Below are 142,388 nucleotides of genomic sequence, written 5' to 3'. Positions count from 1 at the left end.
TGTGGTTCTTGATGAATGCTGGCTGCTGAGCTGTGCAGGCTGTGAACTGGGCTAGCCCAGATGCAGAAGCCTAGTTGTATTCAAATGAGACAGAGCTGAGACAGGGGTGTTTGTCTTGCTTGGAGGAGGTGTGGGCCTCTTGCTGCTGGCTGGAAGTGGCCAGTATGTATCCCCTCATTATGTGGACTGCCAGGCTGGGGAAGCCGATCACATGAGGTGTCATCCCAAGGGACTGGGTCTCATCTGTGGTCTGTAAAGTATAGATGAGCAAGGTGAGATTAGAAGATTGCAGAAAAGGAATGGAAACCCCAGCCGGAGCTGAGAGCTGAAGGTCTGACCGGATATCTGCACCCCAGCAGGCTCTTGGCTTCTCTCCCCAGCTGTGATAGAGAAATGTGAGTGGGAGCTTCATGGGATGATGGTTACCATGGCTACCCCCACACCGTCCATCCAGGCATCCATCTGCTTGGCTCACAGGGCTGGAAAAGATACACTGCTGCTTTTGAGAGCTGATGGTAATCTATCCTTGCTGACTGGACAAGGATGATATCCTCCTCTGAGATCAATTTTGCCCAGCATTTTTTAAGCTATTAAAACCATTCTAACAGCAAAGTCACGTTGACAAAGAGAGTGTTGTTTCCTTTCAATAATTGTCTTATTGTTAGTGAAGAAGGGGTACAATGACAATGGAGAGGTACCAGTAGGTTCCCTGCACACTGAAACCCCCACCATCTTTGGTGGGAATTTAACCCTTCAGGTTTCTTTAGTTGGCTGCTTACATTTGCTAGCACACAGTGGCACTGGTTTGACATGTTTACAGAGTGCAGCGAATGGAAGCTGGAAATGCAGGAGTTACTGTCTCTAATTGTACCTCCCTGAGCCTTTTGGTTGGCCACGTACAGGAACTATGGGATAGGCAAACAAATATTGGGCAGTAGGTTGGGTTTCTTTCTGCCACAATATACTAGCTGTTCTGAGTAGTTTTGCTAGGAAGTAGGACCCAAATAACTAATTCTAATTCTAATTTCTAAATCTCTTCGCTGAAAAGATGTTCAGATAGAATTTACACATTCTTCTGTTCCATTGACCTGTTGTGTGAAGACGATCTTTAATTTAGAGATTAGTCTGGGATGAAAAACATTCTGCAGATTCATTTCTGCTTGTCAGCATAAATCCATTAAAAACCCCAGCTCCCTCACCTGACCTTTGCTGTAGCAGATGCTGGGCTGCAGGCAGTATTGCTCTTCTAAGGGAGGGTGAACCTGACCTATCAGCCTTCATCTGTTTGTTGGGGGATGCTGAAGGGCAAGATGAACAGTGTGTTCTTCCTACAGCCTGTTCTTCATTTTCCAACTTGCCTCTTGAGTTTCTCAGTATATATGAAGGGGTTAGAATACATCAACATTATTTTCAGATGTCTGATTTTTGACTCGGAAAATTGTTGGTTTCAGCTTCTCTGCCAGATGGCTGAGGAAAGAGCAGCCTGTGCTTTGTGCTAAATGTTTGTGTGAGAATCTGAGGAAGCAGAGTCCAATTAGCATAAAAAGCCATTTCGGTCTTTCAGAATCTCGTAATGGGAAGCCACTGAAACAGAATGAGCAATCACCTGCCTAAAATAAAGTTAACTGCCTCTATAAATCAGGACAGCTCAGTGAATGATATACCACAAGATCTGGAAGTGATTGGCCATCATGGGTGACAGAAATGAAGTACCATACCAACTCTAATGTCAGGTATCTTGATGACTTTGTCTATACAGGAAAGATTACAGTGAAATTCACTTAGAAAATGTAAAATGTGTTACTCTGTACCTATTCCAGATTCAGTCTCAACAGCAGCAACTCTGCTTTGTCTCTTTCCTCCTTCCAAAACATGATAGCTATTGCCAGTCTTCCTCTGAACACTTGCACTCACGTACACACCAAAGCTTTACCATAAACATTTCAATGGAGACACTGTTCTAGGCTTATCCCATGGGTAGTATATTTCTGTTGACCTTTAGCATATCTCACAAGCTGTCCTGGGTTTTGCAAAACTATGAGGGGAATGTGCTATGCACAGAGCAATTTGAAACAATACAGTTGTCTCCTTTTTAAAGACAGGAAGTGAAAATGCAGTATTAACTCCCCTGCAATTACCAGTGAAGGTAGGGATCGTATGACAGCACTGGCTGGAATTTGACCACAGTTAATGAAAACATCTCCATTCACTAGAAAAAATGCCATTAGATCTCCGATGGCACCAGACTAGCTGGAGCAGCAACCCCTTGGAACAGTAATTGCTTAGACATGGGGTGAGATAAGGTAGAATTAAGTGGGAGAATGGATCAGGACCTCTCTGGGAACGAGTTTGGTTGAAAGTCCAGCTAACCAGATCTACAGCCCATCATCACAGCCCTTTCCATTCTGCTGGGATGAGTGTGTTTTGTATTTCTGCCAAGACAGGGTCCCCCACAGCAACCAGTGCAGCCATCTGCTCTGCACGCACTCTTCATTGGAAAGTCAATAAGAACATAAAGTTCTGACATTAAAGTAAAGGGTTAGAACCACGGCTATTTGTTTTATGTAATCAACAATCATTTAACTGTGAGATTACTGTTGCAATTAACAGTATTCGATAAATGTGCATTGCTGAGGAAATGGGCAACAAACTTAGCTGTAATGTTCAATTAAAAAAAAAAAAAAAAAGAAAAAAAGGTCTAGTTATCAACTTCTCCATGGCATCACAGTGTATTTTATCCATGGCATTGCCATCTTCTATTGTGCCAGTTATCAACCAGAAAAATTCCTCTGTTGTTTCTCCTTTGCTTGAGCCAGGCTCTTAGCTGGTATAAGTTTGTACAATGTATACAGGCCTGTGGTGCTGCAGAGCTACAGCTACAGGAAAACTGACAAGAAGAAAAGGCTGTAATTCCTTCTGAGAAGGAAGAATTCAACTGTATCCTCAGGTGCTTAATATACTGGAGCAATGTTCTCTCTGTGGGAGCCACGCTTCATAGCCCGTCATCTCTTGCTGTGTCAGGTATAGCATTGGGTCACTCCTTGGCTTTGGCTACATTTTAAAGGAGGGCTGAAAGCTCATGAAACTCAGGATGTGTTGATGCCTATATAAAAATCAGATCTAACTGTGCATCTCAAAAATAAATCTGCAAAAGTCCATGTTTTTTCAGTCTACTAACCTGTCCCATTTTGAAGGGAGGCAAGAAATAAACTGAAAATACCTTCTAAGCGGCCCATTGCCTTTTGGCATTTTCTCTTTGAAACATAAAATCAATAAGGAAGATACAATACAAAGCCTTTGGGGAAAATAAATATATAAATAAAACACCCAACAAACACCTTGCATCGCTTCCTAAGGTGCTGGAAAGTTCTGGATGCTCAAAAGCTGCAGTCTGCAGGAATCTGAGGTAGCACACTATATTGAGCACAAATTCTGTGTGTGAATTCCATCACCTAACCCCCCCAGTGTTCTCTCTCTAACATGATTTATATCCACATACAATGCTCTGAAATCTGGCATAGTACTTCCTTTCCTCCTATGCAAGTTTTAGTCTCTTCCTTGAAAAATATAATCTACTGGTTTTTAAAAAATCAGCTCTAAAATAGACTTTGGTTCCTGTTTTTAGGCACTTCAGTGTCAGATTTTAATCCCCTTGGAAGCAAGACATCTGTTCATGTGTAAGCAGCCACACCTGGCATCTTCAAGCTGCCTCATGCCCAGGCCTCAGTGGGGTTCCCAGATCGTCTTCTTCTTGGCCTCTCTCATGTTCCAGGCCTGATTTTCTCTCCCCCCCCCTTTTTTTTTCCTCCTTTCTTTTTTTTTTTTTAATATACTCAGACCATACTTACCACGTACCTCACATAGAACACAGCTTGAAATAAAGCCAACTGTGTCTTCCCATTTTGCCCAACATACTGCTTAGAGCACCATACTGGGATATATGAAATCCAGGTATTCTGCCATGTTTAAGGAACAGATCATTATCCTTTTGGCAGTCTGCCCTACGCAAGGCTTTGGTGTAATTCCGAGGTGAATTGTCCTGAACCTCACTGATTGGATTTCTTTTCCTTTGAGTGATTCACAGCATCATGGATCTTACTCTACCTTTCTCCTTCCAGTCTAAGCCAAGTCACCCCACATTGCTGAGGTGACGGTTACTGTTCTGGGCTTTCACTGTGAAGAACTGATAAAGCTTAATTACACATTTCCTTAAGTACCACCTCTATCCTTAGCTTTTGGCAGTCAGCCCAGCCTGACTGGCTTCTGCATGTCTCTCTAATAGGTAGTTCAGCCTCCTTGTGCATTGTTGAGGAATACCTCAGAGCTTAGGGTTTTAGGCACGCCTGCCTTGTGGTCAGGTGCCTTAAAATTAGGAAGAGTTGAAAGTGGCAACTCTTAAAAATCCCTCATTGAGTTTGGCTCCTGGAATTTCTTTGCCTTTGAAAACTGTTCCTGTTTATCAGCACAGTATTGTCTCTTTCATTTTGAGCACCCCACAGGAAGTGCGGTCTTATCTCCAAAACTCCACAGTGTATCTGACTGTCTGTACAGTATGCAACATGAAGTATCTCTGAATTTGCTTCCTCCAGCGATGAGCTTATGAACTGAAGTACGACGAACATGGAGCGTGTTTGCTTGAATAGCTGCTAAAGATATTAATAGTCTCAAAAAACATCCTGGAAATTCTTTTCAGTCCATTCTTAGTACTCGTTGACCTCAAACTGGCAAGCACATGAAAAAATGTTGGGAGGGGAAGCACGGATTAATATAAGAAAATAGAAACCACATGATGGAGGGAAGAAAGATCAACAAGGCAGAATTACTGAAACTGAGGACTCCTGCTCACTTCTCATCCCACCTCCTGTCCTCCTCAGCATTTTTGATGAGGAATTTCTCTTTCCTAACCGTTGTTCTTCTTTCTCATTCCTGTAAAAGGTCAAGTCTATCTCTTTAGCTTGTCTCTCTCCAAATAACACAGCAGCAATGTCATTTTTACTATTATTAATTATTGTTGCCATTTCTAAAAGGAAGGCCTGTGTATGTTGGGGTGCCTTGAAGAGCTCTTGGAGTACACAACAGGAGCTGTAACTTCACTGGGTTTGTTCAGCCATCAGCAGCTTCCTACATGTTTCTTTGTAGCCTTTAAAGCCCCCTCTTTTCTCAAATATGCAGTACCAAAGCATTCAGGAGTTTCAGAGCAGCTTGGCTACACCACATCTGAGAGTCTCCATTCTCTCTGGATATCTTTGTAGTGAGCAGCTGGTGATACCTTCTTGACAGCTGTTTCTCTGCCCATGGTCCCCAGACTCTTGGGGATCTGCAGATCACTGCCAAAAAAACTCAAGAGAAGTTACTGTTGAAAGCAAATCTACGTGTTATACAACAGTGTACTTGTATAGATTCTCCTCTTATTGAGGTTTTCTTAAAAAGAACACTGAAATATGTTTGGTGGCCCATATATAGGGTGGAATATTTTGTATGTAGAGATGCTGTCAATTGCTGAATGCTCGCAGCTCCCACTGTCATTTTAAGCTGCTGACTGGGGAATTATTTAGGGCTGTAGCACATCTAGATGCCTGTTCAAGGCAGAATTATAATTTGTGCTGCTCTGACATCTCTCATCCCCTCCATTTTGCTATGTCAGACAGTTTCAGGCGGGCTTGGGGGCACCTTGACATCTTGAAGGACTGGGCCTAAATAGAGGCACATTACATCTAATCCCATCAATAGACTCTGCTGTATTGTTTTGCTTTATGAATGCTGCACATTTGTACTATGATTGAAAAGTAATAATGATAGCTTAACTAATGAAGAGGGGATTCCAAAACACATTTTTCTTTCACAACTAAGCCTTTAATTCTTACATGGCTTGCTGTCAAATCTTTGAAAGCTAGAGATTATTATTTTTCTGCTATTATAAATTGTATGTTAGAAGTCTAATCTATGTTTTGCTCCATGTGTACCACAGAACTAACACTGCTAGAGAAAAATTGCTTTTGAAACTTCTAATGCATTGTATAACTGCTGGGAATTAGTTGTCCCTGACCATAAAGTAGGTAGAAATCTGAGCATTCATTTAGAATGCAGTCTTCTGGCTATGCAATAGAGAGGCAAGTATAGCCCTTATCTAATGGAAGAATGGGCAGCTGAGCTGCTACCACCGTGTTACATGGCATATAAATAACAGCCCTTGCCAAGAAGTGATAAAACTCCCCAGCCCTCTGTGCAACCCTCATTTCTTTTCAGTACTGCTGCCTTTTATTAGTGAACAGATCCAACTAGCGTTAGTAATTTCCTCCTTCTACTCTGTAGGTGCATCTTTAAACAAACAATGGATCTCTTACTGACCTCAGCTTATCGCAATAGTTTCCTTCTTGCTTCTTTCCTTCTTGTTAGATTTACGAGCTGGCTGATGCAGCAGGACAGTAATGGCAGTTTTGATACTGTGCTTTGTTCCTCACATACTTCAATAGTTGCACACTTGATAGTCTGTTGCTTAAAAGATGTATGACTCTTACAGTTTGAGAAACACCTTTTATCCTGTGCTATCTTCATTATACTCCTTCAGGGAAACACAACAGACACACCCTGCCACCTCTTCCATCTTGTCTTCAGCATTTGCTAGTAATGCATGTGTCATTACTATGATTGCTTTTGTTACCAATCTATAGCTGCATATAGTCAGTGTACTTTTATATAGTCTTGACCGACAAGGAAGCTTTATCATAATGATATTGTTTGTTTTCTCATGTGACCAAAAGATGAACCTCGTAGGGTGTTCACTGATCAGTACTGACAGACTGGTCTTTCTGGAAAGATATTGCTTTGAGCTCACTTAAAAACAAGGCAATGAAATAGAATAGTCAATGGAAAAGGTACCCATTTCGGTTACTTTCATGACTATTTTCTTTTCCCCACAAGCCAATTTACTTCTTACATTGTCTCAGATAACTGATATGAGACAGCTTTTTGTCATCTGCTGACTTACATTATAGCAGAAAGCCTGAGTCTTTAGAATAAATTCTTGCTCATTCATATAATTTCTAATATATCAAACAAAAAACACACTGGTCCAGACCAGAGGTGATCCCAAGGGCACTCAGTAGTTGAATATGAAGAGGGTAGTGACATCTCACTCACTTAACTCCTTTCCCAGAATTTAGAGCAAGGATCTTGTATCCTGTTAGCCTTGTGGTCAGCTTGGTTCCCCTGCTAGAAAACAAACATAAAGGAAAAAAAAGGGACCCAGGATTAGATACTAGCAGTTCCTTCACTTCTGAATTTTGCTCATTTTTGAAGTGAGTACAGACAAAAGATAGATGCACAAGAGATACTTTTCTGAAGGTTGGTCTGCTTTCAAAGAAAGTCCTGTTACTGGCCTCAGTTACTTTAGCTTGTACTACCACCCCCAACCTACTGATGCGAGAATGTATTTTTTCTCTTTTTTTCCAACTTTGTTGGATAAATCAGAAGGCTCTACTGAAGACTGATTTTCCTTTTAAAAGATAATTAACTGCTCTTTTCCACTGGCTGTTCAGTGCCACTGATGTCATAGTGGAACTTGTGCCAGTGCTGTAGGTAGAGATCTTAAGAAATCACCCAGAATGTTGTCACTGGAGAATAGTGGAGATGGAAGGGAAATGTCTGAGCACATGTGGGTTCTGCATTGCAGATTGTAGGTGTTCCGACTTCATTTGTTCTGATTTTCCCCTGAATGGTGGTTGCAGATGTTACATTGGGATCACCAGGCAGTTTAATTCAAAAATGGTTGAAGGTAGCAGGTCTCCAACCCTCAGCTTCACTTTGCTTTGGATTTCAGCATTTCTCCTAATTCCAAGAAGGCAGTTACAGCTTACAATTCTGAGGTCCTATTTTTTTTTCTTTTTAAAAATAAATATTATTTGACAATGACTTGTGACCTTGAAGGGCTTCCTCATGGTTCGGCCCCTTGATGACAAACAATAAATGATCGCAGCAGAAGTGTCGAACACACAGCAGAATTTTATGAACGTGTCAGTTTTCTAGGCATGGCTAAGAGATGCTCTGGATTCTTTTGTTATGAATTTCAAAACTGATGTCCATAGAGGTTATGGATCTATTTGCTAATTGAGATTTAGATATCTCAGTGCTATAACTGTATTAGAAGGAAAACCGATAGAGAAAGATGTTCTGAAGGGCCCGTACACATACATTTGTCATAGAATCGGGCTTCTGAAGATGTTAGAAAATATTTTAAACAATTAGACCCCCTTCAATTAGTTTCTGTTACAAAAGCGCGTCACGTGTACATTGTAAGTAAATACTAAAACCAAGATTCAACAGAACTCCCTAAAGATGGCACTTTATATGTGTAAGCAGTACTACTGGATTTGTGGGATTTACTTCATAACTTTAATCTTTGGGCAAGGAGATTCTGCCTGCATCAGGAAGTTAAGCTCATGGCAGTTGTGTTAGATTTGTTCCTGTGTTTATGTGAACTGTGCAGACAACCAGTATGTACTTATCCAGATGCTCATCTGCTCCAGAAAATATGTGAATGAATTGTATTGAATTCAAGAGGCGATGTCAGGCAGCACATGTGAATTTTCATGTCAATAATGTCCTGCTAACTCACAGTAGTAAGATTCAATTTGCCTTTCAAGCAGCCTCCACAATTTCTATCTCCAGTTTCATTTCTTTCTTCCTTTTCTTATCAAAAGTTCTTATCAAAAAAGAGCTTGGAGGCCAAATTTTGCTTGCATTCCATGTTGCCACTGAGAACAATGAAACTCAAGTGAGACAGGCTGTTGAATCAGGGGGTTCTCTGAAAGTACATGTACATGTGTATCTGAGCAATGTGAGGGTTGACTGAATGTAACAAAAATATTTGATACATCTGACCTATCTGGATCACAATAGCAATCTCTCTGATAACCTTGACCTTCAAGCAGAGGCCCGAGAGTCTGTATCTGTCTGCCTGGCTCCATGTGGCCTTGTATGAAGATTGGAGCGCCAAAAATCGTAGACAAGTTTATGCCTGCAAACTGTATTTAGAATTACAAGTTCTTGTTTCTTATTTCAAATATTCTTCACATGCAAAGTTTAAGTTTCTGGTTCCTGTGAACCCAGCCATCTTCACCAAACTGGGTGAGGGGTCCTTGCACTGGTAACAATGAGGGAACAGAGACCTCAGGCAGAAAGCAGTGGTGACCTTTTGGACCAGCCTGGGAAAGGCAGCTTCTTTCACCAGCAGCACAGGACCTGGAAGAGGCTATCTGTCTCTATCCAAGCTAACACTTTTGCTGTACACTAACGAGCTAGTGGTAATTATGGTGCTGTGAGCAAAGACCTCTTAATTTGAGAGAAGAGCCAGCATGTTGCTGAAAGAAGGAGGTCAGTGAGGCTTTGACCTGAAATATTTCTGTGTCCCCTATGTGGTGCACCAAGAGCTGCAGGTCGTGTCCAGGTCACACTGAAATCCCCTGTGCTGCACATACACTGCTTCAGTTACTCTGGTTGCATATTTGTGGAGTATTTAAAGCTGATTTCATGCACTTTCTTTTCTCTTTTTTCTTTTTCCTTCTGGAATCTTCTAATTGTGCATTCAAGCTTCTCTTCTCCCTGTAATATCCATATGAAGGCATGTGGGAGGAACTGGCATTCACTCTGAAAAACACTGATGTTCAATTTAAACAGGTGTAGGGCAAACCCATCTAAAGAAATTATAAAGCTTAAAGGTGTCTTCACTCCCCATTTGTGATTTATGTCATTTCGTGCAATGAAAAGACATTGTTGAGTCTTAACTGCCTTCAGGAGTGTTCTTCACTTGAAAATGGTTCGGAGATGGCTGAGTATTATTTAAGCAGAAGTTAAAGAGCAATAAATAGCACCTTTTAGAAACTGCTGGGAAGACTGATATGAAAAAGCCTTGGTCTCTTTCAGACTGTAAACAAGAAGCAACAGATTAACTGGACTGATCTCAGCAATATGAAACAGATTATGCTCTGTCATTTAGAGTATTTAGACTTGCTCATCTGTAACTGGTTTTGAAGGAATAGTGTTAGAAAAGACACAGTGCCCATGGAGGAAGCTGTGTACTGCCTCTTAAAATACACTGAGAGTTGGTAAAGGCAGAAAATGTGCATGATAGAAGTTTTGTGGTAAATGGTCACAGAGATGCTCTTATATTTAACACCTTTAAAAACTATTCATTTCTGACCAAATCAACAGTGATATACCAAATAAAAAGCTTGAATTGAAAGAAATATACAGTGCTAGACAAGTTGTTAGCAGCAAATGTAATGCCCAAAGAAATTATTTAAACCGTTCTAGCCAAAGAGACAGAATAATGAGACCTTTGTTCTCATTAATGAAGGAGGCAGAAGAAATGATCGAGTAATTGGTAGTTAGTAAACAAAGTTCTCTAAACAGGAACTGCCAATAAAATAACACGCTTCTATTTTTGCTCATTGGAAGCATTGAAAAACAATGAATCGGGTGACTCAAACCCATGAGATCTTACAAAGATAATAAGAACTTTAATTGCTTTCTGTTGTTTGAGGTCTTTTGTATAGCTCATGTTTTTTTAGCCAAAGGTCTTGAAGGTTGCTTTAGAGAAGAAAGGAAAGAAGAATAAAAAAGAATAAGCAGAGTTCTGTCTGTGAACCCTGGAGCTGAGTCTTCAGGAAAGTCATCAAAAAATATGAAGCTTTTGTTTTAAATCTACAAACATTAGCAGTATGTATGGTACTTGAGCCAGCTCAAGGGAGCAGTGCTGATGGCAAGCCAGCTTACATGAAAGACATATAATATGTTTGAATAGATCGGCAGCACGGTAACTATTCTAAACACTGCCAATGATGTGAAAGGTAAAAATCTGTGTTCTTGCCTCCTTTATCCATAGATATGCATGTATGTAATCGTGTACAACATATATAGCATATAAATGGATATATACTGTGGGTTGCTCTGAAAGTAATGCCTCCTGTTTATTTCCATGGAAACAGATCTAAGGAGCACAGTAACACTATATTAAATGAGCAAATTCTCAGCTGCAAAGCACTGTTAATAAAATAGTCTGGGGAAAGCCAAATTCTCACCCTGTCAGCAGTGAGAACAAGAATTTTAATAACAATGAGGAGAAGATACTGAGCGTTGTAGTCTGCAGGAGTGGAATGAAATCACCATCTTTTGGTGGAGGTATTTGGATCTGAAAGACCTGTTTTAAGTTTGTAGTGACAACTATGTTAACAACCTCCATCTTCACAAATTTTGAATGTTTTCCCATTTTTTGAGTGAAATCTTTTCAAGTTCTAAAATTTTGGTTACAAATTAAAAACCATTGAAGTTCACTGCGCTGGCCCACCTGTACAATATGCACTGGTATGTGTGTGTTCTTTGGCTGCTCACAACAGCCCAGCTCTTCCCCACAATGATGAGGTCACATTTGCCCCCTGGACCTCCGGCATCACTGGAGAAGCCTATCTCCCAGGACGCCCACACCACCACAGCGTATTTCTGTACATGAATCCACCTCCACAGCACTTCAGCACTTGTCAGATTAGAGCAGGAGGGCAGAGGAGACACTTGGAGGAATCTGTTACAGAGGGAAGGAAATACACAGGCTTATGTTGCTAGCAGACTGCATCCCACTTGTTTGTTGCTTCTGCACCCAGAATTTCCCTGCGGGATCAGAATGACTGTGACTGGTGACAGCTGTGACATGCAGGAAGATCAGCAGGGCCCTCAGGCAAGTTTAGCCTCTAAAGCAGACAAAATTCAGAATGGATATGTGCTGCAAGGAGTGAAAAAATATTCAGCTTATGAAGAATACTAGAGGGGAAGGAAAGGCTGCTTTAACATTTTTGGCTGTGTTGGTTTTAATGTTTGATAGCTCTTGTTTTGCAGATGAGTTGAGCTCCTTGAATAACTTTCTGTGCTCTGCACAGAAGAGGTACTTACAACAAGGCAATTTAAAGTTTTCAAAGTTATTCCATATCTCTTGGCACTTTACTTAATAACCGCTTCAAATGACCCAAGGGTGAAGTCACTATCAGCACTACTACAACAGCTATAATGGCACACTACTGTCACCTTAATGGCTTTATGTACTGCTAAGTTTAATGAAAAATGTGCCACTTCAGTGAGGCCAAAGATACCAGAAAATAGGGTTTGGGAAATAACAAAGCTACTGTGGAAATGTCATCTCCTTTGTGGCTGAAGAAATTCATTTAATACAGTTATAAAAATCCTCATAAATGTTCGACAGTTTTATGTAAATGCAATAAGCCAAAGGCATAGGGAAAAGAAGTGAAACTCATTTTGCATTCATGATGCACATCAAAATTATAATGCAGATGAGGACAAAATGACCTATAAATGTTAAGCATGTGGTTTAATATATGAAATGGCAGCAGTAGCCCTCCTGGGTGGAAAAGCTTGGTGTTGTGACACAAAGGGCAGCATGGCATGCACAGCACTGGGTCATGTGCTGCAAGGGGAATATGCTGTTCTCCATCCTCCTAAGTAAGTGCTGTCTATGTGGGTCTAATCAGCAAAAAATGAGGCGTATGTGTGACTGTAATTCTTGGAAGCTTAACATCAGTAAGAGCATGCTTAATTCTACTGAATGCTTTTATTGCCTAAAGGTGTGAAGCTGCCCTTTGCTGAAAGCCAGCACAAGATCTTGATTTGTGCTTCTGTGTGACCTTCTAGGACTGTAGATGCCTTCAGGGTGAAAGCTGCAGACTTCTTATCTTTGGCCTAATTAGAGTTCAAATGAGTGTGCAGGTGGCATGTCCTCACCCCGTAAAAGCAGCAATGAAGTGTCCCACAGCTGGACAGAGGGGTAGATGATGCCCCTTCAGTCATGCTGCCCTGTGCACACACAGAGTTCACCATAGCATATCTGGGTATCCAGCATCAGCACTGAGTGTGGCTGGTGCTGTTCAGTATGTCAGTCTACAGCAGTCTGACTTATGTCTGTAGTAGACACCAAGGTACAGAGAATTTCCTAATGGAGAACCTCTACCATGGATTTTAATGTCAGAAAGAGCCCCTGGGGACACTGAAGCAGGATGTGGAGGCTTGGAGTGGCTGACAGTATGGCAGCCCTTGCGTTCTGCTTTGCTGCTGGATACAGACAGCTGGACATACTCTGAGCTGCCTGTGAGCAACCGGGACATCACTGACTTTGCAGCACTGCTCTCCAGGCCATGCCAGGCAGCAGTTACAGGGTGAGTGTCCCTAGCAGCCCTGCAACTGGGGCTGCCCACGTGTCACAAGCCTGCAAACAGTCTCCATTTATTACAGCTCACTCTTCAGCACAGGAGGTGTTTGGGCTTTGCTATTTGCTTAATTTGCTTTCTCTCCTACTGGAGATCTTTATTGTTCCCATTATCGCACATCATTTCTGAGCAATAACTCCTGAGAGTAAAATTAGACCATAGCAGAACAGGTTAAAGGACGTCAAAGGAAGGAAACAGAAACAGATTTGATGCTGTCACATCAACAAGCCTGCCAGACTTCCAGGTAAAGAGCTGGAGAGTGCGTTAGAATGACTCACTGTCATGGTTTCGACTCTGGGGAGGTTTGCAGCTGGTTAGGTAAGTACATTGAGCAAAGAAGAAAATGTTGAATGGAGAAGAAATCTATGCCAAAGGCATACTGGCTTTGATAGCTCATTCCCATGCTGAAATTTAGACAAAGGGCTGCTAGGGAATTCTGTTCCTTAATGTCTAGAGTCTGTTTCAGATCATGTTCAATTAGGTGTGCAGATTGCTACAAGCTCCAATATGCTTGTATACTGTGCAAGCACATCAGGAAAAAAAAAAACCAAACCAAACCAAAACAAAAAACTTGTCTTTAAAATATGATGGCAAAACAGATAATTGATGCTGTTCTTGAGCATGTAGTAATCCTATATTAAATAAATTTAATCTCCAAAAGAGTGGTTAGGGACTGGAATGGGTTGCCCAGGGAGGTGGTTGAGTCACTGTCCCTGGAGGTGTTCAAGAAACATTTAGATATCATACTAAGAGACATGGCTTTATGGAGAAATACTGGTAGTAGGTGGGCAGTTGAATGAGATGATCTTGGAGATCATTTCCAACCTTGATGATTCTATGATATGTTCATTTAAGGCATGTAGCAAATAATATACTAAATACAAATATCAGTCTTGCTAATTTCTAACCCTACTGACATTGAATGCAGGCTGATTTTGTTGTGACTGAGATTTCAGCAGAATTTACTTATGGCCCAATGACCAGGGCAGCCTTTTGGGAAGGAAGAGGTGTGAGAATGCACACCCAAAGCTAGGGTAACTCTAGTCCACAAGTCTCCCTGGCTGTGACATTGCGTCATGCACAGCTGTACTCCCTTATGGAAATGCTCTTCCTATCAGGAGGCCGGGCCACAGGTTGGACCTCAGGTACACTGAGGTGTCCAGGCTGCACTGGACATTCATATAGAGCACTGTGTTCACTAACTCCAGCCTCAGAGAGATCTTTGCCAGGGTGTTTATATGTGGAAGCATCTTTTGAGTAGTAGGAAGCCCAAGGATGGGTCAGGGTGGTCCTTCCTCACACCTTAATTTTCCCCTGATTAACATTGTTTCTTATTTAGTGTTACACTGTTTAATGTGGAGCAAGCAATTTCCTTTGTACTGCATAAGTGGTAGTGATAACGCTTTTGGGTACATGTGTCTGGTCCAAATCTGGTCTCTGTTCATTGAGCCCTATGTACTATTGGAAGACCACGTGGCCCATGTCAGGGGAACAGGCTTCAGGTAATGCAGAGAAGCAGCATTGTGTTGTGTTCAGCAACAGGCTGAAACAGATAGGATATCTCACGTGGGTGTGGGTGTGCACAGCTCAGTGCACATCCCAAACCCAGCCACTTAGGTGGGTGTTTGGAGCTCGATCAGAGACTTCAGTCCCACCCACCATGTAGACATACCCACTTCCATTTCCTTGGATCACTCTTCTCTGACTGCTCATTCAACTCTTAGTGTTGCAAAGCCAGAGTTGCGGGGCCCTGCATGCTTTCTTGGGGTCATACCTCTTATAGTTCATATGCATCTCACTTAGTCCTGAAAATATGAAGTATGTTGGAAAGCTTCCAGTATATGGAAAACTAAGTCACAAGGTATTAGTAATATATGAGTTACTTTCCTTTAAAGCAGTTCCACCAGCAGAGAAATAAATAGGTATTTTTTAATTCAATTCTTGGATTGTAATCAGCTGTCAATTAACCAGGAAACAGAAGGTCAGCATAGCAGATGGTCAGATCATGAAATTATCATGGTGAGGTTTTTTTTTTCTTTTCTATTTCCTTACAGTTTGATTCATCTTCATCTCTGACCTAAAGCAGAAAGCTCAAGAGTAATTGCTTGAAGTGAATATGGGTTTCTAGGTCAAACAGACCTTAGGGGCTGAAACTGCACATATGTATCTTATTTGTCCCAGCTGTTGAAGTCTGTTCTGTAACAACTATTTGTGTTCTGCTAGTGGCCATTAAGCAGGAAGATACTGATGTGTAAGAAATCCTGCAGAATTTATAGTCTACTTGTGGCTGACATGTAATAAGCTAATGACATGAGGAAGAAAGGTGGGAGGAACAGCAGGGATAACAAAAACAGGATTGCGTGGTTATATAGATGATGTATGTGGGTAGGCTGTGGTTCTGAATCACATGTGGAAGGGGCACCACAGAAATCCAAAGAGCTGACACAGCACTGCTCACCTCGGTACAGGAAGGCTCCTGTGGAGAGCAGGGTCAGACAGCCAGAGCAGGGACCTGGGGACACATCTCAGGAGGGCTGTAGGAAGCTGGCCATGGTTCCCCTGCCTTATGTTGTTACTGTGAGAGACTTGGGAAGAAGGAAAGGCTTCCAAATCAAATAGTAGCTTTCCATTAAGTCTTTTTTGGGGCCATTACTGACATGAGAGGGAAAGGAGACAGAGTACTAAATGACCTTACAATTTTGGCTTGAGACTTGTGTTCCTGTTGCTGTGTTTATGGGCTGATGGTGTAACCTCAGGGTTGCCTTTGATGTGTGCCAAGCTATTACCAGCAATGTATGCAGTAAGACATTCACTGGGGACTAAATACTAGGCTATAGTATCTACTTATGCTATAGTGCATAAAATGATTGCTGCCGATTCATACCTCTAATGTTTTCCTTGAAGAGCTTTGTTAACATTTGCCTACGTAATGCTTGCATAAAGGTGGACTTACTTTGATGTATGGAGGCTTTTGAAACCTCAGTCAGGAAGTCTTATATCCTTACATAATCCCTCACTTCCACAGTAATCTTTATTACTGAAACTCTTTCACACAAGAGTCACAGACAGTCATGGCCCATTAAGAGCAGAAGAAGGACAGATCACCAGACCCAGAGAGTTTTGTCAGACCAGGTTTTATACAAAATGGTCTCTTCAGGCAGAGAAGTGTGTGTACGGATGAGTATAACACAACTGTTGAGGTTTAGCCTTCTCCAGAATTTACTGTACTTCTGGCTGAGAGAAGGGAGAAGCTGCTTCTCTTCATCTTGTAGGTGAAGTGAGCATGTTTAAAAGGTGCCTGCATGCTTAGCAGAGGCTTTACATTTCTCAGTTGCTTTCATTATTAAAAATAAATAGCAGCAAAACACCAGGGGCCAGACTGCCTCCTTATGTTTCAGAATTCAAATACACAAATGTGGTTTCTTCTCACTTCAAAGGAAGTAAGAAGAAGTTAAGAGGAATTCACTTATTTTGCATCTTTTCCAAATATCTTAGATGGGAATTCAGATGTTATTTCCACACTCTTTAAAGCCCTAAAGTGATACCATCAGAATACCTTGTATAGCAGAGTTAAAGTTAGTGAAAGGAGTGTCTTGCCTGATGGTCAGCACTGTGCCACCATGACAGGCTGACCTACAGCTCCAGCTGCAGGCTGAGGCCCAGCCCATTATCAGGAGGTGCTTCTGATGCCCATGTTTGATTTCCATGCCTGAACTAACCCACCCACACACCAAACTAATTCCTTCTGCTGATCCTGACATTTCTGTTCTGAATGGGCTTCAGCATTCGTGTGATGGCTGGGGAGATACATAAGTACACTTCAACCCCGCAGGTCTGCTTCCTCTGAGCTTGTGATAGCAGGAGGGTGAGCCAAAAGTGAACTCAAAGGCAGCCCCACTGTACCAAAACACTACTGGGGTCACCAAGAGTCACAGCATTGGGGCTGAACACGGTTCAAATGAGTCTTATAACAAAATTACACCAGAAACTAAAATGGCTCATTATCAACAAAAGTACACTAGAAGTGCTGATTGCTGCTTGTCTTTCCACATGTATTCATCTAGGCAAGGGCTGCTCTCTGAGAGGCTTTGACCATGGTGTGAAATGACACCGTTTTTAGCAGAATCCTACAGCATTTGAAGAAATCGATGTTAATTGACCACAGTGCATCTGGGCCACTTCCAGCACCTGCAAGGAGCAGCCAGAAGCGAGGAGCCAAGTGCCTGGAGTGTGGCACAGGCACAGTCCTGGCACTGCCTGCACCAGGCACAGGTATTTCATAAACTCAAACAGTCGTGGTTCTCAGGTTGGAAGGGATCTCAAAGTTCAACTAGTTCCAACGCCCTGCTGTGGGCAGGGTTGACAACCACTAAGTCAGGCATCAGCTCAGGCTGCCCCACAGCTTGTCTGGTCAGTCTGTGCCACTGCCTCACTGGAGCAGGTTTTCCATTCTCTCAGTGAAAAATTTCCCCTAGACATCTAAACTGAATATCGCTTCTTTTAGTTTAAACCCATTCCTCCTTGTCCTATCACTATCTGCCCATGTACAAAGTTGGTTTTGGAGCTGATATGGAGGGGCTGGAGACCTAGAGATGAGACTGCTTCAGGGCACTATTCATTATAAAAGCTGAAATCTGTTGTAGCAGGAGGCCAGAATAAAGTGCACTCTCTTGAGGGGAGGACACGATAATGCAGACCTTCTGAATGTCTCTCATCAGCCTCAGAAGATTTAATTTTAAGATTGCCTGAAGTTAAACCACCAGCTTAAGAGGGGCTGTGTGGAGAAGGGAATATAGGCTGCTTTATTACTTAAACATCCAGACTGTTGCACATATTGTGAGGCTAATTGCAAATGCTGCTTCATTTTCTTGGTTCTTTTTCATGCCATTAATGCACAGGACTAGAGGGTGAGCAATTATTTCCCATTCCTTGCTCCATATCCTCAGGCTGTGTTTCTGAACAAGCCTCTCCACCCCTCCAGCAGTTTGTGCATTTAGCCGGTGACTGTCAAGAGAACAGTTGGTGCGAGGCAAATGGTGTAAGTCCTATTTATTTGAGCCTCTGAAATCCTTCTCTGAGGAAAGGACTGTAAATGCTCTGGGCAGGGACTGAGCAGCAGTATGTTCACAAGGCTGCAGCACAGAGGGGCACCAGTTCTCACAGGGCCTTCAGGTGTGAGAGAGGCTGCAGTCATGACAGTGCTCTTCCTTTCCTGTTCTGAAAAGGGAAACAGGAATGGACAATGGAGATCAATGGAGCAAAAAAATGGAGAGGTAGACTAAAAGGAGGGAGAGGCTGCACGAGAATGACATAGGATGAAGACAACAAATAGGAACAGAAGGGATTTGCATGAAGGAAGGAGAGAGTTTGAAGCAGTAGCATTGTGGGGAAAAAAAAGAATATAAAAAGAGGAAGATAACACCACAAGTGGAAAATTTCAGATGAAAAAAACAAACAATGAAACAGTTCATGAGGGAAAGAGGGAAAGAGAGAGTGAAGGGAACAGCGTGTATTGATAGCTGAGCTCTCAGGAAAATGCAAATGATGGTGTTTAAGAAACCTTCCTGTGTTGCTTGGAATTAGGATGCTTCTGGCTCTGCCGCAGGATTAAGAGTGAAAGCCAATCCTCTTTGATCTGCTCCAGTGGTGCAGAATGACTCTAAGGGAATGTATCAATTAAGAAAATATTGAAATTGCTAGTACAGCATTTTACATATCTTAGGTCACACCACAAGCAGAGTGCACTGGAATATAAATGAACCATGATACTGGCACTATAACAATCCACCGAGCTTTTTATGGTAAAGAGCAGGAAATGGCAAGATTTTCGCTGTTCTGTGGGTCTTAATGATGACCAGAGTGTTAAAAAAGTGCTATGCTTTGATTGCCAGGGCTCACACAGTAGCATTTCAAAGCAGCACTTCATGAGTTTGGTAACATCTTTCCTCATGGAAGTGTATGTCAGACTCTAACCAGTTAATTTCTTTAGGGCACAAGCTAAAGAACAGAAGCCACAGTGTGAAATGTCAGCTATCAGACAAGGTTGCTCACAGCAGGAAAGATGCAATGTTTGCAGGATGTCTTGCATTATGAGAACACAGACATTAAAGGCAGCGGGGAGGTGGGAGATGTAGAAAGGATTTTACTGGACCAAACATTACTAGCACCTTCAGGCATGTAAGATTCCACAAAACCTCGTGAAGCAGCAGTTCCTAGTTCTTGCACAAGACACTGTGGCACCCTTGCACCCTTCTGTTCCATCTGTACAGCTGGGAGAAACAGAATGGGCCAAGCACTGAGAAATGCAGATGCCTAATGGTGGGTTCCGGTCCTCATGCTTCTGTGCTTTCAGAAGCGCCTCCCACTCTGTGCTGTTATTTACTTAAACCAGATCACTTCAAAAGGACTTTAAACAAGGTTTGAGAAACTGAAAGTTCACCTCCTTTTCCCAAGTCCATGTAAAATGATGATCATTCATCAGATCCATCAGGTCCATAGTTACTCCATTACCTGCCTTAACCAAGCAAGAAATCATTTCATCTTTCTGCATTATCATCCTCTCATGTACAGGATCCCCACCTCTGGCATTCCTATGGGATATATTGAGCACCATGTATAATGCAGAACACCTTGTCTGTCAGGAGCAGAGAGGAGAGTAATGTTGTGAGTACTGTGCTAACACTGCAGCCTGGGATAGATGTTCTGCTGCCTCCAGCCACACATGAGCTTGCTTGCATTTTTCCTGACCCCACATAGAAAGATTTCATCAAACAGTTTGATTAATGTTTCTTTTGCCTCTAGTGCAGATATGATAAATAGGTGGGGAGCCATTTGTTCTTATTTATTATTATTATTGTTTTAAGCACAGCCAAGTAAGGATTGTAGGTATAAATTTTATCATGTGTTTTTCATCTGATTCAAGAATGAATATAAAAAAGCGTCATGCACAATGATATGCAGTAGTGTATTCAGATTTATTTTGCTGTTGAAATGAAATAGGGAAATAACACTCTCAGGGCAATGCGTTATCAGTGTTCAAGATTCCCAAGAGTAAATTATGTAAATCTCTATTCAAGTCAAAGTCAACAGTCTTGTAGCAGAGTCAAACAAGGGTAATTCCACATGAATCAAGACACAGTAATATATGAGTATTGTGGATGGAGAAATAGTTTGTCTTCCTTCCTAGTTGTAAGCATTGTGATGTGGGCTCACAGAGATGGTTTAAAGGAAGGAAGGGATGTCTGGATAACCAGAACAGCTGGGAAACAGTCCCCAAAAAACTGAAAACAAAAGAAAAAAGAAAAAAGAACTGAATTTTGCTTTTAAGCCGACATTTCTTTATTTTTAACCATGTATTTTTCAATGAAATGATGGTTTGTTTTGTTTTGTTTTGTTTTTTCCAAATATGAAAAAACCCTAAATGAAGTTGAGGAGAGTTTAGAGGGGATGTTTAAAGTGTTACTGTTTTACTTTTCCAAACCAAAACAGTCTGATAAAAACAAAACCATTAAGTGCATGTGCATACGCAAACTGGCGGGTCTTGTGCGGGGAAGAAGTCTCAATTAAAACTTCTCCCCAAGCCAACTGATGGTTTATAGATAGAAGGAGTGTTTGTATGCCTGACTGGAACTTATGAAAGGGACTCATTAAGGTACAGGATGGAGACAGCGGAGGGAGGTTTCTCAATAGCTCATTGAGAGAAGTGACCCAACATGGGCCAGAGAAAGATGCAAACAAACAACAAAAGAGGGTAGGATTAGGAACTTTTAGCCCATCTGTTTCCTGTAGGTGAATGCAAGAGCTGAGCGGCCTTGCTTGGAGTTAGCCACCTGTTTACTCAGCATTGCAGAGGGCAGACAGTTTTCAGCACTGATTAGCTAGCCAGGAATGTAGCTACCTACCACTGCTTGCTAAGGCTGTCATGCTGCTGCACTGCAGTGGGGTGTTCATTTCAAAAAGGGGCTACCAACACCACCATCACATTCCTGTACAAAATACTGTCTGAAGAGAGGAGAAGGTAGGAGAGGGATCCCCTTCTCCTTTGGGAACTGTCACTGAAGATGCCAATTCCTTGTTCTTTCTATTCAGGAGAGATGAAAATCCCCTTTTGGACCCAAAGCCAGTGGCATAGGGGAAGGGACTGCTCTGATCCTCCTTTTGTTACAAGCAGTCAGGAAGAAAGAGGCATCATTATATACTGAGTAAGTTTTCTGGCTTGCATCTGCACATTCATCCAGAGGGACATTCATTCCTTTATTGTATTTATAGGTCCCCAGGCTTGGGAATATTGGCTTAAATGAGGCTAATGGTAACAGTTGAAGCTAAATCCCAACACCTGCTCTTATAAGCTGTAGCTGTCATCTCTGTTCAGCTGTTCTCCATCTTCCTTCACAACAGGCTTGTCTGTTGTAATCAACACACAAATTCTCATTGGCTTCATTAGCTAGGTCCAGTCTCTGGCAAAAGCTTAGGGGTAGGAGTACTGCATCACTGACCATGGAGGTGGGGGAAAACCTTAAAGTTTGACTATAATGTTTCATGCCATTGCACAATATTTGCTCTTTTATCTTTTTTTTTTCTTCTTCTTCTTTTTAATGCAGGTGGAGGTGCGGCTGGAATCTCTTCAAGGAGGCTCCTGTAATATTTGACTTAAGCCTCTTGTATCAATAGGAGGGAATGACCTTTCAACAATGTCTCTTGTCTAGTTTCATTCTCATGGTCAATGAATCACACCACAAGCTTTGATCGACTGAGTGTGAAAATTACACCATAAGGTCGTCTGTCTCTTTGAAAAAGCAGCTGTTCCATTCTTTCTGTCTAATTGAGTTTGTCCTGCTGAAAAGGACAGAGTTTCTTTCATATTTCAAAGTGATGAGTTTTTTTCATGGTTTCAGTGAATTTTGGGTAGGAGAGGGCCTGCTTCTGCTTATGGCTGCTTCATTCTCTGAGGAAACGTAGCAGGCTGTTTTCATTATCCATGAAATATATCTGACACCAGGCTGCCTTAGGGCATTCCTGCACCCCATGATGCGTGGCACTGAGGGTGCTCTGCAGTCATGCTATTGCTGTGAGGTTGGCACTAGTCTGGACTGCTGCAGAAGCAGCACTTGGATTCCCCTGGAGTAAAGAGCACCTGTACAAGAGATAATTCTACTGTTCATATTTTGTTGACTAAACGGGAAACTGTTGACTGGTTTTCGTGTTCCCTGCAGTGCTGTTCTGGGGAGAATGGAGGGGAAATGTAAATAGGATGAAAACCAAAACCAACCAAAAATAAACATCCAAAAATCCAAAAGCCGCTTGACAGTCGCCTTCTTCTCTGTGTGTTCAGCCCAACTTGAGGATCCAGTTTATAGCGGGGAATAACCAGAGCTGAATCATAGCAGCTTCTAGCCACTCTGGTTATACTGAGACAAACCCATTGATACAAGTGAAGTCAAGGAGAGGTTAAGACTGTGACTCAAGCAGCTTTGAGATAGGGAAGCAAAACTCTTTCTTCTAGAACAACAAGAGCAAAACAAGGTCAAATTGAGGAAATTTTTATTTAGCCTGTTAAAGGACAACAATACAGACTTAACATGAGCATTGGCTGCAGCTTCTCTAGGGAAGTGAATACTGTTTCTAATGAAGCTCACATCCTCAGCTCCGGCTACTCACACACAAGGTTTCAGCCAGGTAATATGTGTGAGGACTGGAAAGTGAACAGCCCCTAGAGTACAGGACAGGAGTAAAGGTTTATGTCTACACGCAGAGTAGTGTGATGCCTGTCTGGAAGAAGTTTTATTTTTCAGAGCAAACCATTTCTTGGTCAATAATGGCCAATGAATCTGAGTAGCACTGTGGTTTAGCAGCAGGAAACATGATGGAGAATGTTTAGGAGCCAGTCCTATTGTAAGAAGAGCTGATGTCCTTATGAAGGGTACCACTACACCATTCTGCCTCCTAAGGAGGCAGCATAAAGCCCAGTATAGACATAAACCTTGGGAGATGAAGTGCTAGGCTCTAATTTATTATTGTCCTTAGCTTAGATCATTGGTGATTGAATATAATGGAAGTATAAGGCCTTTAAAAGAAAGTGCATAGGCTGCTAATCTCATCCTTTTGCCTGTAGCCACATCATCATTACTGAATTACTTAGAATTTTCACTGTAGGACTGATTGCTGTTATTGGATAATTTTTTACTAAAATAATCTGAACTCTGTTTCAAGTTCACTGCATTGTTGGATAGCCAATAAACTCCGATGCTCGTTAATAGCCAAAACCAGCCCGAGTTTTACTGAAAGGTGCATTAGCTCACATCCTGTTGTTTGGCTCTATGATTGCAAAACTAAAATGACTGAACACAATGTGGCAACATACATGCTTTTGCAGCTTTGCTGCCAACGGTTCTTGGCATAAAATGAGTTGACTCATTTTGAAAATGGGCCTCTGTTACTTAAAACTGGGGCAGAATGTAAATGCTTGTCCTGCTGACCATCTCTGACATCGTTACCGGTATTTTTTGTGGAACTGTGATGCAGACTCTCAGAAGGGATGTACAGGGGGTACATTCTGTTTAAGTTGATACATTACAGTAAGATGAAATCACTCATCTCATCTGATAAATCTGTAGGTGAGTTTGTGAGAGTTTGTATTTAAAAAAATGGTAATGCAGACTACGAGTGCTTTGGGAGGTCTGTCTGTGTAAACAGTGTCTGGGTTGAGCTTGTTTTTTCTGGCAAGACAAATGCTCAGTACCCATTCTGTTGGTTCCTTGGGGATGTACAATCTATTATCCTAACCTTGAAAATAACAGGTGTGAGGAGAGAGAAAGCATGTGAGGGAGAAGAAGGGCAGTTTATATGGGAAGAGGGATTAGTAATAAAAGATGCCGTCCTGAAAAGACTTGCTCTGGTCACTGGATACATTGCTTTTCATTTCTTTGTAATCTTAGCTAACTTATACAATGTGAGAGAATAGATTTACGTTTTCCCACCCGGTTTTATGCAAAGAGGATGGTAGCTATTCAGTTTTTGACTGATTTTCTTTCATTATTTCATGACACAAAAGCCTACAAGTGTAAAACGATAACACAGAAGGTCTGTAATGGCACCTGCACTAAGTGTTGGGGTTGAGATAGGTATGGCATGCATTACCTCCCCATGCATAGAAGTCATGCAAAATCTATTCTGGAGGCATACTTTCTTTCATAGCAAAGCTAAGTTTCTTAATATATGTTACTCTTCTATTTAATATTATCCTGATTGAGAAGAAAGGAAGTCAGAAATGACTATCTGTCATTATTCTGTGGCATCGTTATTCTGCAGATGTTCAGCTAAATCATTCAAATGTTGAAAGAGATGTGGTCTTCATCATAACCAAATCTTCCTCGCACTGTCTGCATGACTATTCTGCATGATGGCAGTAATCATAGACAGTTTTCTGCTTCTATGAGAGATATTAAAAATAAAAGAAGAAAAGAAAGGACCAGCTAAGGGTCCAGATATAATTTAGATAAAATGAAAATTTGCTTATCACGTTAGTTCCTTCCTAGTTTCAAGACAGTCTTTTGCCATATTCTGCAACTAAGATGACATTGTAGATCTTTGCTACTCTTCAGCTTCCTCCTTTCCTCCCTTTCTCCTTGCTCCATCATCCTGCATATGGAAGCCTTAGCCAAGCTGTTCTTAACATACAAGATCTGCGACCTGGAATTGGCAAATAGCTGGGCACTCATCCTTCTGGCTACAGTAATCATGTGATGCAGGAGCTCAGATAAGGAGTGACAGGCTTTAAAGGCACTAGTTTCCTAGATCGATTTTGATTAGTGCTCCTCAGTCAGCTGGCAACACAAGGAGAGGTTGTTGGATGAGTCCCACAGAATCTGGGGCCTTACTCTCCCTATTGTTATGTGAAAGTCTGTTGTTTGGGTCTTCTGAATTCAATTTTTATGCATTGTGATGTGTTTTTGAAGACATACCTCATTGCAGACCTTTCTGAACAGTGTCTGGGGGATACTGGGACTCAGTAACTCAGGAAGATGCTTCCAGTCTCACCTTTCCATTGTGCAAAAACCGATGAGGCAATAGACAAGGACAGGGATGGAGAATGAGAGAGAGGACTGCAAGCACCAGAAGAGCCTTGATGATCTCTTTTGGCTTTTATAGTGATTTACTGAAAGACATACAGCTGGTGAGGCTAAGCATATTGATGTTTAATACTTGGATGTCCATACTGCCTGAGATTTGGCAGGTGTAAGTTACACTCCTTGTTCAATAAAGAGCAAGGCCTTGAGCAGGGACATTCATACTGCACGGCATCTTACACATGGCTGAGCAGTGTGAGCACAGTTATAAATTCCTGGGGAATTCTAATTCAGTACGGAACCCAGGCAGCTTTACACAAGGGTTGCAGAAGTGTCAGTCTCAGCCACCTCAGAAAGGTGAGTCCCCCTGTGTCACCCACCATCAGCCCTCCCAACAGAAATGCATGCCAGATCTCCTGGAAGAGGCTTCCTGTGCTGTGGCTGAGTAACTCCTGATGGGTGCAGAGTGCCCTGTGCTTGGCAAATAAGTGGATAAAATCATTCTCTCAGTGCAGATTTTAGGGAGCACAAGTGCAGCTCATTGGATGACTCAGAGGTGCTGACACACTATGACAGCAGGTTAAGATTGATCACTGTAGCTGTTTGCTCCATCTTTCTTGAGGGAGATTTGTCCCCAAAACAGGGGTGACAGGAAGGCTGATGAGTCAGCTCCTCAACCGCCAGAGCTCATGGCCCAGCATGTTATGGGAAGCCACTGCTGACCTGGGGTCATGCTTTTAAGCCATACTGTAAACTACAGCTGCTTAAGAGCTGATTCACATCCCTTCCATCTCTTTATGCTGAAGCCTTCAAGAATATATTTGATGTCCTTGCTCCATCTGCCATTGCTTGCAGGCCAACACGAAACCAGAAGTGAAGTTCAGCAGAGGCAGAAGAGGGTGCTCCACTTCACCATCTTAGTGAAGATGTTTCTATTGGTCTAACAACCCTTATGACTGTCAGTCTGATTGCTCTGTTATGACCTAAAGAATAGGCCTGATGGATGAGCCTTGAAGTTCTGTGTGCTTTGAAGAGAACCTTTCTGTTGAATAGAATTGTATCAAATGTCCACTCTATTCTTTGAAATTACAGTCCAAGTCTTTATCTAGGCCTAGATGGATTGGTCTATAGAAAAAAATGGTCAGCTTCACAAGTTATAAGATATGAGTTGTTATGTAGATGCAGAGAACCAGATCCAACATTTTTTCTTCTTTATTTGTATTGCAATGACATTCAAAGACCTCATATGAAAAAGCAGCCACATAAATACATTATGAGAAGCAGTCCATCTTGCAAAGAGCCCTAAGTTGGCAGACAGTGAAAGAGGGGATGCTATTATTGAAATTCTGCGGAAAGAAGGAACTGAAGCCTTCAGATGAAGGAATTACATTACCTCGTGTGTACTACATAATTTAGATGGTTAAAGAAAATCACCTTTTTTCCCTGGTAATTTATTTTTGCTTGCAGCTTCTTACCAAGGTTGAAGATTGGTGTTTGTATCTCTCCATTGGCAGGGAATAAGAGTTTTCTTGACTGGAATAGACTAGGTGTCAGTTTTTAGGTGGCTAAAATTAAGTAAGTCCCGCTCTTGGTACCAGAATATATTAGAAAGGGGAAGTCAGATGGTAGTCAGCCAATGGCTTGTTGTCTAATTAAAGACTAAAGACTTGGCAAAAATGTATCCTGACTTCGCTGTCCTTCAGTTTCTCCAGTAATCTGGGTGATGGAATGGGTTGTATATTGATTATTGTGTTGAGATGAAAGCCTAGAAATGGTTTATGACCGTGCTGGTGAGATGAGTGCAGATTCAAGGAATGGTGACAAGTTGGAGAAGTAGTCTTAACTAATATGTTGTTCTGTGAGGACATGGGCTTAGGAACAATCTGCTGCTGGATGGGAAAATAAAAGTATTTAGGCACCAGAGGGAGGAGGTGGATAATACATCACTATCTGCTATAAGTTCTATACTGATGTGGGAAAAAAAAGCAGTCATCAGATGGGAATGCTTAGATGTGTGAATTCTTTAATATAGAATAGCTAATATAGTTATTTTCCTTCACTTCTACTATATAATTATTCCTCTCACTTTATTCCAGCTTCTCAGCTATAGTGCTGTGGTGAATATCACCCTTAAAGAGTGATGGAGGAAGCTTAAAGTAACAAAGATGGCCCATAGTATATGAAATACGAGAAGGTTTGAACTAGGAGTGCATAGTCCAGAGTAGGAAAATCTGAAAGAGACAGAGACTGTAGTCTTCAAATGCATAGAAGCTCATCACAAACAGGGTGGTGGTTAATTTCCTCCCCTCACGCATGTCCTGCCAGAGGTGAACAAGGAACAAGGAGATTAAATTACAGTGGAGGAAATACTGTGTGGATGTTCAGGCCGTGAGGGCAGCATAGCAGCAGAGAACCTCAAGAGGCCAAAGTTCTTCAATCACTGGAATTTCTAATAACAAGGCCTTTTCATGTCTCTTTTCTACAGTTCTGTGATCTCGCCCACTTTATATTGAATTAGCACACCTGGCCAAGTGCCTGGAATAACTGTGAGAATACGTCAATTTATTAGCAGCAGCAGCTCTTCTTGCTGCTCACTCCAGCCAGATCTTACATCCCTACCCTCTCCACATCCACTTTCTTCCATAGTAGCTGGGAGGAGTGATTTGCCCCAGCTCACAGCCTGCATTTTCACTTAGAGTGGCTGAACAGCTGCTCTTGCCATCCTTGCACAGTCACTTGTCTCCAATGGAGCCTTACTGGCAGTGTGCTCAGCAGTAAGTGCCTCCAGCCCCTCTCTGCCACGGAGCTCAACTTCTCCAGAATAATTTCATCTCTTCAAACAAAATAAAAGCAGCTCTGGGTGTGGGGGCAGGGGGGGTTGCTCTAATCTTTCTTTCCTCAATGTAAGCAGCATCTTTATGAGGACAGCGAAGTACTACCAGCTGGAGAATTAATATAGAAAATTTCCTTTTATGGAAGAAGTCTTTTTCTAACACTATCAAAGAGAAGCTTTTAAAGAACAGCACTAATTTGAAAAGCTTACTGTTTCCTTTTAGGCTGTGGATTCAATCTAAATAAAGCGCTTCTTCCCATTGCGGCACAGACGTTTTCAAGTGCGCTGATGGCAACAGGAAGATTTTGGTTATCAGTGAATCTTTCTGTACTTAATTCACATAACAAAATAATGTTGTTGTTCAACATTACACATCCCTATCAGACTGGAAGAACCTAATTCTCCTCACAGAGGCCATATCCTGTGGATGGAAGAAAGAGGGAAGGGAGAAATGGGGTGAGCTGTGTGACTGCAAGACCACAACTACACCATGCAGCAGGGGCTGTGCAGGCTGCAGTAGCAATGCTAATGCAAGGAGGGCAGACCCCAGCCCCCTTGGCTCCCTCCCCCTTGTATCACATGTACATGATGAGTCTGTGTGAGGCTGTGGACAATCCTCCTGCTGCTCACAAATAACCATGTGGCTCACTGTGCGCTCCTGTGCTGATGCGGTAATCCTGTTTCATGGCACTAATTAGATTGTAGTCTGGATTTTCGTTCTGCTCAGCACAGGTGGTTAGCTTCTGCGGTTTTTCTTAAAGCACCTCAATGCTGAACCATTTCAGCATGAAATTTCCTTTTTGTTTTTGCTTGTATTTGCTACTTTGTCTTTTCCATAAACGTGATTGATTTGGGACCTAGTGACAATTGTGGGAGGTGTTCAGCACCCAGAACTCCATCCAAACCCAGCTATAGCTGCCTGGAGCAGAAATTGGGACTGCTCCATACAGTCAATCTCAGATCAAACTGCCCCCACATCCTCAGCATCTTGTGTCTCTTCAGCCTTAGCTGCTGCTGTCATTTCCCTCCTACTTTATAGAAGACCTAAATTCAAGCAGATAAAACATTTCCTTCTGATTGCTCTGAAACAGTTCCTCGAAGGCTGGCAACATAGTGGTTGTAGCTCCCTGCTCAGCCATAGCCTGATGTTTTAGACATCTTCTTTCAACCGAAGGAACAACGTGTTTCAGAGGATCACTTGAGCATTAGGGTTGGGCTCAATTTGTGCTCAGTATTCATTCTCCTAAGGAAAGCTTTTTGCCCTTTTTGTGTTATGTCAACAAACCACGAGCTTGTCAAATTCCTCTGCTTCACTGTAATTACAGCGTGGGCACGAGAAATGATCCAGAGAATCAAAGGCAGAGATGTGGCTCCATAAACACATTTGTCAAACTGACCTCAAGCTGGCAAGCAGCATCAGTGCCAACAAATATTTAGCAGGTGCAAGCATGCCAGCCACTTGCAGTATGCCGTATGCTTCTTTAACAAGTAGATGGCTCTGTGTGCTGTTTTAGTATCTGTGGACAAACCCCATGTGCTTCTATTTATTTACCGTGGTGCTTTGAATGATGCTATGCAGAGCGCATTTGACAGCCAGGCACCTCACAAACTCTTTTCTGTTTTTCATTCGTACCCCACCTGCAGTGCTCGTTCTCTATTCTTTTTCCAGGAATTGGAACCCACTCAGGCTTTGTATTAAAGCACATGCAGATGGAGTAGGGAAGAGGGGTGTGGAGCCTGTAGAAGACTGGCTTGGGGGATATTCATGCCTCTGAAGGCTTCGCATACACGTCAAAGCACACACAGAAGGTTGTCTTTTTTTTATTATTATTATTTTTAACTGTGCTAACACCATTAACTTGCTTGTCTTTGTGCCTTCATGAAGGATTTCCGGTAGCTATAAAGCAGGGTCTCTGCCATTGCAATTGAGAAGGGCAGTAGACCCTGGAAGAGAGTGGCAGGGAGTCATAGAGCTCAGGCAAAGGAAGGGGAATAAAAAGCCATAAAAGCAGAACATAACTGTAGGGAACCACACCTCCAACTCAGATGTTTGCAGAGTACTTCCCAGTAGTTTAATGCTTAGAGTGATGGAGGCTGAAACTCAGTGAATGCTTTAACCTGGTGTAGGACAGCCCTCCTGCTGAAAGAAGTCAGGCTTTTGGTTGTTGGCAGTGGCAGTTTCCTTTCTCACAGGCAGCTGACAAGAAAAGAACAGTGGAAACAGAAGGGGAATACCTGGGAAATGTGAAAGCTACTTTGTTCAAAATCAAGATCTTATTCTGACAACTTGGAAATGAGAAAAGCGCTTTCCCTGCATATTTATCACCCAATACAAACAGAGCATAATGCCTGGCTTGTCAAATTTTGTTTACATTTTCAATATAAATTTGTATGAAATAAGCTTCCCTTACAGTTTTCCTGTATAAAAAGAGTATAGACTGCCACAGTCTTCTGCTGCTGGCTCTAAAACAGGAGTCAGTGCTTCTTGCAGAAACAAGATGAAGGTCAGACTGAAGGAGCATGAGTGCAACAAACCAGCACGGGGTGGAAAAGCAAAGTTCCTATGACTGCCTAATCCAGATCTCAGCAGCCAGGCAGCATCAGCTCCACACTGCCAGCTTCATCTTACTCACCTCCTCCCTCCTGCAGCAACAGCAGTGGCTCCAGCTACACTGAGTGGGATTTATCAGCAGCCCCACCCAAGCCCTTGTGGATCTATGTCAGATGGAGAGCATTGGTCACAGTCCATGAAGTGCATGAAAGGTAATTTAATCTGCTCACAGAGAGAAGTAGGAAACAAAGCTTTCCCTCCCACATTTGAAATGCTAAGAGCTGCTGCAGCCAGGCCCAGCTCCCCACTCCCTGCCCGAATTCCCTTCTCCTGCAGGAAACATGGCCATGAGTCCCTGTACCTGCCACTTCCCCGGGGGACACCCCAGTGCTTGTGGCATGGTGAGCATGGCTGCTCGCTGGGATGGGAGCCTTTCATACCCTGCTGTGGCACATGGATGCCCAATTCCACCCAAACCTCAGGCTTTGGATCCCATCATTATTACCAGCGTGGTTCTGTGAAGACTGGGGGCTTAATCCCACCCCGCCTAATCTTTTGTGAGCACATAAGGAAGACATGGAAGACATTTGTGTTTAATTAATGTCATCCGTGCTAGCAACTGCAGTGGAGTAATTACTGTAATAAAGCTCCCCTACACGTTTCTAATTTTAATACTGAGTAATCTCCAACTTTAAACTTGCAGACGGTGATGCTTGGAGCCCAGATCATGATTTTTAAACATATTGGTGCTCACTGTTGGCATTTATGAAGTGACTTCACACTCTTTTCCTGCCCCACTCCTATTTCCTTCTCAAAACTTCTAAAACAAACATATTCCTCTATTCCTCTAACACCCCTGAAATGTCTGCTTCAGAAATGTGGTATGTGGAATCTGGTGCCTGTTTCACAGATGTGGAGCAGGACCTCCACATCAGCCATCAGATCTGACCAGATGAAATTCCTAACATCTGCTGCTCTGAGTCAGACACCTCTTTCTGTTATTCCAGCTGTTTCTGAGTGTGTATGGAACTGCAGCAATTAGTTAAGTCTCCTCCTAACATTACTGCAGCTTGGTTTGTTCCCCCTCTCCACCCCTCTCCCCTCTCCTCCCTTATTTTTTTTTCCAGCAACTGAAGAAATGTTTTTCAAGGAGAGGTACTTTTCAAGCCTTAAAGATTTATTTGTAGCCGTGGTGTCAATGCACCCTCTAATGGGCTTTTAGTTTTTAGGCCAAAACACCAGAAACCAACGACTGCCAATAAGAATAACAGATCACAAAGCACCACTCCTCTCCCAGATTCCAAGTGTGCTAGAACTGAGTGGTGAATTCACTCTTCTATGCTTAGGAAGAATGAATTATGGAAGGGCTAAGGCTGTAAACAGGCTGCAGTAAATTAAGATGGAGAAACCCAAACCTTTTGCTCTGGAATCATGCAAGATAGTGCTGCTTATTCTTGGCTACTTTCAGCTGATGCATCTTTTCTTTAGCTATATCCAATTCCTACCATCATTTGCTGCTGCAACACATACAGAGGGCTCATTCAAGCTGCTCTGAGGCACTTTAATACAGAGAGCTGTGCACTGGTGCAGCTTTAAAGCAAGGCTTGCAGTAGGAGCACAGCTCCCAGTGATGTCTTCCAGCTCTAACCCAGTGTAACACCTCTGCCCAGTGCTTTTTGGGTCCCCAGGGCTCTGCAGAGAGCACCTCACTGAGTTTTTTCTGGCTGGAACCTGTGGCCATAAAATCGTGCCTCTGATTTACAAGAACATGAAGATTTTTAATCAGGTCATTTTTTTCTTGTTAGTGTCTCTGTCAAGAGAATGAGGCGTCATATTTTAATGGGCAATATATTCTGCTAATTGCAGCATTTCATTATTTTTCCTTGACCTTGTCAACAGCCAGCATTCTGATTGTATATATACATTAAATGCATTAATGTTCCTCTTTCAAACGATCAGAGCTGTCAAAAGAGGTTGAATAGTCAGGCAATGACCCTGCAGAATAATGAAAAGATCAAAGCTGTGCCATGAGCTTCCCCAGTTTGCAGAGCATATGAGGCATTCACTTGCTGATATTTCATTCCTGTGACAACAGCTGGAGGAAAGCACCAGCCTCCTCTCTGCTCGGAGACCTGCACAAATGGCAGAGGGGTCAGCACCAGCGCTTGTCACTGCTGTTGTGGCAAACAAAAGTGGCCAGCAATAAATGGCACAGAGGCATAAGGTCGAAGGATATGGCCTTCCCTGCATTGTCAGGGAAAACAGCCAACCTTGTGCCACTCTGCTTCTCTGTGTCTAGGTCCTCCCCTGCACTGCAAAGACCAGAAGCAATGAGAATTCCTGAAAGGTTTTAATAACTGTTGTCTGTTTTTCTTTAAGCGGTCCTTCCATGACAGCGTCCTGCTTTCTGCGATATTTGCAGGAGGATATTCTCTCCTGATGATTCTTCTTCATCTTTCTCATTTTTTATGATTTTTTAAAAATTATTTATTTATTCTTCCCCTGGAAAATTAGTGCCATTTTGATGAAGTGTGAAGTTGTAGTGGGTTGTTAATTATTTCTCCTTTGATCCTTTAGTCACTGTGGCTCATTATCTGCGTGGGAGAGGCAGTATTTTCTGCCTTGTGTGAGTTACTTAAGGGAAAAAAAACAAACAAGCCGATCTTGCATCTGTTATGCCTTTCCTTCCTAATCTTTGGGATTCTAAATAACTATTAATGCTCATTTTTCAGCATATTTTTTTATTACTAAGTACAAACAGGCAGATAAACACATAGACCAGTCTGTTGGGCTCTCTTGCTGCAGTCTCATCGAGCTAATTAAAAAAATTGGGCAATGCAATTATAATGTTAAGGTTATAATTTAGCCAGAATCTATAAATCAGTGGGTTCAGATTACCCAGCCAGTAAAATCATCAAGCTTGTAATGAAATCAGTTGATGAAGTTAATGCTGAAAGCAATTGGGTTGTACCAGTTTTTTTTTTTATGTTTGAGGTACAGCCAGCTTCCTTTCCATATAAGCCCACCAGCAGCAACCACCCATAGGTGAGCTAAGCCAAACCCATTAATGTGCCTGGATAATCCAATGGGAAGAGCCCTGATAAACACTCCCACCTGTTTCCTTAGACCCTTGTGCGGGGATGATATCTGGTTTGTGGCGGCCATTGCCATGTCATACATTTCAGTCTGTTCTGATTGCTCCCAGCTCAAGGCACACAGCCCTTTGTCCAATGTGTTGCACCACATGTCCTGTTCTTCAGCATGATCTGACTCACATTTTATAAGCGGTGACTACTCCTTTAGTCCTGTCTATTCTTAGTTGGGTTTATTTTGGTTTTAACCACGATGCAGAGGGATATTTGCCTTGGGAGTGTCCTCCTTCCTCCCCATCATCACCACTCCTCTAACAGCTGCTGCCTAATCTCCCTGTTTTGTTTTTAAGCTCCTTTTGGGGGCACAGTGATATTATTTACCATCCTATCAACAAGGCAGCTACTGCCAATGCAAGGGGATGTGCTGTTTGGATTCAGAATGAGGATGAGCTTCACAAAGCTAAATGCAGCCTTGGGAGAGGGAAAAAAATAGTTGAAGCCCAACATATGATTCAGGTTACTGCGAGGGGACGCTTTGCTGATGAAAATGGCATATGAAAAGTACTCTAGAAATAAAACTGAACTACATCCCCTGTTAGTATCTGTGAACTTCTGGAGAGCTGTCTGCAAAAGTTGCTTTTTCAAAACAGGAGAATGCAAACTTTTGCACCTGGGGAGAAACATCACCAAGCACCAGCACACACTGAGGACTGCCCAGCTGGAATGCAGCTTTGCCATGAAGAACATTGGGGTTGAGGTAACTAGGTACCCAGGAGCCAGCAGTGTGCTCTTTTAACCAAAAAAAAAGGCCAGTGTTGCATGAAGTGCTAGCAGTGGGCTGAGGGAGGTGATCCTTCTCCTCTATTCAGCAGTGTTGAGGCCATACCTGGAGTGCTGTGTCCAGTTCTGGGCTCCCCAGTTCAAGAAAGACGGGGAATTACCAAAGAGAGTCCAGTGGAAGACAACAAAGATGATGAAAGTACTGCAGCACCTTCCTTATGAGGAAAGGCTGGGAGAGCTGGGTCTGTTCAGCCTCAAGAAGAGAAAGCTCAGGGGATAACTCACCTATGTGCATAAATATCTACACACAGATAATAAAAATGAGGGAGTTAGGCTATTTTCAGAGGTGCCCAGTGCCAGGACAAGAGGCAGTGGGCACAAACTGGAGTAGAAGAGGGTCTTTCTGAACAGCGGGAAGCACTTCTGTGCTGTGCAGGTGATGAAGCACTGGCAGAAGCTGCCCAGAGAGGCTGCAGGGTCGCCTCCTTGGAGATCTTGAGATGTGACATGGATATGGGCCTGGGCACCCTGTTCTGGGTGTCCCTGCTGGGCAGGGGTTGGAGCAGATGGACACAGAAGGCCCTGCCAACCTCAGCCATTTGGAGAATTTTCTTGTGGCACAGCCCCTAGAAGGAGCTGTCTCTTTCTATACAAGTGAATTGTTTTCTTCTATTCCTGTAGTCACTCCCTTCTTTATGGTTCCTCTAAGTTTGCAGTCAGCTCAGCAAGGAAAATGATGCTTTAAAAAACAGTCTCAATGCAGAGAAAGAAGTATGCATCTCTGCATACCTTGTTTTACCCACAAGATAACCAACGCTGCCAATCTCCAAAGGAGTGCTCATAAAACGTGTGGGCAGAGAGCACCATTGCAAAAACTCCATAGACCAAATACACCCACTGACTGCCAACACCTCTGTTTTGCCGAACTTATCCAGACAAGAACCAAGTCAGAACTGGTGGTATTTTGCTGGAGTAACGTCACTAAAGGCAGGTCACTGCAGCTACTTTCCAGTCACAGTCTGATACTAGGCTTTGCTCATAAAACCATTCTAGGCTGCTGTGTCATTTATTATTTTGACCTAGAGAAGTAGATTTCACGTAATCAAACCCCACTGACTTCAGCCATCTAAATACTAAATTGCTGATTTCAGGGACTTTGACTTCTTTTTCAGACTGGAAGAACATAGGCACCTGGGTTTGTTCCACTTCCAATGCCTGACAGAGAAAGGGCAGTGGTCGGATCTGAAGTGAAAATGTCATTAGCCCTTACACACCTAAAGGACACTAAGTGGCAGTGGCAACTACCTTGTTGAGTTTTGCACTTGTATGTGTTGTGGTTCCTCCCACTATTTATCACTTTTTTTGCTGAAGAAATTGCACTTCAGTATGAAAAAATAGAAGGGAAGGGAAGGGAAGGGAAGGGAAGGGAAGGGAAGGGAAGGGAAGGGAAGGGAAGGGAAGGGAAGGGAAGGGAAGGGAAGGGAAGGGAAGGGAAGGGAAGGGAAGGGAAGGGAAGGGAAGGGAAGGGAAGGGAAGGGAAGGGAAGGGAAGGGAAGGGAAGGGAAGGGAGTTTGGAACACTTGGTCTGATATCTTTTTGAAGCAACGAAAGAAGGGTTTTAACACTCCTGGTTAGGAATATGTCTTATGCATAGTGTCTGCTGCTGCTACCAAATCAGGTGATGTTTTTATAAACAAAAAGCGTGAATTTCCTGAGAAAGAAGAATATCTTGAACATCAGAAGTATAGGAGGGTAGAAAAAAATCTTAAATAACCAGGAGAAATAGCTAAGACAGATTCATCATTGAAATCAGTGTAGAACTATGACAACAAATGTCTGAGCACCTTAAAAAGACAATCTAGAGGCACTGCTGGGTCTTGTCCTGAATGTATTGTCAAACATGTCAAAGCATATAAATGAATGAATGTGTGTCTAGTGTGTCTAAATATGGGCAAAAACATTAAGTTGTCTATAGTATAGTCATTAAAGAGGAATATTTCTGTATTATACATTAATATATTTATATAATTTATTTTTAAAATGTATTCTTTTCTCTGCACTCTAACAGCTTCATCATATGTTTATAATAGAAGAGAAATCAAAAATGCATGTGTGTAAATGAATTTTGCCAATGGATTTTTTTAGTCACTATAAACACCCAGAAGTCTGACTACTTATCACTCTACTGGATCTGAGAAAAGGGATGAAAAGCTCCACAAGTAATATTTTCCAGGCTCTTGAGCAGTGGGAAACTCCTGCCCATTGATGTCAAACTGTGCGCTGGGTTTGCTATCCAAAATGCTGGATTTGTTCCCAGAAGAGCAGGAGCAGCCAAGAGAGAAGCCTGAGGTCAGCTGGGCTGAGAGCAACCAGGGTTAGGGGTACAGCCCTTCTTCAACTGGAGGAGGGCTGAAATTTCTCTTTTGCAGCATGTACAAAGCATTTGCCCTGTTTTCTAGAAGCTCAATCAGTCAGAACACTCACATTAAAATGATTGAAGCATAATAGCAATACATTCTATACAGGGTTTTGCATTCTACTGTGTTTAGTTGCTTTAAGACAGCAAATATTTCACCTTCTCCTCTGTCAGTGGAGATGTGCAGCATTGGCTGCAGCGGTTGCTAATGGTGACTGCAATAGCTTGAGATCAAGGTACCATAAGAGTGCTGCTGCTGCCTTGTGGCTCACATTTCAGTAGCTGTTAACACTGAGCTCACTGAAATATTTGCTCTCCTTCTCTTGTTCTATTAAGTTTGTCATCTGGTTTATTGGTGTCCAGTGGAACAAAATAAACTTGTGACTTCAAGTGACTACAGAGCTTTCTATATCCTTCTCTGCATTTTTCTAGGGTGATTTAATAATGGGTAGGAACTCAAAATAACATACACAAAAAAAACCCAATAATTTCCATAACTTGGGAAAAGGCTGATGGTGGTGCTCCAGGGCATTCCTTCTTCCAGGGGAACAGGAGTCTTTTTCAGCCCTGTTCCCCAGTTCCCTCTTTGACCATTGCCCTATATCCAAATTGCTATCAGACCAATATTTGTCAGATTGCTTTGGGCCCTTAAATAGATTCCAGAAGTACAAAATAATATCGCCTCTGTGCTATACATACAGAAAAATGTAATGAAAGGAGGAGGTCAGTGATGCATCCAGCAGCACAGATACCTTACTGTGCTGGGCTTGTACATCCTCAGTTCTGTGTTATCTTTTCTTACTAATATTATTATTATTATTACTATTATTTTGTTGGTTTGATTTGATTTTTTGTTTTGGGGTGGATGTCCAAATGCTACTAATAAGGAAATGTCTCCAATTTGTTTTCACTCAAGGCTTGTTTTCAGTCATCCTTGCATTCCCTGACACACGGGTACAGCATGCAGCACGCTGAGTGTGCAGAGACAGCAGTGCTGTTAATAAGATCTGTTCTATTTCACAGGCTGGAGAATTAAGCAGATGTGTTCTATTGACAGGAGAGATTGTTCTTACTTTGCATTAGAGACATTTACACTGGGGCTTATAAAAGGTTTTAAAAGGGTTACGTGCCTAAATCCCATTGCTGCTAAATGGATGTAGGTGTCTTGCTGCCTCCAGTCCTCTAGCACAAAATGGTACGTGCACAAGTGCACCTCATTCATGTCACCAGCAACAACATGACTTCAGGAACACCTGCATCACCTGAAACTGTGGACTGGCTTCTTCCCAGTCCACAGTCTTTTTGTTCCAGTGAGTTCTTCTGATGCACCCATCCTGATGCAAATCATCTGTATTGCTTTTGCACCAATTCTTTCAACTTAGTTTTGCTCTGTTGTGCATACACAGCATGTGGGTTTCTACGGCTGTGCAGGTTGGAAGCCACCTGAGAGCTGCCTTCAGGCTCAGGGCCACAGGCATAGCCCAAAGCTACATTTGCTCTAGTATGACCTGATTCTTAGCACAGATTCTAATTGCATCTAGATGTGTAAATAACAGCTCTGCTGAAGAAGACCTGGCGGTACTGGTGGATGGAAAGCTGGACCTGAGCCTGCAATGTGCCTTTGGAGCCTAGAAAGCCAACTGTATGCTGGGCCATATCAAAAACAGCATGGCCAGCAGTTGAGGGAGGTGATCCTGCCCCTCTGCTCTGTGCTGGTGAGACCTCACCTGGAGTACTGCATCCAGATGTGGAGTCCTCAGCATAGGATAAATATGGACCTCTCCTGTGAGGACAGCCTGAGAGAGCTGTTCAGTCTGGAGAAGGCTGTGAGGTGACCTGAGAGAGGCCTTTCAGTATCTAAAGGGAAGCTACAGGAAAGAAGGGGGCAGACTATTTAGCAGAGTGTGTGGTGGTAGAACAAGGGGAAATAGTTTCAAGCTCAAAGAAGGTAAATTTAGGTTAGTTATAACGAAAAAATATTTAACAGGGAGGGTGGTTAGACACTGGAATAGGATGCCTAGAGATGTGATTGATGCCCTGTCCCTGGAGACTTTCAAGGTGAGGCTGGATAAGGCCCTGGGCAACCTGTGGTGTCCCTATTTGTTGCAGAGGAGTTGGATTAGATAGCCCCTGGAGGTCCCTTTCAACTCTAAGGATTCTATGAAAAAACCTAAAAGACCAAACTGACAGTTTTCAGATGAATTCATATCAGGTGGCTAAGCCCAGAATTTAGTCTGGTGTTGGCTGCTCCTTGCAGAGGTTTATTCTAGCAGGCACAACTTTCCTGCGTGGGAAGGCCCTGTCTGAGCACTCCCATCTCTGTACCCCATTCCCCTTCTGAAACGCAGCAGGCTTTACTGAGACTACATTACTAACTGTCAGACCTTATACCATGCACACTTTGCAGTGGATTCTTGATCTCAAATACAATGTACTTGAGAAGGCAAACTGCAGCTTTACAGCAGATCAGTAACTGCACTACTGCTTTATATTGTGTTGCTCATGTAACAATTAACTGCCTTACCTTAACTGCTTGATGGTTCTGTCCTCAGATAACCATACCTGAGATGCAGAGAACAGTGCTAAAGGGAGCCGACAAACAGGAGGGGAAGCAATTCTTTACAAGGGTAGATAATGGCAGGACAAGGGGAAATGGTTTTAAGTCGAAGGAGGGAAGATTTAGGTTGGATATCAGGCTGAAGTTCTTTACTATGAGAGTAGTGAGGTGCTGGAACAGGATGCCCAGAGAGGCTGTGGATGCCCTGTCCCTGGAGGTGTTCAAGGCCAAGTTGGATGGGGCCCTAGGCAGCCTGATCTAGTATCAGATGTGGAGGTTAGCAGGCCTGCATGCAGCAGGAGGTTTGGAACTTGATGATGCTTGAGGTCCCTTCCAACCCAAGACAGTCTATGATTCTATGGCTCTATGATTCTGTGATTTTAGCAATACAGAAATACTAATTTTCTCTGTAGACACAACACTCGAAGCAACCAACAGAACAGTAGCAATCCATGCCTTCATGAGCATAACAAATCACTGAGCAACCAGCTATATGGCCAAAAGCCTTAGGAATATGATTAAATCTTGACATTAAATTTAATCACATATTTTACCTAGAGAGTCATGGGCTGATGGTCAGATCCCATCAAAATCAGTCATTACTCAAAACCTGTATATGAACATTTGCATCAGAAATCACTTGCTTCTCCAAACACAGCATCTAGCATGGTGTTTACACATTTAAATCCTATTTTTCACCTTTCTTGTTGAACAGAGGAAATGTGCTGTTAAGTATTTATTTACTTACAGACATACCTGAAGCTGTGTAGACAACCATTCTATGGAAACCAGCCTCACTCTGCTTCTTCCTTTATTTTGGTTGTATTTTCCCATCTGTTATTTCTCATCTTAAGCTAAAGTTGTAATCTGTGGGGTAGGTGACATCCTTTAACAGCTACTGCCTTTTGTACAGTGCTCCTACCACAGTTCAAGCCTTTATGACTATTGTAGTACAATTATTTTACAAAGAATACACAAAAAAGCAGAAATGTAGAGACTAAGGGTGCTAGGAAATTATTTTTCTCACCATAAAGGTAACTGTGGGAAGAAACAGAAGAGTTTACCTTTCCATAACTGTCATGGGAGGGGGGGACCCAAACTGCTCCTTCTGCCACTCTTCTGCTGAAGAAGATCTTTCCAGGAGTTTTGGAGCCTTTCCCTTCCTTTACTTGAAGTGATGCGAGGTGAGAGATGTACAAATTACCACCAGCTGGATGCATCTTCTGTGGAAGAACAAGCTCAGAACTACCTGATTTGGATCACTGAACACAGCTGTGACTTGTTAATGTGAGGCTGAGTTCATCTATTTTGTATTGCTCAAGAAAAATCACATATTTGGAGAACTGCACTAGGAAACCAAATGAATGTGTGATCTTCAAGGCTGCTGGTTACCTGCTACTCAATTTAAATGCAGGCGCTGTTAGACAGACATCACCATATATCAAATTTGGGCTCAGAAATATTGTTTAGGGAGCTGAAAGGAGAAATATTTCCTCCTGTCCTCCAACTGTGATTTCGGGAGCTACTTCCTCAGACACACCAAAATGAATGTCTCTTTTCACTGTAAATATTTTGCATTTGCAAGAGCTTTTTATTTAATTTATTTAATTTTCTTTTCTTACAGCCACCCACAGCACCAATTTGAAAGCCGTCATCACTGGGGAGCAAGTTTAAAACCAGCATAACAAATCCAAACCTAAGCAGCTTTCCTCATGTTGCTCTCCACGTTTGAAATCTGGAAAGCCCTCTCCTCCCACTGTTCCCTCCTGCAAGGTGTTCACGGCTGGTGGTGGGAAATGGAGCACATGGGAAGCAAGGGGAAATCAAACTACTCCAAACGTTTCTTCACTGTAAGCAATATGGAGCAGAAGGATATAACAAGCAAGAGTTCTCAGTCCAGCAGGGAAACATGATGCCTCCAGAATCTGTCATGGTGTATGGATGCAAGACGATGCTCTAGAGAACATGTGGCAAAGTAAAGGATATTTGGGTGCTATTTCTCTTGTTCTTTAGGCTGCAATGGTTGTTAGGCAATGCTGAGTTACTTTACTTATCTCTCACTTGAGGGAAGAAGCTACAAAAGCCACATATCAATTATATGCAGACATGACCCCAAATTGACCCCATTCATTTCTGCAGCAGCTCGAAAGTCATCAGTTTTACAAATCAATAAGTAACACTGAGTTATGAATCGTTTTTTGCTGGAAGGTTTGAGAAATATTGATGTGACTACTGAGCAGTTGGTTACACCATATTAATGTAAGCTATGAATCTAATTAGAGATACGTGCAGCAGAAAATTGATGAAGACGAGGTTAAAGTGTTGCCCACTGCCTTTCAGAAACAATCGAGTGATTTGCCTTAAATTTCAGATTTGATATTCTCAAGATAGGCTAAAGAATGCAGTCACAAAATAAACTGATAAGCCCAAAGCTATAAAGCTCTGTGCAAGCAGGTAATCCTTTGTTGCCTGCAAGGAAAAATATTTATGTGATTAAATGTATTTTTTGTTCTCTCTGGGTGACCTCCATGTCCTTCCATCAATCGAAGTTTAATTTCTCATTCCTTCATTCAGACTCCCTCTTGTTCTCCAGTTATCTTTTCTTTTTCTTTCAGTGCTGAGTGCATTTCTGCTTTCCCCATCTTTTAGTATCTCCGTCTTGATCACAAGTACGTATAGCTCCTCCCATTTAAGTATAGGAGAGGAGCTCTTTGTTTAAAGCTCTTTATAACAGACCAGCAAATGGCAAGTAATTGTTACACTGGCTCCTTTCAGTGCTGGTGGACAGTGGGAGATGCTTTACTGGGAGGTACAATTACTGGCACGACTTAGCACGAGTCCCACCAGCTGTGGCATTACTCTGGTGCTGCTGAGAACAAAGATGTGAGCATGCACTGTACACTCCCCAGCTCATGAATACCTTAGGTTGTTACTGTAAGTGGGATAGGAGGAAATTCGGTTATAAATGGAGACTTGTTTTCTTACCATTGACCACAATAAACAGATTTTTAATTCAGCACTGTAAGAAAGAGAAGATGTCCAAGAAAAGCCTGTTTGTATCTTGAGCGTGGTGGACAGTGGGTGAAATTCAGCCTTGTGTTAAACACACTGAAGTCAATGGAGTTTCTTATTCTCTGGGCTATCGTTTCAGGCCAGTTGCCTTTTTCTTACCTCCCAGACCACTGCTTCACGGTGGGTATGATGCTGGCTTGGTGACCATCCTGGTGCTGCTCTGCCAGACACAACAGGATCCACTGCAGCACAGAGGGATGCTCCCAAGGCCCCCAGTATATCTTCCCCATCGTATCCCCACCCCACCAGGGCTCACCCATCTCTGAGACTGGAAGGACCTAGGAGATGCTAAAGGTCACAGGGAGGTTCATCTCAGCACTAATGGAGGCAGTAAGGTGACTTTTCTGTGGGCTTTTAAAAAAGAAATAAATTATTTTTATTTCTCTCCCCTTATTTATTTCCCTGCTACAGCATGCAATATAAGTCAGGACATACATTACCTCCTTTCATAGCCATGGAAGTAAAAAAGCCCATAACTCTGTGTTTTCTGGTTCACAGGCAGTACATCTGGTATTTCACAGCTGGCAGCAGCTTGGGAGAGTGCGGAGCTGTGGACAGCTACACTACATCGCAACTCACTGCTGGGAATTATTTTAAAGAGGCAGAAATGCAGTGTTTCAAGCCCCATAGCTTATAAAAATATTGCCAGAGAAAATACAAGGAGAAAAATTAAACACTGATGTTGCAAGTACAGCTGTGCTTTTGCTTTGTTCTCTGGTTTATGTTTACTCGAAGTGTAATAAAATGTTTGAAAAATCTTGCCTTTGCAAATGAGGTTTCCACATGCTTTTCCCTAAGCCATGCAATGTGAAATGATCTTCACTGCTCAGGCATGCAGTTTGGTGGGGCACTGCTGGGCTCATCACTCAGCTAGCAAATAGAAATGGTCTTTATTGCCATATTCATCGGCCGTCCCTGGATAACATAAATCAGGGCAGGGCATGCTCCTCCATAATAAATGCTAGTGCTGGTGCTCTGGAAGCTTCCCTTGTTTGTCTGAGGACTGGTCCTTCTCTCTCATTCTCTTCCTTTGCAAAGAGAGCAACGCCCCTTCTCTCCTCTCTTCACATTACATACGTGCAGGTAAATATCTCTTCATAGCACCATGAATCTGCACAATACTGATTGTGCTCAGACCATGACAAGTGCTAAGCCCCAGGTCAGATGTTCCCATACCAGCCATGGGTATAGGGCTGGAGCCACGCTTTGACTTCATTTGTGGCTGCTCTGGATCAATTTAGCAACCAGAGACAATCCTTTCAGGCATACATATGCTTTGTTGTACATGTCTTTGGCTGAGGGAGAGAGTGTAGAAGTGAGAGGGAGCTGCTGTCTCAGGAAGATCTGCTGCACATTGCCTGTGAGTGATGCACACTGGAGAGCAGCCCAGGCAGAATTAAACTCCAGGATTGCTGCCTGGATTTTCCAGCTTCCATTTTTGAAATGGCAGAGGTGAAGCATGATGTGCTCTGTCTTGATTTCTGCAGTGTTAAAGCCTTTCATCAAGCTTCTGTGGGGGAAGCACTAGTTAGGCACAGCACACTCGTTTCAGACCTTCTGCCCACCTCCAAGCACAGACTCACTCTGCTCTTGGTGCTGATCCAAGTTCCTAGAGTTTATTTTGAAAGCACTGCTGTGTCCTATCTCTTGTAAAAGCCGCTGCTTATCAGCCGCCGCACTTGTAGCTGTGCGGGACATCTGCAGGAATTAACACCATTGCACTGAAGCAGTGTGGGCGCTGTGCTGCGGCCCACTGGGCTGCAGCAGATTGCATGTGAGTGACGATGCTCTCCAGAGACATCAGCACACACCTCTACCTCCGGTAACAGTGTCAGCACCCCTCCACAGAACTCAAACCAGACCATTTCACTTGCATCTGCTTTGGGATTTTATTATTACGTTTCCGCCCAAACGGCACCAAGACAAACAGTGAAATATCCTTCATAATGAGAAAAAAATGTCAGGCAATTAGTGTCCTATGAGGGAAAATTTGATGCTATGACTGCTTCTTTCTCGTTATGCTTACCAGATTAACTACGCCTGTGATTTAGTGAGAGGCTGTCTGCAGAGGGCATGCGGCACTGAGCACATGCAGAGTACTGGCTGTAAATTTGGTTCTTTATTCACTTACTGAGACTGAGACCATGAAAGAGATTTCCCCCTGACTGCTACACGTTTGATGACTGCATCCTGGTATTTTCACATACTTCAGGCTGCAGTCACACTACCCTGCAGCTTTGGGTGAAAATCCCCCTTTCTCTTTGGCTTTCTCACTGACTTAATATGAAGGCTTCTTTTCCTGTAATGCTGCGTCATATGCTGGGGGCAGAGAGGGGTTTATTTGTGATTGTGCTTCTGTGTGTGTCTGAGTGTTTAGAAATCAAATTGGGTACATGTGCATGACAAAAAGCTTTTATCAAAAATATGGTGAGATCAATGGAAATTCCCTTTTCTTTGGCAGAGCCAAAGCTTAGAGCTTTCTGGCTGCTGGAAAGTATGAGGCTGGCTGTGAGAAGACCTGTTTTTTCCAGCAGTCCATCGGGTGTGTGTTTTATTAAGTCTTGGGCTCCCACGATGCCTGTTTCAAGAGGCTTTGCACCCTGCCTGCTTCCCCAGACATTTAAAGGCAGGCAAGATCCACTTGTTCTTGGCGAGATGTGAGATGTGTCGGTGAGAAAGATTTCAGTGCGGGAAGCATTGAGAATCCCCAATGAGCAATTTGATCTTCTTTGTGCCAGAGCAGGGGATGAGGATGGGGAACATTAGCACTGCGAGCTTGTGTATTAGTTTAGGAGGCTATTATTGCTACCTGAGCCCTGTGGGAAGGAGAGCACTCCTGCAGACTCGCAGGTGTGTTAGCCAAGAAGCCTCTGACCTCCTGCAAACCTATTTGCTTCTAGGTACATTTCAGTGAGGATCTCTGTGAGACACAGCTTGACAGTCAGGTGCTCACAGCCTGCTTGGGGTTGCTGTGGACCAGAGCGTGAGAATTATTCTAGGCTTGTGGTGCTGCCTCTTTCAGCATCACCACTCTCTTCAACCAATGCTCCTACTTTGATGTTTTCTCCCACACCCTTTTTGCGCTTAGCAGGTACTTGGCCCCTATGGTTAAGTTAGAGAACGGAAAAATCATTTCCCTTGTCTTAAAGATGCTGTTTGACAGTACTGCGATACAGCTGTCTGTCTCTCTCAGGAAGGAGGAGATGTCTTTTGGGACCTCTCTTGTGCTTGCAGCTTGCTGTAATTTCTGTATTGCTCTGGGATTTTCTACTGAAAATGAAGCTGATGGTTTTTGGCAATTAAGTTTGCTGCTGTCAAAAAAAAAAAAAGATCACATGCTGTCAAAGCTTTAATATCAGACAAAATGGCAGGAAAAGGAGGAAATGTGGAACTGCCTCATTCTTTCCCCCTGTACTCTGCACTGGTGAGGTTGCACCTCAAGACCTCAAGTACTATGTTCAGTTTTGGTTCCCTCACTACAAGAAAGACATTGAGGCCCTGGAATGTGTCCAGAGAATGGCAGCAAAGCTGGTGAGGGATCTGGAGCACAATTCTTATTGAGAATGGCTGATGAAACAGGGACTGTTTAGTCTGGAGGAGGCTCAGGGGAGACCTCATTGCTCTCTACAACTACCTGAAAGGAAGTTGTGATGAGGTGGGGTTGGCCTCTTCTGCCAGGTAACAGCAGCAAGGCAAGAGGTTGTGGTCTTATGCTGTACTGAGAGAGGCTCAGATTGGATATTAAGAAGAATTTCTTCTCAGAAAGGGTGGTGAGATGTTAGAACGGGCTACCCAGGGAGGTGGTGGAGTCATCACTGTCCCTAGAGGTATTCAAGAAATGTGTGGATGTGGCACTGAGAGACAAGGCTCATTTGATATGGTGGTGATAGGCTGATGGTTGGACTAGAAGTTTAGAAGTCTTTTCCAGCCTTAACCATTCCATGATTTGAGCTCGGTGTGGGATTGTGGCCTGCAACAAATAGCAGTCAGTCTTAGCTCTGTCTTTAAGCTCTGTGTTGTATCACTTGGGGGAGCCCCAGACAACCATCTCAAAGTTGACAGCAGCCTCCCAGAGGGCATCCTCATAGCTCTGCAGGCAGAGACAGGAGCTGAAGCACAGGGAGGAGTGATGGATGCAGGGCCTATGGCAGGAGCCAGGATGAGGAGGAGAGGGGTGGGCAGCCCATTACAGCGGGGCTCTCCCTGTGCTGAACTAAGCATGCTGTGGGTTCTGCTGGTGGGGTAACGTCAGCTCATTTATAAGATCTGCTGACTGAGGATTTGCGTTTATATAGATATGCACATCTATATATATAGCTCTTGGCTTCTGAGGTGTTTTTTTCCCAAATAGCTGAACAGACAGAAAAGCCCTAACAGCAAAGGGGTATTTACACAGTCAGACAGGCCTGGTGATGCTCTCCTAATAATTAGACTGGCACTCTGAATATTTCTGTGATATTTCCTGTTAGGAATTAGTTACATTTTGGGAAACGGGAGTACTAAAGCAGGAGGAAAAACTATAAGAGGAGACAACACGATAGAAGGGAAAAAATGGAAGGAAAATATAAATGGAATTACCACAGCAGCTAACAGCTTTATCACACCTGCTGGTAAACGTTTAAACAGGAAAGGAGCCCACTGCCAAGGAAAGCCAGTGCCCATTAGGCTGGGATGAGGCTGGAATATGGAACTGGAAACAGCGTGAGGCAGTTGAGCCAGACATCTGCCTTGTCCTCACACTCTGTATCAGGCCATGCCACATCATCCAGCACAACAGCATGTCCCCACCACATCCTTCCTCCCCGGTCACCCCTCTTATCCTGTCATCTGCATCACCTTCAGCAGCGAGCAGGTGATGCGTGGGCTTCTCATCCCACAGGAATTCCTTTCATCCCAGCTTTGGAAAAATAGCACACATCCTCAATTGAAGAAATACTGTACTTCAGTAATTTCAAAAGAAAATTCCAAATTCCAGTCTCATTCCTCCTGTCCACGTGCTATCTGCATCCTGCGTGAGTCATAAGCAGCACAAAAGGGCCCCTGTCTGATTTTCTTTGGCTCTGTCATAATAGAAGGTTAATGACAGTGGAAAACATCGAGCTAGAAATCCTGCTAGCTAATGTCATTTAAGCATTTAGCACAGAAAAAGAAGCAATGCACCTTCCCAAGCAAATGCAAATTAGCATGATTAAAACCTCCTGCAGAAGGCTGCTGTATTTGTCAAGGCCAATGAAATCCAAAATACTGCCACAATACCTGCCTTATAAAAATGCATGTATTTCTTCAGCTGTGTGTATTTAGACCTTTTAGCAGTTCTAATGAGCTTTCAGAATGAAGCTACTACAGCAATCATCTTCTGTGTAACAAGCAACATTTAAATATTAAAAACGTAAATTAGCTAAGCTGGTTAATTACAATTTTCCAAATATTGCAAAAGTGCGAGTAAGACTATTAGCTGCTTTGAAATTCAGATATCAGTTCCTCCCACTCAGGGAACATCCAGTTCAGTAGAGAAGATGAAGTTACAGAACAGTCTCCTGAGCTAGCCAAAACAATATCTGCTTACTAGAGCTAAAAGCCCTACATTTCAGCTGCCATTCAGAGATATTAAAATGACACTGAAGCCTAAAATCAGAATTTTGCAGTTTGTGGAAATGCAAATATCTTTCTTGCTGGCTCTCTGAGCCCCTACACAAGAGTGCTGTGTCTTGAGGCATCAGCCAGGCAGGCACTGCAGATGATGGGAAGCGTGTTAATACTCAGCCAGAAATGTGCAGTGGACAGCAGTTGAGCTTCTGTAGCATCTGCCTCAGGTTCTTGGTAGAAATGAAACAAATGTAGTGTCAGGAAAGTGTTTGTAAAAGTCAACTGATGAGGATGATCTTCTCATCTTCTCTTAGACAATACAGACTAGGCTGACCACACTCCCAGAGTCCCGGACAGGCCTCTGGACCCTTCTTTCTGCTCTTCTTGCAGCAGCCTACCATCACCCACACCTCCATTTGCCATCTTAGATGCACTTAAAGAATAAATGGACTATCAGGAAGATCTACTTGATTACTATACACTTCTACAAGTATAAAAGAGTTTTGTTTTGTTTGTTGTGACTCAAGGAAAGGGCTTTTCAGTGCCAGTTCTGCAGTGTTTCCCTGAGCGTTTGTGTTTCTAAGGCATCAGATTTTACATATTGTTTTTGTTTTCTTTTAAGTAATGAGCAATTTTCCATCTGTCTGGTTGGCCTACTGTGGTTAAAACCCCACTGGCCCTTTCAGATCTCTCTAATAGGGAAAAAAAGTGGAAGCCTCTTTCTGGAAGACATTGTGTATTATAAGCTATCAACACTTAGTGCTATCTTTTCACTCGGAAATGCCTTGTTGGTTTGATTTGGAGTTAAGTGTCTCTCAAAAGCAAGTGAATAAGCAAAAAGGTGTGCTTGATTCACTTTCAGCTGCTTGTGTCACTCAAGTATTACTGCAGGCCAGGACAAATTTTGTTGATAACATCTGAAAAAGTGTGTAATGCTTTGGAACAAACAACAGAATAGCTACCGTTACAGGCCTGAGTAATCTTTCAACTGAAAGTTAGTCACTGCAGCAATAAACTCCTAATTATATTATCACTGTGTCTGTAGGTTTCAGACTAGGAAAAGCCTTGGTACATAGCACTGTGCGTGGCATTGTGCATGGTGTAGGAGACATCTTCCATCACAAATTATGCATTTAGTGGGAATGGGAGAAGTCCCAAGGATGCCCCATCTCTGGAGCTGTTCAAGGCCAGGTTGGATGGGGCCCTGGGCATCCTGATCCAGTGGGTGGCAACCCTGCCCGTGGTAGGGGATTGAGGCTGGATAGGCTTTAGTATCCCTTCCAACCCAAACCATTCTATGATTCTATGAAGTTGTCTCCTTTTCTCAGGTGGGAAGACGAGCCTTAACCATTTTAAACAGCGATCCTGTGCCAGATGTGGGGACAAAGCAGTCCTCTCAAATCTTACTGCCTTAAACATCCCTCACTTTCGCAGGTCTTCTAGACAATACATTGTGAATATTTAGAAATTAACACATATATGACATTTTTATTTTGCCTTTACAGTGACATGTCCTGATATATTTGTGGTTGCCATCTTGGGTGCCTGAGAAGAGAATGTGTTGGTTGTAAAATATTACTGTTGAAACAGTGGAGCAGCTTTAGTTTCATGTCACATCGGATGTGCTTGTTCTGGCCAGGAGAAGAGAATGTACAGTCTTCCAGCTGCAGAGGAGTGATTTTAAAGATTATCTTTGTGGTTACTTCAAACTGTGAAGCAAGAAGGACTGATACTGAAATAAATTTAGTTCAATTTGACTGAGATCTGAATGGAAATAATCGGGCCCTATAAAAGCAACAACTAAAAATGTTGATTTATCTGAAGATTTTATCAAATCTCTGCAGTCAGTTCTCTTTAAAAGAGTAACCTCGGGGACACTCTCTGAGGTGACAGCGCTTCAGTGCCAAACTGTAGCAGCAAGGAGATATCAACAAGATCTTCATGTGCAGGAGCAATATCTACACAAAAGCATCTCCTCTTAATGCCTAAGTGAAGTCCTTAGAAAAATAACAAAAATACCTTACTGAACTACTCTCTGTTTCGGTAGGAAAGCATTTCAAGTCAAGACTGAATATCGTAAATCATCACAAAGTTCTGTGGGATAATTCATGTGTGGTTATGAAGAGTGAGCACTTTAAGTTCATTTCTTCTCTGGAGGAGCAGGAGGCACAGAAGATGGTATGGATTACTGCTGGTTCAAAGGCAAGGTGCTTGCTGTTGTTGCATTTTTGCAGTAAAAGGGATGATGCCCAGGACACATTTTTGCCTGGTGAAGTTCCTTTCCAAGCACATCCACATGGCATTTCATCACTGCAGCAAAGGATTTTGTCATTTCAGAAGGGTGGCAATGTGCAACCAATAACAGATTCATAATCAACAGACCTGATGAGCAGAGCACAAATTCCCCAAATGCTGTTTGTTACCAATTTTGTTTCCAGTAGCAGTTCCAGGTCAGCAGGTAAGGGAGAGCCCTTCCTTCTCCTCAGCCTGATTCATGTAGTTGTTCACCTCCCCACTCTTCCCTGACTTCAGTGATCACAGAAATCCAGGTTCTGTTCTGGAGGCTGGATTTTGGGATGGACAGACAGCAGGGAGGAGGCAGGAAAAATATGACTATCAAAGTAAGGCAGGACTTACCTGTCAGGACAATGTATTATAGTTAGCAACATACATTCAGCCTCAGTTGACCATCAGAAGAAGGGCAAGAAGACTGGGAAAGAGTAAGATTTTTGTTTGCACACTGAATATGTAGTCACCAAACGTCACTGGGAGACAAGCTCTGACTCTAACATTGTCTTGCTTAGACCCTTCTTTGGAGGAGCCACAGGCTGAAATCACCACTGAGCAGTCCCAGCACCACACTTCAGCTCTGCTCCTCCTCTGCTGGGACTTCTACATTATACAGTGACAGCAGAAAGGGGATTAAATACTTGCAGATCATGTTCTGACATCACTTCCCAACCCACAGCAGCACAGCACTCTTAAGAGTGCAGCATGATGGAGAAAATACCTGTGAGCATCATGTTAAAATCTGACACGTGCTGCTGGACCAGGATGGTGGCTGCGCTGTGCCAATGATGGGGAGGGAAGATCTGGAAAGAGGAAGAGAGGAGAAAAAAGATGTGATGCTACATTTATTTATTTGTGTATTTTAGAACCCAAGAGAAGAGTTGAAATTTGCAGTAGTAAATGTATCACTGAGGAGATAAATAAGATGCTGCGGAAACATACAGTGAGTACAGAGAGAAAGGGAATTGGTCTTGCTTGTCGTAGATAAACTTGAATAATGGGGTCACATACTGCAGGCTTTGTAGTCCAATTTAATTTCCTTCACACATCATTCCGCTGTGTAAAAGCCATCCTGTTATCACCACCTGAATTTCCTTCTACTTGGTTGCAGCCATTGATAGCTCTTACCTCATTACCATATGCTGCCCTTGGTCAGGAGCTGTTCTTTGTGGGCAATATTACCCTGGTAACAAAATAAAACAACTGAAAAAGGAGGAGGAGGTAACATTCAATGAGACTGTGTCAAAGATAATGCTTGATTATTGCTTTCTTGAGGACAATTTTCATTCTCTATAGTAAAGAATGAGAAGGTGCTCCGCAGTGGGACTTGTTACACTGCATGATTTCCAAACAAATGTTCAAAGAAAAAAACTCTTTTTTCTAAGTACAGGAAACAAAAGCTTGACATTCTTGGTAATTATTCCTTTCTTCCCATGTGTCTTGGTATTAAAGGAATAAAAAACCGAGACTGACAACAATTCCTGTCACTACATAAAACAGCAATTTAAAGCCACAATTTATTTTCTCTTTTTTAGGTGCAGAATAACTGGTTTTATTGTGTTACAGTGCAAGGAATGTTTATATTAGTAGCAGTTTTACGCTGAAGGAAAAATATTAGTTCAGTTATAGCCCAGGTAGTAAGTGGAAGCTGAATCTGCCCATATGAAATAACATGTCTTACAGTTCTAAGCCAGCAAGAATTTTAAGACATAAACAGAGGCAGAGAGTTGGCAGTGTCCTTTTAAGCAACCCTCAGAACAGAGCACAGTGTTTGTGAAAGTCCATTTAAACTCCTGGAAGGATGTGAGTGATGGGGATAGTGGGCACTTGGACAGATAATGAAATACAGTACCTGCTTTTAATAAAGGACAGCAGCAAAGGAGAAGGAATGTGAAAGGGGGGGAAAAAAAAAAGAAAGAAGAAAGGAGAATTGTTGCAGCCCTAGAAGGATAACAGTCACTTTGTTTGGCTTGTCCTGCTGCTCTCTGCTAATTGAGCCAAGGAGGTATTGCAACTTGCTCTAAGGAGGGTAACTGGGCATGGGGAAAAGAGAGGATGGAAGAAAGCATCCTGATTTCTGTGTGTGTGTGACTTTTGTGTTGTTGTTTTAAAGCTGAGAATAAATGGAACACTTCCTAGCATTTTCAGGTTGTGAGCAGAAATATATCAGGAGTGTCCATGACCCTCTAGCAAGTGTAGGCCAGCAGTTAAAAGTAGCTCTGTGCTCAGAGCAACACAGCCATCCCAAGGGCATAAAGTGAGCAGTGTCTCCAGGCATCCCACCTCCTGTCTCTCACTGGGCAGCCCTTCTCCAGGGTCTGAGCTCAGAGCTTGCGGAGAGGGAGATTTGCACAACTGAAAAACTATGTCATGGATAAGAAGAAATCCTCACTGTAATGCAGCTTTACAGCTCTTTAGGATTAGGAGTCACTTAAATACTGACCACTCGGCTGCTGGATTTGCATGGATGGCAGCAAAAAGGAATTGAGGTGGAATTACACAGGCTGGCAAAAGGAAGGGGAGGGCATGTGTATTTACTAGCTCAGCCCTGCAGGGAACAAGGAGAATAAGAAATGGTGCTTGAAAGTGAGAGACAGGCTCAGTGTGTGTGCTTGTCCCCTCCATCCTTAGCCAGGGCTGCTCCCCACAGTGGGTGCTCAGGTGTTATGCTCAGCCCTGCTATATACCTCAGGGATTGCAGCCTGCTGTGTCCTGCTGAGCTCATCCTTTCTCTTTGTGTTTTGTTACAGGGTCTGAGATGGGTAGTTGCAAGTCCTGATTTAAATACCCTTGCAGGCTGGCCCAGAGCAGGCAAGGCCAGCAACACAAGGAAGGTGCAGGAGCCTTGGCCTCTGGCAACGATCAGACACAAACTATGGTGCTGCTGGATACAGGCTGCTGCTTCCAGCCAAGCTAATCTTCGCTTCTGTCAGCCTAAGAGAGGAATAGAAGTTGAATTTATGCCACTCCAGTCTACTCTTTACCTTGGAATTACCTGCAGATGAACTTAACCAATGCCCTTCAGTAAGGAAGACCTTCAGACAGCCCTGTGAATGTTGTTGCATGAAAAGCAGCCTATGCCAACCATGTACCTTGCATCTCTGTGCTGGGGCAGGACAAGGGTGAGCTTTTCACAGAAGTTCAAGACTAAATTTTGTTTTGTTTTTGTTTTTCTCCCTAACAATAAATACAGACCAAAATAATGGGGTGGGGATGGGGCAGGAAGGGTGGTCTGTGAGCAGGTGTTTTGTCTGCCTGCATAGAGAAGAAAAGCCTTTGCTCCATTAATCATCCCCTAATGAAGCACATGGCTTCCAGAGGCTTCCCAGGATGCTGAGATCTCATCGGAACGTCAAGATGGGCTTCTCAAAAGACAACAGGATCAGCTAAAGCTTTTACAGCAGCAGATGGAAAAGTTTGACCCTAGAGCAGCTTGCCCAGCTGTGCCAGTACCATGCATGTGTATAGCTCAGAGCTAGGTAGGGGAGATCCAAGAGCACAGCAGCTCACCAGATCGTGGTGCACAATGCTGGCTCAATAGGATGCTCATTGCCCCTAACACCAACCAGTCTTTCTGCTCACTATCAGCCAAGCAGAGAAGGAAACGTCTGAACATCAGCACAGCTGCCTGGTGAGCTGATAGTGCAGCTGCAGCCCATGAGGCTCACTCACCCCATGCCACAAGAGCTTCATTGCCTCCAGCTGGTAGGTCACCAGGCTGCAAGTCTCCAGGCATCCCCAGTTTGTGTATGGGAGCTCTGGTGGTTGGTGGCATGCTGTGGAATAGAGAGGAGGAACATCAGTACAAGTACTGGGGCACCTCAGGTGGGATTTGGCAGGTTGCTGCAGTTTGGTGTCAGTGTGGAGGTGCTGTGCGAGTCTGCAGTGAGCTGAGTTTATCCAGATGCACACAATTACAGCATCCAAAGGCAAATTGCAAGTTTAAAACTGTTCTTTACAGTTTGGAAAGCTCAAATTATAGGACCAGGAGGAGAGTGCCATAAGGATGAGGAGTAACAAGAAGAAAGTAGTTATTAATGAGTTTATACATTCTCATTTGCTGCATTCATATTGTAACAATTTGTTTCTGTGAAAACTAAGTTAAGCAGTAACATCCCTTGTGGGGCAAAGCAGTGCAGTGTTTTTATGATTTAATATCCTGGCCAGTGATTGCTAGAAACTTCTTGTTGATGAAGCATTCCCATTGACTGGAATTGATCCTTTGCAGAACTAAACCTAATCTGGATGTAACATGATGGAATTGCTTAGTACTATTTGATAATAAGATTTAGTTCAGTGACAATGAGTCTGCAGTTAAACAGTGAAGAAACAGGGATAGAAAAGATTCCTGAACAAAGAGCCTTTGCTTGTGCCTGCGGCAGAAAGATGATTCTTTTTTTTGTCAGTGGAATAGGTCTTAAAGCTTTGTCATCTTCCGGAAGGTTGCCAGTGATGTACAGATTGGAGAGAAGGCAAATGAGCCGTGAACAGTGCAGTGGCACACAGCAGCCTGTATCGCCTGGCAGTCTGGATGCTGTTAAACAGTATAGGTGTACTGCAGCCAAGTTCAAATCCAGACATCCAAGGAGATGGGGCTCTGAGCATCCTTTGGGAGAGAGACAGCCCTTCCTCCCAGGAAACTGTGGCAGATGGGAAAAGAGGTGGAGGCCCCACTGAACATGAGCAGTTAGTTCAGCCCTTCTGCCAAGTGATTAAAGGCAGGGGAATACTGAGTGGGAGTGAGCAGGATGTGTTACCTCTATGTCTGGCCAAGTGAGTCCATTTCTGGTCTCAACAATTCAAAAAGGATATTGAGGAACTGGAGGGGATTTAAGGGAGAACTACTGGGATGAGGAAAAAAATGGAAAATGTGAGGAAGACCCAAGGAGGGGAATCTGTTTATCTTATCAAAATCAGGATAATGTAGCCTGTGGCTGTCTACAGATGGAAGACAAGTTCATTAGCAGATAATTCTTCAGCCTAAAAGATGGCATAATCCATCAGGGAGAGCAGAAGACGCTAATAACTTAGAATAAAAATAAGGCACAAATATCTAATAATAGCATTAATAAATAATCAGCCTCATTAGTGATCAGAGTAGACTGCATTTTTTCCCTGCTGAAAAAGTGTTCTGACTCTGTCAGGAGTTGACATGGAAATCTGCGCTCTGTGAAACTCCAAATCAAATGATCTCGGTGGTCTCTCACAGATCTGACTTTGAATCTGGTAATTCCTTTTATAGCCCTTCCTTCTTATAGCTCTTCCCTGGAATCTCATAATTCCTAATTCAATATGGAGAAACAAAAAATCATTTCAGTGTCTTTAATGTCTACCAAATGCCCTTTGCATTCATCTTGCAGTGTTTTTGATTTCCTGAAATACAGTTTTGGCTGATGTCTAGCTGTGCGTGCTAACACACAGATAATGTGTGAGGAGATGCCTTGCAGTCAGGCTGCAACATGCAAAGCTTCATGGGAGCACTCCATAACATCACAGGCAACTCATGGCAATAAATGACTGAGTCATGAATCAGCTGGGGAGTTTCAGCTGAAATCCCTCTCTTTAGAAATGAAAAAATAAGAAACCAAAATGTCCAGACCTTTCACCAAGGACTTGCAAAGCAGGGTTTGAAAAAACAACCTGTTAAGCCCTATATATCACCCATAACCACATTTTATTGTATGCAGAAGTACATCATTTAAGACAGAAAAGATAGTCTTTCATTGCTAGGTTGTGTGTTATTTCCACTTGTTAAGGACTTTGACCCCATTTTCTCTCAGCAACCACCTTGTTACAACACTGGAAGTTCAAGGCAGGCTTCAGAATCTACACGTGGTGTTGCAATGAGCCAAAGGAAAAGGCAGCAGTAGGCTGGAAACAGGAGTGAGAGGAGCAAGGAAGAGCAAGTGGGGATGCTGTGCTGGATGCTGGTTCACTCACTGCAGGAGCAGTCCTTTTTGGAGGGATTAGATCATTCACTAGTGTTGGTGTATCATTGCCACTGTTTAAATGCAGTGATATTTTATGAATATTGCTGTTGCTTGGACCCAAAGAGTTCACAATACAGTGTGGATACATCATATGTAGCATTTACATCTCTGTTATTTTACAATAATTTTTCAGCAAAAGCAGAGGAAACAGAGAGGAGAATCCAGTGCAAACAGTGTGCATTACAGTCTGGATTTTGAGGGTGCACACAAAAGGATTTGATATTTGCAGGGCTTTAGTGTCACTGTTTCAGCTCTGTCAGCTCCGCTATTAAAGTCAAACTTTGTTTTTGGATTTATCGTGTACAACCATGCGGATAACATAAGCCCTCTGGATTTAAATAACAACAGTTGTAGGCACCAGTAAGCAACAGACAAATTCTACTGAAAAACCTTCAGACATTTTCCATGCTTGCTTTAGAAACTGCCTCAAAGCCTTGGCTCAGAATGACATTCTTGTTCATCTAAGAAGTCCAGAGCCTCATCTGATCAAAGCGTGTGCTGCTCAAAATCAGAATGTGAGGAATATTATTTCTCTTTAGTGTAGAGACACTTGAGGGCTGAGTTTAAGTATTCTGTTGGAAAAATACAAACCAGATTGTCTTTCTTAGGCCAGCAGCAGGTCAATGCTCCTTGGAAAAGGTGTTTGGTGCTCCAGGATAATAAGAACCAAAGGAAAGACCTGGCTGAGCATCTGTGACTGCAGTCACGGCTAAGCTGTTATTAAGAGGGTTATGTGCGTTAAGAACAGACAGAGTTAGGAAGCACAGCTTTGCTCTGTTTTAGTGCTCATGTGGAAGGAGCCTGAGGCCATTCACAAGGAGGCTTTATTTTTTCCAATAGTGACTCAAGACAAGAAAAGCTTTTAATTACTACCCAGTGATGGAAAAGTATGAAAGCACGATTCATGATACCCTGGAGACTGCATGATATCTTGGTGGCAGTTGTTTGATCCAAACCAATTTATCTGTTTATTTATTTTCCTTCTAAATGGAAATTAAGATCTTGTGAATGCACATACACAAAATACCAGTGCTCAGAATTACTTTCCTGACTGGCAGGGAGATTCAGCAGCTAACAGAGATGGGCATTTGCTTTGTCATGGGCAGTTCTGGTAAAATGCAAGGCAGATTTTCATGTGAAATAAAGGGAGGCTATAAATGCTGCCTGCCATCTGTTCTGGTCCTCACTTGGTTTCCACCCTGCCCATGGGGTCCTGCATCCTCTGTGGGGGGAGCTGGGATGGACCCCTGCTGCAGGTACAGCACTGTGCTACAGGGAATAGGGGCTGAGCTGCTTCAGTCATCTTCCATGCTCCAAATGTATAGCTTTGCCAATGTGATTTGTTTCTAGAGCTGGGGGAATGGAAAGAGAAACAAATCGCAGCCTTTCAAGGAAGGAAGTACAGTGGGAATTTTGGTGCATCCCGAGGTCATTCATTAATATTGGCTGATGAGTCAGAAAAATGTGGCTGTCTGCTGACATGTAGTGTGCCTCAGTAACAAAACATGTTCCTGTTGCAGTAATTCACCATTGCTAATGCAGAGCCAAGCCCTCTGTCAGCTTCTGATGATTCCCATATTCAAAGAAAAGGCTGCATTTTGCTTCCTGTTTGCTTGTCTGTCTTCTCGGTCCCCCTACTGACACCTGCATGCAAGCTTACAGAAATAACACTTCTACTGAGTTCTGCAGGGTGCTGTATATAAACATATACAGCAGTTAGGATAATAGATCATGTTGCATTCAATATATTTAATAAAACAGCATTCTCTATTATATGGCCTTTCATTTCTCAGTGCAAAGTCTCAGCTGATTCCTGCAGAGCCACAGAGGCACTTGCTGAGGGCAGCCCCTACCCCTGCACGCACTGTGCCCACAGCAGCCCAATGGCAACCCTCATTGACCAGAAGAGGAAGCAGCTCTGCCACAGGGATAGGCCATGGCAGGGCCTGGTTGCTCTGCTGTGAGACAATCTGCTCCTCAGGGTGAGCTGTGCACGAGCAGATGGCAAAGGGGCTGACCCTGCTCCAAGCAGGAGGCTGGTGGCCACACAGCCCTGCCGTAACCTCTTCCTACCTGAGTTACTTAAAATCCCCCAATCCTAGCCCCGGGTCTTCACATCTGCTCACCTGATTCAAATACTTGGCTCCCTGGCTCCCTTCCAGCCTTGGCTTTGCATCTTTATCAGCACTCGGTGTTGCAAAACCTGCCCCTCTCCCATACATCTTCTGAATATGCACAAAAAGAAAGCGTGTTTTAAGATCACTGTCAATCTGTTCCCTTCTTCACATGGGGTGATGGTTGCCCATAGCTTATTTGGATTACTAAATAGCTCTGATCAAGCACATTTATCTGCAGATGTAGCAAAGAACTGCTGGACCACTGGACTGATCTTTATTCTGCTTGTCTGGTCGGTCTTATTTTCCTTCTGGTGAAGTTCTTCCTAGGTGAAAATCACTAAAAAAACAGTTTCAAGGCCGTTCAGTTTAGCTGAGCAAGCTCCTGTCTTGCCTTTCCCCAGCTATCTGTGTATAGTTAACCACTTCTATTTGATGAGCTTCGAGGTGACGCCCTAACTGACTCTTGTTCTCATCCAGTGGAAACTCCAACACCATCATTGAATCTGCTTTTGAGGAAGAAGGCTGCTCGGAATATCCAGTGTCACGGTGCTTGCACTGTTTTCCATAAATACAAGGCACATTCAGGGAGTGTGTAGGAGGGACACAAATGTTTTGAGACAAAGAGGCAGAAAAAGCGTTTTTCTAACAGTTGATTTTCAAAACAGAAATCCTATGGGATTTCAAAATAGAAATCGCTTCTCCATAATTAAATCTTTTGAGAGGTTCATCTGCATGCTTGTCCCTGCCTTGGGGCTGGTGTTTTGCTGCCCGTAATGAGCTGCAGTTGGCCGCCCCTGAAGCCCCGCAGTGGGCAGGCAGCACAGTAGGAAGTTCCCCATGTGTTTGTGGGGGATTCAGCTGCAGCTTGAGGCAGTGATGTGCCTGAAGGTGGAGGGGAGGCCGGAGGGGGATAGATGGAATAATGAGAGGAGTTATCACATCCCCCAGGGGATGGATTTTCAGGGATAAGTTCCATTTCCAGCCATGTTGCTTGTGTAGCCAGTATTGTCTTGCTAAGTCCCGCAACCTGAAAATACATTATCTCAGTGTAAAGAAAACGGAGATGATGAGCTATTTTGGATATCTGTCCCATCCTCTGCATTGAATCAGAGTGGGGAAAAAGAAAGCCTATAAACACGAGTATTCCTACACACTAACAAAATCAGTGTGGTTTCTGAATAGACTGCTTTTGTGCATGGGTGTCTCCTCTTCCTTTCTGCTTCTGCTGTTAAGACAGAAGCTTCGCAGAGAACTGCAGCCTTTTGTCTTTCAGGGTTCCCCCATGCTCAGGAGCTCAGCTGCAGGTATCTCAGCTCTGCATTCTCCCCTGCGTACCATGCTCACATGGAAGTCCTCGACCCCTGGAGCCTCTCAGATGACCAAGGGAGATCAGGCAGCACAGGGTGAGGAAGGAAGGAAGCCCCAGGCACCATGTGGGAGCTGCTAGGGCACTTTGAGTCAGGGCAAGACTGCTGCTCCCTGCTGCCTCCTGTGCTCTGGGAGCCTCAGAGCGACAGATGGCAGCATTTGTGGCATCACCGCAGCATCCCCTGCCAGCCCTGCATTGATCTCAGCCCAGCAGTGACCAACAATCCCTCTCATTCATAAAACCCTGGGATTTTTATTGTTCCTTTTGCTGCCCTGAGACACTTTTTTTCCCCCAAAGATACTGATTTAGGCTTATAAACATGCTAACAATCTTGTGAAAAGCAACGAGGCAAATGTGTTTTTCTTTTCACGCCAGATCTTTCCTAAGCCGTGCAAAAACTGTGTTTTGCAGTTAAGGATGAAATGCTAAGACTGCCGGGACATTCTGCTTATTCAACAAGAGGGATAAAGCACATCTTTTAGTAGAAAGCAATATTTTTTGTATCTGAAAGACCAACGGCACTCACAAAACACAGAGGCTTTGGGGCTGTTGCTCAGGGTTAAGTGCATGCAGCAATAAAGCTCACTGACAGCTTTACAAGCAGGGACACCACAATTCCTTCTCAAATGGAACCACAATCTGTTCAAATTGTCTTGTGTGGGGCTTTCATCTTTTCAGACACTATTGGAAAGAAAGCTCTACTAATAAGATTTGTGTCATCATGAGACAGGATTTTACTCTTGGATTTGGATGTGGAGCTTAGGGGTAAAATGACTTCAGCTGCTGTTGCATTTTAAGCAGAATTTAAAGACTAGATTAGCCACTTGTACAAAGTGTATACAAAACCTGGAAAAACGTTTCAAGTGTTCTTTCAGAGACTGCACAAAAGAAAAACCTCTTCTAAAGTGCACCTAAGCCCTGCTTGCAGCCATAGAGGCGGTTACAGCTGAGAGTAGCTATCAGAAGGAAATGTTCTTACAGCACCATCGCTACACGACCTTATGGAGCTTCAGCACAGTTGTAGCCTAATGTTTGCATGAAAAGGGACTGTAAAAGTTAAGACCAAAAGAGTCCATTCAGAGAACATAGTACAATTTTGCAGTCCTAAAGTTACAAATCTGCCCTGGATTTCTTCATATGAATTGGGGCTGCCTAGCAGGGTAATTCAGAAAGACCTGAGTCCTTTGCACTTCTTAGAGGGCAGCTTGGCCTCTGATGCACCTCACAGGGATGGGGCTCGCTGCCCATTGCAGGAAGCAGGATCCTCCCTGCCCTGCAGATATGTACGGCTTCAGATGTGGGACATTCAGGAAGGCTGCTGCCCACCCCAATGGGATAAACACCTGCACTATACTCAGACAGCACCCTGCATGTAGCCCTTGCCTACATTAACTGTGAGCCAAGCCCTGTCCTCCTCTACCCCTACTCTACAGAACACTGAGCACTGAAGGTGGAGTACATCTGAAGACCAAATTTGAAGCATGAGCCACTGGCTCAGCAGAAAGGCAAAACTGGTCTTCATGAAAACAAACATTCTTGCTGTAGCAGGGTGTGTGCATGGCCATAGTCATTTTTCCCAGACTGAGCCTGGTATGCAGGTTGCTGCATCAAAATGTTGTCCCATTGCAGTGTATGCCCTGACTTCACTTGTATGAAGATGAAAGCTGTGGTGATCCAGAAAGAACAGGTTAGAGGGTTCTGTGAAACATCCTGCTGCTCCTACCTGTGCCAAAGGAATTAACCTCCAAGGTTCCTCATTCCCAGCAGAGAGGTCACAGCCTGTTTGTTGCCAAACACAGTGTCATAAATTATAAGAGAATTTTCCTCATGGATGAAAGGGAACATATGATGCACCGTAGTACTCAAAACAACATAGAAGACTCCTTAACACATCCATGCTGTGTTGAATGGGCAGATGTTACTTCACTGAGATTTCATAAAATCCCTTTAGCAATTTGGGATCCTGTCTCCATCTTATGTTGCTGAGTTCAGAAGCAGCCCATCCTGCTTCTTTCTTCACCAGCAGACCAAGAGATGCCAAAGCACTCCAGAAACTTTCAGGTGATTGCAGAATACAGCTGGTTCTCAGGGAAGTAATTTCATCTGCTGGTATTTCCCATAGTTTTCATCCCTTCAATTTGGCAGTCAGGGTGACTGCCGAGCTTTGTTGCACCACCCAGTGCTTGCCCTGAAACATGACATTCTCCCACAGTTGTATGCAGGCACCCAGAGCTTTGCAATCATGTCCCAGGTTTGGAATTCACCACAGGCTGAAACCAGGAGAACTTGGCCTTGCTTTGGGAAGCAGCAGGTACTTGTGAATGTTTTGGATGAGGCTGGTTTTAGAAAGCCCTGTTTCAGCCAAGCTCCAGAAGAAGACTTTTAAAACTTAATTTTCCCCTTATAAAGCAGTGAGCTGAAATAGTTATTACTTACAGTTCCTGTAGAATTGCTACTGAGTTAGCAGCAAGAGAGAAAGTGCTGGGTTCTGTCACCTAACCAGAAGCACTGTTTCTTTACTAACAGTGAATAGGGAGATCCTCAACATAATGGCAGACCATTAACCCCCCAGTGCAGCAATACAGCACCTTTTGCAGCATTACTTTTATTTTTGCACAAGCTTCATCCAGTTCTAAGTATTTTCTGATTCAAATAAAGAGCTCAAACACTTTCATATATTTACCTCCTTTGCTATGTGATATAAAATATTTCACACATTGTAATTATTTTTATCAGTAACGGTGAAGAGTTACTACTTGACCATTGAGCTTCCTACCGTCATTTAGCCATCACCAAATTAGGACCTGGCTATTAGATGCCCGCAGAGTAGATTTTGCTAAATGTTTGACTCTTCTAATTCAAAAAATAATCCTCTTTGCTATATTTCCTTCCATTCCTTCCCTTTCCTTGCTTTTCCTTGCCTTTCCTTGCCTTTCCCCCTTCCTCTCTCCCTCCCTTATTTCTTATTCATGTTTAATATATATAAATGAAGAAGCAATGCCAACATAAGTACTGTGACATTTGCAGCAGTTCAGCAGGGAATATACTGCCTGTTCCTTTTATACCTAAACTGCTGATGATTTCCAACCATGTAGAGTACAAGCAAGCACTCTGTTTGATAGCAGCGTGTGCTGCTGCCCTTGTCTTTTGTTTAACCCTTATCTAATTTTGGCAGGACCGCAGTTCCTGCTCTTAAGCGTGATAAAAGGATCAGCACACAGCCCAAACCTACAGCCAAAGGCTTGGGGGCCATGCAGGCAGGATGTCTCAGTCCAGCACTTGCTGAAATGGGGTCATCTGACCCATGAGATCAGCAGTGCCCTTGGGTCCCACTGAGGTTGCTGCATGCCCACAGCCTTAATGCCATTTTGTTTTTCGGCATAATTTGTCTTCCTTGCTGACTACCTGTATTTTCTCTCTCCTCATTTGGAGATGGCCTCAAACCCGAAATAAGAAGTGTTGCTTAACCACAGTGATTTATGAGGACATTTCCTAGCCTCCCAGTGCAGGGACAGAACTGGGACGATCACAGATCTCATGGCAGGAAAGGACAACGAAGTGTAGCACAACTGCCTGGGAATAGACTTGATTGTCCATATATTTAACTAAATAGCTGATGTTAGAGTAAAGCCTATCAACCAGAAAGGCACCAAATCTTCAGATGAAGAAGTGGAGAAGGCATTTTATTCTGAGCATTTACTAATTATCCTTTTTCTTGCATTCTTGTAAAAATTATTTTTATACTTGTCACAGCACTGTTCCAACCACTTCAGCTGTATTGCTTGTGCTTGTTTATTTCCCACAAGCTACACACAGACACTTCTTTTTAGAATCCTATTTCCCACAGGGGTCCAGTTAGCATTCCTTCTTCCCAAGTGTGTGTTTTTGCATCATCTTATGTTAAAGTACTCCTTGTCTTGAGATGACTCGAGCTGAGTGAGTGTTCCAGCACACTCTATATGGCTGCCATATTACAGCGTATCTCCTTTACAACCCTGGGCATCTTCCATACATTGGCTTTACATTGCTCTTATAGCTGTTTCCAGGTTCAGTACCTTGCCCTATGCAGACTGAATAAGAAGGTTCATTTCAGGGTTATTCCTCATTGTTGATCAGGAAGGTCTTAATTCACTGTCTGTGTCCTGTGTGATGTTACAAGGTTGTTATTTTGGTTGATGTTGGTGGAGCTTTTTGAGATAACATCCATGTAGTCTGTCACAGTACATAAGAGTTAAGGCTCTGTCCTATGTCCATAATTGTCTTCTACCAGACAAACTTATACACTGGGAAATTATGAAATTATGATTAATAATGTAAGTTTGTTCTTGCAAAACACTGGTGTCAGTAATTAAGTGCACATCACTGAGTCTCTCACATCAAGCTTCTCCATGGTTTCAAGTAGGATGGAAATTAACCAGCCAGTCCACAGCTGTCAGCTAGTGACATCCCTGTGGTCTGCTTCAATTAGCGCCTCATCGTCTTGCTTCAAAGTTCCTGTAGTTCCCCTGGTATTTTAGAAGCTACTGAAAAATTGTTCCCTTCTCAGCCAGGTCTTCTGGGACACTTGGGATGCACCAGAGGCACTCTGCCTGTGTTACAGAAGCCAGAAGCCCGCACCTTCCAAAATCAGAAAAGAAGCACTTTCCTGAATGTTTCTGCCTCTACTTTGCGTTATTTTAAATGCTCTTCTATCTCAGCTATTGGAGGTCCACTTTCAGTCTTGGTTTGAACATATTTACATTTAATAATCGTCCTTGAACATATGGTAGTTTTTCACATCTAGAAAATTCATTTTTCCTCCACTGGGCATGAGAAGCCCCAGAACATAGTTTCTGCAGCTAGGAGGCAGAACTAAGTTTGCCTTGTTTTGGGGTGGCTAGATACAGCCATGATCCTGTGCATGGGGAGCTGCAGAGCTGGGTAACCTTCCCTCCCTGCCTTATAGCCTGCCCGTGTGCTGAAGAAAGCCAGCCTGCCCGCTGTTTCTGCTTCTCACTTTCCTTTGGAAGCTGCAACAGCAACTTTGTGCTTTAAAAGCATGAGTCCGTTTGAGACACTTCCAAAGCGCCTGACAGCTTTTCCAACCTGCTCAGACTTGGTGTCTCCTTGTATGGCAGCCTTTTGAAATGCCCACAAATATGTTTTCTCACTTCCCATTCATGTATTAAAAGCTCATCTCAATGATGCGATGCTTGCCTGGGGTCTCTCTTAATGAACAACTGTCAGATGTTCAGCACTAGTGGCCTTCACCGCTCCAAGGCACAGGCTTTGAGAGCTCCTCTCAGTCACTTCCAGTTCTGTCTGACTAAGAACACAGGGCAGGGGGGAGAGGGGAAGGAAGAGACTGTGCCTGTCAATGGGATTCCAGCTGGTTTGTATATAAAGTCTTTCCAGGACACCCAAAATGCCTCATTCACCAGTCAGATGTCACATTTGAAACAAAACAGACTGTTTGGTTGACATGACAGCCCCGCTGAGGTACGTGATAATGGCGTCCCTTGTCTGCTGAGACCAATGCGCGCGCTCCCCATGCACCAGCAGCCAAGAGGCCCTGGACAGGCTCCGTGGTGGGCAAATGCAATGCTAGGCCTCTGCCCCAGACAGCCAAGGCCTGGAGAATACACTGGCATAGCTTCCTGGCACAGACCATCATTTTTATGTTGCTTTTGGGTAAACTTCAATGACTCATCTTGTATTCACGCTCATCTACAGTCGGCTTTTTTATTCTTCCTTCTAATGTTCCGATTTGCCAAGCTGCAAGTGGTTTGTTTAACAATGTGCGATGCCTGGAGAACAGATGGCCTCTTTTCTTCCTGCCGGTGGCATGCAAAAACCAAATTTTATCATTCAAACTTGGGTCTGCGATATTTCATCTCAAATGGTTGTTTTAACAACTACTTCACCACCCACCAGCTCCATTGTGTTTCCTTCCACATCGGATATGACTTTACAACAAACCTAGTGTCCCGTGCAGCAGCTGTGCAGTGCACAAGCTCATATCAAACCACTATCCTGTACAAATCCATACTTGGAGAAAGCTCGGCACCTAATCTTTACTTTGGTAAGGGAAGGGGAAAGCTTAAAGTGCTCTGAAAGAAGTCCTGGAATCACCTCCCAGTGCCCCACATTTGCCTCTGGGACAGTTCCTGCTGCCCCGCACTCCACATCTTGTGTCCCTGTCTGTGTCCCCCAGGCTCCAGATGGTCGCTGTGGATCTGGGTCAGGGGAACGTGCTGTGAAATCTGCTGTGGGTGGAAGGATACACATGTACTAAATGACTTCATAGATTCATAAGGGGCTTGATGCTTAGTTATGAGACAAAGCTTGCTAAATTCTGGGGTTTGAAACCGGCTGCTAATATTTTAGTGAAAAACAATAACCATGTGGGATTTAGCGAGTCACAGGGCAGGTTATGAACAGAGGTTTTGTTTGACAGTTCTCAGATGCTACTTTGGTAAATCTCAGGGGACTTTCCCACTGGTTACCTCAGGGGTAAATGCAGCAAACACAAAGTTTCATATGAGATTTTACGGGCTGTAGCCTTCAGCATACTGAGTTCCCTCTGAGTCTCATGAATGTGAACCAAGGACAAGCTGTGCTGCTGAATCACTGCTTTTATGGTAAGAGAGCTCCCCGTGGACACAAGGCTGGTGGGGGCACCACTGCAGCTCAGGATTTCAGGCACACAGAGACAGGAAGAATGGAGATATGGTAGCGAGGATCCTCTGGGCTTGATCCCCTGCCTGCAGAATTGGATACAGGCTTATAGCAGCTTCAAGGGTACCTACAGCCACATGTAACACATTCACTGACACATACATTTAAACAGAGCAAGAACTGAGGTCTTGCTTTCTGACACAGAAAGCATGAGTGTTTCAGGGTGACTGTCATGGTGTCCTTGGGTCAGAAAAGCTGCACCATGCTATGCCCCTAGTCTGCCTGGTGCCATCGACAGAGGTGAGCTCACCCACGGAGCCTGACAGCTCAGGCTCTGCATCTCAGAACTAATTCATCTGTGCTTCTGCTGACACCTTCTGATTATGCTGCTATCCCAGTAAAATAAAGGATGTGCCGCAATCAGTTTCCCACCCCCTACTTCATTGCAGATACGAGACAAAAAATATATTGCTAATTAAAATGTTCTTATCTGCTGGAAAGCAGTTTGTAGGATTGATTTCAATAAAACTGATGATGCAGCCTACTCAGATCACTGGGAAATGACCTCCTTATTATAAAGTCCCAGAATAACACAGCGAAGCAATCTTGATTTCCTGAAATCTATCAAAGGAAGAACTTTGCAGTTAGTTACAGCTTATAATATGGATACTCCTGAAATGTCCTCTGCTTAATGAACAGCTGATATTGGCTAACCTCGTGGAAATAAGAGAGAATTAGTACCAGCTGCAAAATGCATTCACTGGATAGTGAAACTGGCAGTTGGTATTATGCCTGCTATAAATATTTTTAATTAAAAATTGTTTTCTGTCTCTTCAATTGGTATAATAGCGATGATGCTTACTGAGAGTTACTGAAGATGTAATAGGATTCCCCTTCGTGTATAGCGGAGCTATTTATTCTGCTGTAATTTTGCTATAGTGGAAATCTGCATAATAATGCTTGGATTCTAGTACAAGAGAAAAATAGACCGAGGGAGTATTTTATCAGCACAGTTCAGAATAATACACACCGGCACTACTGTGCATTCCTAAAAATCCGCAATGCTCAAAGCCTGGCTGCTCAGGTACAATGTGAATATTATTTTAATCACATATTTTAGAGGGATTCAGGAATGTATTTCCTGACCACTCTCAGCTGCACACTCTCTGTATGTATCTCGGGTCCTGGCACAGTTTCTGTTGTGTGTTGTTTGCTTTCTGACAACCCCCAGACGCTCAAGTCAAGAAAAAAGCCCCGTCCTGTCCATCACTGTACGATGCATGATTAGACACATCCCCTGCTCCAAAGACCTTTTGATTTAAGCCTGCTGCTTTGATTTCATAATGACACTGAGTTCCTTTTCCCATTTGGCTCCATCCCTTTCTTAGTGACAGCAGTTTTATTGCGGCAAGGCTTTCCCCAGACAAAGCTGTCATCCTTTCTGTCTGTTGCTTCTTTCTTCTTATTCTGGGCTCTTCCTTCTGCCTCAAATTATCTTTGCTATGGTTTTCCAATGAATCCTTTCAGATGATCTCATGATTCATGGTCCTCTCTTGTTCCAGCTCCTTGTTCCTCTTTAGGGTAAGCATGTGCTTGCCTTTCTGCTCTCTTTCAAAGGGGAACCCTCAGCCTCCTAGAGTCAGCTGAGCTGAATTTAAATGGTTGCCTTTAACCATTTAACCTCTTTTCTTACCTTTCTATGCCTAGCCTTGGAAGTACTAGCTACATCTGAAAACTCTGCTCTTGAATCAGTGACACATCTCTCATTTCTCATAAAATCTCCCCCCTGGCTTTTCAGCCTTGAACTATTAGTAGATAGCTGATGGTGTGAGTGCTTGCTCTTTTTTCACCTTTAACCCAACTAGCAGGAAGGTTTGCAGTTATATCTCCATCCTGACCTTGTGGCAAGGTATGGATTTGCTACATGGTGAAAAGAGAGCCCAGAGAATTTGTTTATGACCCTGTGATGATACACTAAGTCTAATTCTCTCTTCAGAAATTTGTGTTTTCCTCCTACTTCCTGCTTGCCACCTGTGACAACCTCCCCCTCCTCAGGCTCCCTGCAGTTGGCAGCAGCACCACGCCAGCATTGTTTGCATTGGGTACCGTTACTTTTATCTGTCAGCACCTCTGCAGATTGCTGCACTCAGCAGCAAAGTCAAGAATAAAACAGAACCAGAAAAGTGCTACACCTCTGCTAGAGAGAGAAATGAAGAGGAAAGAGAAATCAAGAGCAAAGCCATGTCAGCCTTGGTCATGTTAGGAGGACGGGGCTTTTTTGGAGGTAGCTGGGCAGAGGAGCTCTCTGCTTGGTTATTTTTATTCTGTCAGGCTGCCTCTGAGTGTTGGGTCACTTGGTGCCATAACTTTACTTAAATAATGGAGGACTTCTATATTAACATGAGAAGGCCAACACATTCTCAACCTTTTTTTATCCAGTTTGAATTATATTTTGATCACTTGAGGTGTTTTGCATGAGAGACTCACTTGCCCACGTGGCTGTTTCCTGACCTGCCATAAATGAAAAGAATTAAGAATATCCTGAGCTAAGACAGATTTGAGATACAATTCTCCAGTTATTTGAATCAAAAGGCAGTATCGATTATTTAATTACATAGAAAAGATGCAGGTGCTGAGCATTTACTACAGATTAATGACTGCCCCAGAGCAGTTAATGGTTCTTCTCACTGCCATCAACACAAGCTGCTTATTAATCCCTGGAAAATGGCTTGCATAACAATCATAACCTGCTGTTAAAAGTTTATAAATAGATAAAAGTGTCACATGGATTTACGAGTGCTGGGGCTGAATGGGATCTGCACAGCATTTCTAGTGAATGAATGCCATGTGCATGAGCTCATCTGATTGCCTGAATTATCACAAAATCCCAAGTTGCTCTTTTGGATTTGAAAATGGCACGTAAGAAAGTGCCAAGTGGCTGGAGTCCTATCTACTGACTGGGAAATAATTACTTTGCTGCATTATAGAGGCACCTTCAGCCTAACGGCAGCACTCTGCCCATTTTATCATACAGCCTGAAGTGCATTCAGGGGAGGCTGTGTGACTGTGCTGTTTCATTGTCTGCTTTGCTTCTAACAGGGAAACAGTGAGCGCACATAGACACACACACAGAGCTGGTTTGGGTTCCCCCAGGGCCCAGCAACTGGTTCAGCAGATGTAGGGGTCTTGGAGGCTGTGTTATTATTATTATTAGGATCTGTGTTATTCAGCCAAAAGACTTCAAAAGAGCCTTCTGCACCCAGGTCTGCCATCACACAAAGGGAACGTGATACATGTTGCTTACTGTAGGGAAGCTGCTTCAGCAGAGCCTTGGATTTGATAATCTCTAGAGGTAGGATCCAATCCCTACAGTTCTGTGAGATTAGTTCTCCTGCTTTAAGAAAACACGTTGCCCCATCACAGTCTGGTACAGCACTGCTGGAGATCCCTGCAGCAACCTCCATCTCCCTGTCCCCTCAGCAGTCCCCAGCCCCAGACAGCTGTCCCACCTCCCAGTCTGTCACTGCCAGACATGCTGGGGCTGGCCATTGCATCTGAGCAGTGTCTGACAAAAGTGATATAAATCTGTCATTGTCTGAACCCAAGTGGGCTGACTGGAGCAGGAGAGGGGTCTATGGGAGCACCTGGTCTGTGATAGGAATTAGGGAGGCGGCTTCCTTGTATTCAACTCCTCTGCAAAACTTGAGATAAGAGGAAAGCTGAGAAGTCACTGTCTCCACCAGGAGCAGGATGGATGACATGAGGGGCCTTCCTGAGTCACATCATCCAAGTCTGATAGTGTTGTCTCTTCATTTGAGACTAGATTTTCTTCCCTGTACCATGATATTCTTTCATCCTCACATTGCATGTGGGCTGATCTCACCTGGAGATAAAATAAGGAAAATATCTTGTCTGCATCTTAATATTCCTGTACGCAAAATAGCTCAGTAGTCACGTTCATGGGTTTCAGTCTGGTTTTGAAAGGAATTGGAGACCCTGTGGATGGAAGTGGGCATAGATGGGTCAATGATTGGACTGGGTGATATTAGTAGTTTTTTTCCAACCTTAATGCTTCCACAATTCCATGAGCAGGAGTAGAGGGGTTGGATCTATGGTTGGGCTTGATGGTCTTTGAGGTCTTTTCCAACCTTCACGATTCTCTGGTTCTATGATTCTATGAGGGCGGTGTAGTGAATGCCAAGTGCTCTATCAACACAGGATCATAAACTCCCTGTTTAGTGCTCGTGGTTGTAGGTGAGCAGGTTGCAATATCAGAGCCTTTCTGCCATGCACGTATGCTCTTTCCAAACAGTTTTGTTGCACTTAATTATGGCATAATTAAAGGAGAACAACAGCGCCATTTCCTTGGAGACAGACGTCCCTGGAGCGTGCCTGCAATGTGGAGAAGATCCAGGTGCATCTCACCAGACACTTCTGAGCCGCACTCTGTCCGCTCTCATTGCCAGGGCAGCGCAGGGGGATCCATTGCTCCTCGGGCACCTAGGCTCGCTGGGGCTGCTCCTTTTGTCGCGGCGGTCAGTGCCACCCAGCGGGTAAAGGCAGCAGTGCAGCCCAATGGAAGGTCTTTGGGTGTTAATACTGAGTTTTGGATATTTTACACATGTGTATAGTGGATACTAGGGAGAGCTGTTGGAGGGGGTCCAGAGGAGGGCAGTGAAGATGATCAAAGGGCTGGAGCAGCTCTTATGAAGAAATGTTGTGGGAGTTGGGCTTGTTCAGCCTGAAGAAAAGGCTCCAGGGAGACCTCATTGCAGATTGCCAGTATTTGAAGGGAGCTTAAAAGCTGAAGGAGGACCGAATTTTTACAGTTTGATAGTGATAGGAAAAGGAGAATAGCTTGAAACTAAAAGAGGGAAAAATGAATGTGGATATTACAAGGAATTAATTACAAGGACAGAACTAGAGGGAATGGTTTTAAGCTGCGCTGTTGGAATTGGATGACCTTTATGGTCACTTCCAACTTAAGGCTATGAATCTATGATGATCACACAGAATCACAGAATGACCTGGGTTGGAAGGGACCTCAAGGATCATGTAGTTCCAACCCCCCTGCCTAGCAGGGCCACCAAACATACACCTTTACTAGATCAGGTTGCCCAGGGCCCTGATAATTAAACACCTCACAGTGCGGGCTTTTATGAGCAGGTCTGATGATAAACCCGGCTCCATAGGCCCGGCAGCGCTCTCTAGGCTGCCCCAGGGGCTCGCAGACCCCCATAGGCCTCAGCCTTGGTCTCGCCCTGTCAGCCTGTAGGACTACAACTCCCGGCATGCCGCGATGCCCCGGTTCCGCTTCCGGTGTCGGGCGGAAGTTGTGTGAGCACAGTAAGCATGGCGGCTCCTGAGGTGGAGGGGGAGAAAGCGCGGCGTCCCGGCAAGAAGAAAGCGGCCAAAGGTGGGTGCGGGGCCTCGGGGCTGCTGCCCGCCGGGATAATCCTTCTCTTGTGCTGAGGGAAAGGCAGTAACTTCCGTAAGGAAAGCAAATGGGATCCTGGGCTCCATCAGGAGAGGGGTGGTCAGCAGGGATAGGGAGGTGATCGTCCCTCTCTACTCTGCTCTTGTGAGGCCCCATCTGTTGTACTGTGTCCAGGTGTGGAGCCCTCAGTACAAAAAAGATATGGAGATTTTGGAAAGGGTCCAGAGGAGGGACAGGAAGATGATCAGGGGGCTGGAGCACCTCCCCTATGAGGACAGGCTGAGGGAGTTGGGTTTGTTCAGCCTGGAGAAGAGAAGGTTGCGGGGTGACCTCATTGCAGCCTTTCAATACCTGAAGGGAACTTACTCCCAGGAGGGGAGTAAACTCTTCCAAAGGGCTGACAATAGCAGGACACGGGGAAATGGTTTTAAGTTAAAAGAGGGAAGATTTAGGTTGGGTGTTAGGGGGAAGTTCTTCACTAGGAGAGTGGTTAGGCCCTGGAACAGGCTGCCCAGGGAGGTTGTGGATGCCCCGTCCTTGGAGGTGTTCAAGACCAGGTTGGACGGGGCCCTGGGCAACCTGATCTAGTAAAGGTGTATGTTTGGTGGCCCTGCCAGGCAGGGGGGTTGGAACTACATGATCCTTGAGGTCCCTTCCAACCCGGGTCATTCTGTGATTCTGTAAGGAGAGATGCAGAATGACTCCAACAGAGCGTTGAACGCAGCGCCTGCTGTTTGCCTGCTTTCAGTTATCAATTGTTCTGTATTTAGATGGGGAGCAGATGGAATAGCTCAGATGGAGAAACAAACTGTCGTCTTTTAATCCATAGCAGTCGATGAGTCTGAACTGCTCACTGTGCCGGATGGATGGAAGGAACCAGCGTTTACCAGGGAGGACAATCCCCGAGGGCTGCTGGAGGAAAGCAGCTTTGCAACGTTATTCCCCAAGTACAGAGAAGCCTATTTGAAGGAGTGCTGGCCGCTTGTCCAGAAGGCCCTGAGTGAGCATGTATGAGTTCTTACTGTTGTGATGTGCTGCTCTGTTATTTGGGACATATAGGTGTTACTTTTGCATAAAAGCTTGCTCCAGTAACAGGTGTTGGAAAGAGTCCAGTGGAGGGCCACTGAGATGGTGAAGGACCTGGAGCATCTCCCCTGTGAGGAGAGTCTTAGGGAACTGGGTCTGTTTAGCCTTGAGAAAAGAAGGCTGAGAGGGGACTTGATCCAGGTTTATAAATACCTGAGGTGTGGGAGCCACAGTGGTGAGGCTGTTCTCTTTTCAGTAGTGCGTGGGGACAGGACTAGGGGTAATGGGATGAAAGTACAGCATAGGAAGTTCCGCACGAATGTGCGGAAGAACTTCTTTACAGTGAGGGTGACGGAGCACTGGAACAGGCTGCCCAGGGAGGTGGTGGAGTCTCCTTCTCTGGAGATATTCGAGACCCGCCTGGACGCCTTCCTGTGTGACATGGTGTAGGGAACCTGCTTTGGCAGGGGGGTTGGACTCGATGATCTCTAGAGGTCCCTTCCAACCCCTACAGTTTTGTGATTCTGCGATTCTTTCTGTGTTGTTGTCCACAATCTGCTAACTTGAAAGGAGATGAGGAGATTTCATCTTAACCTCATGCTACCAGAAATATAATCTTAGATTCCTAATTAGAGATTGCTTTGCTGTTTATTTGCACACATTGCAGTACGTGAATGCAACGCTGGATCTAATTGAAGGAAGCATGACAGTCACGACTACTAAGAAGACTTTTGATCCGTATGCGATCATCAGGGCTAGAGATTTAATAAAACTTCTGGCAAGAAGCGTTCCATTTGAACAGGTTTGTAGCCAATAATGTTGTAATGCTTATAAAGTTGTATGCTTTCAAAATATGGGTTTTTCAGGTAGTAGTGAAGCGCTGGAACAGGTCACCCAGGGAGGTATGTATCTACTCATCCCAGGAGATTCTTAAGGTCAGGCTCGATGGGGCTCTGAGCAACTTGATCTGCCTGTAGGTGTCTCTGTTCATTGCGAAGAACTGGACTAGATGACCTTTGAAGTTCCCTCCAACTCAAATGATTCTATAATTATATGAAAATATATATTTAAAACAAACGTATCTGCAACTGAAATGAGTCTTTTGGCTCTTGTGAATGTTACTTTTGGATTCAGATGTTAATACCTGCTGCTTTTATCTTCAGGCAGTTCGTATTCTTCAGGACGATGTTGCGTGTGATATCATTAAAATCGGTTCCCTAGTGAGGAACAGAGAAAGTTTTGTAAAAAGAAGAGGACGACTTCTTGGGCCCAAAGGATCTACTCTGAAGGTATTCCTCATAAGTGTATTACCATAAAAAATCTTAAACACAAGGTCTGTGTGTCAGACCTTCAGCTGACACTATCTTTATTCATTTTTGTTGTTCTAGGCCCTGGAGCTGTTAACCAACTGTTATATTATGGTGCAAGGCAACACTGTTTCAGCTCTTGGACCTTTCAGTGGGCTAAAGGAGGTAAGGGAAGGCAGATGAGCAGTTTATGTATCTCACTTTTGTGCCTAGCTGTGGCGTGGAGTACAGGCGGAGTCTGGTAGCCTCAAGAGTTACTCCACTGTCCTTTCAGTAACATGTTAGTAAGCTACTTTTATGTGAATTCCTATAGCCTTAGCTCCTGAATTTTGTTAGCTGCTGAGATCTTTCCACCTTGAAACTAAAAGTATTTTTTGTTGTTTTTTTTTTTTTTAAGATTAGGTTTAGTAAAGATATGAAAGGGGCACCTTCATGTATTTCTGAATAGTGTGTCTAGTCCTGCCCCTTGGGCTTTTATTTCTGTAGCTTACAGTGCAGAATTTCTGTAGTTTCAGTTAAGAGGTTTGAGAGAAAACATTGCAGTGTTAATGTGATATAGCATGGATTAACATCTAGTATATTCTTAGTAATTCTAGAGGGAATAATACATGTCAAAAGCTAAAACACAACATAACATCCATGGTGGCATGAAAGTAGTGGTTGATGTGATGCTGCAGTGTATCAGAAGCATGACAGTATAGCTAATGATATTTTTGTACCACTGTGCCTTCTATTTGGCTTTATGGTTTTTTAGGCCTATCTGCTCTTGGTTTTGTGGTGAGAAATGTTCTGATTTTGAAGAAACTTAGGGACCTTGATATTTTAATTGATAAGAGTATGAAGTACCTGCTGAGTGTTCCATTCATTTTCTTTTATTAAATACAGGTTAGGAAGGTTGTTCTGGACACAATGAAGAATATACATCCCATATATAACATTAAGGTTGGTGTGCACCTTTGAAAGCATTAAGTCTTTGTACACAGCTTTATTTTAATAATTCTATGTTTCAGTGCGTGCAATATGAATGTATATAAATGTATATATGTAAAATGTGCTATAAGAACCTTTGATAAAACTTTTAGTTTGGAGCTGTTAGATACTACTGCAATACTGTTTTATTAACTTCTTTGTGATGTTCCAAAACTACCAAAGACTTTGATGATCAAACGTGAATTATCAAAAGATCCTGAACTGAGGACACAGAATTGGGAAAGATTTTTGCCTAAGTTCAAGAAGAAGAACTTGAAAAAACGCAAGGAGCCAAAGAAGAAAAATGTTAAGAAGGAGTACACACCATTCCCACCTCCACAGCCAGAAAGCCAGGTCAGCTGAAACTTTATTTGGTTGTGCAGAAGTATATGGTGATTTTAAATCCTAAGAAGAAGTTAACGGGCCTTTTCTGTCAAGTTTTTGTTTCCTGATGTTATATCTGGCTTGTAAAGTGTAATTGTCTAAAGCTTCTTGGTAATTTTCTTGTATAGATTGATAAAGAATTGGCAAGTGGTGAATACTTCTTGAAAGAAAGCCAGAAGAAACGAAAGCGAGTGGAAGAAATAAAGGTAAATTTGTTACAACCAGTTCAAAAGTGCTTCATTTCTGACTTTGGTTTTTTTCCCTTTTGCCCGGCTCTGTTGGTACTTCATACTTGTCATTGTTAACTGTAGGCAAAGCAAGCTGATGCAGTCAAGAAAAGACAAGAAGAAAGAAATAAAGCTTTTATCCCACCAAAGGAAAAGCCAGCTGTGAAAGCAAAGAAAGGTAAGTTGTTTTTTTTTTCCCCATTCTAAACCCTACTAGTTAATTCTCCACATAATTACTTTGTGTAAGATGTAGCCATTTGAATTCTGCTGAAAGGTTTGTGTATCATGCTAGTTTAAGTAAAAATGATTGGAATAGTTTATAAAATCATCAGTGAACATAAAATGAATCCTAACTAATGCTACGGGATGCAGTTTAATGTGGATACACATGAAGTAATCTCACAGGCTGTGGAAAAATAAGAGAAGTAAACCTTGTGTCTCTTTTACTGTGTAGCTTCTACTGAGAAAAAAATTGATATTGAAGCCATCAAGGAGAAAGTAAAGAACGCAAAGAAGAAGAAATTAGGAGCGCTTCCTATGGAAGAAGTCAAGTTAAAAATGGCAGCAGATGAAAAGAAGAAAAAAAGGAAGAAGTAATCCACCGCTCATTCTGCTCACTTTTCTCCTACAATAATGAATGTTCTCACACTTGGAAAAACCGAGACTTGGAGGAAACTTCTTGCTGTCAATGTAGTGTGGATGAGAAATTACTAGGCAGAAAGATGGTTCTCTTTTCACAAGCCCATTTTAACGAATGGACCTGGAGCAGCTATGCAGAATTGTCAAAGTTGGTGAACAAAATCTGCTCTCTCATACCTTTTGGGTACATTTGGATAACACCTGTCTGCTTAGAGGACGTTTCATATTAGAAACATTTAGAAGTTTGATGCAGAATGTGAAACGGTAAAGATTGGAGAACTCAGTGGGAGTTAAATGGAAATCTTCTATGAAAGACTACCAAAGAACTGTCAAGATGGGCAAGATTTATTACTTTTATTATGCTTTTACTTCTGTAAAAGCAGGGGGTTTTTTGTGTGTCTTGTCTTGATGTCAATAAACTGTTTTAATACATTGTCTTTAAATCCTTTAATTATTCATCTACTTCAAAACCCACATCTTGTTTCCCTGGAAGCAACTCACAGCTTCGTGTGAGGATTAGACAACCATAATCTTAATTGAACACCATTAATAAATGGTCATTTATTAGCATTATCTTGTTAGGCAGAATATGACACAAAGCAAATGTGCTGCAGGGAGAACATAAATGGTACCATTCTTTACATGTGTTCTTAATTTATTTCTTACAAGAAATGAGAACTTAGGTTCCTTTTAAACTTTAGGTTTCCTTTATTCAGCCCCTTCCCCTTTTTTTGAAGGAAGTATAGAGGTTATTTCCTAAAAGTGGAAATTATGATGAAATTGAGTACACTAGAAAAGCAGATGTTACTAAGTTGATTCATCTCAGGTTCGAGAAACAAATGTAATAGTAAGTAGGTGGTCGGGCCACACCAATTTCATGACTGTGTTTGAGTGCTTTACCAGACTTTAGAGTTCTGATTACTTGCACATATGGTAAAGACGATTATGCTGGAACACTGCAGCTCACTTTGCTTAGGTTAGTGGCCTTTTATTTGAAACTGGTGTGAGAACACAGCTGTTTTCTTTGTTATGCATCTAAATAAGAATTTAGAACATATGTTAAAGAGTCAGTGTGTGTGTGCATAGAGAATCATCTAGGATCCTTGCCCTTTAGGGTTGGGGACAATCTTGGTATGACTTTCAGTTACCTGGTCTGTTCTTGGAGCTTAGTTCTGGAAGAGGAAACTCACAGAATCACAGAATTGTAGGGGTTGGAAGGGACCTCTAGAGATCATTGAGTCCAACCCCCCTGCCAAAGCAGGCTCCCTACACCACATCTCACAGGTAGGCATCCAGACGGGACTTGAATATCTCCAGAGAAGGAGACTCCACCACCTCCCTGGGCAGCCTGTTCCAGTGCTCAATACTCTGTCATTCATAAATGGCAGTTTAGTTACTTATCATATGAGAAAGAACTGCTCAACAGATGCTTCACTGAGAAAACAAGTAAACTGCACACCCATCACAGAAGCTGTAGTAAGCCGATACGTTTAGGGATACCAGCCCCATGATAAGCTCTTAGACACAATACTTGACAGGTAGTGGTTGATGGCATGACAGGGAGACCTGAGTTCAGTGTCAGGTGGGTCAGATCTCTCAAGGGCTTGGGCTGTCCCCAGAGACACTGCAATAGTTTGGTTCTCAGTGTGATCCCACAAGTGAGTACTTCAACAGAGTAATTTGCAGAGCCTGAAAGCCAGTAAGGAGGAGCTGAACTGGATCCAGGGGAGGTACAAGGAGAGAGTGTCCTCTGTTATATTACGGTCTGGATGAGACCTTTTCAATGCAGAGGGTCCCTGCAGCAAAGTTCTGTTTGCTAAAATTTAGATCTTGTTCCATACACGTTAAAATACACGTGTGTGCTTCTGTGGAAGCATGCGTTTTGAATTTCAGTTCCCCAGCTGAGATCTCTACATAGATTTGGCATCAAAGCCCAAACCACAGTAGGACTTACTTGATTTCAGGGAGTCTTATCCTTTTGTCATGAGATGGAGGGGTTCTGTTTAATCTTGGGTTGTTCTGGTTGCTGAGCTTCAAGGACTGTTGGTTAGGCATATATTTTCTTAAATGAGAAAATCTAGCAATGCTCTTCGTTCATAGCCAGAAGACAAACCAAGGCAAAGAAGTACCCGATGGCTGTTTTTATATCTGTATTTTGCATTTATTGTGTGGAAGTCATGGGCGTATGCCATAAAAACAACGTGAACAACTTGAGGGGTTTACTCATCAGGAGTTAAATATCTGGATTTTGGGTGTCCTTAACAAAAAAAGAGATGCAGTTCTTGCTTTGCTTTGTCTCCTTGACTTTCTGGATTTTTTTGTTTGGAAGTTGCCACGCAGTAAAATTTGCTGATTGTTTTTTTTCCCCCATGAATCCCAGTGATTTACAGGTTTTTTAATGAAGCTTTCTCTGTGGAATTCCCTTTGAGCCGCTTAGGTATGTAGTTCAGTAACAGCACTGTGAATGTTTTGAACTTTAAGGTCTCTGTGTTGGTTCTGTTTACTCTCCTGGAAACCAAGTATAGATTAAACTTAGCAGGGGAGCATTCCTGCTGAACTCGTTTTGCTCCCCAGACACAGCATAGTATGTACTTTCCTTTCCTCCACTTTGCCTTGCATCAGTAGGATCTTTCTGCACATGGGGCAGATGCTGGCCTAAGAGCCCTTCTCTGCAAGAGGTATCATCCTTGTGGGATTTCCAGATGGAACTTTGCAGTACAGGAAGCGTGAGGCTTGAGTGGTGCTCAAAAGAGTGTAGCAAAAAGGCAAATGGAAGTGAAAGTGACTGCCCTTTTCAGCAGGTAAACCCGTGATCTTGTATCTGCTGTGAGGATTTGGGTTTTTTTTTTTAAACAGAATTATCTCTTTTTAGGTAGGCCAGCGTGGCTGCTGTGACACTGCTCACTGGATGGCAGAGAAGAGGCCCTGGCACAAAACAAAAAGATAAGTGAAGGACAAGAAGGAGAACTAGGAATTCTGCCCCTGACCACATTTACATGTTGAAAAATGATCTCTTCAGGACGTGCTGTGATGCTGACATGATTCAAGTGCTAGCAGCTAACTGCATGGAAGAATAATGTCAGAAACACTGGGCTGCAGTTGCAGTATTTCCAGGTGAGATTGAGTCCAGCAGCAGCATCAGAGCAGGAGTTCTGTGACAGCGCTGATGGAAGTGAGCAAAGACAGAAAGTAAGCAGCCAGGGGACTCCCTGGCTTCCTGCATAAAAGCACCCAGCAGAGAGGTGGAATATATCGAAGCAGGCTGAACCCTGCCTGCTCTGGGGCACAGCCTCATGGAGACTGGAGTTTGGCAGCCACTGAGCCCAGGGCATGACTTTGGGTGCAGCACGATTTTATTTGGAGCTCTGTACTCTGTTTCCCAGCGTCATATTTCTCAGCAGTGTGCAGGCTGGAACTGAATGTATTTGTTCTGGGTTTGTGCACCAATGGACCTTCAGATCAGGTTGCAGATACATGATCACCATGCATGGGAGGCAGGAAATAGTGGTTTACTGTTTGAAGCAGAAGTCAAAGACCTCATGCTCAGAGAAAGGGAAAGAAAAAGGGAGCTTAAGGTGGTGCAGGGTTATGTTTAAACATGGGTGAAGTTCTGTGTCTTGGCAGAGATTGTGTGTGTTTGAAAACAGATTCTAAGCAGAGAAATGCCAGTGGTTCCTGTGCTCTGCGATACAGAGAAATGCACTACCTGCTCTGGGATGCACATGCCAGAACTCACCTGTGCCCTAAAATTTTTATGGGGATAAAAAGCTATAAATATTTACAAAAGAAAATCTCTCCAGGCTACCCAAACCCACACTGCTACATCTCACTGGAGGAGTACATGTGGAGAGAGAAGTCTGCTCTGCTGGGCTGCAGACACCCCCCCATTCCCTCCCTGGGAAGTGTGGTGAGCTGTTCCATGCTGTACCGATCTTTGCCACAGCGCTCCACTTTGGAAAAATAAGCAGGTAATTTAAAACCAGCTGATTGATTCTGAACAATGAGAAGACACCTCAGCAGCTTTCCCAGCTCCTCCACGCAATGGAGATGGTATTTCTGTATTTCATGATCTCCATTCATCTCAGTACTGCCAGTAGCTTAAGCACAGGGAGGGGATGAACCAACCTCAGTGCTGGCTCAGCCTCCTGTGCACTACTTGGTGGCAGGTACTATGGACCAGTATTTGGGTAGGATCCAAGCGGCTACGATTGTCAGAATAAGTAGTAACGGCCTTAAAACAACCACGGAGATGCAGAACTCATCACAGGCAGGTCTGTCCCAGGCTGGGTGCCACCTGGAGTCACCTGGAGGCAAAACAGATCAATTATTTCAAGCATAACTGCACTGGGGGCAACAAACTGAAGCATTAATATATGTGGTACTTACTAATGACTTTGTCACGCTCAGTGTTTCCTGGAGAGGCAAAAGAAGTGAATGTAAGCAACAGGCTTTGACTTTAATAATAATATGAGTTTTAAAAAAGGAGAACTAGCTCACAAAGGGCTGACAAGAAATACAGCTGTGTTTCTTTCCAGGAAGAACCAAGGACCTGTAGGCTTCCAGAGAGTGATTCTGGGTGTTTTGCTGCAGAGAGCTCAACTGCATCTTGCTGAGTGCCTCTGCCACTGGCTGGCATGGAGAGGACTTATCCCTCAGGTACAATTGACTCCATCACTATTTTTTTTTGCCCAGCTCTCATGTTTAAGATCCACTTGTCTAGCTGAAATCCAACAACCCCATCAGTCAGGGATCCCCTCTCATTCCTAGATGCTGGTATTTAAAACCTTTATTATCCTTGGGCATCACTGCTCTCTTGGTTCCTCGCTTCATTTTTTTCAGACAGTATTTGGGAATAGGAGATGCTGTGCTTCCTGCCAGTGTCATCTTGTGTGCTCCCTCTATTTCTACATGTGCTTGTGGGGGAGGGTGGGTTGTCTACTTACGACACAGGTTGTCAGTGCACTGCTCGCCATTGCATTTGCTGCACGCTGCTCCCATCTCGTATGGGTGCCGTCTGTAATTCCCACTGTGAAGGAAAGTAACATCACTTTGAAGCTGCCCTTATGAGGGGATGGCAATCCCTGCTGCTTATTTGCCTTTGCTTGGGATGTTCTCCACTTGTATTGACAGTGAACTGTATCCTGGTTAGCTCTGCCTGACTGCCCTGCTCCCACCTAACCCAAGAGGTGCCCAGGCTGCTCCCTGAAGATTGTTGCAGGCACTAAACACCCACAGTAAGGGCTTTGTGCTCCATGCTCCCTGTGACCTCAAGAGCAGAGCTGCTCAGGGCCTCAACCAGGACCAAGAACGCATCCTGCCCTCATAAGCTGGAACCAAGGTTCAGCAAGCACCTCCAGAGCCTCTGGGTCTCTCTGTACCTCATCACATGCCCAAACTCTCATGCTTAAGCTCAGCCTATAGCTACAAGCACTGCACACTTCACTATTTATTCAAACCTTTGACCAAAGAGACTTAATTCTGCAGACAAATGTCTAAATATTTTCATACCTCCAGTCTGTGCCTTGGCAACCATCTGGGGCCACCATGGCACTGAGGAACAAGGGAATAGTTTTCAAATGCTCACTCAGGTATTCTTATTTCAGTGTATTATACTTTACCCTTTCTACCAGCACCACTGCTTTTTGGCTACAATATAAATCTCCCATTTACTCAAACTAGGGTAAATGCTTGGGTAGATGTATGTACATTTTTCTGTTTTGATGACTATTTCTATCCATAAACACAAGAAAAAAAATGGCCTGATCCTATCAAATTAAACTGTGGGAGGGAAGAAGGGGCAGGATCCAAATCCTTTAAAATATTTGTAATGGAAACCTTACGCTGGCCCATAGTTGCAGACGAAATGTGCTGCGTTCCTTCCTGAGAAGTATGACACTGTAGGACAGAAGTGAACAGCACAGCCAACCTTGTAGCTTTGAGCCCAAACGACCTGGAAAGACAGACACAAACATTGGTGGCTGAATAATTGGTTTAACAACTACAGTTGATGAAATTTGTCTCCTTTCCTTTGTGGTAACTATCATGGCTGTGCTTTTTCTACTGGAGGATATCAAATCTGTGAGGACAAGGCTGTTTGCTGTCTTGGAGCTTCTACAAAGGCTTACTGCACAGGCAAATGACCAAAAGACAGAGGGCTACAAGAGCAAAAGGGAGAAGTAGCACATCCAGGTTGCAATCCTGCCTTCTATAATCATAAGCATGACTAACATAGCAGAGACAAGGGCATCACATCTTCTTATGACTCTTTGTGTAGCGTAAATTATCCAATTCAACTCAGTACTGCATACCCTATTTCCCCTTCCAAAGGGAAGCCTGCCCCTTGTTTGCCAGGTCCATGAAAAGGATATGTTCCTCAAGTTCCTGAGGGTGTTCTATGTCAGAATTGCAAGTCTAGTTCATGAAACCATAGAATCACAGGCCCATTAAGGTTGGAAAGGACCTCTAAGGTCATCTAGTCCAACCATCCACTAGTCTGAGTCCCATTCTCCATAAGACTTGTGCTCCAGATCCCTCACCAACTTTGTTGCCCTTCTCTGGACACCAGGTTCCACTTCCTTGAGACGTTCCTTCTAGTGAGAGGCCCAAAACACAGTACTCGGGGTGCAGCCTCAGCAGTGCTGAGTACAACTAAACTTGACAGAGCTGGAGAGGTGCAGTGCCTTACCTGTGTGTAATGGCCACATACTTTTCTACAGCTATTGTCGTTATATTCATAGTTTGTGACCTCGTTGTACCAAGAAGTGATGGCGTTTTGCACAGAAAACATAGAAAGTGAGCCAGTCCAGAGATTTTCTCCAACAGGGGTAAATCTGGGGTGAGCCTGCCCTGGCTCTTGAAGGTATATGTTATGTCTGAACTCGCATCTCTTTGCCCAACCTCTCGCAGTCTTTGCCAAGTCTGGGTCCCAACTCTGAAAAATAAAGTAAAAATGACTTGGTTACCTATCTTAGCAATGTCATAGTGCTGAACAGATTTTGGAGTAGTTGGGTGTATATTCTGCAAGTTCATTTGTTTTTTGCTTCTGCTGAGACTTAGAGTGCTTTATGGTAGACTGACTTGTAGAAAGCCCGGAAGGGAAGAGTTGTGCTTTCTGTCCCAGTCTGGCTGAAGTCTCATGCAGCTTCACAGATTAGGGCTGCTGCTTGCCGGTCAAGTCACAAACATGTTGGGATTTTTAAACAGTCAACCCAAATAATTTTGTGGTTTCAAATGTTAGCACTGAATTCATATTAGTGGAATCACTTGTGATTCAGTCCAACAGAGGGCTGTTATTTAAGCCATTGTGTTATATGGATGTCTTTTGTTTGCACTGGAGGTATTGTCAGATTCCTGTGGGTTTTCTTGTGTACACAATCTGATTGAGCAAACAGTGTTGTACCTGCTAGAAAATGCAGGTCCAGGAGCTCTGCTTAAGCATTGCATCATGAAAATTAAGGTGTTCAGTACCACTGGAGAATTTTGGATTGGTCTTTTGTATAAAGAAATAAGACTTCCTTATTTATCCTTCTGTGTATGGATTAAAATCGCTTGGTTGCCTCTACAAACAATGGGGTCACCAGAGAAACTGTTCTGATCCGATCGTTACTCATGACTGAGGAAGAAGATTTGGATGTTGCTGAATTTCATGCCCATGTTTTAGATGATATAGCTTTTTTGTACGGAAGATGTCTAAAACAGTTATTATTATTGTTTTTAATTTTATGCTATGAATAAGTAAGGAGAAATTGCAAGGTGATATCAAAATACATCTACAAAGATTAGAAAATATTTTGTAACCACTGTCTAACAGTTCTCCCTGTGCCAAGCATTTGGGAGAAGTGCTGTCCTACAAAACTAAAACATAAATAATAAGCCTGGGAACTCAGTAGATGGAATAATTAAGGTAAATTTGGGAGCAAACGGCCTTAATGCAACTGAAGATCTGACGTTTGCTTAGATACGATGAACAAAATCTGTCTTTGTTCAGGCATTATCTCCCAGTCCCAGCATTGCTGCAAACTGAGACAGAGGCTGCAGTTTACATATTGGTAATACTGTGAGGTCGCAAGCAGAAGACCATGACAAAAGCTTTGTGACAGTGATTGACAGGTTAGTCCTCCACTGTCCCATTTTTCAGACTCTGCTTGAGAGTTCGCAACCCTCTTTTCTTCTTCATCCTGCACTAGTATTAATAATAACAGCTGTATTACAAATGTAGCTGGTTACGCTTTGTCACTTGTGCTTAAAGGAGTTTCTGTCTTGTATTTTCTTTTAAAAATACTTTTTTTCCCCCCAAAATATGGCAATGCCCTGAGTTCATACCCTTCATTTTTACGCACCCAGATGGACAGTTATCGGCAGGAAACATAAGTGTCATGAGAAATAAAACAGTTTTCTTGTTTTCCTCATTTTTGCAGTGCTAAGGTCAACTATAACAATGAACATATATGCTCTTTTCAATTCCAACACTTCTACTTTTCTCATTGACTTTATATTGTGTTTTACTGCTTTCTGCACAACAAATTCTTCCTGGGAGAGGTCACACCCAACACTAGTTTCTTTGCAGCGCATTAAAAGAAAGCTGCCATTATTTTAGTTCTTCTCTTCTCTGTGGTGACCTTTGTTTGCTTTTTTCCCCCCTTTCTTTTCCTGGTTCCAGATCTTCAACTTTTCAAAAGAAAAATCAAGCACAAAATCAGTGAAATTTTCAGAGGCTGGATGCTGCTCATAGCAAGATTTTTTTAGTGCAGAGCTAGCAAAGCTCTTTAGAAAAAGTCTGAGAAAAAGTCTGGAGCAACATGCAGTGGAGGTTTGGGATCCTAATGCCCCACTAAAACTACTTCCCAGGGCTGGGGTACTTCTGAATCACAACAGATTGCATGATGGCTGCAGCCACAGATAGGCACACGGCGAAGGACCAGTGCTATCACTGCAGCAGCACTTGGTGTGTTTGTTTTGACTTCCTTTGCAGCCCAGCACCTAGGAGCTGCAGCTAACAGCTCTCTGTTGGCTCAGGTTGCTGAGAGCGCCTTGCAAAGAAAGCTAAAAGAAAGCTCTCTAAAGCCATTTGGCAATGTTTTCTGCACTTGCTAACTCGAGTATGAAAGGTTGTGCTGAGGTCTGCACATAAATCACACCCCAGGCTGCTAAACTATGATGCCTTGTAATGAGTAGCCTTTTCACAGCACTTTTCACAGTGCCAGGCTTAGGTTTGAAATTCTGAGTTTCGAATGAAACAACTAAGACAAGCGAAGCTACACACACATCTGATTGTATAACAGCATCCAACAATCAGAGCCTTATCTTCTGCTTTAAAGAGGAACCACATCTATGACCCCAGGAGTTGGTTTCTTTTTCATGGCTGTTTTTTTTTTTTCACTTGATTAGAAATATCATCTTTAACAACTGTAAACACTACACTTGCACGTAAGCTGTGAAGATCCCCTTACCATGTACAGCATGTTGCTGGCTGGGGGCTTCACTCCAGACCGTAATCTGTTGTGCGTTCTCACACATTCCTCAATAAACTCTGCATCTCCAATATCAGGCAACGTCTCCGGTTGATAGGAGCCAGAAAGAAGGCAGAAATGCAATAAAGCCAGCACACAAGGGAAAAATCTGCTTATCATGTTATTTAGCCTCCGATCTTCCAGCTTGTAGAGCAGATCACTTCAGCTGTGTAAGGTGGCTTTAGCTCCCCTTGCAGCTTGTAGGCTTGTGGTACTTGGAAGGTTTGTGGGCTGGACTTGCCTTCGCCGTGGTAATTGACTGCAGCACATGACACAGGAAATGAGTCATATTACAAGAGCGTTGCTATGAGAATAAGGAAATTAAGCTACAATTTCACATCAAAGCCACAGAATCTTTTTTCTTTCTGTTTTCTTTCACTGCAGTGGGCAAACTCTTTGTCTCCTAGTCCTAGCGCTTCTTTGCTTTTGTAACCTGCCATCCATAGCAATCACAGTGGGTTACAAGAAAGCGTTGGATAATGTTTGTGCTTTTCAAAAAACCAGCACTGCTGTTAAAGCTGCTACCCTGAGACAAAAAGCAATGAGACAATTGATTTGAACTAAATCTTTTACAATAGTATGAGCAATCACTTTGGCTGTACTTATTGGCTGAGAAGTGTGGCTTAAATGTACAGTGCATATTGATGGGTTTCTTCTGTGATCAGTCAACTGTGGTGTTTGTTGCTCCCAATCTTTCCTCCCAAGCCTTAGCAATTCGTGAGTCACTCCCTGTGACCCATGCTTGCAGCAGAGCTGTGTTCCATGGAGGTTGGTGTGGAACGATAATCCCCCCGCCAAGCTCAGGATCCTTTCTGAGACCCAACTTGGACATCTTCATGGGAATGAAGTTGGATTTCTTCCCACTCCATGTTTCATCTTAGGAATTTGCAACTTTAGAATACTTAGTCACAGTTGCCACTTCTGTGCATGCAATGCCATAAACGTTGGGCTTGGTTATAACAGGTTATGCTGTGGGCCTACAGAAGCAGCCTGTTCCTTGTCTACTCTGGATTTCATTACTGAGCACAGTGTTACACAATGTCACATATCCTTTGGCCAGTTCAGGTCAGCTATCCTGTCTGCTAAATGCAAACAATAATAAATGCATGCATTTATATTCTCTAACTCTTTATTTAAAGCCTTTAACTTAAATCTTTACTTATCTCATGGTATGAAAGATGGCAGCAGACAAGAACTGACAGTGGTGAAGTTAAATATGTATTTTTTTATATGGTGACATTTTGACAAAAGCCTGAATGTTTGGGTCTCATTTTTCTTTGTGTGATGCCACATTCCTTATGAGCTACATCATGGCTCAGAATTTGAGATACTGCATTCACAAAACATTGGGTCTATGATAAAGGAGAAGAAACATTAATAGCAGTTATGCATGCTAATTTCAGCCAGTATTTCTTAACATGAAGCATGGCTTTCAGACAGGGTTTGTTTTGTTTTAATAACAGAGTTATGTAGGAACAATAGGTGGTAGAGGCCAAAAGTGTATAAAAACAAACTGAAGCCATCAGTGATTCAGTCTTTCTGGATGAGGCTGAGATCTTAATTTCTGAACCAGAACCCGATCATTCTCCCACACCTGGCTTTCCTCCCCACATCTCCCTTCCTCTCTCTGCCAGCTCAGGGCAGATGTTACCTATTCTGCAAGTCAGGTTTTGTCACCTTCATATGTCCTAATATTAGGTTTCCTCCACTGGCACTCAATTTTAAGCCTTGCCTGTCAATCTTCCCCTGTATCTTTTGAACTACAGAAGATAAAGATTAGCTCTGAGAAGAATGGAATGGTACAACTGACAACAGAGTAACTTAAGTGGAGGCTAAGACATATAGGCTTAGTAAAGGCCAAACTTTATTCTTTCTCTTCTTGAAAAGTAATACGTAGTTAAATCTCCACTACTGAGGAAAAAATGATGTTTGGAATAATCAAAATTTAATGAAAATGAGTTATTGCTTCTTTGGGATCCAGAGTTAAGTTCAGCTTAAGAGGTAAAGGAGCACATGGACGATGCTCTCAGACATAGCATTTGATCATAGAATCATGGAATCACAAGGTTGGAAAGAACCTACAAGATCATCTACTCCAACCATCCTCCCATTACCGCTGCTACCACAAGCCACTAAACCAGATCTTGTAGCTCCTCATCCAGACACCTCTTGAACACTGCCAAGGATGGCAACTCCACCACCTCCCTGGGCAGCCATTCCAGTGCCTGACCACTCTGAGAGAAGTTTTTCCTTATGTCTAATCTAAACCTCCTCTGGTACAACTTGCAGCCATTTCCTCGGGTCCTGTTTGCTTCCTGGCAGAAGAGGCCAAACCCCTCCTCATCACAACCTCCCTTCAGGAAGTTGTAGAGTGCAATGAGGTCTCCCCTGAGCCTCCTCTTCTCCAGTCTAAACAATCCCAGCTCCCTGAGCCGCTCCTCATAAGACTTGTGCTCCAGACCCCTCACCAGTTTTGTTGCCCTTCTCTGGACATGTTCCAGGGCCTTGATGTCTTTCCTGTAGTGAGGAGCCAAAACGTGAACACAATACTCGAGGTGTGGCCTCACCAGAGCTGAGTACAGGGGGAGGATTACTAACCTGCTCCTGCTGGCCACACTATTTCTAATGCAGGCGAGGATGGCATTGGCCCTCTTGGTCACCTGGGCACACTGTCAGCTTATGTTCAGCTGAATATCAACCAACACCCCCAGATCCCTTTCCTCTTTCACATTCATCCAGCCACTCTGCCCCAAGCCTATAGCACTGTATGGGGTTGTTGTGGCCAAAGTGCAGGAACTGGCACTACATCTTGTTGAACCTCATCCCATTCACCTCAGGCCTCCCTCCCCTCAGGCAGATCAAAAACACCTCCCAACTTGGTGTCATCGGCAAACTTACCAAGGGTACGCTCAATCCCCTCATCCAGATTATCAATGAAGATATTAAACAAGATGGACCCCAGTACCAACCCCTGGGGTACACCACTTGTAACAGGTCAACAGCTGGACTTAACTCCATTAACCACTATTTGTTGGAAACAGCCCTCTAGTCAGTTCCTTACTCAAAGAAGTGTATACCTGTCCAGGCTATAGGCAGCCAGTTTCCCCAGAATACTGTGAGAGACTGTGTCAAAGGCTTTGCTGAAGTCTACCTAGATTACATAAACAGCCATTCTCACGTCTACTAGTCTGGTCACCCAGTTGCAGAAGGAGATAAGGTTGGTCAAACATGACCAATCATGAACCCCTGCTGTCTGGGCCTGATCCCCTGGATGCCATGCATGTGCTGTGTTATCTCACTCAAGATGATTTGCTCCGTAACTTTCCCTGGTACCATAGTCAGGCTGACAGGTCTGTAGTTCTCCTTACAGCCCTTCTTGTAGATGAACACTGTAGATCACACTGGCAAGCCTCCCATCTTCTGGGACCTCTCCAGATAGCAAGGAACATTTGGTCCTCACCACTTGACCCACCTCCCACAGCTGCAGCACCCTACGGACAGTGTGAGCTGTGCTCACTCACTGAACCTCCCCATTCGCAGTAGGCAGTGACAATGGTTACTCACCTGGTGTGCACTGTGCTCCCCGAGGCTATTTAAAGCTTATCACCAGGTGCCAACATCAAGGGCAGGTGATGACACGTTCATAGGGTGTTTAAACTGTATGGCTAATGTGCCAGCTCCAACCCTGCTCATGCAGCAGCCCGCCCACAAGCTGCCAGCCCCCCAGCACAAGTGCAGCACTGTTGCTGGCTTCAAAAAACCCTTAAAAAGACATTTTTGTTGCCCTTTTTGCACTTGAGATCCCCTGATTTTTAGGTGGTCCAGTATGGAGCTGGAAGTTGGACTCAATAATCACTGGGGTCCATTCCAACTTGGAACACTCTTTGATTCTATGATTCAGATGTATCCTTGTGATGCTCCAGGTTTCCAGAAGGCTTATTAGCATAAACAGCAGTACACTGCCTACATGGTCCTTCCAGCAAACTACCCCCGAGTCTCTTACAGATGCTGAAGCCATGCTAATAAATTACAGCAACTCCATGCACAGCCATTGAAATCTTGCCCTGAATGCAGAAGCATTTTGTACTGGATAAACACCACAAAGGTATAGCAAGAATGACTGTTTTTTATCAAACATGCAGTTCTCTAATGGAATTGTAGAATCACTATCAGTATCTTAACAATTATTACACATATATAAACATGTGTGGAAACCACCGCTGTGCTAAAAGAACACCTGCAGGACACAGTATCAAAAATAATGGCCTTAAAATCAAGACAGCAACACAGTAGTGGTCACAGTAAGAATGCGGCTGCCCAGCTGGGGGTGTGTGGGCTGGAGGTCGAGGGGCTGGAGGTCGAGGGACTGGAGGCTGTGGGGGACGGGGCTGTGGTGGCTGGGGCTGAGTGTCCCAGTCTGGATACCAGTTGGCATAACCTAAAAAAGAATAAAGAAATGGCTGTTAGAGACTGCCCACCTTAGCCATACTCATAACAAAACAATGAAAAGCGATTGAATACATACGTATCAGTTTCTCACGTTCTGCATTTACTGTGGAGAGATCAGAGAAAAAGACATCGGTGCAACAGTCTTTGGCCTGTAGGAGAATATAGCAAAACTGGTTATAGGATCTAGTCTAGTCCTGTGGTGGGCTACAGACCCACTTTGTAGTTAGTGCACGCTGACTCTCTGCTGTATTTTTACTGATAACTATGACACCACTATTTCTATGCAATCTCCTTATTGAATCACTTCTATCTTACCACAGAGATTGTCTACACACTGGTCGTTTCTGCATTCACTGCATGGTCGTCCTACTTTATAAGGTTTTGTTGGGTAATTCCCCCTGTGGAAGAGAAGAACAGTATTTTGTTTTCTCAGCCTTTGGAAGAGCAATTTAAACACACACTTCCATCGTACTGCTAGAATAATATATCTTGGGAAGCTATTATTGGGCAAAAATACCCTTATCCCCCCCTAAAAAAAAGGATCTTTATCACCTGGAGAAGAGGCGGCTCAAGGAAGACCTCATTGCTCTCTATAACTTCCTGAAGGGAGGTTGTGTAGAACTGGGGGTTGGCCTCTTCTCTCGTGTCATTAGTGATAGGACTAGAGGGAATGGTTTCAAGCTACGGCAGAGGAGATTCAGGCTGGACATTAGAAAGTGTTACTTCTCAGAAAGGGTGGTCAGGCACTGGAATGGACTGCCCAGGGAGGTGTCACCGACCCTGGGGGTGTTCAAGGAAAGACTAGATGTTGTGTTGAGAGACATGGTTTAGTAGGAGCTATTAGTAATAGGTGAATGGTTTGACTGGATGATATTTTAGGTCTTTTCCAACCCTGGTAATTCTATGATTCTATGATTTGAAATTCCATAAGAATCATACCCTCACTGACATGCGGAGGTTTCTTGTGCAGTGCTGAGTACTCAGTCCAAGTATACGTGAATCTGCTTTTAGCTCCTCATTACCCACTTGTCTTTTTAACAAATCTATAAAATATATGTCTAGAAATCACAAAGCATGAGATAAACTTGAGCACCATCTTCCTTTTATACTAGAATCAGAGAATAATTTAGGTTGGAAAAGGCCCCTAAAATCACCAAGTCCAACCATCAACTAACACTACCAGGTTCAGCACCGACCCTTGTCCCTTAGTGCTGTGTCTGCACATCTCTTCAATACCTCCAGGTACGGGGACACCACCACCTCCCTGGTCAGTAATGCCTGACCACCCTTCCTACAAATAAATTCCTCCTAATATGTAATCTAAACCTCCCCTGGCACAACTGTTTTTATCACATCCTATCAACTGTCATCTGAGGAAAGAGACTGACATCCCCCCTCACTGCAACCTTCTTTCAGGTAGTTGTAGAGAACAATGAGGTCTTCTCTCAGTCTCATTTTGTCCAGAAAATGGATGTTATTCCATAGCCCTTGCTGACAGCGTGTGCCCTCTGCCAGGATCTGCTCACCTTAGAGAGGGATTTTCTGCAGCTCAGACTGCCCAGCACTTAATGCTCTAGATGGTCAGGGGAACCACTGATTGGTGGACATAGCTTCATAAATTTTTTATAATGCTCCTGCCATTGGTAACATCTGATATTGTCAGTTAAAGCACATTTAAAAACAAAACCATGAAGCCCCAAATGCCATAACTGACTTACGCTGGCCCATAGTCACAAACAAAATGCGCCACGTTGTTGAATCCTTGAAGATTGTAAATTCTATGGCAGAAGTGAACTGCACAGCCAACTTTGTAACTCGTTGCCCAAACAACCTGGAGGGAAAAATGAAATATGTGATGTACCTGTTCAAGGTCTGTAAAAGCAACCGGAACCAGAATTCACAGTATTGATGAAGGAATGGGTGACTGAATGGAAGGATCTTGTAAAAGTTTAAAACAACCAACACAAGGGCAACACTGACAACCCAAAGTGTGCCTGAGACCAGTGACTGATAGATGGTCTAGCACCTATTGCCTGTTCCCTTGGAAACATGACTTTGACAGGGAGATAATCCCTTCCAACCATAAATGAAACAGCTCAGACAGCCCCATAGATCAGAATTTATTTCCAATATATATTTTTTAAACATAACAAACCACTGGGCACGTAAGACTCACCTGGGTGTAGTGACCACACTTGCCAGTGCAGCGACGGGTGTTGAAATCGTAGTTGCTGACTTCATTAAACCAGTCAGTCAGAGCTAAGCGCACAGAAAAGACGGTGGCGGTGCCAGTCCAGATGTTTTCTCCAATAGGTGTAAAGGTGGGGTGCACCTTCTGTGGTATTTTAAGGTAGATGTTGTGCTCAAACATGCACTTCTTTGCCCACGCTTTGGCAGACTTAGCTAAAGCAGGGTCCCAGGACTGTAGAAAGGAATGAAAATACAGTGTAACCTGAACTGCAGTGACTTAGTTGGATTCGAGTATTCTTAAAGAGAAGATTGCAATGATTTTTTCCCCCTTGCATTCAGCTTCTTGTCATTTCTACTCTCAAGGCAAGAAATTTTCTTCTTTCTCCCACTCTGGATAAGGACCTAGGAGATGTGGTTTAGTGGTTTCCTGTAGGTATGGTAAAGGGAGGACAGTTGGACTAGATGATCTTGTAGGTCCTTTCCAACCTTGTGATTCTATTCTATTCTATTCTATTCTATTCTATTCTATTCTATTCTATTCTATTCTATTCTATTCTATTCTATTCTATTCTATTCTATTCTATTCTATTCTATTCTATTCTATCCTATCCTATCCTATCCTATTCTATTCTATTCTATTCTATTCTATTCTATTCTATTCTATTCTATTCTATTCTATTCTATTCTATTCTATTCTATTCTATTCCTCTCATTGTTCTGCAGAATCTGACTTATTACAATGCTTAGAGCTGGACTGCAGTGTTTAAGCTGCCAAGTCTGCATGGAGACCGGTCTGTGAGACTTGCAGAAAGATTTATGCCACCAGGCAATAAAATGGTAATTAAGAGTAAGTATGGAAAAATAAGTAGGTTAAAAGCAATAAGTGAAGGGATGTGAGCCAAAAAAAAAGGAAAGAAAAAAGAAAAAAGAATTTTAGCTTTGTGTTTATAATGATAGGTTTGGAGCTGACCATTACTACTCATAAATCAATGCTGAGTAATGCTATAAATGACAGAGTTTTAGAATTCCTTGAATTGAACAGTACCTCACTTTAAGAAGGAGACACTGGAACTGGAAGGCGTGCAGAGAATGTAGGGGAGCATGATCATCTACAAATGGAAGGCTTTCACATAAAGCAACATCCTACATGGCTGCTTTCATCTTGTGTTAGGTATGCACACAAGCAGTGATCACTTGTTCTTTCCAATAAAGGTACCAGAGACTATCAAAGGAAGCTAGTAGTTAGCAAAAGCAAATCAGATGCTGGGAGATATCATCACACAGCTTGTAGGTAGACTGCATGGCTCTTTGCTGCAAGTTGTTAGGGATGATAAAAACTTGCAGAGGCTGAAAAAAGTCATGAAAGAGAAGTCCATTGTGAGCTTTCAAACAAAATGTAACTCCTTCAATTCAACAGGTTTCTTTATATTTGTCCTTCTCTTGTTTCCAGCATTGCTGATCTTTGGTCCGAGCAGCTAAATTTGCTCTGGTACTTTTGCATTATCAATTAAATATATATAGATGTAACCGAGTTCCAAGAAATTAAAATCATGAGTAGTTTGATGTTACTATTTTGCTGTGATCTTCCTTACATAAAAGTGACTCCTTACATAAAAGTGACTCCTTACATAGAAATGACTCATAGCATTTATGTGATTATGCATTTAGCTTCCTTTTCAGCTAAGCAGCACTGCCAGAGGGCTCAAAGTAATGACATGAGCTGACTGGGGTTATCTCCCCCGCCTGTCTGCCTTCTCCTTATACACTCCATTGAGCAAGCTAAGACTGATACACAGCCTGTTCTGACATCCATTACGTTTATGGGGAGCTCTGGTTTCCAACCCAGATACTAGCACCCCTGCTCTCCAAGCCTGGTTGCAGCAAATCAAGATGAGGTGTCTATTTGGATGTCCAGGCAAATCTCTTTCTTCAATAGATATTCTAGGTTGGAAGAAACAAGGCAAGAGGCAAGATTTCCAATAAACACTGTGGTGCAGATTGCCTTTTAATACCAAACAGATTTCTTGGAAGAAAACTGGACTAATATGAGGAAGTTTACTGTCTCTCTCTGCAAAAGGTAAACGAAATGCTGAGAAATGAACGTTATATACATTTTATTCCAATTGTCAGCTGTGGCTGGCAATTAGAGCAACAATCTGTTCCTATACAAGAAATTCCCTTCCAATTATTAAGATAGAACAGTACTGTGGAAATGAATTGCTTTCTATTTCCTACAAAGAATGATCATACAGAAATCACTGACAGAAAGGGAATGAAAAGCACAGACTTTCAAACAGATCACAAAAGTCTCCTTACCATACGAAGCATATTGCTGGCTTGAGGATTCACTTTGGATCGGAACTCATTGTGAACTCTCACACAGTCTTCTATGAACTTTGCATCTTCTATGTCAGGCAAGGGATATTGGTCATATGTATGACAGCAAACAAAGAGATTGAGCAAGAACAGCACAGCAGAGAAAACGGTGATTTTCATAATTCTTCAATGCTTTTGTTTTTGTTTTCTATTTAAGTTTTTAAGAGAAGAATTGTTCCTGTGGAGTCAATACTGCTAAGTTCTTCCTCTGTAGTCCTTTGAGTGTTGAAACACTTGAAAGTGTCCGTCAAAGCAACAGGAAGTGAAACTGCTTCCTAAGATGCAGCTCTATCTGACATCACACTGCTGGCTGCCCATGAAACAGGCATCTGCCATGCATATTGCCAAGGGGCAAAGTCAGAGATATAACTCTGTCTTTTCTTTGGGTGTGCTGCATTCAGGTTGACTGCCAAGCCACTCTGTGACAGTAGGTGCTAACCACAGAGGTGCTGCCTAATGAGTTTGTTAAAACTTCTGTCAACTATAAGAATTCTAGCAATGATAAAACACAGACCTGCTGTTCATCTGATTTTCTTACATCATTATTTTGCAGGACCTTTCTTCCATTTCAGAATTATTCTAGGAATAAACAGAATTAGCGAAACTGAACATTAAATTCTAACCTCACTAGAAGGAAAAAATTCCTAAGCAGCAGCAACAGACCTCCTGACCTTCCAGTTTGGTGTGTAGGAAAAGCATGACTTAGAAATCCCAGCCATGAATGCGTGCTGATTCTCCTTCAGCCACCTGTGCTTATCTGATAGGCTGACATTATTGGAAGAGCCTTCTGTGCTCCCGGAAAGAGAGCAGTATGGGATTAGCGCTCCTGGTGTAAAATTCCGAGCCTGATCCCTTCCTGGGGCAGTAGGATGTGTGCTGGTGGCATCTGTATTGTCTCATCAATCCTTCCACAAACTGGTTTATCTTTTTTTTCAAAACTGTGGCCCTCCGACTCCATCACATTTATATCTATCTGTGCTATTAATAGGAGGCATATAGCTATTTCTCTGCATGCACATGTATGGATGTCAAGCGTTACTAATTATCCCCACCCTCCTCTTAGCCCAGTGATGATTTGCTGACTGATTTCATGAAGGTAGGGCCAGCTGCAGAAGGCAGTGGTGTGGTGGACACCTTCTGGGGCTTTGGATCTTCCAGGAGAGAAGGAAACAGGGCCTGCATTTGTCTTTGTTGGCTATATTACATAGACACAAACTGTAAAAACAGAACACAAGTAACATATTAAAACTGCGCCATTGATTTAGCAACCCAGTGATGTAGCAGTTTTATATTTGCGTAGCTGAAAAGTTGTGTGTGGAGACTGAAAACAGTCACTTTTGTGAAGCAGGAAATCTTGGCTTATCCAGCATAGTCCAGGTTGTAAGATGCTTTCCCACAGAGATAACTCTGGCTCCATCTAGTGAGTCCATCCTTAAAATAGAAGTGCAGTCTGCCCACAATCTACAAGTGATGTTTTCACAGAAAGCAAATTAACCACCAGTATTAATAAGCCTTTCTCATAAGCTGGATGAGAATAAAGCATTGTGATTTGGATAACCATGTAGGATTTGTCTGGATGATACAGACGCTCCCTGTCCTTGCATAAATCTCAAGTGAGATTTAACACATTGTGTGAGGCAGGGGCAGGAAACTGTATAGCCCAATTGTTTGGAAGATAATTCCATACTTAGATTCCCCCTTTCCCACTTCGTACCTCCTGCTTTCATTTTAAAATGGCTGGAAACAGAAGGTTTCCAATTATTTTATTTCCTTCTTTTTTCCCTATTGTATCATGTGGTTAGATAAATAAGGATTGGTACGTACTAACAGAAGTCCAAGATGTAAAATTGCACTTAGCTTTCTACTCAAATTATCAGCTTCCCCAGTGAACACTGATACTTGTGCCGGGGAGAGAGAAACCTATTTGACTTCCTTGATTTAGCTTAACAAGAAAAAAATCTACTGGTAACAAAAGAAGCTTCAGGTTATTTTATAAATAACATTTGTTTCTTAAAGAAAGTGAAATAATTGAAGTTTTGATCTCTTGGATATAGAAGAGTGAAATCTGTGTTGAATAAAAAGGCTTCAGTAGGTTTAAAAAAACAAGAAAATTTATTATTACATCTACAGAACACTTACAGGACAGGAAATATTCTATGCATCAGTAACAGTACAATGTAAAGAATACAAGAGCAAAAGTTTACAAATGAAACACAAGGTTTAGAGGAAGTCAGGAACAAAGTAATAATCTGAACAGTCTTATTTTGAATGAAAATAAATATCAAGTTGTACTACTTCACAAACATCAATACTTCTGAAGAACTGCCTTTGTAAAGAAATTTCTTTATACATTTTACTCAGAACATTCTGTCACTCTAGTAGAAAGGACTTGGTATGTAATATGATGCTAGCTTCCTCTTGGCACAAAAATTAAGCATTTGTCACATCAAATATTGGCTTAGCATGAACTGTAACACATTTTTAAACTGATAGGTATTTTTCTCCTAGAATTCCAAGAATAGTCTGTAAACTCGGTAACTAAACAGAATTAAATACATAAATTTGGCAGTTAAAAACAACACTTCTGATGTTATCAGGTGCCATCCTTAGTGTACTAATTTCTCAACGTGAGTCCAACCACAAATAATTTTTTAATTCTTATAGCTTGTTAAGTTTTCTGCAAGGAGCACAAAACAGTAGCAAAAGTACTGTGGAAGAAAGCTCACCTTAAGATCATATCAATACAGATTTTTGCTTAATTCATTAGAGATTATGTGCAGAATGTTGCGTGTATTTCAAATCCAGTTATGTGGACATAAACAAGTTTCTAAAGTGTCTTCTAAACAAATAAATAACTAGAAAACCAAGAAATATCAGCAATACTCTCAAAACTATAACAGCAATACACGCCTCATCACATACAATTTTGAAGGCCCAAGGTGGATTCCATCTTGAGTAATCTAAAAATAAAGATATAATTAGAAGTTTAGGAGGGAATACATACATTTGTAGTAACTAAGGAATATCAATATAGTATCATAGTATCATAGTCTCATGCGGGTTGGAAGGGACCTTAGAGATCATCGAGTCCAACCCCCGGGATTCGAGCCCCCTGTGTAGCAGAGCGGCACTTCTACCACTTGCGCCACAGGGGGGATTCGAACCCAGGGTCTCCGGTGTTGCAACGTGGCATTCCTACCACTGCGCCACTGGGGCACACATGAATATTAACAACAGTGTGAAATGATAATACTTACAGACAATTTTATCACGTTCTGCGTTTCCTGGAGAAAGGAAAAAAAAAAAAAAAGAAAGGCAGTCAGAATTTCTTTTTCCTTAAATCTTTCCTAGTGAGCTGAAACTTAGCAATCAAGCAAGAAAATCTGACAAATCTAAGAACTTGATTGATAAATCTTACAACAAAAGTGAAATTTCTTTGATAAAAATTGAACTGCAACACTTTATAATGTGTCCACAAAGATATTCTTGCTTCTAACAGTATCACTGATGAGAAAAAATGCCCACATGACAATGAATTGAAGTCTTATGTGACCATTTTCAGTTTGAACCCGCTCTTATTTGTGCTTCTCAAAATAATAGATACTGTTTAATATTCACAACATATACATGAGTTAGTACATACTACCATGTACAGTACCTCTTTATGGTTGAGAATGGGAGACAGACTGTTTCCTAAATTGGGCCTAAATCTTGGGGTTAAGTATAAGCTGGTAGTTCTATCTGTTTTTCAGAGGTGTCTCCTACTTAGAAATTAAGACCCATAAAATTGTTTATTGCTTTTAAAGCTATCCTAACATATATTAAGGCAACTAATTGTTAAACCACAAGCATGACTTTCAGTTATTGAATGAAACTTAAAAACTTATGCCCTAACTTTAGCCACATGAACCTTCAAGCTCTTGGATTTTCAGTAAGTAGAAACTGTATTTTTGGGACCTTCTGAAGAGAAACACCAAAATAAGACTTTTAAAAGTACGTAGATACATACCGATTTCTTTATCTGGTTAATGATGTCATACCATATGCTATGAACCAGCACGGAGTACAATGGAAACCATAATACATTTGAAACTATAATCATGAATTATCATATCGAGACTTCATAATTATCACTAAGACACCGATTCAGTAACACGAACAATGCACTTGTTTCCAGAATATAAATGGCCTTATGGATTGTTTACTGGACCTGAGATTAAAACACATTTTGCAGCAGTTTTTATCAAACAAAAAAAATCATGGGTTGTGTTTTTTCCTTTATGTATTACAGTTTACGTTTGCTTTTACTTACTACACAGTTTCCTATCACAGTAGTCCCTCTTGGCACATTTACTGCATGGTGGTCCTTCTTGATAGGGTCTTCTTTTAAAATTACCACTATAAGGGAAAAAAAAAGTTTCTGTGAGACAGGTTGGTCCTGCATAATTTTACAGAAGTCACTGGTTGAAATAAACATATTAAGATAAAACAAATTGCTCACTATTTGTTAAAAACCTTGGAGTAATTTTGAAAGCTCTCTTTTCATTTTCTTTGTTCTCTCCACGTGAAAGAAAAGACTCCTAAAAAGTTGTTATTATTATTATTTACGGGAAAGTACCATGGTTTTTTCTGCTATGGCAGAAAAATAAAAATGACATGTAACAAAAAGATATTCTGTGGGCTACTTACTGTTGAAAAACAACCTTCCTTCAGCAGAACACCTGAAAATGCCTAACAGGAAGAATGCAGTCTTAATGAAGACAGACAGATTATTACATGCTGAAGTACCTCCTCTAAGTGAAGCCTGACTTTTAAGTATAAGGGTCAGCCTGCAGGACTTATTAGTTGCACACTCTAACAAAATCCACTTATATTTTAACTGGAAGATGTGACAACACAGATACCATCATTCTGGCCATCAGGTAATCAGCTGCACAGTATCCTGGCTATGCTGTATGGTCTGTTCAAAAAGATGAAGCAATGGTATGCTCACAGCTAAATCTTGGGAACAAAGAAGCAGATTTTGCTCCCACAAAGGACTATGGGCTACTGTTCTCTTCACCTCAATAGCAGACACTTTGAATAATTTTCTTCAGAGATCACTTGCGTCAGACCTATGATAATATTTTCAGGATTCCAAGTTTCTACACACACTCTGCACTATCTGTATTTAAAAACAGGAATTACCCACCAGACATAAAGATTTAAGAGCTGGTAAAATACTGCTGAAAAAGGTGCATGGAAAACCCCTCCAGGACAATACCTGCAATTTAACTGCAACTTGTCTTTTTTGACATGCCTTTACACATTCACACACACAGTTGGTAGGCTTGACTCTTACCCCAGAAGCTAAAGTAACTCATTTCCACTACGTACACTGCTCTGAATCTCAGACAGGAAGAAAACGGAAGTAAAGTGCCCACTCTCTTACCTCTTCTGGCACTAGGAATCAAAGACTGTTTTGAACCTGCTGTAGAAGAGCAGGAGAGAGTTCTGTGTACATATAAATAAATAAATACATACATATACAAAAGTTGCAGGTTAAGTGGCATAACTTTTGAGTAAACATCTACACATGCACTCACAGCAGGGGTGATTTCAAACAGAAAGCAACAAGGTCAACCTGAAAAGGGTCTCAGACTCCAGAATGAGAAAGACAGAAGAAAAAAACAAAGCTTCTTGAAGCTCTTGCCAAAGCATATCAGATAACAGTGTGAAAGGAGGACCAGCTGGTGATTGTGCATGGTTCAATTGCAGGAATGTAATACAAGCCACAGAGACTGCCTGAAATGCAGTTCAGGAGGTCTTTCTTGGTTTCAAAGGCTTCAACTGCTCTCTGTCAGGGTAACTGAGTTGTAAAGGTGCTCTTAGAAAATGGTCTTACTGTTCTAGCTCCACTTATTTCCTGTGGTGAATTAGAGATTGGGGTTCTTAGTATCAAGCAGTTATACCTCATGTCTTTGTCAGGGATTAAAGTGATAGATAAAAGGCAAATTCTTCACACAGAGGGTGGTGAGGTGCTGGCAGAGGCTGCCTAGAGAGCTGTAGATGCCCCATCCCTGGAGGCATTCAAGGCCAGGTTGGATGGGGTCCTGAGCAGCCTGATCTAGTGGCAGGTATCCCTGACTGTGGCAGTGCTTGGAACTGGAAGATCCTTCCAAACTAGACCACTATTCAGCTTAGTTATTGGTTATCAAGAATCTGCAGAATGGCACAAGATATCAGCATGGTAAATTGTTACAGATTAGATAAGATTAAATTAATAAACCTTCACAGACCACTGTTGATGTCAATTAGTCATTATGCTAAATCAATTAACTGGATTTTTTTTTATATCAGAGTTTAAAAAGAAAACAACAGCAAAACTCCATATCCCATTAAGTTTCAGAATAATAATACAATTAGAAGTACAGATAATTATACTATAATTGTGTGCCTCCAGTGGCGCAGTGGTAGGAATGCCGCTTTGCAACACCTGAGGCCCGGGTTCGAATTCCCCCTGTGGTGCAAGTGGTAGAAGTGCCGCTCTGCTACACAGGAGGCTCGAATCCCGAGGGTTGGACTTGATGATCTCTAAGATCCCTTTCAACCCGCATGAGACTGTGATACTGTGACTGTGAAAAGATAAGGGCAGAACTTAAAGGAAATATTTCATTCAAACTAACTGAACTCTGTGACAGTGGCCAAGTTTGCTAGAAGAAAAAAAGCTGCCAACTTTCCCATTTCTTCTGGCTCATATGAAAAAGATCATAAATCAGAGTGGGATTTGCTTAAGATCGGCACAGAATGACTTTATCAGTGAAGTCAGATTAAAAAAAAACCAAGTACGTGTTGTAATGGTTATGTCTCCAGTAGTAAACAAATTAGATAACCACCATTCTCTCAAGGCTTAGCATTTACAAAGCTACCATAAACGAAGATCTCAATTTACTTTTAGTGGACTATTATTACAGGTTATTTCTCTTTCTTAATATTTAAAAGAACAACTTACCTTGGTGCATAGTTGCAAACAAAATTTGCCGCGTTTTTTATTCCTCCAACTTCTTTACAGAAAACAACAGCACAGCCCAGTTTATATGAATCATCCCAAACAACCTAAAAAATGTTCAAAAATGAATTGACACACAGTGGTAACCTAGTCTAATATCAACCAAATACCAAGCTGTTTTAAGAGACTCTACATATCAGTTTTGCAGTAACTGATCTACTCTTACTGTTTACTCATAAAATAACTGCTGTTAAGAAAGCATTCTAAGATGTACATCTAAGTATATCGTAATAGTAAGGGAGCTACGCTGCAAGTTTCAGAAGCTTCTACAGGACAACTTTAGTAGACATCATTGACTTTATGGTCGCTGAGCAGGTTCCAAGTAACAGAAGAGAAATTAGTGGCAACTACCTGACAGCTTCTTTGAGTAGGACTGCATAAAAAGGCTTCTCATGCTAAAAATGGCCTGGCTGGTAAGTGCAACAAGCCTAAGCCTGAAAGCTTTAGCACTGTACAATTTCAGACAAACCACTGCTATCTGCCATACTTGAACAAGAATGGCTTACTATGGCTTACAATCTGAGTATCCACTACTTTTATATACCTTACTATATACCTACAATATCTGGATGATCATAGTCAAGAAAACAAAGACAAACCAGATTGCTCTCAGTATCTCCCCAGCATGAACAGTACAGAGCCTAAGACTGACAAAACAATCTGAACATCCCCAAAAGTTGCCTCCTGTCCATTTTAACTGCTAAAAGTTATGATAAGCAGACATAACCTTGCTTAGAAAAGGATTTAAATGTTTAATTTGGTACTACCTGAGTCCCAGATTAAGGACTACTTTTTTCTTCTTTTCTTACTAGATATATAAAGGACATAATATATTTTGGCTGGATTTTCTTTTTGTTTGTTTGTTTTGTTTCTGATTTTTTTTTTTTTCCTATGGAGTTTCCATAGATATTTTGCAATTACTGTGATTATTTCTAACACCAACACGACATTGCCAGATTTCAGAATGGTGCGTGTACACAGCTAGAGAAGCTGGAGTGATTCTTAAGAAGAGTTCACATAGAATTGATACAATTAAATTAGCAGGATAACATTGTAGGCAACAATGGATTCTTATTACACGTAGTCTTATGAAACAAGGTGAACCAGGTACCTTGCAGTACTGCCACCGCTTGAGGTTAGAAAAGACAATAAGCTGATGGTCACTGCAAACCACATTCACAATTCTGCATTTGTGACAGACCTGATTTATCTGGTAGGCACTAAATTATGAACTACACAGAATGTTTTTGTTAAGATGATTCTTACCTGAGTATAATGACCGCAAGCTTTACTACATGTCTCCAATGAGTAATTGTAGGATCTGACTTCATCATGCCACGCTTTAATGGCATCTTTAGCATTAAAGATTTGATGACTTCCAATCCATAAATTCTCTCCAATACTCGTAAAATAAGGATGGCCATAATATTTCACGCTTAAATACACGTTATGATCAAAAATGCATTTATTTGCCCATGCCCTGGCAGTCCTTGCCAAAGCTGCATCCCAAGTCTGCAAAACAATGAAGTTGAATCAGTTGTGCAATGTCAAGTTACAGAAGACTCCAACAGTCAGATAAAACCAGTCAGGCAATAAAATGGACAGATACAGATCATTATATGTTAATAACAGGTAGACTTTATTATATTTAATATATTTATTATATATTATATTTTTTATATTGGAGCTACATAAAGAAATGTTTTTCCTTATTTAAGGCAAGTACTTGCATTTTATTTTGACTTCTCCAGTGGCAGCACAAAAGAAATACATACTTAAAAGGAATTTCCCCCCCCTTCACTGTTGAAAATTAACTTAGTAAGAGCACATACTAGCAACTAAAAAAATGTTTGGAACGCACTTTTATCTTCAGATAAATGAGTCATTAATTAAGCGTGAAACTTCTGGGGGATTTTGTCTTATTGAACAAATTGTTAAGGATTTCCATTACATAAAAATTAATTCAGAGTAAAAAATACGCAGCTTCTGTAGATTAAAATGTATAAATATTTTATGCATTTTAAGAGATTCTCCACAAACACATCCTGCACGAATGCTTTAAATACACCAGAGCATTTTACAAACACAGCTTCATAAAATCTGTTTGTTTGGCAAATAATTTATTCTGCTATTTATTACTTCTCAGCAGTCTACCACTGTAACATAACTTAGGATTATTTAACAAGTGTATTTTCTATTTGTGTTTCAGTCGTGAGTGCTTTGCAGCAGGTTTCTTCTATCTTTAACTACCTAGTTTTATGTGCTATAGAAAAGATCCCAGATTTTAATGCTTGGCTTAGCACTGCACAGACATTTAGGTTTACTCTTTATCCCTACATGGCTTCCAACGCAGTTATCTCACTACAGCTTGTTGCTTTTTTCTAACTATTTTTCTAAATTAATATTTCCTTTTTTTCATCATCTTTTCCTGTTTTTCTTAATCCTGAACACTAAACCCAGGCACAGTGCTTTAACAAGATGCTTCAGCCTGACGGTTATATGGCTCCCCATCTGCCATTCTGGGTTCTAACCCATGCACACAAAGCCATTCCATTCCCACAGTATGTGATTATTCTCAAGACTAGTTCAAAAAAACCAAGCTATCAGGTCTTATTTTTTCAGCACATTCTTTGGTTTTGTTAACCATTTCCAGCAAAGTTTTCAGTGCAATTTGCGTCAGTGCCAGACACAAAGAATTTGCGTTGCTACCAGATTTCCAGCCCCAGTATTCCAGTTCATATTCTTGCTTTTGACAAACAACAGAACTACCTTCTGGCACTGGACTTTTCTTCTGGAGGGAGCTCAGGGGAGACCTCATGGCTCTCTACAACTCCCTAAAAGGAGGTTGTAGCAGGGTAGGGGTCAGCCTCATCTCCCAGGTAGCAGTGATGAGAATAAGGGCCAAGAGTTGCACCAGGGCAAGTCTGGGTTGGATACTGGGAAGAATTTATTCTCAGAGAGTGGTGAGTCATGGGAACAGGCCACCCAGATTAAGTGGTGCAATCAGTGTCCTTGAAAGTGTTGAAGAAATGTGGGGATGTGGCAGTGAGGGCTGTGGCTCAGAAGGCATGGTGGTGATGGGCTGACAGTTGGACTAGATCATCTTAGAGGTCTTTTCCAGACTTAATGATTCCATGATTCTTCCCAACCAGAAATTCCTTGGAGCTAATGTGAACCTCTCCTATTTGTTCATTCTATCACATCCTCAAGCTGTTTCTACCTCACCTGTCTACAACCAACCCAACTTTCTAAGATATTTCTCACCAAATAAGCTTAATGTTATCTGAACATGTGGCACTGCTTCTGCCCCGACCACCTCACCGCACCACCCAACACACAACTGCAGGCCACCGCCTACCATGAACCGCATGTTGCTGGCGGGGGGATTGACGTTCCTGCGGAATACATTGTGTGAGCGCACACAGTCCCTGATGAAGGCCTTATCGGAGATGGATGGCAGAGCGGAGCGTCGCCTGGACACCGCGCCCAAGGTCACCGCTACCTCCACCACAGCCACCACCATCACCACCGCCCACAGCCTCATGGCGCTGTACGGCCGTCACCGCTCGGGCACGCGCCGCTTCCAGAACGTTCTGTGTGCTGGAACGTAACGCATTCAGCCCCGTCCAGCTACGCCCAGAGCGCTACCAGCCTCATCCCCTCGGTCTCGGCCGCCGTTTGGGGGCAGCCTGCTGCCGGCACAAGGACCGCCCCGCCTGGCTGCCGCTCCTCCTCCCCGCCGCTGCTGCGCGGCCGCCGGGCGGGTGTTGTTGTGACAGCGGCCATGGTGCTGTCCGTGCCGCAGCAGGCGGTGGTTTCGGTGGTGTTGGTGCTCTGTCTGCTCGTCGTTATGCCCAGGATGTTCGGGGGAGGCGGCGGTGGCGGTAGGGCCGGGCGGGCTCCGCGGGGCGGCAGGGCCGGGCCCGGCCATTTCGAGCCGCAGCAACAGCAGCACAGAGGTACGGGCCCCGCTGCGACACGGAGGGGGCTCTGAGGGAGGTGTTGGGAATGCCCACGGTCACCTGAGTGAGTGGGGCCAGGTAACCCAGCAGCAGTGTGTGTGAGCATTCAACCTGCTCCTTTATGGCCCTGTCTGTCTTTAGGAAATTATTTACAAAGTATAGGTGAAACTGTGTCGCTTGGACTGTATGATGCCAGTCAGTGTAATGAACAGGTAGGTGTATTGCGTTGGCTGTGTGAATGAAAACTTTTCTTTTCGTGTCATACCACCTGTTCAGCTTGCAGATATTAGTGCTGGCATCTGCAGCATCTCTCATACTGCCGTGGCCCAGGTTGTGCAGGGCTGACCCTGGGCTGTGCTGGGAGAGCACTGCACTGTTGCCTGCTCCTGCGAGGCCAGCCTTCGCTTCCTATAGTCCTGCAGCCTTCTCATTGAGAGCAAGCACTTATCTATGGGAGAAAGGAAGCAAACAAGGGAGGGAAGCATTTAAATCTCGGCCAGTACTTCTTGGCTGTAAATGGGAAGCTGTTGTAGCCACAGCACATACACAGTCTGTTGATTTGTTTACTTAACATTTCAAGCAGCCTGAGCTGCCTGGCAGGGTACCTTGGCTCATACCCTCAGGGAGAGCTTTAGGGTAAATGTCTCTCTGAGCTGGCCATAAGCATCTCTGACCTTGTCCTCCTGGTATGAGGATAGATGGCCTTTTAGAAAAGGGAGGGCCACAATTACCCCTCACATTTAATACAACTGTTGACTTGCTCCAGAAACTGCTGCCGCCTCAGCAGGGACTCACTGGACAGAAAGAAACATGGTGCAAGATTGTACTTACTCTTAAAAGAACCAAAGTGGTAATACAGCATTACAATGTTTTTTTTGTCTTTTCTGTGGTTTGCCCCTGTGTTGGCCAACATGTCTATGAAGGGAGAAACATTAAAAATTGTATCTTAAAGGAGCACGGAAATGTAATTTGAGAATCTTTCCTACTCAGACTTAACTTTATGTTCTATTTAAAAATAGGTTGATTATTGATAACTTTCTTTGAATGTAAGAGCTGAAAGCATCATCTGCTGGAGTGAACAGTAGCGTTGATCACAGGATGGAAAGAAGTTAATTCTGGTTGTGAAACTGATTGCACCTCTGATTTCATTGTTTATTTTGTCTTATTTCTTTCAATTTAACTTTCAAGGTAGTCCTCAGACAGTTCATCAAGTTCACCCCAATCCAGGAAATCCTGAAGGTGGTGTTTACCAGAGTATTCAGCAGATGAGAAATGCAATGGCAAAAGAGATGAAGAGTGAGAGGACTAGAGGAAATGGCAGAGACTTAGCATTCACACTCATGCCCTTGTATGCTCTTGGAGTGGGAGTGTTTGCAGCATACAAGTTCCTGAAGGTGAGACATAAGAAAACTGTTGTTATTGAAATTGGAAGGATCTTTCTTTGTTCTCCCCAATTCTGAGCCCATGTATGTGGTTGTCTGATGACATTTGATCTGAACTCTAACGTATACCTCCATAGTTAAAATAGAAGTATGTGTGATTCTTCCTCGTGAAGGCTTTGGTCTTATATTTTTTAGACACTTGAATGAGAGTCTTATGCTTTCTCTCCCAGTCTCATAAAAGAATCTGAGAATATGAGCAGTGCCGTTACCTGAAGCTGTAATTTAAGTTTCATCAGTATTTTTCATTCTTCAGAATGAGCTGGAATGTGGGAATGAGGCGATTCCTGCAAAATAATACTAGCCTTAGGCTGGCAACTGGACAGAACAGTGAGCAGTAATAATAAGCAGTCTAGAACTTCTCCCCACCCTGACCCCTCTCATTTGTGTTAGGCAGCTGTAATGAAGACTGCTAGCCATGAAATGCAATACCTTTTGTACCATTAGTGAATTAAGAAAGGAGAATGCATGATCGATTTGTTCTTAGTCGTTTTAGTATCACATTTGTTAGGTGTTATGTATAGCATTTGCAAGGCTGAGTGTGCACCTGGAATATTGTTTCTTGCCTTTAGAGGGAAAAAAATAAGTCAAACCTGAACAGCAGTATACACAGTCTTTTTGTATCTGTAGTCAGTTTCGTATAATCTTCTATATGAGAAGAATACAGCTCAGCAAGATGAAGTTTAGAAGTTGAACAGTTTGGGTCTAGAAATAAATATAATACTAAAAGTAATTAGGTTTTAAGTAAGATTTAATATTATAAAACTGTATTTTGGATGTTATGACTCTACACACTTGTGCTTGCAGGCCTGAAACAAAAGTGCGTCTATAGTAATTTCTATAGTACCGTAATATTTTCATGGCATTTTTGTTAATTTAAGAAAAAGAGTTTTATCTCCTAATTAATAGTAATCTCGAAGGTTCCTCCCATTAATTTTGTAAAACTGAAGATAAAGAAGCAGCCACATCTTTTATGACTTTTCTCAGTCATGTTGTCATTGCTTTGAAAAGAAGGCAAAGCTGAAATGAATTTCTGTAATGGAGTAGAAATCTTACAGTTGCTGTTTACTTTCAGTGAATTTCTAAATGTATTTTTATTTTTAATATGAAGATATTTCTGTAATCTTTTAACACAACTTTGTTTATTAAAGATGAAGGCGCACGAAGAAAATCTCTCTGAGAAGGAAAAAAGTACAGAAGAGAAGGCAAAGGAAACGGGTAAGATTCCTATTCAGAATGCATGCATTCAAGTACATGTATTTCCTGCTGAAACAAAGCTACTTATTTTCATGAATACATTCTAACTCAACAAGAACATCCTTTTCATTTACTTTAGTGCCATTAGAAAAGGACAGAACGCATTTTGTTATTCTGTATATTTCAAACACTTACTGGATTCGTTTGAAAACTCCCGATGGTATTATTCTTTAAAACAGTTACAGTAATACAAGACAGAGAAGCATTATATAATGGTTTCAGTTTTCTCATTGTGTAGTGGTTCTCTGCCTTGTAATGTGTGATGTTTTTGTCATTTGATGCCTGCCTGCTGAATGGTTCCATTAGATTGGAGTGTTAAAGTAGGATATAATACTTTTTAGAATTAATAGAATGTTGTAGGAGAATATAACAGTATTATGCTTAAAATGGTTATATGGATTTCTCTACTTTTGGGCTAAATTAGAGATCAAAGCCATGATATGTTTATAAAGGACAGAAAGTATGTTCTACCATCTTCATGAAGGAAAAGTACCTTTGATTTAGTGTATTTTGGACACACCAAGAAGTGAACTTGCTTTTTGGAGAGGAAGTTAAGGCACGTCAAAGTTGTACTGTTCTCACACCTTTTCTTGCCCCTTATATAGGCAAGATTTTGTTAACTAAACAACTGGCAGCCTCTTCTGGTATCCCTGTACAACAGATCTAGGATTGGTTTTGACAGTGATTTGTTAGCTGCTTATTCACCACCCTCATGTATTGTATTTTCCTTTCTTCAGAGTTTCATGGTGTTTGAGGAGGAGTTACTCCTGTCAATGCTAGTGCCTTAAGCACTAATTGAATGCAACTATTTGAATGTACTTGCAAGGTATGAGTGAAAAAAACAAATGACACTGTGAAGCATGAGGGCACTCAGGCAGTATGAGGCATTAAGGCCTTTGACTCAGGAGGTCTTAAAACTGTGTAGTTCTAGGGGCTGGGAAAGTGAGTCATGTTCTCATCAGATTCTACCAAGGTATATCTGTATTGGGTACTGTTAGAGGTAGGTTACTGGATGAGAGGGATTTCTGGATATGCGTTGTAAAGTTGCTGTTCTTAACCCAGCCATTTCCCTTTTATGTTCTAGATTTTACAGAAAAAGCCTTTCTGAATTTTGAATCTGTCCAACCAAGAGTATAACGTGTTATCCTTTTGGCATTGTAAACACTTCAATGTAGCTTGAAACATTCTCTCTCTTCCTCCTTCTTCCCTCTTTTTCTCATTTGTTTTCCTATTTGCTAGAACATCAGCTTTTAGAATTGGAACAGCACCTGGCGCAGACAGAGAAAATGTTAAATTCTTTGTTGACTCAGTTGGATCCATTGTCAAACTGGTGAGTGGTTCAAAAATGTTTTAGTTAGAATCCAGCTTCTGTTAAGTGAAATTCTGCAGAATGTCAATAACACATTTCTGAGATATAAGTAGAAAATATTGCTTTGCCTTCCTTAATTACTGTTTATGTAGTGTTTCGCAGGTAATACTCATTCTTTCATTTAGCATGTTTTCTGTAGGCATTCCCTTGTTCACCAACATAAATGCCAAAGCTCAGGCTTGCAATCAGATTGCAGTTTAACTTGTTAAGCGACAGTAAAGCAGACTGATGAGAATAATACTGAAAAAATACTGAAGCTCAGCAGCCTTTGAAAACTCTTGTGGGAATTACATTTCTGGTAGCAAAATGATTTTCTTCATTTTGATGTCATTAGAAGATGAAGTCAGTTAGCAAGGTATAGCTGCTTATTTCTGTGTTTTGATACTGCTATCATATGCATTATTATTAAGTAGCCATTTCTGAGGTGATCTTTCAGCTGTTGATAATGTCTCTTTTCTAGTGTTAATGCTTTAGCCTGTGAGCAGAAAGATGAAATAATGACACAGATCCAGTCAATTAGACGACTGATGAAAGAAAGTGGATTGGATAAATCAGAGAACAAGATGACAGGTACTGCCAATTTTCAGTGGTATAGTTATCCAATTAGTTTACATTTTAAAACAGTCAACGTCTTTCTGTGATAATGTTCAGCTCTTAGGTAAAATGGGGTAATGGGATGAAAGTACAGCATAGGAAGTTCCGCATGAATGTGAGGAAGAACTTCTTTACAGTGAGGGTGACAGAGCACTGGAACAGGCTGCCCAGGGAGGTGGTGGAGTCTCCTTCTCTGGAGATATTTGAGACCCACCTGGACGCCTACCTGTGTGATGTGGTGCAGGGAGCCTGCTTTGGCAGGGGGGTTGGACTCGATCTCTAGAGGTCCCTTCCAACCCCTACAATTCTGTGATTCTGTGAGTGTAGAATTAGTTTTATTCTGCAGTTGTACTATTCTTCCTGTTTGGGTGGAATCTTGTGTCATGTTTTTTTAATACGCTGTGATTTTATTTTTAAGAATAAATGCTAGAATACACTGAACTGTGTTAATGCTTTTAAGAAGCAAGCTTCTTGAATGAGAGTCCTTTAATAACCTATTAGTATTGATCTAACTTTAGTCTGAGGATACCCACATGGGGACCTTGGAGGTTGTGGGCAATACTTGCACTGTTATACTGAACAGCAAATTGATTATTAGTTTCCTCTGGAATCTTCCAAAAGGTGAATAGCAATCCAAGAGAAATGTTAAACGTTAGGAACAGTTCATTAGAAGTTTTGGCAATTTCTCCATTAGTTGAACTTTCTTTAAAGAGAAAAATAAATATTCTACATCATGGATCCCATCCAGTAATTTAAACTAACTTGTTTCTTTACTGAATTCTAAGATGTCAGCCACATTTGTAATGAGAAGCTGGAAGATCTCTTGCAGTCATTTGCTGAACATTCTCAAGAGAAAGAAATGAATGACAGAGAAGATGACGGTAATGAAGATTTGCATGAAGATGTTGATGATGATTACAGAATAGAGGAGCACGAATTATGTGATGAATGTGAAGTACGTCAGTTTGAAACAGATGGAGTAGAAGACCAAGAAATGATAAACAAGGGTGTAATAGAATCAGAGATGGGACTGAGGAGACGTAATAAATATGAATGAAATCTGCTTGTGTAAAACTTAAAAAGCTTAAGGTTTGTTTTTTTTTTTCCCACCATGTTTTATGCACTTTAAACTGTTTTGAATGAAGTTCTAAAGCTATATGCACTGCTGTATGCTTTAAAAAGAGAGATTAAAACCGCTCGTATCAGTGACCATTCTGCACTTGGTTTCAACGGCAGCAAAGTTTCACTGAGGATGTTTACAAATTTTATCTATTTATTTTTTCCTACAACAATATTTCTGTATTCTGTATATAATACACTGTAATCTTATGCTTCACGAAAACATTGGAGTGTCTTGCGACTTAGACTGTAAAGAATCGGTGCTTCATGTTTTGTAACTAGTAAGCACAGCACCACTTGGAGTGTGATTTCTTGGGTTCATTAAAGAGTATGTCTGATGAATTTAGCTCTTCTGGAAGTCTCTGGAAGGAGGGAAAATGAGAAGCAGTTACAGGATAGGCCTTAAGAGATGTGTTCATAGAGAAGTTTCTTGATTGGGAGAGAAATTTAGCCACAAACACTGTTGAAATATCTTTTGTTGTCTCCTCAAGAATGGTGTATAGTTGTAATGTCATTGTAAGCCTTAATGCATTACATTGGGTAACTTCTCCCTTTTTTTATCCCACTCCTATCACTGGTTAAACTTGGCAGCTGCATAATCATTGACTGTTACCCCTTAGTACTTGTGTCCTTGCTTCATATTGATGTTATAGAGCCTGATTCATTGTAACGTAAGTGGGTATTAACAGATGTGTTAGCACTTCTCATTCAATAGCTGTGTTTCTTGTTCTGTATTGTGCCACTGAGTCAATGTTTTAAAAAAGCTTCTTCTGTTTTCCTTTATTTTTTTCCTCCTTTGCCATCATAACTTCTATCCAGACCTTAGTTTTTGCATAGTTTTCACTTCATGAGCATGCTTATGATGCTGCCATGCTTCAGTTGCAGAAATCACCTCACAGGTCGGCTTGTCTGCTTTTGTTTTTTGGTTTTAGAAGTACTAAGCTTTTAAATAGTCAAGTACAGCACCGTGACTTGCTTTCTCTCACAACTCAGCCTACAGGCGTTCTTTATGGCCAGGGGCGGGGTGACAGATGCGGGCGGGGCGCTGTTACCACGGGGACGCCTGTAGCGGCCGCCTTGCTCCGGCCTTCCCTGTCTTGCCCGGTGTTACCGGCACTGCGCTCCACCTGAGGCTCCGTTGGGAGGGCTGAGGCCGTGCCCGTTTGTGTCGAACCCCTCGAGAGAGGTTGAGCCTCTTGGGAGGCCGCCTCAGCGAGTCCTGTCCGCTCGGCTGCGTACACAGCGCACTGCCCGCCTGGTAAAGGGAGTGGGAGGTCCATGAGGTAGAAACGGGGTGTAAAAAGGGAGTGTGTCTGTTGTCTGGGGAAGTACGCAATAAGTTTTAGGTTTAAGCTCGCTAAACGGAAGGAGAAAGCAGCTCGTCACGGTCAGCAAACAGGTGAAACGTGAGCTGTGTTTTTCGGCTTATTCTGAAGGCTGTCGTTGCATTCGCATGGATTTGGAAGTGAAAGGAATTGCTGCATCCCCTCGAAGGCAGACTCAGCTGTCGTCGAGAGGGAAGAAATGTCAGGTATGTTAACAGAGGGCATGTGGTTGTTTTCTGTCCCTACATTGAGTTTCTTACAGAACTTTAAGCATACACTGGGGTTGTGAGTTCGGGTCTTCAGTGCAATCAGCAGAGAAGAAAACTTAGGAAGAACCTAATTGTGACAGAAGGTGATTTAAATGAGGTTCAGACTCTGTCCTTCATCTAGTAAACGTGGATGGTCTTCAGGGTGACTGCTTTATTCCCGATTTGATCATCATCATCATAGTATCATAGTCTCGTGCGGGTTGGAAGGGACCTTAGAGATGACTGTCAGAAGCAGCATTAAATGTATTGTGTTCTTTTTCTAAAGGCAGTTGAAATGCTGCAGGAAAAACTTGTGATTTGATGCACTGCAGAAATAATGAGACAGCACACTGCGTTATTCAAAGAACAGAGTTTGTTCACTTTGCTTAGTCTGAGGTGTAAGGCCGCGTTTTATCCCTTCAAACCTTTTAACATATTTCACCACAAGGTGGTGGTGTTCATTATGTGAGTCCTCTCTGAGAGAGATTATTTTTAATGTATTAATAGCTGGTGTAGATGCTGTCTGTATTCTTAATGACTAGAAAACTTTCTGTATTGACAAATACTGAGTATTCTTGTCTCAAGATGTGTAAGAATCAACTTTCAGTGAAAAGTTTTTGTTTTGTCCTTTTGTTAGTACTATCTCAGTCAAATCGTATGACAGATATCTGGAGGTATTGGTTCTAACCCAAGGAGGCTGAGAGATCAGTGTGTTTGTGTCCTGATCTGTGTCAGCATGTAATAATGTGTCCTTCTAGGGGTGGAGACCAGACACACATGCTACTCGGGGTCCTCGCCCACCAGAGTAAGTTGGCTCATGTTTTTCATCTGATTTGTTTAATAATTTACACCATACACCTGCATTTGTATTGATATGTAAATCAGTGCTGCGTGAAATTTATCATCTGAAGGCTGTTTTCTGTGACGTATTTAAAGCAAATAGTTTCAATGCGCTATTTACATTAGTGAAGTGCCTTACATTGTGCCACTGTGTCTTCCCTATGTTGTAAGGAAACTTTTGTGTAGGCACTAATAGTAGTAACTATTAGATTTTGTTTTTAATGTAACTGGAAGAATAAGAAACCATATTGTTTCTAAAATGATTTTAACTTCCTGCAGGGTGCCATGCCTAGATCTAGGGAGGCTGGGAGATTCTGATGATGAGGTAATTATAAATTAATTTGGTCTTGAATGGTTTTTAGAATTAATGTATTGCAAGAACTTACCAAATACACTTCTAAGTATTATAATAAATGAAAATTGATCATTTGTCCTTTCTTGTTTTAGGATGGGAACTCTTACATACCGTGCAGTAGAAGTTTTCCTCATTCATGCTCTCTAAATTCATCTTCAGACTGGAAACCATCATTAGAAATGCCACATGGGCAGCATCTACCATCTCAACAGGTCAGTCTGTCCTAACAAACCTCTTTAAAATGCCCCTTCATCACTAATTTGGAAAAAGTAGTTGAATGTTTTAGTATCATTATACAGGTTTTTTGTTTGTTTGTTTTTTTCTTCCTCCTTCGATTAAATTCTCGAATCAAAATGCTAATGGTCCAAAATACTTTTGTCAAAGGAGTTTTTACTGAGAAGCCTTTAGCATATTTCAAAAATCTGATTTTTGTTTAATACCTGAGCTCATCTTTGTTGGTAGGTGCATTTATCCTTCTCATAATCACTTGAAAGAGATGTATTAATAATTAGCTTTGTTAACAGTTTGTCAAAGAAACTGAGTAGTGTGAGAGAACATGTAACTTTGCTTTAACTTTCTGAACAGTGCATTAACTTAAAAAAGTTAAAAGGTAAGATCAATAATGGTCAATAAGCATATGACTGAAGAAGAAGAACCTAAGCTTACAAACAGTTAAGTATTCTTTCTGTGGAAGAACAGATACTGTTGAAAAGGGAACTTTTGGAATTAGGTCAAGATATTTCAGTCAGATTTTTTCTTCGTTTCTTAGCTTTAAATGTAAATCATTCTGATTTAAAAGTTGCAGCACTGTTCATGATCAGCATCCAGTATAATAAATGCTAATTGCTCAGATATTACAGTTGTTCTCTGAATATAGAAAAAGTTTTCCTTTGAACATTGTTCTGAGTTAAATTTGGAAAAAATAAAAGTGACAACTTTTTATTTGACCATTCTGTACATCTGAGATTTTGCTAATTACTGTTTAATTTCTCTTTTCATTTAAACAGATTTCTAGAATGTCTTGTCAGATGAAAACAGAGGTAAAGTAGATTAAGAAACGTACACTGACAAAATTAGTAACTGAACAGTAAACACAGCAGCGTATGGTCTGAAAGTCCAGTATGTTTCGGCATCTTTTGTGTTGCAGGAAGTAGCTTATTTAACGTTCTTCTTAATCTGTCATTCTACATCCAATAGTATTTTGAAAATGTTTCAGAAATAATAATTAGAGAGAAAAAGCTGACGGTTAATACAATGCTTTTCTATTAGTGATCCCTAAATACTTGAGAGATTAGCTTTTAAACAAATTCAGGAAGAATAGTACTAACATATCTTTCTGTCATTGTCATTCAATTTACGTCAACTTTGTAATGTTTTATTTGTGCACTTCTATTTGGTTAGAGTGCAGGAAATAGCCTTAACTTATCAGCGTTATCTGGAAGAACTAGGAAGTACTTTCTACTGTTAAAAAATCTATTAGTTCAGAAATATTTAACTTAAGCCTAAGAAATACTGAATGACTGTGTCTGTCTAGAGCAGTAGTGCTGCCAGAGAGAAAACAATTATCAATACATTTACATATAATCTCTGTTTCTTATTTATTGACCTGTATGGCAGGACTCCAGATTGGCTGGCACTCCAAGGTGAATCTGCCATTATCATCATTCTGTTTCCCTATATGACCGAGTGGTTTCTCAACTTGAAACAAATATTTGTTAAATATTTAGTAGGCTTATTCTTATTTCTTTTAATAGAGAAAATATAGAGCAGTGTAGAGTAGGAGAGAATTAAAAAGATTATTATGTAGCTTCATCCCCACACATTGTGTCTCTTGTATGTACTCATGGGTGCTGTAAAATCAAACACTTGGAATTGCTGTAGACCAGTCTCTAGAGAGGGTTTAGTTTAATTGCCCTTGCTAAACAATGTCTGCCTGGTTCTTGCAGTTTCACGATATAAGCTATAGCCCCTGGGCTGCAAGTACACTGCTGCAGGCTGTGCCTCCCTGCCCTCCACACTTTGTAGAAGAGTTTCTCTCTTGACTAATCTCATCATTTCCTCCAGAGGAAGCACAGTCTTCTTTCTGTCCCCTGCCCCCTCCTTCATGCATTTTTACTTCATCCTGTCTTACTGAAAGTAACTAGTAAAATTGTGAATAAAAATAGAAAAACATAAAACATATCCGTCACAAGGACAAATAGAAGTATTCTTCTGAAGAGGTGTTCTGAATATAAATAACACTGATTTGCTGCAGCTTCTCGCTTACTCTTTATTATTGTTTAAGCTTCTGCATGCTGCCTGAAGCCTAACGCTTTTATTGTTTCTTAGAGTTCACAGCTAACGAGTATGTTCATTAATTTAGGCAATATATATGGATAGTACAACATGAGATAACTAGTCTAGGAGTACTTTAGCTCTTAGAATATCTCTGTATCCAACAAAGGTATTTATGCACTTTATAAAATGCGCCTGTAAATGCTGGGAGAACAAAAGGAAAAGGCACAAGCCTGCCATAAAGAACTTCTGGGTACTGGTGGATGGGAAGCTGGATATGAGCCTGCAATGTTCCCTCACAGCCCAGAAAGTCAACCATATCCTAGGCTGCATCTAAAGCAGAGTGGCCAGCAGGTTGAGGAAGTGATCCTGCCCCTCTGCCCAGCACTGGTGAGACCTCACCTGGAGTACTGCATCCAGGTGTGTAGTCCACAGCATAGGAGAGACACGGACCTGTTGGAGTGCATCCAGAGGAGGGCCACAAAAATGATGCAAGGGACAGAAGACCTCCCTACAAGGACAGGCTGAGAGAGCTGGAACTGTTCAACTTGGAGAAGGCTCAGGGGAGACGTGATAGTGATTTTTCAGTATCTAAAGGGGGCCTATATGAAAGAGGGAGGCAGACTTTTTATCACGATCTCCTGTGATGGGACACAGGGAAAAGGTTTTAGCCTAAAACAGGAGATTTAACTGGGTATAAGGAAAGTGGTTCTTATGACAAGAGTAGTGAAAGACTGGAACAGGTTGCCCAGAAGTGTGGTGGAAGACCCATTCCTGGAGACACTCAGGGTCAGGCTGGATGGGGCTCTGGGCAGCCTGTAGGTGTCCCTGTTAATTGCAGGGGAGTTGGACTAGATGGCCTTCAAAGGTCTCTCCCAACTCTAACAGTTCTATTTTTAACTGCAAATATCTGTTTTCTGTTGTGCTCATACTTCTTAGCTCTGGATGCCTGTAGTTTCACCTGTTTTACTTTTTTTCTTTCTAATATTAAGTTCATGCAAGTAAGTCTGTCTACTTGCAGGAATGCTGCAAAAGGTTGATCTGACTTTGACTGTTTCAAGGTCTTTCTTCCTTTCTTCTCTGCTTTCCTTTATCTTGTCTGCTCCCTTTCTGCCTTCATAATGTCTTAAATACTGCAGTGCTAAATTTACAATAATTCATCTTCTGTTCATTTACTTTCTTTTTGCCATCTCTCTCTCTCTTCTTATTTTTTCTTTGCCTGACTTGGGGAGAAGATTTTTCAAGCAATTCTGAAATATTAAGATCATATTCCTCTCTGTGAGTACCCTTTATTTCTGCATTGCTTGTTTCTGGGGCCCTGACTGAGTATTCCTTTAGCAATATGTATTCCACCATCCTCAGTAACAGACTGTGTAAGTAAATCTTTCCAAAATAGGTCATTTTTGGAATAATAATTTGAATGTGGTCTTATCACTCAGGGATTAACTAGTAAAGAGACGTGGATCCCCTTTTGAATGAGAAAGTTGCCTCTTTAAAGAACATTTTGAAGTTCAGAGTTTTTTGAAAATCAGTTTTCTAGAATAAGACTATTTACTGATGTCTCAAGATAAGATGTGTCAAGTAGAGGTGCTGGATATGGCCATCTTATTTTGGTTAGCATTGAGGAGATATCACCTAAACGTTGAAGGTGTTGGTTATTCAGGAAGAGAATGGATAGCGGTACTCTGAGAGAATGGCAGAAAAGACAAGAAACCACCTCCAGAGTCCAGAAGCTTCAGTAAAGGTGCTAACAAAGTAGTAATTGCTTTTTTAAGTGGTAAATGTTTGTTGATATCTTATTCAGCATGTAGAGAGATTTGCCTGTGCGTATGTAATAAAAAAATCTTCCATGTGTTAATTTTAAAGACATTTCTAAATATGGTTTTTGGCATTTAACATTGATCAGGGAATAAAAAAATAGAGGAAGTTCCCTTCAGTTACTCTAGAATGAGAAACTGTGGTGCTTGTAAATATGCTTCTGTTCTCTGCTGTCGTCATGTTTGCCCTCATAGTGCATGTCTAGGCTGGGTGTTGAGATTAGTGTGATTGATGGGGATGAGCCTGGAGCCTAAGAAGATAAGTGACAGGGGAAAGATCTTGGTAAAATGTTATTTCCAAACACGGAAATGCATTCAGGCTTCCACTTCTGCACCCCCAGGTTATTCCATTGAATTATGTTTATACCAAGGACTTGGAAAAGAAATGGTGAAGTATGTGGTCTGAACCTTTGAGAACAATTAACACTGAAAATGGACAGAAGTATGGAGCTAAAATAATGGGAAATAATATCTGCACTTTTTGCCTTGACCTTGTGTAAGATCCAGCATGTGTAGTCTGCAAAGCTTGGGCTGCAAGCTGTGTTAATTCTACCAGGTTTCTTTATTGTTTTTACAGTAAAACTAAGCAGCAAACAAGGGAAGATTGGGTCCTTGAGTGAAGGACCCCAGCAAAGAACAGGAAACAGAAGTGAGCAGATTCTGTGAGGACTGGTCAAAGCTAGGCTGTGCTGAGGGTGGATGACCATTTCAACATATTAATGACATATAATATTCAGAATATTAATGGCTAAATATACAGACGTTGAGTTAATATGCTGTGCCTATTGCTTTCCAAATGAAAAGTTTGTAATTATTGACAATGAGGTTATTTTATTTGCATAATGTTCAGTACAATGAAGGGAGATGGTTTCATGGAAAACAAAGACTTCTTTATTGCTTGGGCTAAGGTCTCTTTTGCACATATTACTTAAAATTTTAAAGGATTTTGTCCCCTTAGAGCCCTACTTCTGATATCCAGATAATACTCGGAGAACATAGAGAACCTTTATTTATGGGTACTTTAAGTGAAAACTGAGTGAAGAAAACAAATTGGTTGTCTTGTTAAGCGTGCTTTTATGTGTGGTGGTGGTTAAGAATGTCCGTTCTGGTGTTTTGTTGTGGTATTACTTTTGCTTTTGTTTCCACTCTTACACACTGGTCTGAAGCTGTGATGTCATCTGTTTCCCAAGGAGTGAATCCCTTATATAGTGTTCTGCAAACCCATCAAAAGGGTATTTATGTGAGTAGCCAAGTTAGTCTGAAAGTGAAGGAACAGGCAACAAGCCTAAACACAGAGAGAAAAGCCAGGGCTGGCCCATTCTAGTGCATTTGGGCTCCAGGGAGGTGAATGCCAAGCACCAGAAGCTGTGTCTTGTCAATTCTTGTGGCAGATCTCAATATAATATCTAACCAAGAAAGTTATTCTGCTAGACATTATTACTGTCTTATTAATTAATAAATCAAACCCTCTTTAGATTTCAATATGTTATTTTATTCCATTAATGAAACTTGTAACTTTTCTTCCCTGAAAATAAGCTGTTCCTAGAGCAACGTAGATAATGATTTGCCCCTACTGATTTGTCTCCCATGTTTCCTCTTTCCCAAGTTCTGTAAATACAGTCTCTTTTGTCAGTTTTCTTAAAAAATATCCTCAATGTGGGAAACAGTTCTGTAATCTACTCAGACTGATTTAAAAGTCTCTTAGAACCAGTTCACAAATATGCTTCAGTTCTTTCTCCTGTTCAGACTGTATTTTAACTTCTTTGCTGATCAAAAAGCAGCACCTCTGTGACTGAGATCTTATACAACTGATGGCAGATCTTTTGCTTTATCTTCAGTGTTTTTAAGCAGAACAGAGAGAGCTCTTGTCTTCTTCAGAGAGGTACTTACAGTCCACTTTCTCCCTGACTTACTGCTGGTCTTTAGCAAAGTTTGTAGAACTGTGCTATTTGTTGAGATTTTTTTTTGTTTGCTTGTTTCAATATGAATGAAAGTTGGTAAGGATTCAGAAGTTGGGAGTCAGAAGTTGGGAGGCAACGCTAGTGAGCAAAATCTGTAGGTTCTGTTCTAAGAGAAAGCTAAGCCTACAATTTCTTAACCTCTTTAATTGTCGTAAAAGTAGGATAAAGACACTTCTAAAAGATGCTTTTTAATAAATTAAGGAAAACATTTTGATGTTAATAATTTGATTTCTGAAACTAATTTATTTTTTGCTCAGGGTTCACAGTTTGAAGATGGGCACAATGATGATCTTACAGCTCTTGATGAAAAAGTTCTCCTGCAACAATGCTACACAAGCAAGCCCTACAATATGCAACACAGTATGAGGAAATCAGAAGCTGTAAGTGTTTTGGCTGTTGTTGGACTGTTAACTGTCTGTACTTGTAGAATGACTTGTAAGTGTTCAGTAGAAGTTAGGCTGTTGATGATTTGGTCTTAGTCTGTAATTGTCATCACAGGGGTTTAAACATTTCTTTTGATGGGAGCTGAGCTGAGTAATCCAGTGAGAAATTTTAAAATCTCTTCTGCAATGCTTCTTATTTTTTACACTGTAATGTGAATAAATGATATTGCACATTAAAAATAAATAAGTACACCTTAAAAGATCGGCTGAGTGACTTGTGTGAACCTGACTGTACTGTTCTGTCTTCTAGTCTCTAGCCTGTACACGAGCCCATATTCTATGGTGCGTAGATTTCATGTTTCTGTCAGCTTTTACTCTGACTAGTTTCCAGAGTAAATGAGCTTATTTTCCTCATTAACTGTTGGAATGGAGTATGTGATGATAGCCCTCTTCATAAGCAGTATGGGCTCTGCTGTTGGCATTAGGTCAGGTCAAGCTATGGCTTTGGATGTCTTCAAGCTCTAAGGGTGGGCTGACTTCTACCGCATCTGTAAGCAACATGTTCCTGTGCTGCTGCACTGTTCCCTTTGTGAAGTTAAGCCTCAAAAGGCCCAATTTGTGACTTGTCATCTTTGCCATTTGGTTGTAGGATGCTTTTGAACACCCCATACCTGCTTCCTCTGCAGACTAAACAAAACCAAACTCCCTTAGTTTCTCTTTTCAGTTCCTTCAGTTCAGATCCTCTGTTGGATCCTATCCAGTTTCCTCTCATCCTTATTCATTCTGTGGAGAAAGCAGCCTCCCAAACTGGAAACAGATGTGGCTTTGCTGTTACAAGAGGAAATACTAACTTCAGTTATGTTGACGTACTCTGTATGTTTCTTTTATTTTTTGCATAGACACAATTCTTACTCCCTTTAGGATTGTTCAACTGGAGTATTGTCCATTTAAGGCTAAATTCTAAGTTTGGGGCTATTTAAAGTGGTGAAGAATCTTAAAACCTTAGGTAGTGCATGACTCAGTATTTTCATGTGCAGAGCGATGGTCTCCATAACTGAATTTTGAAGGTATTATCGAACAGAATTAGTATTCAAACATCCTGATGGAATAATAAGCCATGATATATGAGACAATAAAAGTAAATAATTTTTCATTTATTTGGATTGTTCATTACTATGCACTGAAGTTCACGTCACTGCAAACATATATTTGATTTCTAGATTTGCTAAAGTGAATGTGAATATTGTGCTATTGATGTCACCATTCATTTTCATGATCAGAAAATCTTTTCAGAAAGTACTCTCACAAAGAATTTCCTGTTCATTATTTCTAAAATAGATCTAAATATCTATACAATACAGTGGGTATAATGGGCAGGAGGGGAAGTTTTGAAGTACTGTTAGATTAACTACTGCTAAATCAAATAAGCTGAAGAGACTGATAAAAGGAGCAGTGCAGGACAGCCAAATGGCAGGTACACTGCAGCTGGCATGCTTTAAAAGGAAGCCAGCAGGTGTCTGAGGGACTGTCTGAAGCCTTTCTGTTACTGATTAGTACTCATGGTTATACAGGCTGCATATCTCTTTCTAGGAGCATCTCTTAGGTTCTCTCATGTTCAAGATTCTAATAGAAGTGGTAGTAATAGAAAAAATCAGAAGAAACTACTGCTTATGTAATAATTAAATAGGATATGTGTTGCCTCCACTGTAGGCATTTGATTTTTAAAGTACATTTGAAAATTTGCTTAAGAATACAAAATATTTGTAAAGTTTTCTTTACTGTAATCATTACTAAAACTTCTAATGTTAAAATGGATTTTCTTTTCAATTTTCTTGAGGTTTGGAATGAGAATTATCTTATCTAAGATGTATTACAGTAAGCATATGATTACCAATGAACACTGTATATGATAAATTTGGGGTTTTTTGGGGAGAAGAAAGTTGTTTTTCTATCAACAGTTGTTTTGTGGACAAAAGAGTTGCTTCTCTTTAACCATTCAAAGCTGCTGTAAGTTCATTGTCTGCCTTAGCAACATCATAAATTCGTGGTAAAGGTTTTTTCTAAGAGCTAAATGGAAGAGTACATTTAGTGATCTTCTAGTATTCAACTGCAATGTAAAGAATACGGTTGAAATCTTAAAATTGTCTTCCTTTCATCATGCTAAGACAATTTGGATCTATAAGATGAGTCTTTGTTGTATTTCAACACTGTTCTGTGTAATAACAGTGTTCTCCTTTACGTAATGCTTTTCAGTATGCAGTGGTTCAGTAGCTTGAAATGAATTACTGGAAGTTCTGATAGGTGCAAAAATGAATATGAAAGAAAACCAGGAAGGTCCTATCTGCTGTAATTCAGAAGTCTTGAAGTAAATTCACCAGATGATCTGTTGTTATGTTATTCATTCATTTTTTATTTCTGGCTAGTGTTAATCCATATTTACTTGATTTTTGAAAGATAGCAGTAGTATGTAGGTTGCTCTGAAAGTAATGCCTCTTTCTTATTTCTATGGAAACTACAACAGCTATAAAGAGAACAATACCACTATTTGATAGATTAAATTTTCAGCTATAAAACAGTATTTTTTTCACCACAGTCACCATCATTAGCTATGTATTTTTACCAGGAGTGAACAAGTGCCTGCATGCCACACTTGTGAAAATCTGTACCGACAGTGGTGACCCCACTATCTCTGTCACCACTGCTGAAATGTGCCACCAACAACCTTGCTGTGCTCACATCCGTTGTTTGATCTTCGTAAGTGTTCAGCAAGTACTGGTGGATGACGGTGGGAAGGTTCAACTTGTAACTCCGTATCACCAATTTTCACTTCTAATGTCACAGACTAACATGATAAAATAGAAAGTGTTAATTCTAGAACAGTCCTTCTATCTTTGTGAACTTATGAAATGTCCTTTACAATTACCTGCTGTCTGGGAACCAACTTTCTATTCTTCAGTTGTAGGCAGGCTTGCTGTATGTAGAATTTGGTTGGTGCATGATAAGCTATAAAGAAAAAAAAAAAAAAAGGTAATAATAAAAATATAATAATTCTTCAGCTTCAGAACACACTACAAGTCACTGAAGAAGTTGCCAAAGCCCCTCAGAAAGGACAACCTCTCTTTTTCTCATAAATAAATTGGGAGGAATGAAAACAAATATCAGTGCGGTGAAAAAGTTCAGAGATCTGGAAGATGAAATGAAGCAAGATAGCAGAGCCTAGTTGTTGCCAGTGGCCTCTATGCTGACCTTAGGCATCCTCATGTGCCTTTGGTTTCTCTTTCTGTGAAGTGAATTATGACTGATAACTGAACACTTTACAACGAAGGAAACAAGATTGTGGTTGAGTGTTATCCTATTCTAAAAATGGCAGTAAGATCCTGCTAATTTGCCTACCTCCTCCAGATACTCATTCTTTTACAAGAAAACATTATTCAGCTTGGTCTGTTTCAGCAGAAAATTATGCTGGCATGCAGCAAATTAGAACTGAGACTATATCTTTAAAGAGTTTTTAGCTAAGCATTGCTGGAAGTGGAGTCCCCTCTCTTTTAATGGGGATCTGTGTCAGCCATGATACCCAGAATAGCATCAGTTTCCTTGGGCTCTATTGTACTTCAAAAAGTAATTGAAAACAACAGAAATATCAGAATTCGCATACTTAGTGTCATCTAATGCACAGATAATTTGAGTGCATAGCAGGGAGCACTGTCTTTTAATTACGCAAATAGGATTCTACTCAAAAAGATAAAAAAAAAAATCTTTGAAAATTCCAAATTAATTGTAACATTCATAGGATTGAAGCACTGTCTTAAAGACTAGTTTATGTTTTTGAAGTGCTTGTTATATTTCCATTGCTTTTGGATGTTTTTCCATTATAGGAGGATGTTGCTGCAGAAAGAAAGAAACAGGCTGTAGTAGAACAAGTGATGTTGGATCAGTTATCCAGGTAAGTGAATTTTTAACGTGAAACTACAGCTTTCCCTGCAGAAGAATTTAGGCCTATGAGTGGCTTCTCTTGCTTAGAAGGTGTTTTGATCATCTTGCTGCAACTTGTATTACGTAGTGCTGCTATTTGTAAAATTCTTTTAAATGAAAATTACTTTTCACTTTTTTTGATTTGTGAATTAAAGTATCAATTTCAGGTGCTGTGTTTAAGTTCATTTTTCTCTAAGAAAAATTCTTAATTTTATACCTTTAAGGTATAAGGCTTTAAGGGTTTTACAATAACAGCACTTTTCATTAAAAACAACTCTCTTGTACCTCTGCAGAATATATGGATGCCTGTTGGTACAAATTACAATTATTTATTATTTATTTTCTGTCCTAAGTCGGTTACCTTTATTAATATTCTTCTATTAATATTGCCACAATATTTCTCTGAATTCAAAGGAGTATTTTATCTACATTAAGCATGCAGAAACAAAAGGTACAAGTGAAGCTAACCAATCGAGGCTGTACAGGGGAGCTCTCCTAACTTTGCTGCTATCCCTCCAGCTCTGAGAAATCATTGGTTCAGTGTACAGTGCAGAAATTACCAATGAAAACAAGTGCTTGTTCTCGTGAAATCTTGATGAAGGTGTAAGAGGGGCAAATGATGACACAGCTTGCCTTAAAAGATACTAGTTTTGTTCAAATATTTCAGTTCTGCAGTGTTGAATTAAATTTTTTTTGCATCTTGGATCACCAGTGTTCATTCTATGCTTAACCTTCTTCAGCTGCTTCCCTTTATTTTTGCATGCATATCTCTCCTGCTGTGAACCCTTCTGTTAGCAAATGTCAGAATAATATTCAGTAGTGCTGCAGCTGCATCAGGATGAACTTTCAATTTAAGAAATCTGTTTGCCTTCCATATATAACCACGCCAGAACTGCCAAACAAATTGGTATCAGAGAGCAGGATGTTAATCGAGGAAGATTAGTTCAAAACTATTGCACAGCAAATCTATTAAAGAGAGAGCAGAAGGTTTTCTGTTTTGTATTTATGAAGTTAAATCATCGTAACTGATACGTGCAAAGATGGCTCAGTGTGGAGAAGAAATGAACAGAGAGGAAGTTCATAAACATAAGAAAATAAAGTAATAAATGCATCCGTGCAAAGTATATTTGTTCACTACAAGATTGTTATTTCATATACTTGATTTAGAATAGTTGATTTCAGAATTGTAAAAACATAAAAAATCTCAAACCCACCAAATCTAAAGAAAATAACTACCAACCAAGTAAAAGCAAACACCCTTCTCCTCCAATTTTTTCAACTATAATGGCTAAGGTGAACGAGCTATTGTTGCATTATTCTTGTGAGGTTTTTTGTTTGTTTGTTTGTTTGTTTGTTTGTTTTTCAAAGAAAGAATATATAAAATCTGGAGTACCAAATTCTCCCTGCCCTTTTTCATCAGAGCTGTCATAAGTGATCCAGAACAATCCACACGAGGTGATGTTTACAAGGAAGTTCATGGACATTTGGGATTGGGGACTGCACCCGTGCGTTATAGGAAAAGAACGCTGCATGAAACAAAGTAAGTTTTCTCTGGTGGTCATTTTTTAGAAATATTCTCTTTTCTTGTTATTTTGGGATCTGCAGAGTCTCTCTTTGCCTTTCCAGGTGTTTTGTGCCTGACTTGGAACCAACGCCTTCCTCTCTTTCTAGACTCTTTATTTTGTATAATTGCCTAGTGGGACCTTATTTGTGGATTCTCTGTGTATAATGTTTGATTCATAGTATTTATAAAACACGGGAGAACCAACTTAATCTTATATTGATATTGTTCATCACAGAGTTTTGCCAACCTTCTTTGAATGCTTGAGATCCTGTCATAACCTTTTAGAGACTCCAATCCTGAGGTGCATAAAATTGCATAAATATACATCTATAAATGCTAATGTAGATCTTCACAGTGTTATCATACTTTTCTTCCATGTTTTGATTTCTTTTGCGGTAATTAACTGTATTGGCATTGAAATTTTATTCCTGGCTCGCAAGTACTGAAATTGTAATTCCAATGGCTTAAGAAAAATTGGGAAAACATTTTGATTTTCAGCATTTCATGTTGAAACGTGAATCTGTATCTCCTGGTTTTATTCTGTTAATTTTTCTGAACGTGCAAGAAAACGTGATGGGTGGTAGAGTTTTAATTCTTGACAAGTGTTCATAAATAAATAAAATATCCCATTCACGTCTGTGCTTTCTGCAGATGTACTCTCATATGATGTAATTACAGAGTGCCTTTCATGTTGCAACTCTGAGTTGCTCCCTAATTCAACTATAAGGATCATATCTTCAGCCAGTTGCCACGGATACTGTATTTCACTTGTTTTTTTTTCTTGCTGTTTTGGAATGGTTGAATTTCATATAACATTGTTCTGTGACCACATAAATATTGCTAACATGCAACGTTATTTTTACAGAATAAGGACTGAATCAGGATTAACTGAACACATGCTCTCTAACAAGCTACGCTTTGATAGTAGGATTATATCTCGGTAATTACAATTTCTTTTTTGGAAACTTTTCAGTTCTGGGAGTGTATGGATAATGATTGTAGCTCTTTTGAAATAATTAATTATAATGAACTTCCTTTGTTGTATGTATAGGGAAAAAAAAAGAATATGCAGTGTAGGAGTGTGTGTGTGTGTATATATATGTGCTTATAATACAAAATCTGACCTGGCTTGTAGTGGCGATGTACAGCAGTAAGATGCATAAGTCGTATTATGTTACCATCATGTTTGTCATAGGACAGTGAGGTGTCTGTGTAGAACAACCACTGCAAGTCAGTTAATGGAAAGTTCTGTGGTGTTGTCTTACTATGTGGCAACCACTGTGAATGGAAAGGATGGGTTTGTGTCTTGTTTGTGGATTCTAGCTTGCTAAACCTTGTAGGTTTAAGGTATCTTTGGAATGGATCTGAACTGAGTAGTGGTGGCGTAAACATGTTCTTCAGATATGAAGCAGTGACTGTATATATAGCCAAGGATTCAGTAGGATAGCTGCATATACCATAATAATTACAATAGTCCAGGTTTAGGTAATCCTTTATTTAATGAATGAAAATTACAGTGATCTACTAAAACATGAAGCTTTGAAGGATGTTCTTAACATGATGGAGAACAAAATATTGCTTATAGATTTGTTCACAAATCTGGAAGAGAAATTCTATGGTGGTTTAGAGAAAATAGGTAGCTTTTGAGAAGAAAAATGGTTGTGCAATAGCAAGAGTAGATAAAAAGTGGGTGCTTCAAAGTAGAAGCATTGTTTGTGTTAGGGTTGAATTAAATGTGTTTATATGTAAAAATGTAAATATGCTTTTCAATTTTCCTTCCAGAAATGGTCGTGATGCTTGTAGAGACTTGATTGGATTCTTTTTTGCATGCGACAGATCCCTTACTGTATACGAATTCCGACAGTTTGGAAAAAATAGGTAGGTTAAGTTTCTTCTAAAAAGGTCTTAGAAGATGTCTGTAATGTTACTTAATTATATTTTGTTAAGTTTGCTGTTTTAAGGTTGTTTCTGAATTGTTTCACAGAACAAATGCTTTGCCTTTTATTCAGAAGGGAGTTTATAAACATCAGCGAGGAAAAAAGAAGGGAAAAGCTTATGATCTCAGTGATTTCTACGTAGTAAGTATTTTTCTGTTGAGCTGAAAGCAATGATGTTGGCAAATTTGAAATAATATTTAAATATTCAAATTTAAAATTGTGGTATATAATTTAGGGAAAGACTTTTGGTCTTCCCTTCAGTAGGATTTTCAAATAATGCATTTTTCAGGAGCCTGAATTATTCTCATTTTAGAGATTTCTCTTTTGGCTTCAGTTTGTAGTATTCACACTAGAGGGCAGAAGACTGCAAACAGTGTAGAAGTAGAGTCCTGGAGATTAAATAGAAGGACAAAGTACTCTTTAAAAAAGAAGTGATCTTTCTAAGGTTTGTTGGAGTTTTAGACAAGAGTCAATGACTAAATATTTTTAAGCACGAGGGAATTTTACATTAATTGGTTTTAACCTAGAAGTTTGAAATTTGAAAATGCTGCCCACCAGCTGTTTAAAGAGAGCTTTTGTTACATTTTTCTGGCAAAAAGTTATTGAAACATCATTTGAATAAGTAGCACATATAATCAAGGTTATATCTATTTGAGCATTTGAAACTTAATCCACTGCCTATGAGTTGCACTTATAGAGTTGTGGTCGATAGCTCAGCGTCCAAGTCGAGCGCAGTGATGAGTGGCATTCCTCAGGGATCAGTCTTGGGACCAGTGTTATTTAACATCTTTGTAGGTGACATGGATGGTAGGATTGCATGCACCCTCAGCAAGCTTACAGTTGACACCAAGCTGAGTGGTGCAGTTGATACAATGGAGTGAAGGGATGCTATTCAGTGGGACCTGGACAGGCTTAAGAAGTGGACCCATGCCAACCTCATTAAGTTCAACAAAGCTTAGTGCAAGGTCCTGCATCTGGGTTGGGGCGATCTCAAACATGGACACAGTTTGGGCAGAGAATGGCTTGAGAGCAGCTCTGAGAAGGATTTGGAAGTGTCAGTTGATGAAAGATTCAACGTGAGCCAGCAGTGTGCGCTTGTAGCTCAGAAGGCCTAACGTATCCTAGGTTGCATTGAGAGAATTGTGACGAGCAGGTTGTGATTCTGCCTCCACCTGGAGCATTGTGTCCAGTTCTGGAGCCCCCAGTACAAGAAGAACATGGAGTTGTTGGAGCAGGTCCAGAGGAGGGCCATGAAGATGATCAGATGGCTGGAGCACCCTCCCTATGAAGACAGGCTGAGAGAGCTGGAACTTTTCAGCCTGGAGAAGAGAAGGCTCTGAGGAGACCTTATAGTGACCTTCCAGTACCTGAAGGACGCCTACAGGAATGCTGAAGAAGGACTTTTGTAAGGGCATGTAGTAACGGATAATGATAAATGGTTTTACGCTGGAAAAGGGTAGATTTAGACTAGATATCAAGAAGAAATTCTTTACTGTGAGGGTGATGAGATGCTGGAACAGGTTGCCCAAAGAGGTTGTGGAGGTCCACTCCCTGGAAGCATTCAAGGCCAGGCTGGATTGCCAGGCTGTGAGCAACCTGGTCTAGAGGGAGATGTCCCTGCCTAAAGCAGGGGAGGTTGGAACCAGGTGATCTTAAAGGATAAAGGGAGAAGAAAAACAGAAAAGTAAGTAGACCCAGGTGGAGGAAACAGCAATCTGTAGTCTTTCACTGCTAAACTGTGAAGCACAAGTGTCTCTCTTACTAGACAAACTTATACACAGAGGGTAATATTTCATCTTGAAGCATGCTGCCATTTTTATTTACTCCTAGAGAAGCTGTTTAGAAGTCTAACTGACCTTAGCTACACTTTTTTTGTTATTGCATGCCTAAATGTTAATAGTCACACTTCTTGAAAGTATTTGTATTTTACAAATTATGTGACCTATTAGTAAATAATTGTACACTTTTCAACAGGGAGCTAACCTAACTTTCCAAAGTGTCAATCATAGCCTTCCGAAAAGCGTCAAGCAGAATCCAATTCTTACCCTTCGTGTAATAGGTATTGATGAAGTTGCTATGGATTTTCTGAAGTAAGTGCCACTGACTGTTTTTCAAATCATTTTTCCCCACTTAAGCAAAAAATCTTTTTTAGAAAACTTCCAACATCTTATTTATACTGTTTAAAAAAAAAAAAAAAAAAGTAAATCCATATTTAGGAGAAATTGGTAATAAATATGAGAGGATATAAGGAATTTATTTATAGAACAATAAGGAGTAATATGAAAAATAAAATTATATACGAAGCTTTGTTATTTGCTGTGTAGTTTTTCTCGATACAAAACATGAACATTTGTCAATGTAATGAACTAATATATTTTGTTCAGGAGAAAAATGCTTTTTTGTGATTAACATTATAATTGAATCTTCAGTGAAGCTGGTATTAAAAGCTTATATTAGTCATAATGAGACAAGTGTTTGAATGCAGTCAATGGAAGGATAGAAGGTTTCTCTTTCTTTTTTTTTTTTCTATCTTCCAGATATTGCCACACACTGTAGATGCAGGCACTGGGGCAGCTCATTTGTTTTCTGTAATGAACCCCATGTTCCAACAGAATCTTTTATCACACACTCTTTCCCTCAGACTCTTCAATTGTGTATATTGCAAATCTGCTTTAGCCCTTTGGTGCAGGGAGTAATGCTCCTTTCTGCACCAGAGGCTGGTGCTTGCCTCATAGTGGCAATTCTGAATCACTGTTGAAGAATACAAATCCAGATAGCATTCTGTCTGCTGCTATATATCATACACAGACCATCAATTTTAGAACAGATGGCACAGGCTCATATCAGCCCATAATTTGATATTGTATGGTACTGAATGTCTTAAGAATTAAAGTGTTAATTTTGCTACATTGCCTATTTCTCCCCTCCCTATTTAAAGTCCATGAGGTAACGAAGAAGAGAAAGAAGGACTTTTTTGTGCTTTGTTATATCATTAACAATATCTATATGAGAAATCAAATTATGCCATATATTGTTTATCACAAACAATCTCTTGTTTGTGTCTCGACTGGTATGGTTTGCTATGTCAAAGAGCTATGGAGAGAGAGGTTCAAGTGTTTTGTCTGGTCCCTAAGTCATTGTAATCATGGTGTGTACAGTAAGCAGTCATTAAATGACACTTCTGATTTGGTCATTTACTCAGGTTTCCTCCAAACTTCATAATAGTGAGATATGACTGATCTTAACATGTTTTATTAGAATGCATGGCCTAGATATTTCCTCAGATTATCTACACTTGATTTTTTTTTTTTCCCCCCCTTTCCTGCTGAAATAAAACTTGATAACGTCTGAGGATGGGCTGTGACTGAAGGGAGGAAACTGTCTTCTTTTGCTTTTTCTCTCTTTTATGAACAGAGGGCTGTAAGTATGATGAAAACACAATGCTAATAGATTACACGTTACAGCAGAAAAGCTCTTTTGGAGCAGGATTTCTACAAAATACATTTTAGTAAATTACATTGTTCTATAGAGAATTTTTTAGAACTTTCACAGTTAATCCTCCAGCAAGCATTATTTTTCACCATCAGTACTCTTATCTCAGTATCTATGTGGAAGTAAACAGTCAAGGCAATTAACTGTCTTTCTCTGGGGTTTCTGGTTTCCATTGTGAATACGCTGTTTCTTATCACCAAAAAGTAAAATAAAATAAAATTGGTATGAAAATTTGTTGCTAGAATATGGAAGTTAATTGAGTTTGAGATACCATCAGTTTGATTATTCAAATTTTGGTGAGGAGTTTGTGCCTGTTGCCTCTTGTCCTGTCACTGGGCTGCATTGAACAGATCCCGGCTTAGTCGTCTTTAGTTTCTCCCATCAGGTATTTGTACACGTTGATGAGATACACCTGAGTCTTGCTTTCTCAAGTCTAACCAGTCTCAGATCTCACATCCTCTTGACTTGGAACAGCAATAACAGAGCCTCAATTAAATACATTCAGTATGTAAAGTCAACTTTCATAAGAACAATTTAACTGGCTATTATTTTTCTTTCTGAAAGTGTTTAGATACATGAAGCTTGTTCTCAGTTACGGTAATATTCATTTTAATATCTCTTTACACTGAAAGCTCTGCAAAGGGGCCATAGTGAGCTAACAGTCCATAAAACAGTATATTCAAACTTAATTGGTTGTAGAAAGGTATATCTGTATGATACTTACTGCTAATTGCTCCCTCTCTGCAGCATTTTGATGAAATAATACAGTTTAATTTTGGATAGCTTATGTAGGATATTTTACATCTCAGAAGTGTATCATTTGGGTAGGTATCTTCTTCTTGCATTTTTTGCTAATTTTCTCCCTGTGAAATTTGGAGTTGCTCCAGTATTATTTCTGAAGATTCACTCTTCAGGTTATAATTTCATATTTTCTGCTACTTGTGGTGGAACAAATTGTTTCTTTCTTCTATGTTCTCTCTAACTGAAGTGTTATAGTTTTTTTTTTTTTTTTTTTTTTTTTTTTCTTCCAGATAGTTGACTAAATTTCAGATTGCAAAATCAGTCTATTTTTTTTTCTTTCTTCTGAACGGTGTGTTTGAAGGGAATGATATTGAGCTGCAACTTATTCTTCTCTGGCATAATACTCTTTAACCTTTGTTAGTGTACTTAGAATCCTGCTCAGATAAAGTCCTGAAGGTCTATTGCAGATTTACAACAGCAGCTATGCCCTGCTGCCACAAGTTATGGATCTTCTGTGTTTTATTTTAGAGTATGTAGGTGGCTGTTGATGGTAATGTACAGTTTAGGTGGTTTGAGATGAAGAAGTTTATGGGAACTTTGTAATGGAAGGTACGCAAACTGGAGAGATGTAAATTCTCAATAGACAGGAGTGAAGTAATTCTTCCTCTGAAGGAGGAAATACTCCTCCATGGCAAGGCACTGGTGAACGAGCAGTTCCAAGCTGGCAGTAGTGCTTTTGCATCTGCCTTCCTATTCTAATTAAAGTAGTTGCAGGAGTAGGAGTAGGTTTTCTTTTGTTTTGTTCATTTCTTTGTATAGATTATGTGTAACAGTATTTTTTCTATCAACCTTTGTAACGATTTCTGACTGGGGATTCTGGGGTGGCCTTTTGAGAACACAATCACTTGCCAGGAAAAATTACAGTTTCATTATAATTCCTTGTTCATGTGTACGGAGTACTGATCCAGCTTTTGAACTTAGAAAACAAACTTCTTTAACAACACTGAGTTTGCATTCATTTATTTTGTCAGACATGCAGTTAGCGTTGTGAATTAAAATATAAATGAGGTCAGAATCTCAATCTTTGCTACATCAAATTTGGTGTCAAATGTATGTAGCAAATCCTGCTTTCTACAGTATAAGTTGCAAACCAGCGTGTCATGGAATGATGCTTTCTTTTTCATGGAAGAGTGCTTGTCTTTCTCCTCTTTATTGGTGGTTGGCTTGTATTTGAAATGAGAAGGCTCATGCATTTCCCAATTAGGCTCTCATTAAACCTGAAGTCCCTCCATTTAATCTCTGGTGCAAGAGAAAAATTCTGTGATTAACTGGCACTTTAAACTCAATAGTTAAGAATCCCGTATGGTCTCTTCATGTAAGTGGGCAGAGTAAGGGGAAAAAAAAACCAGAACTGTATAGTGTTAACGTATCTGTCGTTAATATGTCCCATTATTGCTTGTTAGTTACCTGGGCACATTTCAGGCATTGAATTATTTGCTTAAGAGAGATCAGTGCCTGTGTATGTGTTTTCTGTGAGATTTCAACTTTGCTCAAGATCTTTTAAGATGGCCAATCAGCCATCTTAATCAACACTGGAACAAATAGGAGAAACTATGTGACATTTTGTTACTCAGTTATTCATCCTTTCAGTGCCTCATCTTTTTGAGCATCATCAGATGTTAAAAGTAATTGGAATCTGCACAGTCTATTTGTAACAATGAGGTTATTGGAAGAATAAGTTCATTCGGGTCTTTGTCCCCAGTGTCTCCTAAGATTGCTAACAAGGACTCATAGGTGTAGGATGCTTTTAGTTAATTCTTTTCTTGCAGAATCACCTTGCCACTAGTTTGTTCTAGTCATGAAATTCAAAGACTGTGAGGGAAACATTTTCCTTAAGAATATATGTGGAAAATACATGGGATATTTTATAAACATATACAGGAATTTTCACCTCTTGAAATTTTTCTGAGCTATCTCCCGAGATTCTTTGGGTGTGACTCCCATTCATAATGTCCCATTCATTAGCCCCCCCCACCCTTTTTTTTTTTCTTTTTTTTTTTTCTTTTTTCCCCTAAAACACATTTTAAAAAATATTACATTCTGTAGTGTTGTGGTGAACAAGCAAAGAAAGCAGATTTTTAACCAATAATCAGCATACAGACATGTTTGCCTTCCTTAAGGTCTTCACTTCTTCCATTCTTATGCCAATCCAAAGGCCATTCCTTTTCTGAACAGTGTCCCTCTTTCAGTTTGCAACATTTTCACATCTCTTTATTCAGTGGATTTCTGGCTGTTTCTTTTTGGCCTGGAGAATATACACACTCGCTGCAGTTACAAGGTCTGTAGTTCTCTCTTACTGCTCTGAGGTGTCTTTAGACCCTGTTTTCCTTGTTTCAGGATGTATCTCAGCCAATTGAATGAATACAGTCATATGGAACCCAGTCTTGGTGCCAGTGTGTGAAATATCTGAATATTGACACAGAAAATTTAAAGTAATTCTGTTCTTCTGCAGAGGTATTCCTTCATGGAGTGTGTTAGTCCTGAGTGCCCTGTTAAGTGACACTGTTCTCCATCCGTGTCATGAAAGATAATCTATTCTTCCCTTTCTCTGATTATTAAACCACAATGTTGGCTTTTTTAACTTTTTATCCCATTGATTGTGAATAAATAGTCAATGAAAAAGTCAACGAAAGTCATAGAACGGGTACCAGAAATCGATATTAGTTTTGTCATTTAACTGTTTCACTTCTCATTCAGATGTGTCACTCGGAAAGGAAAGATTCAAGATATAACTTCTATAGTTTCAGAATTTCTCTTCTACAGTGATATTTGTAGCTACTTCATGTTACTTTTCTATTGGTAACTAAGCATTGGTAACTAAGCTGTTTTAACAAACTCCTCCTGAGCTGAAGGTTAGGACTTCCTTGAAATATGTTTCCGGAGACTGTGCAAACAGGAGTATTTATCTGTGATTTATAAACGAGCAGAGGAAATGCTAATGGAACATTGTCAGACAAGAATTTCGGCATATCTGCAACTGTTCTGTGTGTGCTGCATAAGACTTGATTGGTTGGTCATCATGCTGATAAGGGCAGTTTAATGTAAAGTGAAAAATGCTTTTCTACTGCAGTTATTTTGCATTAAGTAATATTACATGTGATTTTAACCAACCAACATTAAATTTTTATTATTGTAGAGATTCCTCTTTGCAGTTCAACCAAGAATCTTCTGAGCAATTGACTGATGACAGCAGAGTGTTCAGGAAAATACAAGGTTTGTGTCTACCAGAACCCCCTTGATTTTAAGTTTCTGTATCTCTAACTTTATTGTTCAACACAAGGAACAGCCGTGACAGTTCAAAGATTCTATTTGAATAAACTAAAGCAAACAAGAGTTAGTTATCAGAATATTACTGGAATCTGATATTGGAATAAACTGATCGTAAGAATACTTTCTACTCTCATTTTGCTTTAAATAGATGGTCTGCTTAATGATTTTGGAAAGAGTATGGAATAATTGTGAATGTGATCAATATGATATTCCTTCCTGTGATGACAAAATCTTTAAAATATGCTAGAGTGTAACACTAATCCTTTGTTAAACTGGCAGTAAATTTAAAAAGGTACTGATGAAATGTAAAAGTACATTCTCATTTCATCAGTTAATTCTATGCTCAGTAGTTATTTGACCACTGTTTTTGCAAATTGAGAAGCTGCTTTTTTTTCATACTCCTTTAAGAATGTTCATACTAAATATGTGAATACAATTTAGTATCTAGAATATTCAGTAGAATTTTACCACGTTCCTACCTGTCATAGATACCCTGTCAATAGGGTATGCTGAGAAACTCAGACATCCCTGAAGTAAAACAGGTACTGGTACTGCTGCTATTGCTAGCATAGAAATTTTGGAATGATTTTGCAGACTATGCGATAGTTGTTGCTGGTTCCACCTGTATTAGCATGTTTGTAGGCAGAGGGGACACTCTGTATTTATTAATGGAACATTTGTTTTTGCCAAAGTATAGCATTGCTAAATTGTTTTGTTTGTTGAAATCTATTGTGTGTGTAGGCAATTCCAATGGAAGTCAGCAGTTTTATCATTTGAGCAGGTATAAGTTAAGAGCCATTCTTTCTTTCCGTCTGTGATCTTCTAAATGTTTTATTAGATGTTTCTGCTGCTTTATACAATTTCCATTCAAATGTTACATAACTGATAGTTACATTTAAAACTCCTGTTCTGTCATTAAAGGTAAGAGAGCCTGGATGTGTGGATTGGCCATTTTAATCCACAGCATCACAGGCTGTTGTGGTTTTGTTTACTTTTATAACAGCTCTGTAGCATGTGGGCAACCTTGGTTGAATATTACACTCGTTTCTTTTTGTAAATCCTCAGGTATGCTCAGAAAGACATTAAGTAAGAGAGGAGTTAGAGTTGTAACAGGCCTAGGAAAGTATTTCCGACACATAGACAAGAACGGAATTGGTTTTCTTTCTCAGGCAGACTTCAAAGAGGCTCTAAAACTATTCCACTTGGAAGTGCCTGAACAGGTAAGTCTAATTGAAATTGTAATAATAGGCAGTATCCCACTTTAATTTACTGAAATGCTTTTCTTTGCTTAAATCTATAGTTTAATATGGTTTAATTTATGCAAGGTCTTTTCTTTTTCTGGTGCTACATTGGCATTTCTGCATTCAGTCCTATGTAAAATTCTGAAATAAATAGTAAAATAAATAAAAAGAGCTGTCTTTTTGAGGGATGAGTGGAATTGCAATTATTTTTCTTTTGGGTCCTTTTGTAGATATTATATATGATATGATTTACTTATCAGTCTTCCTTTTAAATATAATTTTACAAAAACAACACAGCTATCAAAACTGCAGATAATATGAATTATGGCTATCAGTGACTGATGATGACTTGAATTATTTGATGAATCTCCAAGTCAGTTTGAATTGGGACATTCTTCTTTGTGAAGTTTGCGCTGTAGCAATTGCTTTATTCCAGGACATCATGAAAAGCTTTGGCAAAATATTTTTAAATTACAGGACTTTGAATCCTTATGGCTTATTCTTGATGATAACAAGAGTGGTAAAGTCAACTATGGAGAATTTGTTCATGCTATAGCTGGAGAAATGAATGAATATCGGAAAGCATTTGTAAGAAAAGTAAGTTTCACTGCACTGTAATTGTGGATACTTTGGAGTCTAACTTTGGAGTTGGTTATTTATTTGAATATTTTTCTTTACCTTTTGTTTCTGGTAATTGTCTTTTTAAGCTGTCAAATGAGTGAATTGCAGTTAATGTAAATTAGAAGATTGTGTGCTGTTCTACTCTTGAATGAAACTGAATTTTGAACTTTGCCACCTAGAATCAAATATTTTACTATTTTGAGGTTGAGTACGTATGCTGTTCTTACAGTTCATTCCAGCATGTAAAGCATCTGGCACTCTGAAGCAATATCTTCCAGAAGTCTGTTTCTGTATTTTGGCAGATCACTCTGTCTGTGATCTGCATATACTGTGTGCTTATTTCTTCCTCCAGTGTCTGAAATAGAAGCAATAATACTTGCCTTCTTTGAGATGTACAATTAGAGGCATTAAGTTGGTGAGAGGTTTTTTTTTTAATATTTGAAATACCATTTGTTAAACGTGTATCTAAAAGCTGGAAAGACAGACTATTGTGCCAGTGTGTTGTGGAACCATTTCCAGTATGAAACACTGATTGCAAATCAGCCAGTATTGTTGGGATGCAATATCATAAATATCAAGAACTATGACACACACTTTTATACTTTTAATTGTGAAGGATCTGCCTCTCCTGGCCTTACGTATTGAGTGTGTGTATTAAAAGTAAACTGTTGGAATGAGAATGAAGCTGCTGTAAGCGGTGCTGAAGAGACCTATATTGGAGTGATGTTGGAATCATTCTAATTGGAGGACGCAGAAAGGAGGCAGTTTGACTACAGATGCTAAGGATGTGCTAGAAATTTTGGAGAGAATACCATTTTTTTTAAATTTTTTTTTTTTTGAGTTTGTATCAGAAGAGGTTTAGGCTGGACATACGAAGGAACTTTTTCTCTCAGAGAGTGGCCAGGCACTGGAATAGCCTGCTCAGGGAGGTGGTGGAGTCGCCATCCCTGGCAGTGTTCAAGAAACTCCTGGATAGGGAGCTAGGAGATATCGTTTAGGGGTTTTCTGTAGGTATGGTAAAGGGAGGACAGTTGGACTAGATGATCTGATAGGTCCTTTCCAACCTTGTGATTCTATGGTACTATGATTCTATGATTCATCCAAGTGTCGGTGATGGAAGACTCCGTTTACTTATGTAAAACGGTTACATCAGAATGATTAATTGCAAAAGATCTAGAAGTATGTACTGAGTATGTGAGTATATTTGATCTCTAAATATTTCCTTTTTTATTTTTTTATTTTTAATTTTACCTTGTTTAGGCTTATATGAAACTAGACTTCAACAAAACTGGAAGCATTCCGATGGTAGACATCAGAAAATGTTACTGTGCAAAGAAACATCCTCTAGTGTTGGCAGGTAATTCATATGGACAAAGAATATATCCTTAATTAATTAATTCACCATGTTTGCAGAGGGAACAGATTCAGAGACTGCTGCAAATATTAACTGTTTTAGTGTTGGCCTGGACTTCAGCTGTTGACAAGAACGTTTTTCCTCTAATTACCTATAAAGTGAAATGTGACTATAAATAGTACTGCAGCTCATCTACATAATTTTAATACTTCTATCACACTGTGAATACTTCAGATATGCAGGCTAGGTTCCTTTCCTTGCCTGTGTAGGACTGCATTTCAGTAGTTGTACCTTATCTCCTGTGTGTGTGTCAACACACAACATTAGTAGTTTTAAATTAGGAGGATGCTGTCTTTTCCATGTTACTGTTCCCCATCAGTATACATAAGGTCTCCAGGTGACACAATTTTCTCATCACTTGAAGTTCCTTCTGAATAAATTACTCATTTATTTCTGCTTGTGGTTGTTTCTCTTTACTGAGGAAATGTTTGAGTATTCTGAAAAAATAATGAAGATAGCAACATGTTTAAACTCTTGCCGCTAAATATGAAATAAAATAGTTTAAATCTTTGTATGTCAGTTTCTAAAATAACATCTCCAGTGCATCAAACTCATGACTGTGAAAGTCTCTTTGGTGTCTTCACCTCTTCTGTGTTACCTATAGAAAAGAGGATGTTTTTTGTTTTGCCAGCAGCATTGGTAGTAACACGTGAGGACAAACTGTGGCTTAAGGATGTTGAGTGTGCATTTTATTTTCTGTGCTATTATGCTGTGTTTTCTCCAGTTTTTTTCAGTACAATAAAAGTTATCTGAGTATAATCTTTATTAAGTCACAAGAAAGCACTTGTCTATTCCAGAACATTTTTGAATGAAACTCATATTTTAATGTATTCCTAGAGCTCTGAGCTTGTTTTATGTAAAACACATGTTTTGCTACAAGCTTACCTCTGAATTACCAACATTTTAATTAAGGAATGTGTTGTTCAGTATTCTCAGTCATTTCAGGAAAAATCTTTCTGATCTCATTATCTGTTTAAACGGACTTTGGCCTCATGTTTTCACTGATACTTAATGCTATAATTTGCTGTTAAAGTAAGGTAAATACTGCAGCTGATACCAAGTGAGCAAATGACTTCATTGCCCCCTTTGAAGTTAGAATATTGAATTTGTTCAAGAAAAATATTTGCAAACTAAATTTGAAGTTTGGTTTCCTAGAATAGACTTGAGAGCTATGTATCCACTGGTCTTAGAAATGTATTTGATGGAAAAAATACCCTTTTACAGGCAAAGCTACAGAAGAAGAAATTAAGTCGTCATTTCTGGAAACATTAGAAGAATCCTGCAGCAATCCTGGAGAAGTGTCCTATTCTGAGTTTGAAGATTATTATGAAGGATTAAGTATTGGAATCGCAGATGACGATGATTTTGTTAACATCTTAAGGAACCCTTGGGGAATTTAGAGTGGAAGAAGACAAAAATACCAAAGAGACTCCTTCTAAAAAAGGAGAGAGATAAATAAGGGAGGATTCGATCATGATGTGCATTGCTTAATAATAATTGCTTTTCATTGATTTAAAGGACTGAAAATTGTAGGTGCTTTCAGAATCACACAGGACACGGTAAGTTTCTTAGTGTACCTGTTGAGCAGAGCTGCCCACTGTTTTAACATAAATGCTGTTAATGCACTTTCTTGGGCTGTTCCACGTATCAGAAGGCATCATTTACCAGATGTTTGAATAAAGAGACTTGTTTTAAAAGTAAGTGGGAATAGAATACTAAAATGTATGTATGAGTATATTCAAGAAATAAATTAATTTTATGATTGTTGAAAACTTTAGATTTGACAGTGTAGACACTTCATACCTTTTTTTTTTCAGTTTTATTTTGTTAAAAAAAAGAAAAAGTATAATTGCTTTTAAGACATTATTTGCTTTCTTTCTCCTTTGCTATGTTGGTGATTAGCCTGAAAAAGAGCAGGCCATCCTCATCCAGTTTGGAGGATGTCTGCAGTACTGAAAATGCAGAGAAGTTCACACAAATTAGTCTTGGAACCAGAACCCAGATCATCTGCTTATTTTTTTTATCTTGGTCAGGCGTCTGAAGCTGAATGTTGAATCCCAAAGGCTTAATAAGTGCAAGTATATTTTTCAGTGACCTTCTGCCTATATTTCACTAAATCATTTTCAAATCAAATTTGTATGTGAATATCTGACTTCTATACTTCAAATTGCTGAGACTTTTTTTTTTAAAACTAAGTAATGATATGCTTTGTCAGACTGATATGCAGAATTTTGTGTCTGACCTAAAAGTATAGACCAGAAAAATCTGTATTTAAAGAGCACTGTTGCACCAAAAACTGAATTCTGAATTAAAATATTTCTTACTCCTTCAAATATCCAGCCAGGTATGCTTTTCTATGTAATACATCATTTTAATTCTGTAAGGTTAATTGTGTTAAGTAATAAAAAATGTGTTATAAATTAATTATATATGTGTGTGTCAATACCTTTGGTTTCAATGTACCTTTCACCAAAATTAACAGTGTGTTGAACTGCATTTCTTAAGTTTATGCAATTACAGTATATTAATTTTCCCCTTGCTTGTCTGACCAGTTTTGAATTTATAGTTTGGGGTTCAAAGGACCTTCGTCTGAAACACAATTTGTCTTACACAGAAATTTAAGGACAGTGATGAAATGAATGTTAAATGAGGGACTTTAGGCCCTCTGCGTGTGACTGGTTTGTTCTAGATATAGCATTTTTGTGTTCTAATTACTTGTGCTTTTGTTATCTTCTGAATATCTGTAGCCTGACCTCTCTTGGAATTGCAGTTTCTGCTCTAAACCCTCAAATGAAGAATTTTTTTTCCAGTTCTTTTGAGGCTGCAGATGTCTGCATTGGTTTACAAAGCAATGCAAAATTGTGTCAATACTTATTCTAAGAAGAATTCTGATGCGGCTCATTACAATCTTTTTATTCCTCCATTCCTGCTGA

At 41.3% G+C, this 142,388-nt stretch overlaps 6 protein-coding genes across 13 annotated transcripts; 3 read left to right on the top strand and 3 right to left on the bottom strand.

Annotated features, from left to right (window-relative positions):
- The first annotated feature begins 71,982 nt into the window (after nt 1–71,982).
- Nucleotides 71,983–77,071, top strand: KRR1 (KRR1 small subunit processome component). 2 transcript variants are annotated; one of them, XM_015856808.3, is made up of 10 exons: nt 71,983–72,055; nt 72,909–73,084; nt 73,770–73,904; nt 74,266–74,391; nt 74,491–74,574; nt 75,295–75,351; nt 75,562–75,732; nt 75,891–75,968; nt 76,074–76,167; nt 76,444–77,071. In XM_015856808.3, exons 1-10 carry the CDS (start codon nt 71,992–71,994, stop codon nt 76,584–76,586), a joined length of 1,128 nt encoding a protein of 375 aa, XP_015712294.2. In that variant the 5' UTR covers nt 71,983–71,991; the 3' UTR covers nt 76,587–77,071. The 2 variants fall into 2 exon arrangements, with proteins under 2 accessions (XP_015712294.2, XP_015712286.2); XM_015856800.3 differs by having other exon boundaries at nt 72,906–73,084.
- A 3,578-nt stretch (nt 77,072–80,649) lies between these two features.
- On the bottom strand, nt 80,650–86,365 carry LOC107310827 (glioma pathogenesis-related protein 1-like). Its single transcript, XM_085537120.1, has 6 exons — nt 86,078–86,365; nt 83,314–83,559; nt 82,469–82,578; nt 81,572–81,654; nt 81,015–81,041; nt 80,650–80,932 (listed from the first exon to the last, which is right to left on the bottom strand). Exons 1-6 carry the CDS (start codon nt 86,255–86,257, stop codon nt 80,781–80,783), a joined length of 798 nt encoding a protein of 265 aa, XP_085393246.1. The 5' UTR covers nt 86,258–86,365; the 3' UTR covers nt 80,650–80,780.
- A 3,878-nt stretch (nt 86,366–90,243) lies between these two features.
- LOC107310823 (glioma pathogenesis-related protein 1-like) lies at nt 90,244–95,372 on the bottom strand. The gene is made up of 6 exons (XM_015856823.3): nt 95,093–95,372; nt 92,763–93,008; nt 92,305–92,417; nt 90,902–90,984; nt 90,663–90,689; nt 90,244–90,575 (listed from the first exon to the last, which is right to left on the bottom strand). Exons 1-6 carry the CDS (start codon nt 95,270–95,272, stop codon nt 90,325–90,327), a joined length of 900 nt encoding a protein of 299 aa, XP_015712309.2. The 5' UTR covers nt 95,273–95,372; the 3' UTR covers nt 90,244–90,324.
- A 1,869-nt stretch (nt 95,373–97,241) lies between these two features.
- On the bottom strand, nt 97,242–105,902 carry LOC107310800 (GLIPR1-like protein 2). The gene is made up of 6 exons (XM_032443614.2): nt 105,559–105,902; nt 103,467–103,712; nt 102,144–102,247; nt 99,465–99,550; nt 98,410–98,436; nt 97,242–98,112 (listed from the first exon to the last, which is right to left on the bottom strand). The coding sequence occupies exons 1-6, from the start codon at nt 105,742–105,744 to the stop codon at nt 97,958–97,960; spliced, it is 804 nt and encodes a 267-aa protein (XP_032299505.2). The 5' UTR covers nt 105,745–105,902; the 3' UTR covers nt 97,242–97,957.
- Nucleotides 105,903–105,929: 27 nt separating this feature from the next.
- CCDC107 (coiled-coil domain containing 107) lies at nt 105,930–112,282 on the top strand. Of its 2 annotated transcripts, XM_015856775.3 has the most exons (6): nt 105,930–106,159; nt 107,351–107,556; nt 108,753–108,819; nt 110,098–110,188; nt 110,688–110,797; nt 111,607–112,282. In XM_015856775.3, the coding sequence occupies exons 1-6, from the start codon at nt 105,985–105,987 to the stop codon at nt 111,876–111,878; spliced, it is 921 nt and encodes a 306-aa protein (XP_015712261.2). In that variant the 5' UTR covers nt 105,930–105,984; the 3' UTR covers nt 111,879–112,282. The 2 variants fall into 2 exon arrangements, with proteins under 2 accessions (XP_015712261.2, XP_085393204.1); XM_085537078.1 differs by lacking the exon at nt 110,688–110,797 and having other exon boundaries at nt 111,607–112,030.
- A 732-nt stretch (nt 112,283–113,014) lies between these two features.
- On the top strand, nt 113,015–141,879 carry CAPS2 (calcyphosine 2). 6 transcript variants are annotated; one of them, XM_015856747.3, is made up of 18 exons: nt 113,015–113,198; nt 113,377–113,471; nt 114,272–114,318; nt 114,633–114,678; nt 114,801–114,920; nt 115,716–115,748; nt 121,018–121,140; nt 125,019–125,086; nt 126,536–126,655; nt 127,545–127,619; nt 128,462–128,557; nt 128,664–128,757; nt 130,591–130,706; nt 136,046–136,122; nt 137,245–137,399; nt 137,898–138,017; nt 139,302–139,398; nt 140,680–141,879. In XM_015856747.3, exons 2-18 carry the CDS (start codon nt 113,394–113,396, stop codon nt 140,853–140,855), a joined length of 1,641 nt encoding a protein of 546 aa, XP_015712233.2. In that variant the 5' UTR covers nt 113,015–113,198; nt 113,377–113,393; the 3' UTR covers nt 140,856–141,879. The 6 variants fall into 6 exon arrangements, 4 of the variants coding, with proteins under 4 accessions (XP_015712233.2, XP_085393186.1, XP_085393189.1 ...); XR_014942463.1 differs by having other exon boundaries at nt 113,015–113,471; nt 137,349–137,399; XR_014942464.1 differs by having other exon boundaries at nt 113,015–113,471; nt 128,641–128,757.
- The last annotated feature ends 509 nt before the right edge of the window (nt 141,880–142,388 follow it).

The sequence above is a fragment of the Coturnix japonica genome, chromosome 1 (genome assembly GCF_054131305.1).
Source record: "Coturnix japonica strain WE chromosome 1, WE-NBRP24, whole genome shotgun sequence".
Lineage (NCBI taxonomy): Eukaryota > Metazoa > Chordata > Aves > Galliformes > Phasianidae > Coturnix > Coturnix japonica.
Note: the sequence above shows the minus strand (reverse complement) of the source record. Positions and strands in the feature narration are given on the sequence as shown.

Bases quoted from the DNA above. Each gene is read 5' to 3' on its own strand.
- KRR1 (XM_015856800.3), top strand. From the start codon at position 71,992: ATGGCGGCTCCTGAGGTGGAGGGGGAGAAAGCGCGGCGTCCCGGCAAG. The intron at 74,392-74,490 runs GTATTCCTCATA...TTGTTGTTCTAG, and splicing joins CCAAAGGATCTACTCTGAAG to GCCCTGGAGCTGTTAACCAA. The intron at 75,969-76,073 runs GTAAATTTGTTA...TGTTAACTGTAG, and splicing joins AGCGAGTGGAAGAAATAAAG to GCAAAGCAAGCTGATGCAGT.
- LOC107310827 (XM_085537120.1), bottom strand. From the start codon at position 86,257: ATGATAAGCAGATTTTTCCCTTGTGTGCTGGCTTTATTGCATTTCTGC. The intron at 83,560-86,077 runs GTAAGGGGATCT...TTTATTTTTCAG, and splicing joins CCAGCAACATGCTGTACATG to AGTTGGGACCCAGACTTGGC. The intron at 81,042-81,571 runs GTAAGTAGACAA...TTGCCTCTCCAG, and splicing joins GTGCACTGACAACCTGTGTC to GAAACACTGAGCGTGACAAA.
- LOC107310823 (XM_015856823.3), bottom strand. From the start codon at position 95,272: ATGAAAATCACCGTTTTCTCTGCTGTGCTGTTCTTGCTCAATCTCTTT. The intron at 93,009-95,092 runs GTAAGGAGACTT...TCCTTTCTACAG, and splicing joins CCAGCAATATGCTTCGTATG to TCCTGGGACCCTGCTTTAGC. The intron at 90,985-92,304 runs GTAAGTCAGTTA...TCTCTTCCACAG, and splicing joins GTTTGTGACTATGGGCCAGC to GGGGAATTACCCAACAAAAC.
- LOC107310800 (XM_032443614.2), bottom strand. From the start codon at position 105,744: ATGAGGCTGTGGGCGGTGGTGATGGTGGTGGCTGTGGTGGAGGTAGCG. The intron at 102,248-103,466 runs GTAAGAATCATC...AACATTTTTTAG, and splicing joins CTTGCGGTCATTATACTCAG to GTTGTTTGGGATGATTCATA. The intron at 98,437-99,464 runs GTAAGTAAAAGC...TCCTTTCTCCAG, and splicing joins CTGTGATAGGAAACTGTGTA to GAAACGCAGAACGTGATAAA.
- CCDC107 (XM_015856775.3), top strand. From the start codon at position 105,985: ATGGTGCTGTCCGTGCCGCAGCAGGCGGTGGTTTCGGTGGTGTTGGTG. The intron at 107,557-108,752 runs GTGAGACATAAG...TGTTTATTAAAG, and splicing joins CAGCATACAAGTTCCTGAAG to ATGAAGGCGCACGAAGAAAA. The intron at 110,189-110,687 runs GTGAGTGGTTCA...TCTCTTTTCTAG, and splicing joins TTGGATCCATTGTCAAACTG to TGTTAATGCTTTAGCCTGTG.
- CAPS2 (XM_015856747.3), top strand. From the start codon at position 113,394: ATGGATTTGGAAGTGAAAGGAATTGCTGCATCCCCTCGAAGGCAGACT. The intron at 125,087-126,535 runs GTAAGTGAATTT...CTTTTTCATCAG, and splicing joins ATGTTGGATCAGTTATCCAG to AGCTGTCATAAGTGATCCAG. The intron at 138,018-139,301 runs GTAAGTTTCACT...TACCTTGTTTAG, and splicing joins GGAAAGCATTTGTAAGAAAA to GCTTATATGAAACTAGACTT.